The 121,896-nt window shown below is 43.9% G+C and overlaps 6 protein-coding genes across 6 annotated transcripts; 2 read left to right on the plus strand and 4 right to left on the minus strand.

Moving 5' to 3' along the window:
- Positions 1-12,238: 12,238 nt before the first annotated feature.
- On the plus strand, positions 12,239-17,269 carry LRRC43 (leucine rich repeat containing 43). The gene is made up of 11 exons (XM_086761735.1): positions 12,239-12,334; positions 12,426-12,701; positions 12,971-13,081; positions 13,220-13,359; positions 13,952-14,190; positions 14,954-15,132; positions 15,521-15,644; positions 15,863-16,002; positions 16,163-16,252; positions 16,541-16,741; positions 16,963-17,269. Exons 1-11 carry the CDS (start codon positions 12,239-12,241, stop codon positions 17,113-17,115), a joined length of 1,749 nt encoding a protein of 582 aa, XP_086617861.1. The 3' UTR covers positions 17,116-17,269.
- A 2,260-nt stretch (positions 17,270-19,529) lies between these two features.
- On the plus strand, positions 19,530-23,092 carry B3GNT4 (UDP-GlcNAc:betaGal beta-1,3-N-acetylglucosaminyltransferase 4). The gene is made up of 3 exons (XM_086761776.1): positions 19,530-19,663; positions 20,317-22,780; positions 23,001-23,092. The coding sequence occupies exon 2, from the start codon at positions 20,344-20,346 to the stop codon at positions 21,460-21,462; it is 1,119 nt and encodes a 372-aa protein (XP_086617902.1). The 5' UTR covers positions 19,530-19,663; positions 20,317-20,343; the 3' UTR covers positions 21,463-22,780; positions 23,001-23,092.
- Positions 23,093-24,907: 1,815 nt separating this feature from the next.
- On the minus strand, positions 24,908-29,181 carry DIABLO (diablo IAP-binding mitochondrial protein). Its single transcript, XM_086761104.1, has 6 exons — positions 29,114-29,181; positions 28,133-28,253; positions 27,661-27,792; positions 26,825-26,935; positions 26,575-26,671; positions 24,908-25,577 (listed from the first exon to the last, which is right to left on the minus strand). The coding sequence occupies exons 1-6, from the start codon at positions 29,158-29,160 to the stop codon at positions 25,363-25,365; spliced, it is 723 nt and encodes a 240-aa protein (XP_086617230.1). The 5' UTR covers positions 29,161-29,181; the 3' UTR covers positions 24,908-25,362.
- An 877-nt stretch (positions 29,182-30,058) lies between these two features.
- Positions 30,059-33,752, minus strand: LOC147598535 (uncharacterized). The gene is made up of 2 exons (XM_086761373.1): positions 31,535-33,752; positions 30,059-30,341 (listed from the first exon to the last, which is right to left on the minus strand). The coding sequence occupies exon 2, from the start codon at positions 30,274-30,276 to the stop codon at positions 30,142-30,144; it is 135 nt and encodes a 44-aa protein (XP_086617499.1). The 5' UTR covers positions 30,277-30,341; positions 31,535-33,752; the 3' UTR covers positions 30,059-30,141.
- Positions 33,753-34,667: 915 nt separating this feature from the next.
- Positions 34,668-45,968, minus strand: VPS33A (VPS33A core subunit of CORVET and HOPS complexes). The gene is made up of 13 exons (XM_086761374.1): positions 45,842-45,968; positions 45,700-45,765; positions 45,458-45,585; positions 44,813-45,002; positions 43,971-44,087; positions 43,105-43,279; positions 39,160-39,353; positions 37,276-37,402; positions 37,024-37,091; positions 36,320-36,457; positions 35,806-35,943; positions 35,501-35,669; positions 34,668-34,949 (listed from the first exon to the last, which is right to left on the minus strand). Exons 1-13 carry the CDS (start codon positions 45,941-45,943, stop codon positions 34,756-34,758), a joined length of 1,806 nt encoding a protein of 601 aa, XP_086617500.1. The 5' UTR covers positions 45,944-45,968; the 3' UTR covers positions 34,668-34,755.
- A 644-nt stretch (positions 45,969-46,612) lies between these two features.
- On the minus strand, positions 46,613-119,464 carry CLIP1 (CAP-Gly domain containing linker protein 1). The gene is made up of 27 exons (XM_086761918.1): positions 119,436-119,464; positions 106,620-106,821; positions 105,553-106,124; positions 90,847-90,971; positions 89,570-89,786; positions 86,199-86,396; positions 85,718-85,821; positions 83,473-83,533; positions 82,277-82,309; positions 78,039-78,143; positions 75,800-76,744; positions 74,374-74,490; positions 73,335-73,392; positions 73,011-73,094; positions 71,853-72,009; positions 71,057-71,222; positions 70,747-70,962; positions 67,422-69,707; positions 66,075-66,212; positions 64,227-64,333; positions 61,116-61,236; positions 55,939-55,991; positions 50,566-50,683; positions 50,143-50,302; positions 49,323-49,372; positions 47,934-48,058; positions 46,613-47,223 (listed from the first exon to the last, which is right to left on the minus strand). Exons 2-27 carry the CDS (start codon positions 106,717-106,719, stop codon positions 47,001-47,003), a joined length of 6,639 nt encoding a protein of 2,212 aa, XP_086618044.1. The 5' UTR covers positions 106,720-106,821; positions 119,436-119,464; the 3' UTR covers positions 46,613-47,000.
- Positions 119,465-121,896: the final 2,432 nt, after the last annotated feature.

A 121,896-nucleotide genomic window follows, 5' to 3' on the forward strand; every position in this document is an offset into this window, starting at 1 on the left:
TAAGTCCATTTAAAAGTGAAACAAATAACTTTTCATTTTGCCTTTAATCACGGATTTTTGTTTTTTCCCTGGTAGGACACTTCAGCTCTCTGTGCTTCAGTTGTCGCCTCATTGGTATATTGGATTTTCTTGCCTAGTGGAAGCAGCATTGAGTAACTGAGGCTCTAGTTGAAGTGAAAGGTAATAGATGAGTGAAAAGATGAATTTTATTTTAATATCATTACACAAGAGTTGATGCTGGTTAATATCATCCTTGCGATTGGTGGCTTTGACTTAATATAACTTTTGATGAGTCAAAACCTGTGGCTCCAGGAGAAGGTACAGCAGTTTTCTAACTCCTTGCATTTGATTTTTTTAATGTCTCTAGCTTGATCTCACATCAAACATTTTGGTAGGAGAAGGCAGTGAATAACCATGCTATTTTAAGCAGCGATAAACCAACACTTCAGCCTGACTTCACTCTTGACTAAGCATTACAAATGCCAGTGTCACTGCAACGATGCTATCAAACCTTTCTGGGAGGAAGCTGTGGCTTGAGAGCACTGTTTCTTTACTACTGATTTTGTGATGATTTCGGTGAGATTGGTACAACTGTCGCTGATGTGCAAAAAGAGAGTTATTAAAAGGACTTATTTTTGTGGCTGATCCTGCTAATCCTTGAGCACTGCCAGAAGTGGAACTGCATTTGCTCTATGGAAATTATGCCGAAAGAAATCACTGCTGTAAGGGAATTGGCACTTCAGTGGGCAAACAGCTCAGGATTCTTTTTATATGTTAAAGAATGGAAAGCAATGCTCACTAGATTTTTAATTTTTTTTTTTTATTTTAACCAGTGTTTATCCTCAGGAGCTCTTCTCTGCCATTTTTCATCCCTGAGGACTTTCTCCTCCTGAGCATGCTCATCACCAAGAAGTGGGCAGATAATGAATAGTTGGGTGTCGGGGAAGTTCCCTGTGTGCAAACACAGAAGAGTCCCTGTTGTCATCCAGAGGTGTTAAAACGTGTTCCTGTCTCGGAACAAGGTGTGTGTATCGTAAACTCCAAAGCCTTTCCATCATAAAATGGAAACAAACCCACAAAAGATTAGACTCATCACATCCCTAAGCCCTGCTGCTGCCTACCACCTGCCCTTTTGACACTTCTTACAAAGCCCATCTGTGACTCCTCCATCTCAACTGTTCATTCCTTGTGGGCCTTGAAAGCCAACAACTTCATTTGCAATCAGGATAAATGGGGAAGCCCTCCCCTCTTCTTAAACTATGTTATCACAGAGGCACTACCACCATCACTGGTGGCCTCAGCCTTGGCTGGCGATGGGTCTGTCTTGGAGCCAGCTGGCAGTGGACATGGAGGAAGCTTCTAGTGGCTCTTCACAGCAGCCACCCCTGGTACCTAGACATGCACTTACACTCATTCTGACTCCTCGGGGAGATGTTGGCCATCACTTCCTGACCTCAGCCCTTTGAAGTTTGATGTTCCGTATCAGCCAGCCTTGCTGCGTCCCAAACACTTGTGGCAAAGCACTGCTTTCTTTCAAGCACGTGTGAGGAGAACAGCAGTTTGCCACCGTTTTGTGTAAGCTTGTGTCTCCCTACTTCACGTGTGCATCCTGTGTACAAGAGCTCAGACTCTAGAGGGAGCTGAGTCTGCAGCGAAGGCAGTACAATTCTGTGCCCCTGTGGGGAAGAACAACTCTTCTTCAGGTTGCTCTTCCCATTATGTGAATTGGGACAGACCATTTGACTCACTTCAACTTCTTGTTTGAGCTTGTGAGGAAGTCTGTTTTCAGTTTCCAAGGAAAACACTTTCATTTAGTGATTTGCTTATTCAGAAGGTGGAAAAAAAGAGTGCATGAGATAGGAAACCGCAGGGATTGGCCCATTGGAAACGGTGGTGTCGAAGCCCTCAGGATGTAAATCTCTTCCTGCTTGTAGTGGTTTGCTGACCCTACCTGATAAGGTCAGCGGATGTTGCTTCTGCCTTGGGGATAAGCACATCCCCAGTCAGTGATCCTTTCCCATTCACTTTTCTTTCTCTATTGAAAATTAAGGATATGAGGTTTAAGTTGCACCTTTTGGCGCATGTTTCCAGTGAACCATGAAAACCTGGAAATCTAAACCAGACTCTGGAGCTGTGTTGCAGAAGCCACAATAATTCTGCCTTCAGAAGCGAGGGCTGATTAGCAAACAGCTAAACACTGGTGCATCCAAATGAGAAACCAGTTAGGAATTAAGAAACAAAACTGCTTCATATCCGTGAATTAAAATGGATGGGAAAGGAGGATATGTGTTGTTTCTAATATATTTAATGTTAAGGACCAGAAACAGCTAGTTCAATTTTCTGTTTAATAAAACACTGAGTTTTGAGTGCAAAAAAATATTGTAAAAAAGAATTACATAGTAAAAAGAGAATCTAGCAATGTAGTTTTATTTAATCTTATTTGAATTAAATTCTAGGTTCTATCCAAATATAATGACAGAAAATGAGTAAAACCGTTCACCTAGAGCCTGGAGAAGGGTACAGGCGGAGACAGTTAGAGAGCTCCTTCTCCATCTGGACTGCCACAAGTCCATGGGACCGGACGGGCTCCATCCTAGGGTGCTAAGGGAGTTGGTGGGGGTGATTGCCGAGCCGCTCTCGGCCATCTACCAGCGGTCCTGGTTATCTGGGGAGGTCCCGGAGGACTGGAGGCTTGCCAATGTGACTCCCATCTACAAGAAGGGCCGTAAGGAGGATCCGGGGAACTACAGGCCTGTCAGCCTGACCTCAGTACCTGGGAAAGTTATGGAGCAAATCATCTTGGGTGAGATCACTCGGCATATGAGTGGCATCCAGGGGATCAGGCCCAGCCAGCACGGGTTCACGAAAGGCAGGTCGTGCTTGACCAACCTCATTTCCTTTTACGACTGGGTGACCAGACTGGTGGATGAAGGAAAGGCTGTTGATGTGGTCTACCTGGACTTCAGCAAGGCCTTTGACACGGTCTCTCACAGTATTCTCCTAGGGAAACTGGCTGCCTGTGGACTGGGTAGGTATACCCTTCTTTGGATAAAGAATTGGCTAGAGGGCCGTGCCCAGCGGGTGGTGGTTAATGGAGTCAAGTCCAGCTGGCAGCCTGTTACAAGTGGTGTCCCCCAGGGGTCGGTACTTGGGCCCATCTTGTTCAATATCTTTATTGATGACCTAGACGAGGGGATTGAGTGTACCCTTAGTAAGTTTGCAGATGACACCAAGTTGGGTGGCGGTGTTGATCTGCCTGAGGGTAGGGAGGCCCTTCAGAGGGATCTGGATAGGCTGGATCACTGGGCTGAGCTGAATGGCATGAGGTTCAACAAGGCCAAGTGTCGGGTCCTGCACTTTGGCCACAATAACCCCATGCAGCGCTATAGGCTCGGAGCTGAGTGGCTGGAGGACTGTGAAGAGGAAAGGGACCTGGGGGTGTTGATTGATGCTCAGCTGAACATGAGCCGACAGTGTGCCCAGGTGGCCAAGAGGGCCAACGGCATCCTGGCCTGCATTAGAAATAGTGTGGCCAGCAGGAGCAGGGAGGTAATCATCCCCCTGTATTCGGCACTGGTGAGGCCGCACCTTGAGTATTGTGTTCAGTTTTGGGCCCCTCACTATAAGAAAGACATTGAAGCCCTGGAACGTGTCCAGAGAAGGGCAACAAAGCTGGTGAGGGGTCTGGAGCACAAGTCTTATGAGGAGCGGCTGAGAGAGTTGGGATTGTTTAGTCTGGAGAAGAGGAGGCTCAGGGGAGACCTCATTGCACTCTATAGCTTCCTGAAGGCAGGTTGTGATGAACAGGGGTTTGGCCTCTTCTTCCAGGCAACAAGCAGGACCCGAGGAAATGGCCACAAGTTGTACCAGAGGAGGTTTAGATTGGACTTGAGGAAAAACTTTTTCTCTCAAAGAGTGGTAAGGCACTGGAACGGCCTGCCCAGGGAGGTGGTGGAGTCTCCGTGCCTGGCAGTGTTCAAGAGGCGGCTTGATGAGAAGCTACAGGATATGGTTTAGTAGCTGTGGCAGCAATGGTAGTGGGAAGACGGTTGGACTAGATGATCTTATAGGTCCCATCCAACCATGTGATTCTATGAAATTGTAGGTCATCAGGAGAGCACCTGAAGAGAAGCACAAAGGAATTCCAGCTACTCCAGCCGGTAAGTCAGCTTTGTCAGGGGCCCAAACAATCCCTTCACGCAAACACACATAGCATGGGGAATAAACGAGGAGTTAGACACGTGTGTGCACCTGCAGGGTTATGATCTTATTGGCATCACGGAGAGGTGGTGGGATGGCTCCTGTGGCTAGAGTGTTGGACTGGAAGGATACAGGCTCTTTGGGAAGGACAGGCAGGGAGAATGAGGAGGGGGTGTCACCCTCTATGTTAGCGACCAGCTGGAGTGCATGGAACTCTGCCTGGAGATGGATGAGAAGCCAACTGAGAGCTTATGGATCAGGATTAAAGGGAGGTCAGGCACAGGTGACATTATAGTGGGGGTCTGCTACAGGCCACCTGACCAGGAAGACCGAGCGGATGAGGCCCTCTATAGACACATAGGAGCAGCCTCATGATCACAAGCCCTGGTCCTCGTGGGGGACTCCAGCCACTGATATCTGTTGGAAGGACAACACAACAGAGCGTAGGCAATCCAGGAGGTTTCTGGAATGCGTGGGTGATAACTTCGTTCTCCAAGTGATAGAAGAGCCAATGAGGATGCTATGCTGGGCCTTGTTCTTGCCTACAAGGAAGGACTGGTGGGAATGTGAAGCTCAAGGGCAGCTTTGGGTGCAGTGACCATGAAATGGTGAAGTTCGAGATCCTTAGAGCAGCAAGGAGGGCACGCAGCAAGCTCCCTACTCTGGACTTCAGGAGAGCAGACTTTGGTACTCATTGACTTTTTTGCCTCAGTCTTAACTGGCAAGTGCCCTAGCCACACCACCCAAGTCGCAGAAGACAAAGGCAGGGACTGGGACAATGAAGAACCACCCCCTGTAGGAGAAGATCAAGTTCAAGACCATCTAAGGAACCTGAATGAGTCCTGATGAGATGCATCCATGGTTCCTGAGGAAACTGGCAGATGAAGTTGCTAAACCACTAGCCATCATATTTGAGAAGATGTGGCAATCCAGAGAAGTTCCCACTCACTGGGAAAGGGGAAACATAACCCTTGTTTTTAAAAAGGAAAAAAAGGAAGACCCGGAGAAATACAGGGCAGTAAGTCTCACTTCTGTGCCTGGCAAGATCACGGAGCAGATCCTTCTGGAAACTATCCTAAGGCACATGGAAAATAAGGAGGTGATTGATGACAGCCAACACAGCTTCACTAGGGGCAAATCGTGCCCGACAAATTTGGTAGCCTTCTATGATGGAGTTGCAGTGTTGGTGGATAAGGGAAGAGTAACTGATGTTATCTACCTGGACTTGTGCAAAGCATTTGACACTGTCCCACACAACATCCTTGTCTCTAAATTGGAGAGGCATGGACCATTTGGTGGATAAGGAGTTGGCTGGATGGTTGCACTCAGAGTTGTGGTCAACGGCTTGATGTCCAAGTCAAGACCAGTGACAAGTGGCATTCCTCAGGGATCGGTATTGGGACCGGTGCTGTTTAACATCTTTGTCGGTGACATGGACAGTGGGATAGAGTGCACCCTCAGCAAGTTCACTGATGATGACACCAAGCTGTGTGGTGCGGTCAGCATGCTGGAGGGAAGGGATGCCATCCAGAGGGACCTTGACAGGCTGGAGAGGTGGGCCCACGCAAACCTCATGAAGTTCAAACAGGACAAGGGCAAGGTCCCGCACATGGGCTGGGGCAATCCAGGCTGCGAGGAGAATGAATTGAGAGCAGCCCTGAGGGGAATAACTTGGGGGGTATTGGTTAATGAAAAGCTCAACATGAGCCGGCAATGTGTGCTTGCAGCCCAGAAAGCCAGCCGTATCCTGGCTGCATCAGAAGAAGTGTGGCCAGCAGATCGAGGGAAGGGATTCTGCCCCTCTACTCTGCTCTGGTAAGATCCCCCCCTGCAGCACTGGGTCCAGCTCTGGAGCCCCCAACATAAGAAGGATCTGGACCCATTGGAGCAGGTCCTGAGGAGGCCACGCAGATGATGAGAGGGCTGGAGCAGCTCTCCTGTGAGGGCAGGCTGAGACAGTTGGGGCTGTTCAGGCTGGAGAAGAGGAGGCTCCGGGGAGACCTTAGAGCAGCCTTCCAGTGCCCAAAGGGGGCTACAGAAAGGCTGGAGAGGGACCTGTGACAAGGGTGTGTAGTGACAGGACAAGGAGGAATGGCTTTAAACTGGAAGAGGGCAGGTTTAGATTGGATATAAGGAAGAAATTCCTTACTGTGAGGGAGGTGAGGCACTGGCACAGGTTGCCCAGAGAAGCTGTGGCTGCCCCCTCCCTGGAAGTGTTCAAGGGCAGGCTGGACGGGGCTTTGAGGGACCTGGGCTGGTGGAAGGTGTCCCTACCTTAAGGTCTCTACCAACCCAAACCATCCTATGATTCTATGAAAATGCAGAATCATAGTTAAATGTAAAAGTTTAAAATTGAAATAAATATATATAAACTATATAATTGATTAAATAAATTTATAAAAATAGATGTATTACATAAATACAATTCACCAGCAGAGAGAGAAGTACAAAATCAGTCTACTGACAATCAACTTTTATTTTGAAAAATAATTGCAAGATAAAAATATAAATAACATTAAAATTACTGAAATCATGCTTGCTTATTTATGTCATGACTGGTTAATTAAATCACCCTGACTTACCTTAGTCCATCCTTTTTATATGCTGTTGCAAATAAAACGGTATAAATAGTTTTACAATAAATAGGATCCATAACTTAAAACATTAATCCTTTACATATTAAATTAAACTAGATTATATAGTTATAATATGTAGAATAGCAAGTACATTATCAATGCTGTTCCTGGCATCAAACAGATCACGTAACTACCGACAGGTCACATTTAGCCAAGTGTCTAGGATCTTAAAGGTATTCTTTTCATCCTGGCATGTTACATTTCTGCTGAAGAGTATATTTTTGTTGTATTTTGCATAAATTGTTCATATTTCTGTAAAACCCGCCAGATGTACTTCTTCTTCTGGGTCGTTTTCATGCTCTGGACCTGGCTACGATCCATCTGCGGAAGATCCTCGTTCTTGCAGGTGTAAAGCGCAGCTCGTTCGCTCAGCACCACGTTTAGCTGGCTGATATTTGCATCGACAAACTGAGTTAAACTCTTACCACAAAGTAATTCTATATCGCTTCTCAGGTTTTGCAAAATGTTGGAAAAAACATGGAAAGTACAGCAATCTGCGTCAAAAGCTGGGCATTCAGGTATTTTCTTCACCATGTCTTTGGCTTGTGAGTCAGCAGTTAGCCAGCTTGCAGTTTTGGGCGTTACAGAGCTACACGCATTCTGTAGGGGAGGAAGAGGAGAGAGAAATTATTAATCTTTTGGTTTACGTCTTTCCTAGTTGCTGCTCCATGTTTGAATGCCTAGGCACATACACACCTGTCTTTCAGATTGTGTGTGCTGGGGGGTTTTTGTTGGTGTTCAGTTGCTGCGTTAACACCCACTCTGCTTTTATCAATAGGTGTTGCACACTGTCTGTGCTGTAATTGTATAGCACTTTCTGTCTTAATACCCCGCTTGGCTTCATTTTCGGCTTTTCTAGGTCTTTTTTTCCTTTGCCATATGCACAAAATTTGCTCATGCACTAGATTTGCCTAGCGTATTTTCATCTGTTTCGGCGGATATGGTTTTCATTTCAAGAATGAATTCAGGTGAAGTGTTTACGTTGATTTTTATCAACCTGCTCTTGGGAACACGTTGCCAGGAATTGAAACGATTGACACTTAGGTTCAGCGCACGATTTACCATCTCCAAGGAATGGATGGGCTGAGCAGGATTTTCGGCAGAAGTGCTCCTGACTGCTCTAGTACTAGGATCAGACCAAACAGCAAGACAATTCTCTCCGTGTTTCCAGTGATCTGACCAGTTTCATCCAAAAAGATGCCTGCTTCAAGCCTAGCATGACTGAGAACGAGCAATGCATTTCGTCTGGAATATCATAGCTAGCAGTTAGCTGAGGCGAAGTTGCACAGAGAAGAGACTATTTTAGGTTCTAACCTGAATATTTCTTTTCTGATGGTCTTTCTAGTGTTTTATAATAATTCAAGAGATTTCTTCACAGACATAGACACAGCATATGAAAAATAGCACACTTACGTAGTTTTTAAACAAGGTAGTCGCTTGTCTTTCTATCACTAATGCCAAGGGCTTTATTCTGGTAGTAAAATGCTTCTGTCTCGGTCCTGTAGTAGATTTGCTGTCTTCTGATGTGGCTGTTGGTGCCAAGGAGCACAAAGGAATCAGTGAACAGATGAGGAAGATTGCAAACCTGTTGATCTCTGCATTCGAATGAAGAGGGGAAAGAAAAAAAAAGAGAGAAAGAATACAATGATTAGTCTCAAGCCTCTACAATCATTTTTGCAAAACTTCCTGGTTTTGCGCAGCATGCTAAATTTCTAAGGCGTATAGACATTAAGCGGCTGAGCTAGCGATCAACATCAACCAACGCAACGCTACAACGTCTAGCAAGGTTAAGTTGCACCCACCTGCTTGGCGCTTCATGTCGGGCTTGGAGAGCAGCTGACTTGGCCGAAAGTTGGCTGGATGTTGGTGTTCAAGCTGCTTGTTGTCTGGAGCGCTGTAGATGTGGACAGCTGAGCTGTGTTTAAGTACTGTGGGGTTTTGCGTCAGTGGCTCCTTCATGGGGTTTTTTTTGCTGGTGATAGTCTGAGGTTTTTTCTTTTTTGAAAGATTACATCAAAAGTTGGTTCAAATGCGTCCTCACTGATTGTGATCTAGATGCAGTTTCAGACTGACACAGGTAGTGGCCCGTATCAGCTATTTGACTAGGAGTTCAGGATGCTTGGCTGAGCCATTTCCTAGAAATCCTTGGGCTCTCCAAAATGTAGGATTTAGAACATAAACTCTGTCATTCTGTTGGCTGCTTTTTTTTTAATATAGTTGGAGCATGTGAGCACATTATTGGTGCCCAAAGCCAGCAACCTTCTCCTGCAGGGTCAGTGTTAAGAGTGAGCTAACGCGAGGAGTGAAAAAGCCATGAGGGGCTTGTGTGCAAGGCAGATCAGACCTCCAGCTCAACATGATAAATCCTTTTCCTGGATGCCTGTAAGACCCTGTCCCTGAGGTGTGACCCCCTCATGTAACCCAGCAGAGGATGTCTGGGATCCTACCTCCCAATCTCTTGTCACCCTTCTCTCTAACTCCCCTGAGGCTCTTTTCTGTTTCCAGTAACTAAATGCAGGAAATTCTCATACGCACCAAAACAGAGGAAAAAATCATTCCTGGGATTTACAAGTAGGAGGCTGTGATCAGAAGAGAAGCTGCAGAACTACTAATAGTTCAACATCTTTGTCGGCGACATGGACAGTGGGATAGAGTGCACCCTCAGCAAGTTCGCCGACGACACCAAGTTGTGTGGTGCCGTCGACACGCTGGAAGGGAGGGATGCCATCCAGAGAGACCTTGACAGGCTGGAGAGGTGGGCCTGTGCCAACCTCATGAAGTTCAACCAGGCCAAGTGCAAGGTCCTGCACCTGGGTCATGGCAATCCCAGGCACAAATCCAGGCTGGGCGGGGAATGGATTGAGAGCAGCCCTGAGGAGAAGGACTTGGGAGTGCTGGTGGATGAGAAACTTAACATGAGCAGGCAATGCGCCCTTGCGGCCCAGAAGGCCAACCGCATCCTGGGCTGCATCAAGAGGAGCGTGGCCAGCAGGTCGAGGGAGGTGATTCTCCCCCTCTACTCTGCCCTGGTGAGACCCCACCTGGAGTACCGTGTCCAGTTCTGGAGCCCCCAACACAAGAAGGACATGGACCAGTTGGAGAAGGTCCAGAGGAGGGCCACGAAGATGATAAAAGGGCTGGAGCACCTCTCTTATGAGGACAGGCTGAGAGAGTTGGGGCTGTTCAGCCTGGAGAAGAGGAGGCTCCGGGGAGACCTGATAGCGGTCTTCCAGTACCTCAAGGGGGCCTACAAGAAAGATGGGGATAGGCTGTTTAGTAGGGCCTGTTGCGATAGGACGAGAGGTAATGGTTTTAAAATAGAGGGGGGTAGATTTAGATTAGAAATTAGGAAAAAATTTTTTACGATGCGAGTTATAGAACACTGGAACAGGTTGCCCAGAAAGGTGGTGGGTGCCCCATCCCTGGAAATGTTCAAGGCCAGGCTGGATGAGGCTCTGAGCAACCTGATCTAGTCAGGGATGTCCCTGCTCCTTGCAGGGGGGTTGGACTAGATGACCTTTGAAGGTCCCTTCCAACCCTAACCATTCTATGATTCTATGATTCCATGATTCAGAGCAGAAAGGAGGTCAGAGGAAAGCCCAACAAACACACCTTTGTGAAAACACAGAGTAACACATAGACACTGGTGCTTCCCAACTGTGTGACAAACAATGTGCCGGAAAAGTAGCCGTAGATTCAAAATGAACATGTGTCAAGTCACCGGAAGACTTTCAAGGAGCAACATCTTAGTGTCAAAATAATCGTTGGGGTCCCCCCAGCCTGTAACTGCCGGCCTCAGTTGTTTGCCTGAAGCCACGATAATGGAGATTCACAAAATGACCGTGGTTCTGCCACCGTGCTGTGAGGGAGCCCCGCGCAGCCAGGCAGAGGGATGCAGCCATCCCACAGGGATGCATTTCTTGCACAACCCATGTTCCAAGGTGCATGAGGCAGCAAGCTACAGCAGAGTGCTGGAGAAGAACCAGAAAAGCACAGTTCTGGCAGATTCTTTTTTTTTAATTGGGTATTTTCTTTATTATTTGGGGGTAAAATGGACAAGGGAGAGAGAGATACTTCTGTGTGCAGGATGTTCTTTAGGAATGTCCCTGCAAAGACAATGATAGGTGCAGATGGCTCCTTTCAGGTAGAAGGGTGATCTTGGAGGGGTGCTTGGTTGGAAGCACCAAAAAGCAGAGCGATGCAGCTGGTTAGTGCCCCGCAGTGCACTGCGAGATGTGGGGAAGGTGCATGAGCTTGCACATGCAAGAGACCATGGGGCATCGGGCACTGCCAGTCCCCTTCCAGCTGCCCCAGACGGGTACAGCCAGCGAGGACAGACAGGGAACCGCAGTCAGTGTTCCTCCTACAGCAGGAAACATCTCTTTGTGCAGCACTGATGGCAATGGAGCCCAATTATTTGTAACAGTGAGACAAGTAAGGGAAGCAGCATTCTTACAGCTTGGCATTTCCATTAAAAACAACTCTGGTTGCCACTGGTAACACTCTTTCAAAAATTTTTAGAAAATTTAACTTTATTTTCTACTGAGCCTAGGGATAGCAGTTTGCCTGGTTATTCCACTCCGTGGCATGCCACTCTCTCTCTTGACATGCACATGCTCTGCACATCGTTTCCTATCTGTACACGTTTGTGATAAGCTGCTGAGCTGATAAGGGAGTAAATCGGCATCCGTCCTGTAAAACCCAGCCTGAGTGGAAGGTCAGCTTTCCACCACGTAACTGTCAGATGCCGCAGAGCATCTGCAATTCATTTGGTGAAGTCTTGCTGACACAGGCTGCTCTGTAGGCTCCCTAAAATGGAATTTGTAGCCATTGCCTCAACACCTGTTGCTGGAAAAAGCAAACCTCAGAGCACGGAGACCTGAATCTGACCTGTGACAGAGCTGTGGCTTTTGTTCCTTGGGCTTATTTACTTTTTCCAAGTGTAGGAGCTGGTATTTTTAGCTGTGAACTTTGTTTTCCGATGGTCTTACGCTGCTGTGGCTGTGGTGGCGGTGCCGTCCATACGAGTGAACAGCAGTGCTTTTACAGCTGACTGAGAACCTGACTGCTTCCTCCCCGAAACTTGAGTGACACTCAGGATGTAGATAAGTGAAATGGCAAATGCTGTGCCACAGGTCCTTGGCCAGGGGCCGGGGCTGATGCTGCATGCTGCTAATGCCTCACGAGGCCATCCGCTCTTTCCTTGGTGGGGAGCAGCCCCCAGAGCCCATTGGGAGATCAGGAAAACAGATTTATTCCCAGCCTGGGGAGCTCAGTGCCATCCCAGGCTCACTCCGCCGCCCCATTTGCAGAGCTTGATCCCTGATCTCCAGGGCAGCCATCTCCTAGCGACTGCGACGTGTGCTGCGCAGCCAGGGAATTTCCTGCTGGGATGGGGCTGGATGGCAGCACCTGACCACTGCAGCGTCTCGGCTGCTTTTTGGGAACACCTGCGGCGCCTGGCTCTGCAGGACTTCCCCTGTGGCCTTGGCAGCTGGGTAGGGGACAAGGGGGACACAGCCATGGGACGTGGCAGGAGGTCTGCAGTCTGCAGAGCTATCACTGCCTCTGCTTTCTCCCTCTCTGCAGAGCAAGTCCTGCTTTGATGCACGCAGAAGCCCCCGCAGAGGCCAGCTGCGGCTGGGGGCAGACCCAGCCGGGGAGGAGGAGGCCATGGGGCTGGACGAGGAGAGCCCCGAGATGCTGATGGAGCTGCTGAGAGACCAGCACAGCCCCTGGGCCCTGCCGCCGGACTGCAGCCAGCAGGACCAGCACCTGCGGGAAATGGCCGTGCTGGCGCCCAAGCTCGTCTGTGGCTCCAAAGTCTTCCAGGTCCTCAGGTCCCTGCGGATTGTTGGCAAGGGAGTAAGTGCCCACAAAGCTACCCGTTTCCAGGCCAGGAAACTACATCTTCCTATTAGGAGGGAAAACATCCTGGGAAAAGGACACCTTCCCCATCCCAGGGTCTTCCCAGATGCCACTATGGCAGCTGGGGTAGAGCTACTGGTCCCCCACCCAGCGTGCTGCACTAATCCATGTTACGTGTACGTCACGTGGATCAGCGCTACGTGTCCATGTCACCTTAGCCACAAAGGAGGCTCAAGGACACGTTGGGCAAACCCAGCTCTTTGCAGGTAGAAGAGGTTGATGAGGGTCTGCTGCAGTTACAGCAGCTGGAGGAGCTCATCCTCAGTGCCAACCAGATCAGCAGGATAACCTCGGCCAACCTGCCCCGGACACTGAAGGTGAGCAAGCGATGCCTTACAACAGCAGGATGGGGAAGGAGGTCCCATCTGGGAATGCAATGCAGGCCAAAAAGATTGAGAGAGTGCCAGGAACAGCTCGTTGCAAAGGGTGTTTGTTGTTTTCTCTGTCCTGGGCAGGTCCTGGAGCTCTGCTGCAACGCTGTGGCCGATCTGCAGGACCTGTGTGCTCAGCCTCCTCTGGAGCTTCAGCACTTGGGACTGGGATACAACAGGCTGTGCAGCCCTTTGCGGGACAAGTACCTCACTGCGGCCTTCTGGTAACACCACAGGCTGAACGTGGGCTCCTGGAAGGGAGGTGGGCAGATGTGAATGGATGACCTCAAGCCGTCAGGGTGGCCCACGTCAGGAAATTACAGCCCTTCAGCAGGGTTTTTTCTTTGCTCTGTGTCCACTGCCTGTCCAGAACAATCTGTCTCTGCTATCTTCTGTCTTGGTCCATGGACAAGGTGTGGAATGGGGAAATCACCTGGAGAATTGCCTTGACACCCTGTCCAGCGCAGTTCCCGTGTCCCTGGGCAGCTTCCTTTTCCAGGCCCTTCCCAAAGGCTCTGCTAGGAGCCTGTCCTGGGCAGGATCTAAAGCTTGGGCTGCTTCACTGAATGATGCAGTGAGGTAGTTAATGGATGCTAGAAACATGTTTTTGACTTGTGCGGCAGACTGGCAATGGACCATATGGCTCAGGAATTTGGAATTGGCCTCTTGAAATTGTACCATTGGATTTCCCAGTTTGACCCAGTTTGTGCTGGGGAAACACAATTTTTGCTGCTTTTTTTTCGACCCAGGGCAGTGTCTCTCTATCCTCAGATGGATGTTGTTTGCCTAACCTTCTTCTCTCGGTTCTTTCTTTAGGCCAAATCTTGTCTCCCTTGACCTGAGCTTTAACAGCTTCACAGATCTGCTGGGGCTGGTCTCCCAGCTGTCAAGTCTGCAGAAGCTCCGTGTCCTGGTGCTCCAAGGGACCCCGCTGGCTCTCATTCCCACCTACAGAGGCTTCCTCGTGGACAGCCTGCCCAAGCTCTCCATCCTCGATGACATCCCCATAGGCCCTGACGAGAGGCACCAGTTCCATGGTTTGGCGAGGCAGCCAGGTGAGCCTTCACCTTTGAGCCTGTCCACAATTTGGGAGGTGGCTTCATCATAGTTGAGCCAGGAGTCCTCAGGGCAAACTCTGGATCCTCTGTTGACTTCCTTCTTGCCTCTTGTCAAATGGAGAGCTTTCTCTGTGCCTTTTTACCCCACTAGTACAAGTCACGAGACACAGGCAGCAGACCCTGCAGCAGTGTAATTAACAGTTGAGGTAGTTTTAGCCTTTGTTGGGTCCAAAGATGGCAAGAACAACTTAGTCCTAACACTGCCTCAGTGTCATGGCCTGCCCCCATCTTTGCTTCATAGACACCATCTGGTTTCAGACTGTGCTTTTCCCTCTCAGGCTGTTGAAAGAGGAACATCTCCACTGGGGAAGATGCTCACATGGGTGCTGCACTGTCTGCACGAAGTGGTGCCACCTCTGCAGCGTGGCACAACCCCGGCTGGGACGAGAGCAGTGGGCTGGGGACACCCAGGGGTGGGAAGCCCCTCTTGATAGCCCCTACTCAATGAGTTTATGCGCTGGATGTGCTCTTTGGAGTCTAAAATATTAACCAAGGAGGCAAAGCAACTAAGCCAGGAGATGTTTGCGTGGCTTTGGAGTGACCCCATGTGGCAGTGGGTTGTCAGAGCGTTAGCACAGGGTGGCAGGGAGGGATGCCAGGTGGTGGGACACGGTGTCCTGGAGGCTTCCACTTGCTCTGAACCTCCCTTGCTCTGGAAGGAGCATGCTGTAGCTTCATAGCAAGATTGTCTTCCTTTTAGAACTGGTCAGGAGTGAAGCACGAGTGGTTGTGAGCATTGGAGAAATCAAGGGAGTCCCTGATCCCAGGGCTCTTCAGCAGCTGGAGATTGGCTCCGAGGCTCCGGTGATCACCTCCAGCTACTGTGTGACGTACGAATTTGCAGAGGGAGAGGAGATCGAGGACGGTAACAGCACTGAGGTTTGTGCTTAATTTTGCTCCTGAAAGCACCAGGCAGTGGCAGGTCACAGCAAGGGGGAGCTCACGTCCAGGCTGCGGAGCGAGACCATTCGTGATGGACCTGGTGTGGGCAGCAGCAGTGCTGGGGACGGAACTCACGTCCAGCAGGACAAGTCCCTGCTGCCCATGCTCCCTGTCTGCCTCGGGAAGCCCAGCGCTGCTCTGCATGTGGGAGAGCATTCACAGCCCCCTCCCGCTGACTGCGGCAGACCCCTTCCCTAGCGCTGGTGCCCCTTCTTCCCGTGATGAGGGTGGGCTGGGGAATGGGATTTTGGAGGCAGCTCAGCACCCTGGTCCTGATGCAGACACAACCAGACACGCCCTGCCAAGAGATTCCTCTCTGTTCCAGGGAGCAAAAATCCATCAGAGTCCCAAGGTGTCCACCCTGGATGTGGACAGCTCTGCTCAGGGCACAGGAGAAACGAAGAGCCAGCAGGAGCCTGCAGCTACGGAGGAGCCCAAGGCCCACCCTGGTAATAAAGAATGATAAATCCCCTGCTCCGCTGCCCAGGGCAGGTTTATGGCTCTTCCTGGCATGTGGTGACATCAGGATGTCCCCCGCAGCGTCGGCTGCAGCTGGGCTGTTACTGAGACTGGTGGATAATGAACTGGCACTGGTCGTGTCCCGGGGGTCTTTCTGTCCTTGGGAAGGAGAGGTCTCTCATCAGAGCTTTTTTGTGTCCCTGTGCAGGAAAGGTGTTTGTCACCCCTGGAAAGCCCTGGGCAGACACCATTGACAGCAGCTACAGGAAGGAGCACACTGCCAAGGACTTAGTGGGGCTGAAGTCCTACCTGGCAGCTGGAACGATTGTCTCGGTTGTGGAGGAGAAGGTGAGTGCGTGGCAGGGCTGGATGAAAGGGGAAAGAGCTGCTGGGAGGCCCAGCAATGGTGATGTGCTCCCTCTGGGAGGCAGCCCAGGATGGCAGTGACCCTGGGCCAGGGTCCTCGGGCATCCCAGCCCCTGCAGCACCAGCTCCTCTCTCCGGACAGGTGCTCTCGTGGCCTGCTGATGCTGATCCAGAAGAAAACACAGTCACAAATAGAAAAGCAGGGCGGGAGCTGCGGAAGGACGGTGCCAAGGTAGGGTGCTGGGAGAAAACGATGTCCAAATAACATCTGAGTTGCAAAAATAACAATGGAGGGAACAAGGGCCCTTCTCTCAGATCAGTTTGGTGTGTCAGAGAATCTCTCCTCCATCCCGGACATCTCACCAAAGTCCCTCCTTGCTATGGGAGGAAGGCAGCAGCTGTTTTACACACATCTTGGTCTGGATGCCATGGTGGGAAAGGACTGGGCTGGGTTGCTTGCTGTCTCATAAAGGGATTCCAACCCTCTGCTGAGGCTTGTCCCTGCACTGGTACCCTGCAGGGTCCTGTGCCCAGGGGCAAGCAGAAAAAGAAGGAGAAGCCATGTGAACTCCGCAGCAACCCTCCCCTTCGGAGGACCCTGGGCAGCAGGAAGGTGACACTGGAGGCCCTGCTGGCCACCGAGGACCTGGTGGCAACTGTGTGTGACTTTGGGATCCTGATCACTGAGCAACCGCTGCAGCCACCAGGTCAGGAGGAGGAGGTAAGGACTGTGTCCTGCCCTGCAGCCTGCTCTGCCCTCGCTGGCCTGGGCATCCCTCCTACCCGTCCCTCAGTTCTCCTCTCCATAAAATGGGACTGAAATAGCCCTGCCTAAGCACCGTCCATCGCTGCTGGTATCGCTGTTTAATGTTGCTATTAGCAATAAGTACTGCTGCTTTTTAGGGGCCTAGGAAAATAGATAAGTTTATTTTTCTATTTCAGAATATGAAAGCAACCACTTGTTCTTCCTCTGATGCTCTCACAGCATGGCAACACGCACCAGCTGTACCAACCCTTTATTTCCTCGATTCTCCTCTTCTAGCAGCCTCTCTGCTATGCTCCTGCTTCCCCTCACCTTTTTCCTCTGCCCTTTAAATCCTGGTGACAGAAGCCAGACGGCGATCGCTGTCACAAGACTGAATTGCGGGCAGTGAATTTCAACACAGCCTAACTGTGGAAACAGCTCTCTCTCCACAGGACAAGAAAAAAGGCAAAGACAAGAGCAAAAAAAACAAAAGCAAAGAGAGAAACTCAGACCAGCTTGAAAACCACAGCGTCTGCCAAAGGTGACCGAGACTGAAGCTGGCTGGGTGGAGGGTGGCGTGTGCGAGAGCAAACAGCAGCGGTGCCTGGCCCAGAGGCAGCCACAGGTCCCTGCTACCGTGCCAGGGCAGGGTGCTTACTCACATCCTGAGTTTCGGGCTGTGAATACACCTATTGACTGCGGGGGCTGCAGGGTTCAACACATGCCCAGACACCGTATTGAATCAGTGTTTGAACAAGCACGAGGGTGGGCTGCCGCCTGTCCTGGGAGCGACACACACCTACCAGCTCTGCGTGCCAGGGGAGAAGGGCAAAGCAGATTTTTGGGTGAGAGATGTGCTGCCCACTGTGTCGCTGCCAAATGTGGCCGGTGGCGCGGGCAGCTGGGGGGAGTGCTGTCTGGGAAGCATAATGAGCTCCTCATTCATTTCCAACTCACAACTCAAAGGGCTTTGCAGAGGGGATTATTGTTCTTTCTGGTTTAGAGAGGAAATGCACAGAGAGCCCCAGGTGCCCTGGCCAGCCCACGGTGGGGCCAGGAACAGACCCTGGTCTGCTGTCACCCATGAAGAGACCACCCTGACCCCTGACGAGTGTCCCCTGCCTCCCCAGCGCAGAGGTCACAGTCTGCTCAGCCAGCAGCGTCGCTTAAACTGCTGGAGACAAACCTCATCTGCCTCTTGCAGGTTATTTTTCCAGCGATCTTGTTTTGACTACAAAACCAGCAGTGCCAGCACATCAGAGGGGTCAGGCAAATGAAGGAGGAAGTGGGAGAGGGAAGGGGTGGCAGAGCGATGCTGAAAAGCTGCTTATGGGTCAGGGAGAGCACGACGTGGGCCAGGCCTCCCCAGTGCTGCTCGGAGCTACCAAAGGAGCCTCATGTCCCTGCTCTGGCATCAGATTCAGTCACTAATTTAAGAGTGCAATTAACCCCCTTCCCTAAGAGCTCTGGGCTGCTTTTCAGCGCCCTGTCACCCACGGCGAGGTCCTCGTTTTTGGGGAGGATCGCAGAGCCCTGCGGTCCTAGGCTGTGTCTGCACTCCAGGAAGCCTGAAAAGGAGAAAAACCACCTGGAATTATTGTTTCCCACAAACAAATGTGTATTTACAATATATGCTCAGACTGCTGTTGAAGTAGGGAGCTGCTGTCAAACGGCTCCTGAACGAACTGAAGTTTAGCTGTGGTGCATTTTACTTCCTTTTCACCCCAGTGCCTGTGGTCAGCGTGCAGGACGTCTTCTCTTCAGCTTGAGCGAGAGCGAACCGTAGGGGACTGTGTGGCCAGAGATGGTGTTGGGTGCACAGAAAGCTGTTGCTGATGCAGGAATCCCAGAGAGATTAGAGATTTGTGCTTAATTTAGTGTTCCCTTATGCCTGTGCAAGTGGAGGCTGGCCAGCTGCACACCAAGGCCACTGAGTGCATATTTCACAAAGATAATGGCTAAAAATCAGCTGCCCCCACAGCTTGCTACACCCGGTGCCGACAGTGTCCCGTGGCCGTGTGCTCCGCTGTGGCTCGTGACTCACAAGTACACCCTGACTGCAAGTCCTGGCTGCTCTGAGTCATCAAATTGCACCGTGGTCGCTTGGCACTTGCTCATCACCTGGGTACCGCGTCCCACCTTGGAGCCGAGGCACAAGGCGCTCTGAGGCGCAAGGGGACGGCTCCCAGCCTTTGCTCCGCTGCAGCCGTGCATCCAGCGAGGCTGCGCAGGGACCAGCACTCTCACAGCCGGGAGCTGAGGCTGATTTGCATCCCTCAGTCGGCAAATGCACACAAATAATAAGTCCTCTCAGAGGAATTGGGATTCCTTCCAGACGGCTCAAAGAGGAAAGGCAGCAAGCTTTGTCTTAAGCAAACAATTTGCCCAGACATTGAAGAATGTCTTTGGAAGTAGTCTCATGTAGGTCTCATTTTACCCCACACTTGATTTTCCAGGATCCTTGAAATGATTTATTTCTACATCTTTCTTTTTTTCCTAGGAATTATAGGAGAGTTTAACAACAAAAAGCAAAGTCTCACCCAGACCATTTGTCTGCTTAAAGATGTTTTGTGGGCTTCTTACCCGAAGTCATATTAAAATAGATTTTCCCTCACGGCCCGGAAGTCAGTGCTAACGCGGTGGGCTTTCCCCCGCTGCGCGCTGCTGCTCTTAGGCTGATTTACTCTGTCACGACAGTGACAGGTTCACTTCTTTCCACAGGAAAAAGCAAAAACAAAGACTCGGCTGAACTGGAGGAGGGTCGGGGGCTCCAGGCGGTGCCGCTGACGGTTCAATTCCAGATGCAGCTGCTTCGCTGGCCCTTGGCATCCGATACCCAGAGCCCGGAGAAGGTGGCCGTGGGGAAGACGCAGTAATATATCCGTAGCAAAAAAAAAAGTGAGTGGGAAATAAACCCCAGGGGGACGCGACGTGGATCCAGGTTCAGCTGAATCGCCGGGGCTGGGAGTTCCACGGGGCTCGCGGTCGTCGGGGGGCTGCTGCTGAGCGTGCAGGGGCTGGTGTGCGGGATTGCAGCGTTGGGTGCGTGATACGCGGTGTCCAGGGTTGGGTGTGTGCAACGTGCGCGGTGTGCGTGGGGGTGTGCGGTGTGCAGGGGCTCGGTGTGCAACGTGCGCGGTGCGGTGCGAGCCCCCGCCCCCGGGAGCGCGGGGCAGGGCAGAGCGCAGCCGGCTCCTCCCCATAAGCGGCGGCGGCTCCGCGGAGCGGGGCGGTGCGGGAGGTTGAGCCCGGGAGCGCCGTGCTCCCAGCCCGGTCCCCGCGCCCCGGCTGGGCGGGCTCTGAGCGGGCCGGGGGCGGCGCGGCTCCCCAAGCCCTCCCGGGGGCGAGCGGCCGCCGGGCCCGGCGCAGCGCAGCGCTCCGGTCCTCGCCGGCAGCACCCGGGCTTGGTTGGGGACCCGAGAAACAGCAGCGAGCGGAAAGACCGAGACCCGTCCCGGCGTGACTGCGGGCGTGGGAGTGCTGCGAACGCGAGGGGAAAGTGTGAGTGCGGGTCGAATTGATAAACGGCTCGTCCTCCTGTGACCGCACAGGGCCTGGCGTCTGCTCCAGGGGTTGCCATGTATCCCAGGATTAAAAACCTCGCGCTTTACGCCTTTTCAATCACCCTGCTGGCCTGGGTTTTATACATGAGGAAAGAGGCAAAGATGGCAGTGTTGTCGGCAGACCAGACGGTGGATGTAGTGAATCACAAACCGAAGTCTTCAGTTCTGAACAACGCTGAACCCAGTAAGTGTTTGCCAGACTTGACCCTTGCCAATTCTTCTCTCACCCTCCCGGAGCTTCACCGCGTCTTCTTAACATACAAGCATTGCCGGAACTTCTCCATCCTGCTGAAGCCTTCCAGGTGTAGCAAAGAGACGTTCCTCTTGCTGGTGATCAAGTCTTCCCCAATCAACATAGACCGGCGGGTGGCAATCAGGAACACCTGGGGGAAGGAGGTCTCCATTGCTGGCAAGCACATCCGGCTGGTGTTCCTTCTAGGGCGCTCAGAGACCAAAATCCAGGTACAGCCCCTGCACCAGCTGCTGGCTTACGAGAGCCGGGAGTTTGATGACATCTTGCAGTGGGATTTTGTTGACAACTTCTTCAACCTGACCCTCAAGGAGCTGCATTTCCTCCGCTGGTTCATGGAGGACTGCCTGCATGCCAGGTTTGTGCTGAAGGGCGATGACGATGTCTTTGTCAATACGTATAACATTGTTGAGTTCCTCCGAGAACTGGACCCTGAGCAGGATCTCTTTGTTGGGGATGTGATCGCCAATGCCCGGCCCATCAGGAACACCAAGATCAAATACTTCATTCCAGAGTCCATGTACAGAGCCCCCTTCTATCCTCTCTATGCGGGCGGAGGGGGCTATGTGATGTCTAGAGAGACAGTGCGCCGTCTCCAGAGCACTGCGGAGCGCATGGAGCTCTTCCCAATAGATGATGTCTTTGTGGGAATGTGTCTGGCAAAGATGGCAGTGACCCCAAAGAACCATGCTGGCTTTAAGACTTTTGGGATCCAGAGACCTTTCAATCCTTTTGATCCGTGCTGGTACAAAGAGCTGATGGTTGTGCACAAACTAAACCCCACCGAGATGTGGATCATGTGGACGCTGGTAAACGATGAGAGCATTAGGTGTGCAATATCAGTGACGCACAACTACAGAAGGGGTTGGAAAATAAGGTACTGATGAGCACAGTGGGGTTGTGACTGGTGAGAGATACAGGGTACTTTAAACTAAAAATCAGGTTGTGGTAGAAACGTGCCCTCTACTAACAGACTGTACTTGAGCCAGGGGTTTGTTTTGCAGTAAGTCGTCTTCTGTTGGCGGGTTACTGAAGCAGCTGGATTGTCACGGGGAGGGGCTGGGGCTGGTGGCTGGGTGAGACACAGCACAGGGGACTCAGCTTGGTTCCTCCCAGCCAGACTGAACCCAGGGGAACTCCCAGCTGTGACAGGGACATGAGTGAGGGGCCACCTGCTACGGAGGCTCTGCAATGCTGAGGCTGGTGTCTGACCGCCAGCCAAATTCAGTCTCCTGCAGGAAAACTAGTGATGACTCATGAGTGACAGAGCACTTGGAAGTATTTAAAAGGGAGAGAGAAAGGCCAGTGTGTGCTGTTGGGTCCAGTGCAGCGCAACTCCACTGTCCCAGGCCAACAATCCCCCAGGTCTTACTGGACAGCAGGAGAAAGGGAGTGGAGCGGGGGAGAAAAAAAGGCCTCGAAAATGTATTGCTTTAACACAGCATGATGATCCAAGGGACTGGGCTCCGACTCAAGCCCTTTGGATTTTACAGAAGTTTATTACAAGTTTACTTGCACTGGAAGCTTTTGCACAAACACTTTGTCATTGGGTTTGAGAGGAGCAGTATGTCTTGAATAATCACAGTGGTAGTTACAGTGGCTGTGGCTTTTCCTGTTGTGTGGGATGTGTTTGGGTTTTTTGTCATTGTTGTAATGTTGGGTATAAATAAATACGGTTTTGAAAAGTGTTTTAACAGGAGTATTCTTGGGTCTCCTGAAAGCTAAGAGAACCAAAAGCCAGAGAAGGCTGAGATCTGGTGCTGGGCATTTGCATTAAGGAGTCAGTGACACTGAAGAGGATAAGGTTATGTGCTGGTGGAAATTTGCCACTTCCTTTGCTGTGGGCAGCTGCCATTCTCTGCCCCTGTCCAGACAAGACGTATTGATACAGAAGCAATTAATCTATGAATGCGCTGGAGTCACCAATTTGAGGAAAGAGCAAATACAAAACCAAGATTCGGTGATACTTTTACAAAGCTTATCAGCTTTGGGGTGCCTTGCTGCTAGATCGGAAGCTGCTGTGCCGTGTGTGAGCAGGAAGCAGCCTGGAAGCTTTAGAAAAAGGTAGCGGGTACAAAGGAAGCGCATGATTGCAGAAATCAGAGCAATTTGTGTTGTGCTTTGTCGTTGCTGTGTAGTGCCAGCTGTCCAGAGTTCACCACCCACCAGCTGTGAGCTGGAGCTTTCAAAGACGCCCAGGAAGTGCCTTCAGGAGGTCCTTACTGTAGTACAGGGAGCCCGAGGACGTCCAGAGACCAGAGGTGTGACGAGCTCTCGGGGCAGGCTGGCTGCCCTGCCCTCCCGTGGGGTGGTGCAGCGCTGGTCCTCGTTTGATCACGTCCCTTGCTGCCTTGGCTTTCTAAAGCACCAGGTGTAGTTCCAGCTTAGCCCTACAGCGTGACCCAGGCTCTTGTGGCAGGAGTTGCCCCACTCACACAAGCCATTTCTGTGCCAGATCAGAGTAGGCATTTGTCTGAAAAAAAAACATTCTTCCAAGGGGTGAGCTTGTGTGTGTGTCCATCCTCAGTGTGGTCTTGTACAAGCTGCTACTGTGGCTTCTCACTGCAGCCCTACCAGGGATTAATTAGCTGTGCTAGCTGTACCCGAAAAATTGTGTACACGTAGCTTCAGATATGTTTGCTTTGTGAATGTGGCTGAGTATCAGCAGCAAAACCTAGCTTCTGAGCACTGCTGCTTGTTCCAGAGAAGAGACTGGACAGAGCGGGTACCACGGTACCCTGTGAACTGCTGTGGCAGCATTTTTCTGATCCACTAGATGATTCCACGTGCAAACTCAGTAACGTCATGTAGAGTGTGATGTCATGTCTGTTATGGGCCTGGGCGTATGGGCTAACCCCCAGTAGGCCACTCTCACTGCCTAATAAAGGTGTGGGACTATTTTACGTCCCATTTTGGGGGCGATATGCAGCCACTCATGCTCTTCACTCCCATTTTGACTTGACTGAACTGACGAGTTGGTTCCTGTCATGTCCGAAGGCTGGATGTGTGTGGGTACAGCCTGTGTCTTGGGAAGTAAGAGCAGGGTGAGAGTGAAACAAAAAGTGGGGCAACAAGGGGGCCGGGAGCAGGCTCTGGAAGGGGAAGAACGAGTTACTTTGCAGGCTGCTGCCGCAGCGCTCATCTGTCTTAAGCCGTATCTCTGCCATGCAAACATCTGAGTAGAGTTGTGGCATCCTGAAAGGAACACAACCTGTACATGCATTTGGGTCAGTGGCTTGGCAGACGTCCTTAAACTGCAGCGTGTAACAAATTAGGGCAGTTGTGGTTAGAGGTTTACCTGAGGTTGCATTTGGCTCTTGAGGGTGTGATTGTGCCACTGCTGCAAATAATCCTCTCACGATAGTGTTTTTTTTCTCCTAATGCTCCAGGCCAAAGCTGTGTTTGGGACCTCCTGGGTACTGGCACAGCAGACACTGGCTGGCACCTTCCTGTGAGTGAATTCTGGACTGTGCCATCCTCCTTGGATACAGCAGCACCCAGTGAGGAGCAGGAGCAAGGAAAGGGGGTTTGTTAATTCCTTCACTATTTAATCTGTACACATACAGTGCTGTGCAGGTGAGACTGCATTTGTTCAAGAGGCAGGCAAAACAAGACACAGATAAAAAGGCTTATGCTACAGCTGGAAGAAAATCCTAGTCAAGCACAATTCAATTTAGTAACAGCAACCTCAACACAGATGTAGTGCATCAGATACTAACTTGTGGTGAAAAACCTATAATTAATGAGTGCTTTCTCACAAAACCTGATGAGCAGAGATTAACTGACTCAAATCAGCAGTCTTCTAGTGGATGCTATTCTACAAAGCAATCTCAGCTTAAGTTTACATTGTCTATGCAGTTAATGATCAAGCTAGAAAATGAAAACAGTGAAAGACACCTGTGGTTTTGAGGCCTACACTGAAAGATTAAACTTTCAAAAAGAGAGGATTAAGATTATTTTCCTGAAAATTGTGCTGGAGCATTCAAATATGTAAAAGTCACTTTTGCTGACTGCTTTGTAAAGAAGTACGCAGCAATCACCAAGACAATTTTGTTTATCACCACAGTATCTTGAAAATCAAATCTCCCTTTGCTTCCTGGGGAGGGCAGATGCATTAGAAGTGGTGACTCTTGGGTGAAAGGCTGCTGTACTGAACTGCAGAACTTCACAAAGAGGAGCCTGGGTAACTCCACAGAAAGTTTTCAGCTCTACAGCAAATGTTTCACCTGATGGCAATTAAATGTAACTTCATGCAGGTGTCACTCAGCTCTGTTTTAAGTTCAAATAGAAAACAGCGCTTAATCTCTCATCCAAATGGGCCACTCGCAGTGAGATGCTTTTGCGCAGTTTAATAAAGGTATCTCCTAACAGACATCATTTACTTCACAGGTTAAAAAGAATGACTTTTAAATACACTTCTTTGGCTGATACCCAGCTAGTCTCTAAGTTAAGAGAGCTCTCACAAACACAGCAAAGGAGCAGTAGGACCCTCCCAGCAGAGAGATAATTAACAACAAGCTATCCTTGATAGCAACTTTCACATTTGCATAGTTAAATATTTAAATAATTGAATCCATAAGTATTACAAACATGGTAAATTACAAACAAGATCGAGGCCTTTCAGATACTTGGAATTGACCTGATTTGTAAAGCAATCCTGTTTGTGGAAAAAATGGAATCATAAGCTTCTTTCAGCGGTTTCCCACTATCCCACACTTAAAAGTTTGAGACCTTTCAATTTGCAATTGACTCTCACATATACTATGGTGACACTTAAGTTCTTGTCAGTCTTCCCGAAGGTAAGGGTCCTCCCCTGCCTCTGTACTTCCTAAAACACCCTGTGGCAATGAAGATTCATCTCCTTGAGCTTTTATGAGCTCTTCTGTTTGAGCTTCAGTTAACTTGATCTCTGCTTTCTGGGACAGCTGTCGCACCTCTTGCACCTGTGATTTCACCAGCTGAATGTGGCTGCGGGCTGTCACTGAGGCTTGGTCTGCACCTGAAAAGTAATAATGTAAATACTTCAGTTAGAGGAGCACTCTGCAAACCTTCAGTTAAGGAAGTGACTGTATAATTATCACCTGCTTTGTCAAGTGTTCTGATGGTTCTTGGGCTATATTAATGCTAAATGCATTTACTGTTCATTTACCCTAAACAACAATATGCCTGCTTTGAGATTTTTTTTTTGCCCCCTTGAATTCTTCCCACTCAGCTGGGTTACAGCCAGTATCTGATCAGAGTGATCAGCTTGTGCTAGTGGGTTTGAGAACGCGGCCCAGCCCAGGCATCCTGTGCCAGGAACTTTGAGTCCTTGTCCTCTCCTGGCACCTACCCGCAGCAGGAATGTCTGTGGCACTGCTGAACTTGGAATCCCTTCTTCTCCCATGCTCCTATGTGTTCTGTGTCTTTTTCAGGCACTGACAGTTAGGCTGTCCCTATATATTCATCCCTTTCCTCCCCTTCTCCACTCCAGTAACTTTGCCAATTTACTGTAAGTCAGCCCATGACTTAATCTTAGAGCTATCAAGCCTCTACACTTTTCGTGAAAAGTGTGTATACAGGGAGAAAAGACCAAAATTAGTATATTTCCTGAGTGAAAGGCAAATATTCTCACTCTTTAATAAAAGTCTAGCTTTAATCCAGCTAGAAAGACCTGCTGGATCCCCTAGGTAGCCTTATTTCTGTGGTCCCCAGAGCCTTGCTTGAACACTGTGTTTAAAGATGACTAAACACTTCCCCCCAACATTTTTTGGCATGGTTGGTCTTGATCTAAACCACATGTGAAGTTTCCAGGCCTAGTTCTCAGAACACTTCTACCAGACCTGTAGCTAATAAAAGAACGCAAGTTCTCAGCATCTCTAAAAACCAGGCGCTAGTTGTACATAGGTATGGTAACTGCACGTATATTCTGTGTCTCTCTCAGCTCCATTCTTATTCAATAAATACTGCCTAAATGCTAGGGGAAAGAAATTCTCTGTATTTCTGCTTGTGCTTACCTGACTGATACGCAGCTTCTGCTGCCATCTCTGAAAGACGTAGCGCTGTCATCCAGCTGGATTCCAGCCTTAGGTATTCCTGCTGTTTTGTTGTCATCTAGGAGTAAAACAAAATATTACTGAACGTGATGTAAGAGTGTCTGAATGATCTTCCAAACAGTGCCTCATGAAAAGGCGAGCAAGCGAGATGAGAACTCTCTGAGTGGAGTAAAAGAGGCAGATTGCTGACTGAAGGGAGGTGATTACTTACATCAACTCTGGCTCCTATTACCACCTGCCAGACTGCATCCACCTCTTCTGAATTCATTTTCCCCAGAAGATTTGTGTATTGCTTGTAGAGAGACACCAGTGTATAAACTGCCTGCAAAGGAATAATTTCACACAATTACGTGACAATCTGTACATCTCTGACATTGTCTCAATGTTAACTGGGGTTAATTACCAAAATTGCTGAATAGTTCCAAAGGTGCTTTGCTCTCAAGTTCACTGCAACTTTGGAGGCACTGACAGCATTTGCTGTCTGCCTACAGTAATGCTATGGATAGCACTTCTTTATATATAAAACTTGCTGTACTAGTGAGAAAGTGTATTGGAATGCAATTACTCTACTCAAATTGTCACTTATTTATAAAATTAAAACGGTATCTTCTTGTTTCAGTCTTAAACATGCCTCACTCAATTCTTCTGATGAAACTCAAGTTCATGGCCTTAGAAATGGGTACAGAAGGGAAACAAAATACCTACAAATACAGGGTGGCGCATCAGGACACGGGTATCCAACAACTGCTCCAAGTTTCTTTAGCCCCAGTTCTGAGATACGGGTCACTTTGGCTTAAGTTCAAGCTCAAAGAACAGTCTAACAGAGCTAAAAAGAACTTCTGCATCTGGTGTAGTAGAACAGTGAACCCTACTCCACTGTTTCCTTGCGACCTGACATCTTAAAACCCCCACACCTCTTTTAATAAAATTTAAAAAAAACCCAACCAAGTCTATTTTAAGCATGATTTAACATGTGCGGTTAAGTGTCAGATAATTTAGTATTGCCCGTACTGACTTGCTAGCAAAGCGTGTAATCTCACAGCTTACCTTTGTGTACTCTGTCAATGCCTCAATCAACGCGTATGTTGTTTGAGAGAGGAGCGTAGAAGTACTGTCTGTTACCAAGGAAACTGCTCTCCTAATCAAGGCATCGTTACTGAGAGAAACAGAGTTCTGCTTCTGAAAGATAAGACGTTTGTGTGATCTTTACACTGGCTTTCACATGGATGTTATTAGGAACAAATAAAGGTAAGGAAAAGCACCACTGTGAGTCACAAGGTTGGGCAGCCTCACTCTCACTGCTGTTTTGCCACAGGAAAACAAGGTAACTGTTTTTGCAAGGTGTTATTGAAGATAGAAATGGTCTCTCTCATTTCCTTAATGGCTTAAACATCTGCGATTCCTAAGAAGGAAAACAATTCTGAGGGCAAGTACTAGTTTGCAAAATGTTAAGCAAGTGTTTCTGAATATCAAACTGTTTTTAGCGAGCAGGTGCTGTATCTGGCTCCTGATACCTTACCTCCACGACTGGGACTGCACACAAGGCCACTCCCAGCCCTACGCCCACCATTTGGTGCCATCGCCCGTCCCTGCCGGAGAGGCAGCGTCTCCTAATATTGGCCAGAACAGGGAAGCTTTGTCTGGAAATGCAAGAGACAAAGTTAAGCGCAAGAAATAACTGGTGTGTGGTGGGAAACAGAGAAAAAGAACACCTGTTCCAGGTGACCTAGTCTCTACCAAGCTTCTGCAGTGCAGCTGCATAATGAATGACTAAGTTTGTTTTAAATTCTATTATTTAATCGTAAGTGCAAGACAAGAAGACAAGCACAGTAACTACTGCATTAATCCCTTGAGAGAGGAAATGTGTCTTTTCTAGTACAACACACCGCTAATATGCAGTAATACTGAAAAACAAATTAAAAAGCATGCTTAACAGCGGTACATGGTACGTGCAGGCGAGCAATACGACTGGTAATAGGTTGCTGCACTCTAGTGACACTCAGGGCCTCCTCTAGTCCGTTTTATTTACATCCAGTGTGGTGTCCGTGGGGCCAGGGCCTATCACTGAAATACTCGAGCAGAGAAACAGAAGCACTCAGTCATAAGAAAAACGTTGTTGTTGTTGTACAGCAGTTTTCTGAAAATAACTGGTCATTTTTCCTTCTTTTATGCTGTGTTCTCTCAAAATACAGAGCACCAGCAGCATGCCCTGTAAGGGTACCGCAGCTCCTACCGCCTGTGCTATTCCAGCCGCGCCGTGACATCCGAGGTGCGTTATGGCCGTTTCTGCGGCGCCAGCCGCCGCTGCAGCCGCAGCCGGTGCGATTGGATCAGGCAAACAGAGCGGGGACGGCGGGCAGCGGCAGGGAACGGACCCGGGAGGCTGACTGCAGCCCGGTAAACCGCCGCCCGGCCGTTACCCCGGCCGGGCGCGGCTCCGCTGAAACGCCCCCGCCCCGCCGCGCCCCCGGGACCCGGAACAGCGGGGCTGCCGCGGTACCTGAGAAGGGAGCAGCAGCTCCGCAGCCACCGGCTGCCCGCGGCCATCTTGGGACTGGCAGGAAGTGACGCCAGCGTGTCCGGACTCGGGGCGGAGCGGGGGGGGCGGGGGAGGGGATTCCCGGCGTGGCGCATGCGCAGAGGGCGGGCGCGTGGCCGTTGGGGCGAAGGCGGGAGCGGCGCGAGGCTGAGCCGTTAACGGCCCCGGGGGCTGAAATGGCGCTGGGGGCTCTCAGCTCGGGCGGCGTTCGGCCGCTTCCTCTGTGCTCCCCTGACCGGCCGGCCCGGCTCAGCAGAGAACAGCCCTCGGCACAAGTGTTGGCTAACACTTGGTTGGTACCGACTGCCAGCCACAGGTTCTGCTCTCCAACCCCCCCGCCCCCCCCCCCCCCCGCCCTGGGTTTACTTCATCTAACTCCATATTTTAAGCATTTGTTGAAAAGCGTTGCATCATGCCTGAGAACACCAAATACTAGACCTGTAGATAATGTGGTGTTGGTGCCTCCACCCTGTGAAGTGTACCTCCTAAAACTGTAGGAAGAGGGAAACCTTGTGCTGGTTTGAAATTTACTTTTCAAGACTTATAAAAAAAAATTGCAAGTAATTTCTTTATCTCTGCCTTCACACCTTTAATGAGGCAGAGTTAGGCAAGGCAGGACTTGTTTACTTGAGATGTTGGTCATGTTAGAATTGCGTTGCATCCCTCCTATCCCTCTGCTGTGCTTGGCAGGCAGACTGCTCACGAGGCGAGGCCTGGGGTGGGAATCTCGGGAAGCTTTTAAATATTTCAGTGAACAGAGGCAAATGTGTAGGAGACACAAAGACTCTGCAAGAACCACAAAGATCAGTAAAGTGCCTGCTTTGTTTTTTTTTTTTAATCTTTATTCTTTTTACATAAGAAAATAAGATTGTGATTAAGCAATAATGAGACAAAATGCTTGCAGATTTGGTGCCGGAGGAAGGGACCGCCATCCAGGATGAGCTGCACAGCTGCTGGCCACCCCGTGGCTGCAGGAGCAGCAGAGAAGCTCATTTAAGCACCAAGAAGTACGTCGTCCAGCCAGCAAGCAGCAGCGCCCCGACCAGCACGGTGTAACTGAACAGCACGAAGGCCAGGAGCTCCTTCAGCACCCTGAGGAAGTGCATGGTGAAGGAGTCCGGCATGGTTCTCTCCAGCGCTGCGGCAGGTAGGATCTCTGGGCCTGGCTGCTGCCGTGCTCCTCTCCGGTCTGTAGGCAAAGGGACAGGATGAGTCTTTTCGAGCAAGGAGACTGCAGAGCTGGTGGAGTGGCTCTGCTGTGAGGAGAAATGTCTGTGTTCAGGTGGGTTAACAGCCACCTGTCCTTCTAAGAAGGTTGTTAGTGTCAGGTTGGACTTGTGTGTGCTTGTTCAGAGTCCTGTACAGGGTTGCTGAGCTGTGCAGTGTTGGAAAAAAGAGTTCAGGATCTGATAAAAATCTCCAGATCAGGGCTGGTAACTAAGCAAATTAAAATACAGACACACAGGCAGTGGATGCTGCTGTGTGGTAAGGGCCAGAAGCCCTTACAGAGCCCAGCTGGCTCCTGGTATCTTTCCCCCTGTGTCAGTGGCTGTGCATCCAGGAAGCTTCATGCTCAGAGCAGTCGCTGATGGTGCATTACCAACAGTGTGTTCTGATCAAAGTGGTCAATTCCTCCAAGTAAGCCACCATTAATATTTAATGATATAATTGCATCTAATGGAGATACTGGCACAAACTGCGCCTTTTGTTTAACAATGACGAAAACTGGGGCTTAAATACAAGTTTGCACAGGCAAATATTTATATCTCACATTAAAAATAACCTTTAAATGGGAGACGGGGCAAGGCTCTTTAGAATTCATCTTCTATCTGTATTTTGAAGTCATATTTACACACCGCTTTAGAAGGTGCTCATTTGTTAGTTTAATATAAAAATCTGAACTCTTTCACAGAAGTTGTTGGCTCTTTAGACTTAAAGCTGTGAAGATTCATCTAAAAATAATTTCTACTGTCTCTCCAGTTTATGTGTTCTTTTAAATTTTGATCATAACCAACCTTGATCAAAAATATCCATGCTCTAGGTCAAGAACATAAAGGAAATTTAAAACTAGACAAGATAAAGCTAACTTAAAAGGACTATTTAATCTTCTAAACAGTCTAAAGCAGCCAAAGTAAACTGAATTCCCATCCTGCCACTTAGAATATTTTTTAAAGAGCTCTTGTGATAAAGAGGTCACTTTTTATTAGAGAGTTCAGTCACTTCATGCTAAGCACAGGCACATGTATACATTATAGGAGCTATTGCCTTTTAAAACCAGCCATGGACTCCCGGTTGTTCAAAGGACTGAAGTTTGCTATCTATAGGCTTTACGTGATTTCTGATTATCTAAAAAAGATGTTGATAAAGAAATAAACTGCTTACCCAGGTAGATAATGGGATCTACTTCGTAAAGTTCCTGTCTTTGTAGTTTCGTTCTGCGGCTGTCCCTTGAATTTCTGGCTTCTGAACGGTTTGTGCTGTAGTTTGATCCCCTTCTGATCTGCTCGTCTGGGAGCCGGGAGCAGTGAGGTTGTGTTTGCAGCCCACACGAGGACTGATGCGCTAGGTGTGGTCAGGACCAGTTATTATATGACATAGCGCCTGTGCGCTCTGTGCAGCGCGGCAGTACGGAGCATGCCAAACAGCTCCCGTTCCCCAGAGCGCTTTTGTCAACAGTATTGCCTGAGTGTAAGCACCATGGCTTAGTGTTACTGGGTCAAAACCTGCATTTGTTTAAATTTGGGGATTTTTTTTTTTTTCCTCTAACAAAGCATTGTGTCACCTGATACTTTTTTATTCTGCAGTTCAGTTCAGTTATTCATAAGGCTCTTGTGCCTCTTTCTCCGTTCTCCAAGAGCCCTGTGCTTCTGTGGGCCACTCGAGGAGGAGGATGCTCGCATGCAGCTGGGGATTGCCCCAGATCAGCAGCACTTTACAGGACAGAATTGTGCAGGCTGAGTCGGGCTCTTTTATCAAGAGCGCCTTATTGCTGCACTGTCATTAGTTCGCTGCTCTGGCTTCACCCTTGCACACCCAAGAAGTCATCCCTACCTTTTAGAGAGCAAGGGCTACAACTCCTTTGCAGCAAGTGGGGGAGGAGGGAGGTAAGCTATAGGTTTATTTTTAGCAAAACTGCTTTCCGATAATGTTACATGAACAGTGAAAGTCTTTTTGGGGTGGAGGTTGGGTAATGTTTTCTTTTTTTTTGCTTGTAAACCAGACGAATGCAGACAGCAGAGAGAAGGAAGAGTATGTACTGCAAATCAAATCTCTTACCTACAAAGATATTATGATGTAGAAAATGGCCCCTTAATTTAATTAGGCTCTCTTGTTATCAAATTATTACCCGCATGGTCAGCAAGGCTTTAGACAGAAGCAGAACATAATCAAGCTGCTCAGGAAGCCTGTTAAGTAGTAATTGCTCCTCCAGAGAATCGCTCAACGTCAAGATAGTTTTTATTTTTTGTTGTTGAGTAGTTCCAGGAAGAGACTTTGTCTAGTTTGTGTGTCCACTTGGCTCTTGCCTGGTAGTAGCGCAGGCTACAGTCTGCAAAAAAAATATGCAGCGGTGTTGCTGGTAAATTAAAGTTTAACAAGCATCAAGCATAAATTGTTTTTGAAATAACTTTTTTGCCTCCAGTGTTACTAACGCATTTGCTGGTCCAAGTGAAAAGGCAAGCTAGCTGTTGAATTGGTTTTGTGCATGGTTTCCTTTATTCACTTGTGGTGTAGCTTTTACACATTATGAGCTTAGTTCACAAACTAGCCTGATCAGTGCTAGTCGTTTCTTTGTGCTTAGTTCAATTTTTAAGACTTGACTTTAAAAAAAAAAAAAAAACAAAAAAAAAAGTAGTCTGGAAATTGTGATAGATCAAAGACCCTCAAGGCCAAGCCAAGGACACAGGTAAGGACTGCGCTGAATCACAGTTTCTTGTTTTTTTCTGCAAGTAATGTCTGATTTTTGATCTAAAGCTACTTCAATGATGTTCTTTTTAAATACTGTGAAATTACCTACTTTACCGTGGAGCTGCAGAAATAATGCCGAGCAAGGCAATTCATAGTTGCTCCTTGCATCATTGTCAAAATTGTGGCACGTCTTGTTTCTGTAAGATAAGGCTGCAAGTTGCTTGCCCTGAAGTAAAAAGTCTCAAATATAAATATAATTTTTTTTTTTTTTTTTTTAGTCAAGAAATCCCATAAGTAATTCTGGTGTAGTATGTTAAGTTGCAGAACAGAATGTAATTCATGCATAAGCTTAAGGAAAAAACATCCAGACATTAGAAAAATAGTTTCAACTTAAGTAATTCGGTTATTGTGGGGCACAGGGAGGATACAGCTATCACAGGGCAGGGTTTTAGTTTTTTTAATTTTTTTTTGTATTCCAGAGAGAAAGTGAGCAAGCAATTTAAAAAAAAAAAAAAAAAAAAAAAAATTTTTTATTCTACTAAGCCAACTGGAGTTAAACAGAGGAGCTCTGTGAAGGGGATGATTTGGCAGAACTCAATTTTTACAAAACACCACAACAGACCAAAACCCACAGTCGTAACTGGAACAACTTGAAAAAAAAATGGTGGTTTCTTTTTTTTTTTTTTTTTTGGGGGGGTGGTGGAACACACACCCGTATTATGCATTATGCAGAATAACTAAGAGTAGAAATGTTTGCTGAGTGATTGACGGTGTGAGGTGGGTTTCATAGTTGTTGAAAAGTGAACCAGGAGTCCCCAGTGGTTGCTGTTGAAGCCTGTGAGCGCAGCGGCCAAGGAAGTGTTGAGGTGCAGCAGTTAGCAGGGCTGAGGCTTCTGGGGCCAGATGCTGCCTCTTGCACACACTGGCTCAGCACCGCCAAGGGTGGAAAATTCCATTTTATAATTTTGAGCCCTACAACAGCTTGTGGCAGCAAGAACTGCAATTTAGAAACTGAAGGCGGGGGGCGGGGGGGCGGGAGTGCCTGTTTTAAACCCGCTGTTTACTGACAAAGATTGTTGTTTTTTTTTTTTCCCCAAGTCCCATGTGGGGAGTAGCTGTGTGTCTCTCAAATGTAAGCTATTGAGACAGTGATGGCATTCATACCCTGGAGTTGCCTTCCAGCGTCAGGGGGGGTGTACTCAGGACAAACAAGCTACCTCATGCCGATCCTTTCAGAGGGTGATTGAGGTAAAAGGCTCAAGAATCTCCCTTGTAATTTGGGTGCAGCTGGTTGTAGCTGTAGTCAGTGCTGTTGACATGCATGTGGTTAGTTCAAGGTTTAGCTGTTGCTGCAGGAATGGTCCTGTCTTGTCAGGACCTGGGAGGGTAAAAAGAAGTAATCACATCCCTCATTAAAACTAAACTGAAAGAAAAAAAAGCAGCAATTTTCCAAATAGAAGGACCATGGCAAATCCCCACTCCCCAACTTGTTTGCCAATTCAGACCATGAGTAGGGATCTCTCTCTTTCTCCCATTGTTTATTTAATCGCCAGTGCCTTTCAGCACTGCTTGTCTACGAGTAGGAACACAAGTGCAGGAGAGCTCTCTGATGTTCAAGTGGCCATGCTAGAAGACCAGAAGCTGACGTGCCTGCGTTGCACAGGGCCTCACACTTTTACTGTCTCTTGCCACAGACCCTAGAAAGGGGCAGGTTCCAGTTTTTCCATCAAGGATTTGATCCAGCTTGTTCCATTGATCAGTTTTGTCGTGGCAATGACGTACTCTGTGCCTCCATCTTCCATCTGGGACAGAAATCTCAGTGCAGCTATTTCTGCATATGTCACACCTCCCAGGAAGAACACCAGAGTGACTCGGTTCTCGCCGTGTTGACCTGTGTGTTCAGAGAAGTTCGCAGTTGTTTTAGTTTTATTTTTACATCTCCTATCCATTAACTGTCAGTGAAACTCAAAACTACCTAAAACTGAAATAAATACAGCATCTGAACCAAGAAGAAACCAGATTGGGGCCCCAAAATGCAGGCTCTGCTCCCAGCTCTGGATTCTCTTTACAGGATGTGCTTCTGCCAGCCCAGGTTTAATACCAGAGCGATGCTGGCCGCCTGTGTAAAGTTACTTACTAAAAGCACAGTGTACGGTCAGGGTTTATTTTAGTACTCTGATGGGAAGGTAAACAAATGTACGGCTCTGTAGTATCTTCAGTTCACATGGTGCTGTGCATTAATAGCAGGCTGAATATGCGACTGGATGTTTCAGAGTCCAGCAAGCTGTCTGGCAGAAGTGGGCTAGCAGCTCTAAAGCAGCAGTGGGACAGGGAGATGAGGCAGATGCCTGGGCTGTTCCAGCCCTGATTTCTGTTTGTCTCATTCCAGTCTAACAGAGATGTATCTCCCTTTAGAAAATGGGAAAACAAAGCAAAACTTACGCTTTTTCTGAAGGCCAGTAGGTAACTGCTGCCTCTCCTCAAAATGGGGACCTGGCAGCATCTTTAAAACCTCCTCTATGCTCCGCCACCCTGGCCGAGCCAGTAGCTGTGCCAGGCGTACGCTGAGCGGAGCGTAGCCACTGTACACATAGGAGATATCATTGGGGTTCTGCAGGAGAGAGCAGAGTATGAGCAGCAAAACAGCACCAGAGAAATCATAATAAAAATAAAACGTTGAGGGTGTCCCTGCTGCACATAATCCTGTATTGTTAGATGTAATGTTCACTGTGGCGATATCTGTTTACCTGTTCATTAACATCATCCATCCACAGGCGCAGGGTCTTTCTGATCGTTGGGTAGTTATTCCTGCCGCTTGTCTGAGGTTTCAGGAGTCCGGCCTTTTCTAAGTTGTTTAAGGTCAATATATGTTCATAGCCATAAGTCTGCAATATGAAGAATAAACCTTTAATACCATGTCAATAGTCCACAACCAGAGTGTTTAAAAAAAAATGCAAACATGTTAGTTAATTTTTGTTTAAGATCTCTCTAGAGTGTATCCCATTTACAGTGCTTAAATCACGATAGCAAAAAGTGGAATGGTATAAACCTCTCTGTATCTACATGTTGTAAAACACGTGTAAGTAATTCCCGAGTTACAGCTACCAGCCCAAACAGAAGCCTCAGTGCCCTGCCTGTATGCACTGGACGTCAACACTACCCATGTGTGAGATGCATCTGTCTAGAATGCAAGTGGTGTAGAGCTGAGGCTTTGATGTGGATTTTCTCAGAAATGTATCAATTCAAAAGTTACAGCCCAACCTGGAGAATCTCTCTTTTGTAATGGTCCAGAACCTTCTGCTTCAGCCCGCTATTGCATACAGATTGCAAGCAAACGAGACGCAAGATCTTGATTAATGGATGTTTTTGAGCTATGCAGTCTTCAATATAATTATTAACCTATTGAAAAAATACATAAGCTGTTATTTAAAGACCTGTTAAAGGGCCTAGAAGACCTGGAAAGATCTAGTTTAGCCATCTTCAAAACACCAAGGAAGAGGGTGCGGCTGCTCTCACGCAGCTCAAGACTGTAACCAGCACTGGTTCCACCTAGCATCTTTCTAAAGCATGTCAATTCCACAGTCAATAGCTAACTTCAATGCACTCAAAAAGTCCGATTAACGGTCTTGCATCTTTCACTGATCGCTAACAGCACGCAGTGCGCCTGTACAAGTCAGAGCACCCCAGCTGCGAACCCCTGCAATGACAGGTGACTGCAGCCTGGCAAAGCAGTACAGCATCGTCTCAGAGTTCAGCGATCCGTGCCCCTAGGAAAAAACTGCAAATGTGCCACGAAACACACGTGAGAGCTCACAACTTTGACACTGGAAGGAGACAGACATCATCTAGATCAGATAGTTCATCTCTCAAAAAAACCCAAATAGAAGAAACCCAGAGAAATATGTTGTTGAGTTGGGTTTTTTTTTTGAAGACGTGAAAGTCACTAGTTTTCATTATCTACTTACCTTGTCTGTGTCTATTCCAGACATGAATTCTTGTTCCACTGTTAAATTATCAAAGAAATCTTCAGATGCTTTGGGAAAAGAATGAAAAATCAATACAATAGCAACTGACAGCTTATTTTCTACATTTAACACTTCAGCAGATGCACTGGATGGAGCCAAGCCAATTTTTGCCAAGCTGAGTGATGTCCATCAGGCTGTTTTGCGTTGTGCTGTATTTAAATTAGCCTGATAGACCGTTCAGCAAATACTCACTGGTGATGTCTTTGATGAGTTCTGCGATGGAGGTGTGGTTTGCCAGAGAACTTCTTGCTGCCTGCATGTGTGGCAGCTGTGAGACAAACTGCTTAATCTCGCCAACAGTTTTCGCGTGGTGTCTTTCCTAAAGAAATCCATTGCTTAGGTTAGGTCTTGTTCAGATTAACTGGCCGCACACCAACCAGATCATTTTATCATGAAAAAGCTTTTTACCATACTCACTGCAACAGCAGATACTGTAAAGAGATACGCCACCTTTCAGACAAAATACTTTAGTATAAGCATTTAAAGCCCTAGCATTATCTGTTACAGCCCTTTGATCATTAGAAGAGGCAGCACATAATACAACAGGATCATTAAGACTTTTTTTTTCCCATTGTATCAGTGTTGCCAATCACTTTTCTCCACCTTTGTCTGACTTCAGCCATCACTATCTGCTCCTCAGTTTCCCTACCAGCAAAACTACCTTTTTCATGCAAAGATGAATTACTTGATAGCTGCCAGTAAACATGGAGCTGCAGGCAAATGCAGTCAGAGATGGGGGACGTTTCCCCTCGAAGCAGTAGTGAAAGGTGCCGAGGAGCTGGGTTGGCAGGGTCTGCGTCCCTCGCAAGCAGAAGCCCGCCAGTCACTGTACCTGGCTGTAACAATGTCCCAGGTTTTGAGCAAGGATCTGATGAAGCACAGTGCAGACTTCAGCTCTCAGAGCAGTCCGGAGGTCTGTATTTCATTTGGGCTACTTGCCTCTTGCTGCAACTTGGAATAAAAAATAATAATAATTTGACTCATATGTGAAGGATTTAAAAGGGCAAGTGCAGGCAGGAGAGTGATAATGACGAAACCTGCAATTTAAGTCCTCTGCTGCCAGTATGCTGCTGTTTCATTATCACCTATTACCTCTGACAATTTCTTAATTTATTTTTTTTTTTTAGCAACCAGTATGAGTAATCCATCTTTAGCACCTTCAGCACTAATAGTGCAGTAACAGACATTTACTAGGAGATGAGGCTGAGCACACAGGATTTCAGTTAAGGTACTGCTGCCTCATCTTAAATGTTGCAGAAGTGAAGAGGCAAAGGAAAAAACCCAAGGAAATACAATCGAACAGTGTAACACATTCTCTTAAGAATCACCATGAAGTCTGAAAGCAGAGACGTGAGATCTCACTTTCTTTACGAATCATGAACAGGATGTTTGCAAACAAAATCACAAACACACCCCACAGCATTCTCCAGCTTTGCCTAAGGTGACACGTGAGCATGAATTTACAGGTCAAATCTCCTGCAAGACAGCTGTCTTTTTCACATTCCTACTGTTTTTGTAGGAATGTACATTCTGAAGTTTTATTTCTTAGAGCCAGTTCTCTGCATCCTCAGGGAATACGAACAGAAAAGAACCATTCACTTAGCAGGGAACAGCAGCAGCAAAGTGGAATTGATCAGTACGCTAAAATTAACCTTTGGCCTCTTGCAGAGGGAAGCAGCACCTGACTGTTCTGCAAACTGAAGAAAGCAATTCCTATTAAGGGAACTACGGGCTCGCAGAGCAGAAATGTGGTTTAAGCTAGCTCTGAGATAAGCTTTTAACAGCGAGGACAGGAAAAGCTCCAGAACAGGTGCGGGGATAGAAGAGGGTCTGTATTACTACAGGATTCTTAAGAGGAGATTTGACCAACACCTACCCAAAACAGTGGAAATGCAGCTGATCTTGTCCCAGCACAGACAGGGAACAGACTGGAGAGGCTGGACTACCTGTTTTTTCTCTGGCTGAGGGGATTACTCCATGGCAACAGCTCGAGCTGCCAGTCACAGCCCTGCTGAACGCAGGCTGTATCTGACGACAAGAAAGCCCAGGGGATGCATGGTTGGATACAGGCCTCACCTCAAAGGCTGCTGAGATGATCTTGGCTTTCTTGCTCAGCACTGACCCCACAGCATTGAAGTTCTTGTCTCGGATTTCAGCATACAGCTCTTCAGCAGAGTTCAGCTGAAGCTTCTTGGGTTCTGTGGGGAGATCCTTCCCACCCTCACCCTGCTTCTTCGGGGCAAACTTCTCAGGAGGGAGTTTCACATAAGCTACCAAATGGAGAGAAATAACCCATATAAGGACTGGAACTTCACCACCAGAAGGTAAGATAAGCAGGTTATGGAAACGTCCCCCCTGAGCTGGAAACAGTTCTGAGCAGCAAAGCTAATATAAACGCCCAGTGCACATGGTGCACATGTGTTAATTAAGGAGAGTCTCCCCGTACTCACCCAGGGACCCAGAGACACACACACACATGATCAGACCCCAAGTGCTAGCTACCATGCTACCAAAGAGGTTTGGAGGCAGCTTTCCAGCCAGTCTTCAGTACAGCAGGAGGGATTAAAACCCATAAACACCGCTCTGGAGTTTTTCATACTACCTCCCAAAGAGCAGGAAAGCGCTCTCAGTGGCCTTTCACAAACTTTTCACAACGCAGTGTGGCACAGTGTGAGCCAGCCAGGCTGCAGAGTGAAGCATACACTAACACCTCTGCTCCCACACCACGTGTTCCTTGTCACTGTGTCTGCAGCCAGCCAACATCCAAAATATTCCCATTCAGTAACACGCACTGTACTCAGCTCCCCTTCCTAGGCAAGAATCATAGAATCACAGAATCATAGAATAGTTAGAGTTGGAAGGGACCTTCAACGGTCATCTAGTCCAACCCCCCTGCAAGAAGCAGGGACATCCCTGACTAGATCAGGTTGCTCAGAGCCTCATCCAGCCTGGCCTTGAACGATTCCAGGGATGGGGCACCCACCACCTCTCTGGGCAACCTGTTCCAGTGCTCTACAACTCTCATTGTAAAAAATTTTTTTCTCATATCTAATCTAAACCTACCTCCTTCTAATTTAAACCCATTACCCCTTGTTCTATCACAACAGGCCCTACTGAACAGCTTCTCCCCATCTTTCCTGTAGGCCCCCTTGAGGTATTGGAAGACCGCTATCAGGTCTCCCCGGAGCCTCCTCTTCTCCAGGCTGAACAGCCCCAACTCTCTCAGCCTGTCCTCATAGGAGAGGTGCTCCAGCCCTCTGATCATCTTTGTGGCCCTCCTCTGGACCCTTTCCAACTGGTCCATGTCTTTCTTGTGTTGGGGACTCCAGAACTGGACGCAGTACTCCAGGTGGGGTCTCACCAGGGCAGCATAGAGGGGCAGAATCACCTCCCTCGACCTGCTGGCCACGCTCCTCTTGATGCAGCCCAGGATGCGGTTGGCCTTCTGGGCCGCAAGGGCGCATTGCCCACTCATGTTGAACCTCTCGTCTACCAACACTCCCAGGTCTTTCTCCTCAGGGCTGCTCTCGATCCAATCCCCGCCCAGCCTGTATTTGTGCTTGGGATTGCCACGACCCAGATGCAGGACCTTGCACTTGGCCTGCTTGAACTTCATGAGGTTGGCACGGGCCCACCTCTCCAGCCTGTCCAGGTCCCTCTGGATGGCATCCCTCCCTTCCAGCGAGTCGACGGCACCACACAGCTTGGTGTCATCGGCGAATTTGCTGAGGGTGCACTCTATCCCACTGTCCATGTCGCCGACAAAGATGTTGAACAGGGCCGGGCCCAACACGGACCCCTGAGGGACGCCACTGGTGACCGGTCTGCACTTGGACATTGAGCCGTTGACCACCACTCTCTGAGTGCGGCCATCCAGCCAACTCCTTATCCACCGAGTGGTCCATCCATCGAACCCATGCCTCTCTAGTTTAGAGAGAAGGATGTCGTGCGGGACAGTGTCAAATGCCTTGCACAAGTCCAGGTAGATGATGTCAGTTGCCCGTCCCTTGTCCACCGATGCTGTTACCCCGTCATAAAAGGCCAACAAATTGGTCAGGCACGATCTGCCCTTCGTGAAGCCATGTTGGCTTTCACCAACCACCTCCTTGCTCTCCATGTGCCTTAGCATGGTTTCCAGGAGAATCTGCTCCATGACCTTGCCAGGCACAGAGGTGAGGCTGACCGGCCTGTAGTTGCCCGGGTCTTCCTTGTTCCCCTTTTTAAAAATGGGGGTTATGTTCCCTCTCTTCCAGTCATCGGGGACCTCACCAGACCGCCACAATTTCTCAAATATGATGGCCAGTGGCTTGGCAACTTCATCCGCCAGTTCCCTCAGGACGCGCGGATGTATCTCATCAGGCCCCATGGACTTGTGCACCTTCAAGTTCCTTAAATGATCTCGAACCTGCTCTTCGAGCACTGTGGGCGGTTCTTCATCCTTGCAGTCCCTGCCTGTGCCTTCCACAGCTTGGGTGGGGAGACAAGAGTTCTTATCAGTGAAGACTGAGGCAAAAAAGTCATTGAGTACCTCAGCCTTCTCCACATCCCGGGTAACCACGACACCCGTTACCTTTCGGAGGGGGCCTACATTCTCCTTGGATTTTCTTTTGTCCCCTACATACCTGTAAAAGCTTTTCTTGTTACTTTTTATATCCCTGGCCAGATTCGATTCCATCAGGGCTTTAGCCTTCCTCACCCTATCCCTGGCCGCTCGCACAGTCACTCGGTAGTCCTCCCAGGCTACCTGTCCCAGCTTCCACCCTCTATAGGCTTTCCTCTTCACTTTCAGTTGGTCCAGGAGCTCCTTGCTCATCCACGCTGGCCACCTGGCCTTTTTGCCCGACTTTTTCTTCATCGGGATGCACCTCTGCTGAGCTTGGAGGAGGTGCTCCTTAAATACGGACCAACTTTCCTGGGCCCCTCTTCCCTCCAGGGCCGCCTCCCATGGCACTTTGCCCATGAGGTTCCTGAAGAGGCCAAAGTCCGCCTTCCTGAAATCTAGGGCAGACAGCTTACTGTGCAGTTTCCTTGCCGCCCCGTGGATCTTGAACTCCACCGCGTCATGGTCACTGCAGCCAAGGCTGTCCATCAGTTTCACGTCCCCCACCAGCCCCTCCCTGTTGGTGAGCACAAGGTCCAGCATGGCACCCCTCCTTGTCGGCTCCTCTATCGCCTGCAGGAGGAAGTTATCATGCACGCATTCCAGGAACCTCCTGGACTGCCTGTGCCCTGCCGTGTTGTCTCTCCAACAGATGTCAGGGTGGTTGAAGTCCCCCATGAGGACCAGGGCTCGTGACCGCTGTGAGGCTGCTCCTATCTGGCTACAGAGTGCCTCGTCCGCTCTGTCTTCCTGGCCAGGCGGCCTGTAACAGACCCCCACCGTAACATCCCCCGTCCGTCCCTGTCCTCTGATCTTAACCCATAAGCTCTCTGTCAGCTCCTCCCCCATCCCCAGGCAGAGCTCCACGCACTCCAGCCGGTTGCTGACATAGAGAGTGACACCCCCTCCTCGTCTTCCCTGCCTGTCTTTTCTAAAAAGCCTGTACCCCTCCATGTTGACGCTCCAGTTGTAAGAGTCGTCCCACCACGTCTCCGTGATGCCAACAAGGTCGTAGCCCTGCTCGCGTGCACGCATCTCCAGTTCTTCCTGTTTATTCCCCATGCTGCATGCGTTGGCATAGAAACACTTCAGCAGGGCCCCCGATAAAACCGACTTGCTGCCTGGAGTGACAGGTGTTCTTTTGTATTGCAGATTAGGTTTATTTGCACCTACCTGCGATCCTTCCCTGACTTCTGGGCGCTTGGTGCTGGCACTGGCGCCATGCCGATAGCCGTGGGCTGAACTGTGCTCCCCCTCCCCCAGCAACACTAGTTTAAGAGAGCCAGAGCTGATCTTAATGAGCAATAGCTTGGGACTGAACCATCCCCACACTGGGTTCAGGTGTCACTGTCCTTTACTGAAGCAGAAACCCACCTGGCACACTGCAACCAGAGACCTCCCCCGTACCCGGCCGTACTCACTGTTCTGAATTCCGTAGATTTCATCTATCAGCCCTTCGTACGTCAGCTGCGTAGCTAATGGCGTCAGCAGATCAACATTGCGGTCCAGCAGCAAGAGGGTGTCGAAGACGGGAAATATTGAGTTCTGGCTTCCGGGGAACTCGCGCTTCATCCTGATCATCATATTAGCCACGTGCTGAAAATAAATCACATCGGTCTGGTTATGGCGCAGGCCACAACAGACGGATTTGACTTCTAGGCCCTACAAGCACGTGCTCATGCAAGCATGGTGCACAGCCTTGTGTAACGGAAGAGAATGGCAAGGGGTACAAACGGACTGACAGATGGGACGAGACAAAGAAAACAAAGCTCTTTGCTGCTTTCTGCAGCTTAGCAAGACAGTGACTGTGGCCAAAGCACTGAGTTCATCTCAAGCCACTCCCTCATTACAAAAAGTACCAAATTAACCCTACATTGATCAGAGAGAAGAAAAAGGGGTGAGTGAGTTACAGGGAGAGCTGAAAAAGCAAAGGCATGCAGAGTAGGTTATGCATTTCCCACTTTATTCAGCCCTTCTGATACCAACAGAGCAGCTAAGTGTTAAAACTCCACAGAAAAAATTGCTGAAAACATGAAGGCAGTGTACCTATGAGCAAAAAGCACATGAATTAGATAAAGCCTCCTGCCAGGAAGACCTATGGAACTGCAAAGATTGTTCTTTTGGCCAGAGATGAGAGAGACCTGATGGCCGTGATGCCGAAATTCCAATATGACACGAAGGGTTTGGGCTGGCTTAAAAAAAAACCCCACAGGTGCATTTAACCAAACACACCCTAAGGCAGTTCAGAGAACAAGGAGCAGTTTTTAAGCAGCAGCACTTGCCTTACCCGGGCACACTCGCCCTTCCCAAAAATCTGCGGGATGGTTCCGTAAAGAGCTTGCAGCGTCATCAGCCCCTTTGCCGCATGGTACAGACTTGTCTGGTCGCTCTCCAGGTAACATTCCTAAACAAGAAGGATTCCGATGGGAGGTGTCAATCCGACAGAGTTGCTTCCACAGCAGAATGTGGTCCATGTGAACAGTTCAGAGGAAACATAGACCGGGGAAAAACTACGGCCTTTGGCAAATACGGACGTTATCTCTGCTGTCACTACATCAGATCATTTGATCAAACCACACTGTAGTGTTTTTGAAGCCCACGTGCTACTCCCAGTTTGATGCAGAGGAGAGAGCCAGAAAGTGACTGCAAAGAGCCTCTCCCTCTAATTACAGCAGTCTGGGTGCACGGCGCCTCATCACAGCGCCAACAAGCAGCGGCAAGCCCTGGCACGTCCTCTGGCCTACGTTCACCCAGCCACAGATGGCCAGAGAAACTCTCTCAAACCCTTCCGTCCCCAGACGCAGCATTAACCACTGTACATGGCTCTTCAGCTGCGTACTGACACAAACTGGGCTGACTCTTTGTAACAACGCTGTATTTTAAACCTCACGAATGCTGTATTTGTGAAAATAACACCAGCAGTTAAAGGTGGAGGAATAGGAGTGATGGTTCCTTCAGCGTTTACTCAGAAAACAGAGAGAGAAGTTCAGGCTCAGGTCAGCGTTCAGGATCAAGCCACGTTTGCTCTCCAAGGCCTTTCCCTGCTGCGCAGGTCCCCAACAAACCCTCTGAGAGCCTCTGTACCGAACACCAACAGCGTTTTTCCTCAAAGACGAGATGAGCACTTACCTTGAATGCGCTCTCAGACTCCATGGAGAGCAGGTCTCCGTCGAAGGGTATCAGGTCCAGGCTGTACTGCTCGCGGTGGATGAAGGACCCCAGCACGCCCTGCTCCTTCAGCCACTGCTCGCAGAGCAGGCTGCGGCGCGGCACGAAGAGGATGTGGAAGTCCCTCTGGGGAGAACGGCCCCTGTCTTCCCTGGAAGAGTCACAGGCAGGAGCACAGCAAATGGTAACTCAGCTGCGCGGATAACCAGCACGGACCGCGGGCGTGGAATTCACAGGAAGCAGGGGCACCGCACTGGGTTATTATTACCAACTTCATTCCTCGCTTTCTATTTCACAGTATTTTTCACCCAGCCACGTGTGTCCACAGCCACAGGCTGGAAACCAGGGCAGAGCGACAGTTTCCTTGCAGTTCTCAAAAGGGAGGTCAATCAAAGCACGGCTCATTCCAGCTAATTAGAATCTTAACAAGGAATGCACCCTCCGCACCACCAGCCAAAGCGAACCCCCTCCCTTCCCAGGGTGCGTCACACCCCGAATCGCGCCCTGAGAGCGGCTGTGCTGTGGTTTCGGTGCCCATCTCCAGCCAAACCTGCCCCCTCCGTCGGCGGGACCCCCAGGATGTGACCCCCGAGAGGGCCCCGGCACCTGAGCACGTTGTCGGTGATGATGTCCATCAGCTCCAGCTTGGGCCTCACGAAGAAGATGATGTTCTTAACGTCCGCCTGCGGCAGGCGGCCCGGCTTCAGCGTGAACATCTTCTCCACCTCATGTTCCTGCGCAGAGGCAGGGCCGTGAGCTGACCGCGGGGAGCCCCGCCGCCAAGGCCCGGACAACCGAGGGCCCGGCCCCAGCCCCGGCCCCAGCCCCGGCCCCGGCGCCGCCTTTACCTTCAGGAGCGAGTACTGCGCGATCAGCCCGAAGGGCCCGGTCAGGTACTCGTCCCACACGATGGCCTGCGGGAAGGGAGAGAGGGGTCAGGCCCGGGGCCCGGCCCCGCCCCGCGCCGCCCCGGCCCCCGGCCCCGCTCGCCTTGGAGCCCGCGCACTTGTCCAGGAACTCGCGCAGCTCCCTGCGGCCCGCCTCGCGCAGCGCCGTCAGGTTCACGCGCCCCGAGCTCAGGTGCGCCGCCATCGCCGCGCCCGCGCCGCTCACGTGACCCCGGAGGTCACCTGCCGCCCGTCACGTGACGACCGAGGCGGAGCCGGCGGCGAGCGGCCCGGCGGCGCAGCGCCCCCTGGCGGGCGGCGCCCCCCCCCCCGAAACGTTCGCGGGCACCGGCGGCGCTCGGCGGGAGAAGCCCCGGTGAAAACCCCCCGAGGGCCGCGAACGCTTGGCGTCCTGCGTATTTACCGTGCGGCCACAGGGCACCTTTGAGGGGACGGACAGGCAGGAAAGGAAAGACACCTTTTCTTTTTTTTTTTCCCAAAATATAACTTTAATATATATATGCATATATACACACACACACTATATAGAAGCCAAAAGAACGCAAAAAAAAAAAAAAAAAGAAAAAAAAAGAAGAAGGATGTCCCACAAACGGTTTTAGGTGTGCACACCACCTGGGTTTCTAAAAAACCCCACGGCAGCTCCCTCTCTTACCTGCTTCGTGATCTCACGTTTCACACCGTCGGCAAACCGCAACCCAGCGCTCACAGAGCAGAAACACAATGAAACCAGTAAAGGAAGGTAAAGATGAAACATTTCTCAACCCAGTCCAGTGTCAAAAAAAAGCTTAAAAATCTAAATGTACAAATTCAGCCTTAAAAGGGTTTAGTGCAAATATGAAAATTAACAGCATAATTTCAAGGTATTTAAATAAGCTTTAATAGAACTATAGTGCTTCGTTCCTATACACGTTTTCCCATCAATAGATGCAACAGCACGGGGGCATTTCTTGTCAAGAGTGGGAACAAACCCAGAACCTGGGAAGAAATAGCATAAGGTCATTTGTTAAATCATTTATTTATATTTCACTTAAGTTTATTAACGGGAGATAAGGGCATTTATTAGTGGAGGAGCAAAATATTTATCCACATACGGATTCTGAAGTGGATGGGCAAGGGGAATGGGAGCGAGGGGGACAAGAAACACTGTCCCTTTTCCTGACATTCAGCACACGCAAATGCTGGTGGTATAAATTGTCCGACGAGGGCGCACAGACAGTCCATCCTCCCGGCCGCGCGGTGCATTAGAAGGTCTCGTCATCATTGCAGTCGGCCGTCCAGTGCCCGAACATCTCGCAGGTATCGCAGTAGGGGCGTTCTTCCCTCCTGCTGCCGTGGTAAGCCGAGTGCGGCGGCTCCTCCAGCATCTGTGCCTGGGTCGGACAGTCTTCCGTGTCGTGAAGATCGAAGCAGCCGCAGATATCGCAGAAGAGACGAGGTTTCTTCTTTGACAGGCTTTCTTCCTCACTGCAAGATCAGCACCAGGCAAGTCAAGCAGGGTACTTCTCCTTCCCAAAGGAGAAATGCCTGCCTCCCTGCCCTGCACGGTAACTCATCTCGTAATTATTGAAATAAAGGAAACACCACAGTGGTCAACAAAAGCACAGAAAAAAAAAAAATTACAAAACCCCTTCTGAAGATCTGACATACTGACTACCTTGCAGTACCCTCAGATTCCCTTATACTATAATATTTACTGAACAAACTGTTCTGTATAAATATTTGCACAAATATAGACATTTTTAAAAAAGAAACACTTGTGAACTAGTTTCTCTTTTCTCTTGATAGAGGAGAACTGGAGTCACAATATATCAAACAGGTTTTAGTTCTGTTTCTCTGGACTGAATCTCCCCATCCCAAAGCAGCTACCGGCCTCTTGAGAGCAGAGACTCTTCTGCCCAATTAGGAAAGGGCCAAACAATCCAGTCTGACAAAAAACACGTTACGATACATCAGTGTTTGTGATTGATAACTACAGAGGATCATTTTGCACCACCACGTACACCATAGTAACAGACCTGAAAAGAAGGCTGCAGTCAGTCACCCTAAATTCAAGAGAAAGCTACGTTTGTCCTTCCTGACAGCTGAAATCAGGCTCGGGCATCGTGCAGCTGGCAGAACTGACTGCTACCAGGAGTTCCCAAAACACAAGGCAAGGTTTCCTTTAGGTTTTTTACCTGTCATAGTTATTTATCTCCTCTTCGTTGCCATTGAGGGCTGCTTCACACATTTGTTGTATTTTCGAGTTCAATTCTTCGTTCCTCCTTTGCAGATCTACTATCACGGAATTCAGGAAGTCAATCTGTGACAGGCAAGAACAAGGGCGGTCAGCGGGCTGGGGAACCGCACTTCAGAAAAAGTGAGCAACGAGGGAAGAGCCCTCAAACTGACACGCGCAGTTCTGCATTAACTCTTTCTGCTGGGTTGCTGTGTTACAGAGAGCACCCTGGACACTGGGAGAACAAGGGACAGGAGCTTCCCCAGGGGCCTCCAAGCCCTCGGTGCGATTTCTGTGCAGGGAGCTGGGCACCCAGCCAGTGCAACTGACAGACACCGGTCTCAACCCGCCACCGACAGATCGAGTTCTTTTTCTAACGTTACACTTTGAACACAAACCCAGGTGTGTGGTTGTTCGGCATCTCCCAGTGCTAGCTTGGCCACAGCAGGCCAGCACTGCAAGCATGTAATGAATGTAATCAAGTAAGGCTCAACAAATTAACATAATGAATAAAATACAGCAAGCCAAGAAGTGGAACAAACCTCGTGCTGATTGGAAGGAAGTGTTGCCATCAGCAGGCGAATTCAAGGATGCAGAAAACCAGAAAAAGATTGGTGGTTAGTTGGTTGAAGGACATTTTTTAATCAACATGACTGACATCAGTGATCTAACAAGGACTTTCATAATGAGCAGGAGGTGCTTCCATTCTAACGGTGTTTGCTAGGCACTTGTTAACCCAGGCTGCCTGTTGCACAGCAGCACTTCACACGTTCATTGTGATCACCATGCTCTTTGACACACGCTTCTCCTAAATCTGTACCAAGCACATGCTGGGTAACTTCCTCGCCCCACTGCTGCCAGCCCTCATTCTCAGTAAAGTTCTGCAGTTAGGAGGAGGCAAAAGATCAACACTTCCAACTGCAGAAGCTTAGAAGTAACATGTGAGCTCAGGCAAGAGCTTCTCCAAGATGGCAAGCCCCACAGATTCAGGTGGGCCACACCTTATTCCTCGTTCACATCCAAAAAACCTTTGGAAAGAGAGGCACGGAGCAGTTTGGGTGTGCTCTGCTGGGCTGTACCTCACCAACAGGCTGCAGGTCAGAACTCGTCACCCCTGCTTCCTTCCTCGTGTTCCAATAACCTCAACTTTTGCTCCAGTATCACTCATCACTTGATTCTTAATATTTCCTGTCATTAATATTTCCCTTGAGAAGCAGAAGGTTACAAGATAAATCTGCCCATTATAATTCTGATCTACAAATCTGATAGGAACTGTCTTTGGAAAAATATTTCCCTCTGCCTGTAGACGCACGGCTGGCTTAGCATGCTGATGTTTCGGATCAAATACCTGCTTCTCTTTTGCAATTTCATCTTGAAGTAGATTAGCAGCAACGTCACCTTTAAAGAAAAAAAAAAAATATAATAAAAACAAAGTATAAGTATCCAGTAATCTAAATTATGAAACATACCATGGCCAAAGACTGCAATAATGCAATAGTCTCTAGTCTCCTAAGGATCTTACTCTCGCTGCTTCCTGATCACTCCGTATAAGCTTCGGTAAGGGCAACTTCTCTGGGGAATTTTTTTGACCACTGCATTACAGGAGCATCTTTGATATTCCACATTACTTATTAAAATACAAAAAATATGTATAGGTGACAGCTGAAGTTCACAAGTCTGCAAAGGAAAGCTCCTCTCGAGAGATGAGACTGTAGCGGTACGAAGCTGAAGAAGCTCAGCACAAGGCAAGCAGGAGTGTCCGAAATGTGGGATTCCCACTCCTGTGCTCAGGTAGGAGGTTTGTTACCGTGCCTACAGGTCACTTTGCAGCTACAGCAAGGAAAACCAAAATCAGTCTGAGAGAGGCTCTTGGAAAGAAGCCATACCATGAACAGGATGAAGTTTTCTGGTTTATGCACATTTCTTTTCAAGTCAAATCACCCTCCGCTCCCGAGTAAACGGGGTTAACTGGTGATGCTGGTAGCTTTCATATTTTGCAACTGGTCAGATTTCCTTCATTCCAATCTTACGTGTGTTCTACAACAGGAAGGTCATGTGTCTCAGGAGGTTCAATGAGTTAAGCCTCCTTTTAACTCTCTGGTTAACAGCTGCAGACATCTACAAGATTCAAGCTGAAGGCTCAGGGACAGCAAAGAGGCGCTCTTTACCTGAGGAGCTAGTTACAGTTATAGGCTGTTCGTTATTCTCCTTGAGTTTTTGCTCCAAGTTCTTCACTTTTTCCTCAAGTTTCAATTTGTCAGACACCAGTGACTTAACCACTGACTGCAAGGTTTTTGCAGAAGCGTTTTCTCCACGGAGCACCGTGATCTGTAAGAATTGTTTGAGAATGCTTAGAATGAGATCAGAGCACCAAGGCAACATCTTTAGTAGTAATCACTAAAGAGCCACCAAGAATACACATCAGAAGTCACGTAACTAGGCACAGATATCCAAGATTTAATTCTAAGATTTAACTATGCTACATTAATAAAGAAAAACAATTAGCTCTACAGTAGCAAGCATACAAAGCCACATGCTTCTAGCCCTAACTTAAGCTGAAATTAAGAAGCGTCCCACTGCTCTTCATTTACCTCATTTCTGAGTTTTTCCAGTTCCTCATCTTTTTCTGTGATCAAGGCACTAGTAACATTGATGGATTTTTGTAAAGATGCTCTCTCTTCATCAATTTCTTTTTTTAATGTTGATTCTCTAAAAGAAAACCAAATACAACCAGAAATCACCTAAAGAATGGATTACTGTAGTTGCCTAAAGAAGTTTAATTTAATTTCAACGATTAAACTACTGTAACAAGTGGTTCTTAAAAAGCAAATTTCAATTCTGTACTTGACTAAGATTTTATATATAGAATGTATAAACATTTCAGATGTTACGACCGTGAAAACAAAGCAAAAACTTTACCTAGGTGGTACATGCCAGAATCTGCATATCATCGTATCCCTTTGAATTTACAGAAGCAAGTTAACAGACTGGGGAGATACAGGATAAACAGACATGTTGCACAATGTTCCACAAAACCTGACTCCAGAGTTTTGTTACTTCTTGAAAATTATTAACAAGCAACAAAACACACATGCAAAGCTCACTATACGAGTTGTCATGCAAAGCATTGATGATGCTGGAAAAATCAGCTGGTCCTCAGTAATTTCAGTGACAGCATTATTTCCTGAAACACGGACTCAGAGTTCCTGGGCTTTAACAATTACTGTTTCAGCACAAACCACGTGGGATTTGTTTTACTTCATGGAAGAAGGGTTAAAAAGAAATCTCCAGAGCAGGCACACACCTCTTCTGTGTACGTATGTCCAGCTTCCCCAACCTTTCCAGCTGATCTAATAAAAGATACCACTTCTGCCTGTATTTCCCGTCCTGGCAGTGATCTTAGGGCATCAGAGCTATGACGTCCTCACACTGATGCTAACGAGCCTTCCTGACAGGTCACACAGTACACGCAGATGAGTAACTGCCCTCTGATGTGCGGACTACCACTACAAAAGTTCCTTACAAGCTGAAAGGTTTTAGTTTGTTTAAAAAAGGTTGTTACTCCAAAATCTATGTTTACTTCTCTAGAAAAGAAACTTGCTTTCCAGAGTGCCAAGCAGCGCCCAGCAGCTAGGTGTCAGCTCTCTGAGCTTCTGCAGGTGAAGCCAGTTTTCTACACAATTCCATAAGTCCTGGTTCAGATGATCGTGGTCTCACTGCCACAGCTGTGAGCTGCCTCTCTTCTTACCAGCTGGGAATGCTGAAGACAAAGGACCCACTACGCAAAACCACCAAGCAGCCAGTACTTCAAAGACAGCAACTGACATAAGGATTTAATTTCACTAATTAAACTACACTGTGCTCTCTTAGGACCGCTGAAGGGATCAAGAGCAGAACGTGTCCTTGTGTGATGATGCTCAGGAGGCAGGGGACAGCTACTAAATTCAAATGGAGAAGTTTTCATATCCATGGTATCTGCAGTTAGTGAGAGCCATGATACCCAGACCGTGAAATACAGTAAGTCTCACCGACTCAAGATAACTAAGAAACTCAACAATGAGAGCACAATTAATGCAATTCTTTCACTGTTCAGATTACACTCGGGAATGGAAGCAGCAAGTGGAGAATCTGGGGTTTAGAGAAGCTGATGCAGCTACCAAACAAGAACCAAAAGACTGGTTCTGGTGTGCTTTTACAATGAGAGAATTAATATCAGCAGAAACACAACAAATTGCAGACTGCACGATCTTGCCTTCAAATACAAGTTCTACTCCTGTTAACAAAAACCAAAAAGGGCAACAGCGTTTAATAGATCTCCTCGCCAGCCCTGATTCAGCAAAGCACTAAAAGCACGGCAGCAATCTCTGTGTCCTTCAGCAGGATTACACGCATGCTTTACCCTAACCCGTCTTTTGAAATGCTTTGCTGAACTGGACCAAAAGCGCAGGGTGGTGGTGTGGGAAAGAAATGTGCCACCGATGCACGGGACGTTGCTGACAGAGCACAGCTGCCCTCTCCAATCCACTGAGCTGCAAATGTGGCCTTTACTTAAGGCAGGGGAAATGGGAAAGTACATCTGGAACCTGCTTCTCACAAGCTCCGCTGCACCGAGACTTCACCCGGGCTTCCCTTTGCCATATACGCTGCTGTAGGGGGGCAGATGGAAACCCCAGCGACTCATCTCATGCTCAAGAGCTTGTTATTCAGCCAAGGTTTCCACCTTTCGGTCCGATCTTCATCTTTGAGATCGAGACCAAATATACGCTTTTTGTCCAAATACGGTTAACTTGCCATTTATTGGCCTTGGTTTCAACCATGCCAAACATTTAGGTGGCTGAAAAAGGCAAACAGTTTGTGCGCATATAAATATCTATTTACAAATTCAAAATAAGAGCCTAGGGTACTTTAGCACAAGGGGAGAGAAACAAGAGAAGAAAAAAAAGGAGAGAAAACAAGGGGGTGGGGGAAGTCCTTGTACTGTAGCATTGTTTTTTTTCTTTTACAGGGCAGTCTGCATGAACCATGCTTTGCAGCTCCAGATGGAGGCCCTCTAACATCAGAAACTGGAAAACCCACAAATAAAGCAGATTTATTTCACTAGTTACGTATGTCAATGTGGATCACCTTTCACTTCCAGCATCAGCTGAGTCCACCCCAGTGATGTTCTCAGCTTCAGTATTGTTTGTAGGATGATTCACATGAGAGATCGTAAACCTAAGGAGCATCTGTTGAATGTGAAATAACTACATAGCGATAACTTGCAAGAAAAATCTGTGGAAAGTATTTATTTTATCAGGAAGGAAAAAAAAAAAAGAAAATTATTTTTGACGCAAAATAATCCGCTCGCCAGCAGGGACTAAAGAAAAACAACAATAAAAATGACTTTGTTGTTTCACTTGCCATTTTAAAATTTCACTTTCTTGAGGAGGTTAAACCATGTTTTGAGCTGTCGGTGGAAGTCATGGGAGAGAGAGGTTTTTGTTTTGTTATAACATTAAAAAAAATCACCCAGATTCTTCCCTTACTACAAAAATAGAAGAATGAAGCAAATACCTTAGTGTTACTGGGCAAGCTTTAAAAATGCAAGATAACAAGAACCACATGTTAGAAACATGGAGTAGAAATGCAAAATACTGTCAGGAAGAACTAAATTGGCACCAAGAGGCTTTTTTGTTTTGGTAAAAAATAGAGACTATATTTATATATATATATATATATATATTGCTGAGTATTTTACAAAACAAAAGCAAGACACCAAGGGACAAAAGCAGCCAAAATATGTACAACAACTTTACTTAAAAAAAATAAAATTATTTATTGTAACATGGATAGACTTTCTTGAGTCTTACCATTAAAGACACACAGATATAGCAAAGGAAGCAAGGGTAGGGAAGGGAAGAGAGAGGAATGAAATGAGTATCGATAAATAGCGCAAGCTCAAAGACAGTCAGACAGTTGGCAACCCACAATGAACCTAACGAGCTGAAGTAACATAGAACCCCTTAGACTCAGAAATAGCGAACTCCGGTCACTGCTAGCCGGACTATTTCATAGAGGGAGTGGCTAAACAGAGGAAGAGATTTCCTGTGGGCAGAAGGAAGGCAGGAAAACGACTGCCAGAGATTTGACCTAGTTGAAATAAAGATGTCTCTGTTTCAGTATCTCAAATTCCCAAGACAAAAGGAAGAAATCATCGCTCATCTCACACCAGCTTCAGTGGAATCTGGGAACTGAGAGAGAGACTTTTTTATTTAATTAGCTCTTCATTCAGCCTAGCTGTTTTTGTTGCAAATAATGTCATATGCTGGTGTATCCTTCAGTGAGGTTGACGGTTTGTTCTACGTGTTGTACCCTCCCTACTGGAGTTTATTCAGCACTGTTGAGGAATGTCATTAAGCCAGTCACAAACCTGGGCATCGCAGTGCAACTGACTAAAGGTAAAGTAATGGTAAAATTTACTTTAATGATTTCATAATTACCTAATTCCAGGCAGCTCACACAGTAAAAACAGAAGAAGGAAAATCAGTCACACACCTTTCTTTTTATAAATTACTAAAGAATTTGTCTTTTCAAATGTATGCTGTGAAATAGAACTGCTGGAAAGTACCGAATGAATCCTGGGTCCCCACTCCCTTCCTTTCCTCAAGTAACTTTCAGGTGTTACACTATTTAAAACACACATTTTAAAACATGTTAAACAGCAGGCTATAAACAGCAATCTAAGCCGCCAGCAGCACTAATATCTTCCTTTTCCTTCCCTTCCTCCACATCAAAAATGATCCTCAGTTGGTGTAAACACACTAATTATTGTGGATGTCAAATGGTCTTTATACTGGCTGAAAATTTCTCTCCTTATCTTCTCCTTCACCTCATCTTTAAAAAAATAACTTACAGTTACGCTGTTCTGTGCGGCTAACGGCTGAGTGATCCAGTCCAGGGGCTGCTTAAAGGTGGACGTTCAGCTGCTCGCTTGCCTCTCTGTACAACAACTGATCAAACCCTCACATTCTCTGCGGAAGCTTTAGCTTTGTAACAACACCCTGTGTGCCTGCTGCCCTTCAGAAGAGTGCGAGATGTAATGGAACAGGTTATTAGGGAATAAAAAAGGGATCAGTGTATCGTACTGAGTGGCTAAGGATGTGCACAAACACCAGAGTGCCGCTCACTGTTCTTTGTTGCCACCATTCAGGAAATTTAACTGGGGTTGGTTTGTTTTTCCTGGAACACACTTGGTGTCGTGGAGAGCTGCATCTTTTTCTAAGAATTTATATAACTGCTTTTGAAAAGCCCACATTTTGCTAAGATCTTGTGGCACTTAGCCAATTAGCCTTCCATACGCATACTGCAGAAGGACAGGAAGTTTTGTAACTTGGGACCGTTTATTGAGCAGCACAGTTTACAAATGGATGCCCCAGTCACCCAGGACAAATCTCCTGGTGCTTAAAAACAGTGCTGAATGAACTGCAATAACTGTCACAGTGAACTCAATACCCCAAAACTATGAGAGCAAGCCATTTGAGGCTGAATGACCACTGCTTTTCTTTCTTAACAATCCTTAGCATCGCTGTATTTTTCCATTATTCCTGAAGAACTCGACAGGTCAGAATCTGTATGCACGCACATTTATCAGACTGCTGGGCAACCCAGTATTCCAGAGCAGACTAAAACCAAACGCTAAACTGGTACTGAAAGTGAAGGAAACGACTGCAGTGCAAGGGGTGGATAACTAAAGAGGAAATGGTAAATACCACTACTTAACATGTTCTTTTATTAATACACTTCCTTCTCACTTTTAATAAAGAAAACGGGGATGATATCGCCTGTAAGCCAATCTGCGTAACAACCTCAGGATTTTTAACTACAATACAACAGAAAAGAACCGCTTTCTTAGCACTGTTTGTGTTATGTTTTCTCAAGTTTTCTGTAGGACAATAGTTAAACACACATCAGAAAAAACAACTTACCTCTTTTTCATCTCTAATAACTGGTTATTGAGTACTGATCTCTCCTCTTCCAGCTAAAATACAAGTACAAAAAGGCTGCAGTTAATGCGCTGAGGATTGTTTCCCGAGTGTAATATCAGAGCATCATTATCATCACAAAACAAAGGTGGGAGAGGCTACAGAGCCTATAAATCCTCAAAGTAATCGATTTTCTACTAGGACAACACACACAAACTGTTCAGTGGCCAAGACTATTAGCTGGTGAGGGGCTACTGCTGCTTTACACAGGTATTTTCACGTCCTGTGCGCACCAGGGACCTCTGCGGCTGGTATTGCCTCAGACAATTCTGGGCCCCGTGCACACCAGAGAGAACCGCAAGCCTTTCTGCGCCGGGCTGTTTATTACGTTTAGCCCAGCATTAGTGAATGACTGGATGTGCTGCTGTTCTGAGCTGGGTAACTGCAGCACTGATCTGTATTTGTTACTGTGCTGGTATTTAGAGATAAATTATTGATCCCTAAAGCTGTTGGTCCGGTGCCTGTTACTGTATCCTGAACCTGTAACTCGGTGGGGCCACCTTAAACCCTTACAGCTCGCAAGGCCTTCAACTGAAAATACCGATGCTGCTGGTTTTTGGGGTCCAAACTGACAGGCACAGGTAGGTTTAGGAAAAGCAAAACAAAACAAAAAAAACAACCGTAATTTGTACAACAGAACTGTAAAGCCCCACCACAGAAGCACTGGGGTAACTGAACTTCTGATAAGGTTACAAAATTAAGGCTTTTTTAGGCCAATTAATTATTTTTCACCATCTCCTCCCTTTTTCATACTCAGCAGCCAAAGTCAGCAATTACTGCCCTACAGAACTGCTTATAGTAGTGCCACACAACCTCTGTTCAGAAGATGTCACAGCTGTCAGGGCTCACCCACACGCTCAGCCAGGCACACATTGATAACGGAAACCTCAGAGCCCCGAGAACAGCAAATCGTCTCTTGCTGCCTAAATACTTTCAGCACTTTGCAGACATTCAGGTTTGGGAAAGACGGGCATTAAGCGAGTTCCAATGAGAAGGGAGGTTGTCTGCCAGCCTCCAGTTCTCAGCTAAATGCAGCTCACCCAGATAAATTGTCTCCTCCGTACTGTCTGACAACTTACCTTCTCCTTTCACGTACTGCAGTGCTGTTAAGCCTTCCAGGTTTAAGATTAATTGGTATCATTTTGCTGGGGCTTAATCAGACTTTAACCGATATGAAAACAAGACACTAGAAGGGTGTAGAGAGGCTTATATTATGAAGTCTTAAAGAAAATCAAAATGTCTCTCTCAAGGAAAGTGACCACAGTAAGACTGTGAGCAGCCATAGTGCTACGGGGGTATTGCCAAATTTTTCCTGTGGGCAAGTCAAACCCAGCAATTTCACCAGCAGCACGAAGTATACCCCCTGTTCCCTGGAATTTTTGTCTGCTTCCTACACAGAGGCAGCCTGTATGAACTCCTTACAGCTGTACAGACTGAGGGCAAAAAAGAGAGGGAAAAAACAATATGAAAATTCTGAGAAATGTTTCACTTGTAAATGCCAGTGAGCTGCTCCTCTCCAGAAGCCTCTCTGACATCTGTTTTGTAGGGCCCCTCTCCTTCCTCAGACTCACGTTGCATTCTCTTCTACAGCTTTTCCAGCTTTTGTTTTGTTTTGGTTTTTTTTTGACTTTTCCTCTACCAGCACTAGCATTTCTCTGTGGTCACACTGTGCAGCATTAACCTGGCCACGTTCCACAAACAAATTGTTTCATTCCACCCTAGGCTAAGCTTAACTTTCTGGTGTTTATGCTCCTGACCGCCACTTGCAATCAGAAAAGCCTCATACTGATGTCATTCACCCTTTCCTCCCCAGAGGCTATGCCCACAGTGCACCAAGATGCCCTTTTCTCCCCACCCAAACACACACCCCCGTCTTGTGCATTGGTTTCTTTTAGGAAAATATTGTGGTGCCTGTTTAATTCGGAAAATCCTTCAACATCTGTGGAATGCTCCAAGACTCTCCTCCCTTTTAGTTTCCTGGTTGGCTGTGGAGAGGTGAGCAATTTGTATACAGACCAAGACAGAAGTGGATTTAAAAGAGAGAAAAGTAAAGGACACAATGTCAGGGGAGTTGTGCAGCTTCTAAACCCCTGTTGCAGCTGCAAGAATCGTGGACCAAGCCGCGAGCAGCTCTGTGGTAGAAGGGGCGAATGGACACCCCTTCTCTCATCAACATTTCTCCAGCCATCTGCTCTCTCTCTCTCATCAGCCTCAGAACAGACTTCTCACATACCTTTAATAAAAGGCGGACCAGCCAAGCTAGCAGGTGTTTCTACACTTTTTCCAATGAAGTTAAAATGCCTGGGCAGGTCTGAGGCTACCGAAATGCCACAACAAATAATTTGAAGCTACAAAAGTTCCCTGAGCTCGGTATCTATCTGACTGGGAATCTTTAACTAATTACAAACAGCTAATTATTTATGGATCAATATAGAAAAGCACCCCTCAGCATCTTTAGTGGAGACACTTTAACCTTTGGATGTCAGGCTAAATCATTCATGAAAGAGTATTCATTAATTTTGCAAAGTGTGTCACATGCAGCCACAGACTCACTAACCCAGTTGACTAACACACTTGCTGGAATTTATATCGTTACCATAGCGACTGCTCAAAATACTTAAAACATACGCTTGCTGCCTTCCGTACTGCATTTTCACAGGCACACCACAGAAACCCACCCGGCCCGAAGCACTGCTACACGCTGTGCTCTCCTCCCTGCTGCATAAAACGCAGCTCCACCAGCAATCCCATTCTGTGTGAAACCTCGATTGCTACTACGGACACTCCTCTAAACTCTAATTCAGCGATTCTTCAGTGTCACATTATTTGCCCTCCCTACAGACAGGCTGAACCAAGGAAGCCCAGAGCATGCTGCAGCCTGGTGCCTAAACACGCTGTACATTCCCCAGGTGACAGCAGTAGAAGTGGTGGTGGGCATTCTCGAGACCGCGCCAAGAGCGGGCTGGGCTGTCTGTGAGAATCCTCCAGGCCGGCTGGTTTTCTTGCATTTTATTAAGAGAACCCAGTAGAGTTACAGGTAGAGCAAGGGGACTGTAAGTTTAGGCTGGGTAAGATCTGAAGGAAACTGAAGATCTGAAAAAAAGTCCTGCTCCTCAGGGTAACAGCAGGTTTCTGTCACACTGAAAAGCACGGTTAGGGCTTTACGGGCTCCAGGCGAGACAGGGAACGCTTTCTAGGAGCAAGCAGGAAATCTGACTGTTCTGGGCAGGTGGACTGCACGTTTCACCCACGAGAGCGGAGAACAGCTGCACTCAGTTATGTGACACTCGGCAGGAAAGCTGCAGTTCAATGCCACCATTTTGCCTTTGTTCCTTTTGCCACAACAGAGCTCCCTGGAACACCAAATGCCTCATCCAGTCTTTTAGGGGGCCGTGCAGTTCACTAGATCCAAAGACACCATAGCCCAAATACTACATTTAGAAAATACAACAGATGGCGTTCCCACGTTTCCAAGATTCAGATTAGATCTTCCTCACAGAAGAGGACGTAGAGCAACACAAATGGCTGAAGAAGGCAAACGGACTGTTTCTCCAAGCTCCAGCAGATCTTCCAGCTCTTTGATCTTGGACCCATCTACTCAGGAGCAGAAATGGCCATGGTGCAAGTGAATTGAGAATATTCCAGTTTGCAAGACTGACTAATCCCTGTGCTCCACAGGCGAAGCTCTATTCTGGCAGTGAGAGAAGGAGCGCTGCTGAGAGCCACAGTAGGCCGGATGCAGACAGCAGGGCTCCTTCACGTGGTCACCTGCCAACAACGGAGGCTGCAGAGCACTGCCAGCCCATGCCTTGTGGGCCGAAGCGTCCCTGCCCTCAGCAACTCTGTCAGCTCAGGCTACATACCACGGGCAGAAAGATTCGACCAATGCTGCCAAATCCTTTTCAAGTTACAACTCTTTCTGAAAAGAACAGGTTGCCTCAAAGATTCTGAAATAATTTAAGAAAACGTGGGAGTGGGGAGCAGAGCTCCCACTGGCTGTTGAGGATGACAGCGTTCTCTTACCACACTGCTACTCAGATGCGGCATGAGTCAGTGGTTGAGCCCACACGTCTGGGACTCTGGTTCATCATCTCCAAAAGCTCCTTCGCATGAAGCAGGTCGTGCATTACTCCTGTCAGCAGCTAAAAGGGTTTAGAATCTGGCCAGATCTGTAGTCACTCATCCTCAGTATTTCAAAACAGGACTCTTGGGGAAAAGTAAGCCTCTTGATTTTCAAAATACTAGGCTTTGTCGCAGATGGAAGAGATCTGTTTCATTGTCATGAGGCACACCCCTCTTCTGCACAAGTGCTGCCTCAGAAGGGCAATCTATAAACCCACGTCTTGTGTTCTTGCTTTTGGACCAGATCTTCTAAAGATGCCTTCGTGGTGTGGCTGTCACCAGAACTGCTCCACAAGAAATAAACCCACCACATTTAATGGCTGTAAATCTAATTTCTCCTTTGGCAAGTACCAGTGTTACAAGCTGTATAACTAAGTCCATACTTTAAGATTCCAACAACATACTGAAATGTAATAGTAAAAAAATGAAGTGTTTTTTTTTTTTCTCCTATAAACTACCACCAGAAAAGCATCGATTCCAGTCCTCCGGTACCCACTGCCTGGCTGCAACGCTGTTCCTGTACATGCACAGAATGAAGTTTAAGCATGCATACATGTGTATGACACTTTTTAGAGAGTCCAACCAAGTAGTTTTATATAGTATTCTGAAAAACATCCTAAATACTCTTTTTTTAGTGAGGGAGAGCAGGAATAAGTAGGAGAATTCAATAGCTAGATTTCTTGAGTACTGGGTAGATATAGACTTCAACAAAATTACTCCCGACAGAAATAGCAAGTGTCTGTTAATACATTTGGCTAAAGCATCTTTAATTTATGCTTATTTCCAAGCATCTTAAGTACCCTTCATGGGTTACGTAACCTTCTGTTAGCCTGCAGTTCTAACCTCCCAATGCAGGTGGCTTCCAAATTTATTTTAAAACGTTCTCAGAACAACTCATCTTTCAAGCACAAACATGCAGGCAGCATCACCCAGGCATCAGCGGAAACAGCACACACAGCACTTTCACCACGGATGAGGAAACGCTCCAGCCACTCTACCTTCTGATGGCTCGTGACTTCGTCCCTGCTCCTGCCCAGCTCCTCGGCAAGTTTCACGTTCTCCTCTTGCAAAGCTGCAAGCTGCTGGGACTTCTGAGCTGCTGCCAGCTTCAGCGCTTCGCTGCGAGGACAGAGAGTGCATCGTTACCATAGGAACGAGAGCAGCAAGAAAAAACTGTGGGAGAGATTCAGCTTCACAGCTTGGAAAAATACATCTAGGTCACGTGGCCAGTGGGATCTGTAATAAAGGTGACAATCCATACCTCGGATGCGCAGGGAGAGGTTTAACCCTGCCCAGCAGCAGCACAGAATTCCTTTTCCTTTACGTGTATCAGATACTCAGTGAAATGGAAGGTAAGCTCAGACTGCTAGCTCTGCAGCAAATAGTTGGGTTTAGAAATGCGGGGTAGGGTTCGACAAGAACGCCGGTGAGATTTCTAGCGCAGACTTCCTCAGAGTGAACATTTTAAACAATGAGAATTGTTAAAAAAAAAAAAAAAAAAAAAAAGAAAAAAAGAAAGAAAAAGCAAAAGGAAAAAAGCTTACAGTTCCACTTATTTAAATACTCCCTACAAGGTCGGACACCCAAACATACAAGAATGTGCAAGATCACAGGAGGCAAAACAGGAGAGTGTCTAATCTCTTCTCATTGTTTTAACAGATAGAAAAGGGAAAACGAGACAAAACAAAAAGTTGAAGAAAAAATGGATTTGCAGGTTTCATTAACCTATGTTGCTACTAATCTGTGTGGTTTCCTTAAAGTAAGTTTATTATGAACAAATTAAAAAAAAAATTTGCATGCCTGCCTGTGACACACATTTTTAAAAGTTTTGACAATATCTTTCAACAATAAAAAAGATACAATTCATTTCACTACACAGTAATTTTTATGACTGCATTTTGTTTTCATAAAAAGGAGTCTCAGTACTCCCGTGTGCCAGTATCACACAGAGTTCAACCCTGACTGGAATATTAAAAATACTTTGATGGCTGTAGGAGGTAGAATCACCCCAAAGTCAAACTTACTCAAGCACTTCAAAACACCAGGACTCCATGGTCTATTAGTGAGCACAATTAAACAAAAGGAAGTCTGATTTACTTTTCCAGTAAGATTTTCCAACCGTTTCTCAACCATCTGGTCTCACCTAGACCGATTTCCAAGCCGACCCACCTAGACGGGATCAAACACGCTCGCTCACATCACTGAACAGACTCAAATTATCTTGGTGTGGAGCTACTGTTGATGCAGGAACACACCTATTTTTAACCGCGACTGCTTGCTGAACCGCAGTGCGAACCAGTTCTCCTCTTTTTGCTGAGGCGTTAAAGAGGAGACTCAGGGCATTGTAAAAAAAGCACAGACAACACTGGGGTCAGTCTGTGTGAAATGCTCCCCTGTGTTTAGTGCCAAGGCACTTCCACCTGATAGCTGCAAGTGCGCTTGACAGTATGCAGTACCAAACGAATACACAACATCCAGCTGGGATTTCTGCTTTTTTTCTGCATGGAAGGCTCTTTTCCAGAGGACAGCAATGCCGCTGTAACATCCTTCCCCCCCAAAAGGCACTGATCTATAGCAGCAGTGAGTCCCTACCTACAGTCACAGCTCCTCTGGGCAAAATTTTCCCTCTGCCCTCCTCTGCAAAGGCAAGGGCACTGCCTCCCTCACCTGACCTCTCGAAGGCGTCCTCTCTGCCCACATTACTGCTGATCAAGAAATGCCTATTATGAAGCTAATTCCTTCCTCTAATTAAAACAAGGCAACACAGAAAATAATTATGACAACAAAGACCAATTAAAAACCAACTAGACAAACTTCACTTATGCACAATGTCTCTTAGAGACCACATTCAGCAATAGTCTTCGGCTAAGGTTAATGTCAAGAAAAAAAAAATAAAATCCCACAGAGTGGTTGGGATCATGAGAACACCTTTCAGTGCTGAAGATTTTCAAGGAATTCTATAGATAACTTCTTGAAAAATTACAGGCTAATCTATTTTGTGTTTCCATGATACCAGAGCCTCCTAGCCCCTTGCTATTCCAGCATTAGAGCAGCTAGTCTGGAAATAATTATTTTCCTTTGGCATTTCCCACGAGAGACAGGCAGGGACTGCTCACGGAATGCAATCCTGTCTTTCTCAAAGGAAGCTGCTGTCTATACAGGTATGCAAGGTTTTAAAAGCAACCAGTACAAACCAGTCATACAGCAATTTACTATTATTCTGTGTGCTGATTCCCTTTGTATCCTGCCTTCACCTCAGGGCAGCGGTGAAGAACTGTCACAAAATGAGCTATGGAACCAACAACGGTAACAACGAGGCAACACTGCTCCCAGCTATCAGTCCCAATTCCAGCTCTCACCTCCACAAGTCAAGAAATTCTTCTTGGAGTGCAGGTGGGAGCAGAGGTTTGTGATTTAGTGCACTGCATCTCTGAAAGCTGGGACACAGCCACTGCAGAGCAGCAATAACTGCGCTGCAGCTCCGATACAATGAGATTCCCCAGGGCAAATTACTTTATCAGATGCTTTTCAGTTCGTTGGTTTGTGCACAATGTTACAGGTCATTAGTTTGTAGTTTCTCAAATGAAGCATTTCAAATAATAGGCAATTAACTCTAGTTTTACATGCTATATATGGCATTTGTATTGTACCAGTTAGAAAATAAGTGCATAGTGGGGCAATAGGAATAAACTGGATAAAGCCATCAATGAAAAAATAAAAGCAAAACCAGATTTTCTATAAACAAAACCATGTAAAACTACTTAACAATCTACATGTATTTGTAATTAAATCCCAACAGAATTTCTTTATAATACAGCTTTTAAAGCAATCTAGTGCCCTCAGGTGGCAGAGCTCTATTCTCCCTCCAACAAACAAATTATCTCAAACAATGCTTGGAGTGAGGATTTGCTTCAATGCCCTTCAGCAACTCAGGAGCAATGGTCTGATTTCTAGTTTTATGCATGTCAAACTAATATCTAATTTTGACCTAGTATCTGCTTTATAAATGAGGATATCAGAGAGATACTGACAGGTAATTTAAAAAAAAAATGAAAGGTAAATGTAACTACAAAGGAATGGTTTAACAGGTTTAACACTGAAATACTTACAATTCTTTTTTCAGTTCTTCCACTTTCTTGTTTTCCAGATTTAGAAGCTCTTTTGATTTATTAAGCTCCTCTTCATTTTTCAGGTTGTTTTGTTTAAGCATGTCCAACTTAAAGAGGAAAAAACAACTCATTACAGTGATGAAACCATACAGTTCTTAGGTGCAGCCCTCAGAAAAGACATTCAGCAAAGCTGGGACCTGAGCTGAGCTGTTCCACTTTTCCATCATTAGTCCTTAAACTAATTCAGTCTGTTTGTACTGAGCAGCATTTGTCTAACAAAGGAAGTTACAAGACTTTCTGCATTCAAGTTGAGCAGCACAAAGAATTCAAAGTCTGCCGAAGAGCAGCTTGTAGAAGTCTGCTGTATGTACTCTGATAGAAAAGGTAACGCTCCAAAGCGCCTCCACGTAAAATGCTATAAAACTCAAAGCTTTTTTTTTTTTTATATAAAATTCAAGCTTACACCTAAAATTAGCTGTTCCCTTGATCTGTATTCCTCTAAGATAACTGATAAGAAGTTCTCCCTTACCATACCTTAATTTCTGAGAAACAGCAGGCCGAATGTTGTGCTTGCCACCACAAGAAAGGAACTCCTCTCAGGGATGCTGCTGCGTGGGACACATTGCTGTGTCTGTTTACTGAGCTTGCATCTGCCTCGTAAACGCCGCACGCCTGCGAGCCTTGTTTGTTCGCGTTCAGCGACACATTCTATTACGTAACAGATAATCTTCAGCCATTCTCATGGCATTACAGGACCCTGTGGATTATTACTTTTTTTTTTTTTTTAATCCAGAAAGTGAACCCCTGCCATTATTAACGTCACTGCTTTTAATTCTCCAGTCACCAGATCTCGGAAGTCATTACAGTTTCAGCACAAGCTGTGGCGTTTCGGTTAGCCCAGCTGTTCACTACCCACTATTACGGGAGCTGCAAAAGATGAAAGAGCCATCAAAAAGAGGCCCAGAGATCTCAAGATTTGCAGAAAAGATGCCAGTTCAGTGTCAGGCTAGATATCCTGGGGCGAAAGAGCGTGAAAAAGATCAATGAGGACTCTTTTTCCCTCCTTCAAATCCTGAAGCATCACAAAGTGGTGGGAGGACACAGACTGAAGAACAGGGCCCTAGAGGAACTCTGTGAAGTTATTTGGGACCACTGTGCTCGTCTATTTGTGTAAGTGCATAGCTCAGCAGAATTTGCACCTTCTCAGACCACAATTCTGATTAACAGAAAAGTGGAAAAAAGAAGAAATGATAACATTACACACGTCAAGATCACAAAGAGGATGTACATAGCAAGAAGTGCATTGTAGGTGGGAACCGGAGCGGTACTTTTTGTGGGTTAGGAGCACTGTTACTCAGAGCTCTGCAGCACTTCCCAGGAGCGTGAAATTGCACCCCATGCTTACAAGCAGGGAACTGAAGCAGAGTGGCCACATCTAAGCAACTTATGCAAAGCTACACAAGCAAGACTGATTAAGCCTTAAGTCAAACCCATGCCTCTTGATTCTGCGATCTGCAAAAGCTGCTGTAACATCCAGAATTCCTGTTACATAAAGTATTTTTTTTTTTTGTTGCTGCACCAAGATTTAAGGGACATGACCTTATGCCGTAAAGTATTTGAAACCACATGTAAAATACAGACGAACACAGCTTATATGGCTGTATAAAGCACCTAGATTTCCCACCAATATGCGCTCATCCAGTAAGTTTCACAAGCCAGTCCAGACTGAGTGTTGTGGTGGGAAAATGACAGAATCCACTCTTGCCCAAGCTAATTCTCTGTAATTCAATAGTTGCTCCTTACAAACTGGGCAAAACTTTTCAAAGAAAAGCATTTAAATGCGATTACTTCATTCTGTAGCTTCTCGTTTGTCTGTCTAGAGTTCTCCAAAGAGGCCAAAGTTTCAATCTTTTCTTTGTGAATGGCATCCTTCTCCTTGGTCACCTTCTCCACAGTCTGGAAAACATCTTCTGCCATTTTGGCAGCCTATAGAGAAAGGGGAGTGGGGTGGGGGGACAGAAGTATTACCAAAGGGAGCTCTGAAAGCAAGAGATTAATAACAATACTTTATGCACCGCTCCACTGTTTTCTAATTAAACAAGGACTTCAACTGGGAATTCATTTGCATTTCGAAGCTGCATAAAGTATAAAAATAAATGGACATGAGAAGATTTAGTTCCATGCAGAAACAGGTCACAACCCCATGCTTGTGTCACCACCGAGGACGCCCATTTCTTCTTTTTCAGTTCCTAAACAGATTTCTAAATTACACCACTGTGACTGCTTTTAGACTTTCAACCACTTTAGACAGAAGCAGCTCAATAAATATTCACTTCCAACAGACCGCTCTACTTCCAGAAAATGTGTAGTTATAAAGAGCTGTTAAAAACGTGAAAAGAATTAAAAATTACATAGGAGAGAAAGCCAATTAGCACATTATTTCAGTGTTGTTCATAATGCCCTCATGAAAGGAAATATTTCACAAGTACATTAAAATACCTAGGTAGGCAAAGCACATTCCTGTAGGGTATCTTGATTCTTATTTGTATTCAAAGTTATTTTATGGGCTTCAAGCCCGCAAACTGAAATTCAAAATAATATTCAGAATTTGCTGGTGGTGATTACAAAACACTTCTGTGAATAAAAAGAACACCAGAATTGTCTATGTCTTTAACAGACTGCAAGTCCTATAATGTAAATTTTAACGGTTCTTTTACACTGCGTTTTATCCAATTACATTTACAGGAGCAGTATGTGGGTTTTTTGATTTTTTGAGTAATTTGTAATGTAACATAAAAATGCATAAATATCTAATTGAAAACTCTAGCTATTATTACTCAAGACTTTAGGCTGCAGAGTACTTCAACAGAAGGAGCTGCTCAATTTCTTCTACCAGATTCAGGCAACAAAATTTCCTTTTATTCACAGTTTATGTTGTTTTCTTGCAACATTCAGCGACAACATAGGCTTTCGTATTCAGAAATATTTTTAAAAATTTAAAGAGTCTTTCAGACTCCCGGTTACAACTTGAAAACACCTGTATTTCTGCAATACGCTGAGAGAGACTGCAATTCCAGCCTGTTCGTACCGAGATGAAGTGCTGACTGTGCAATGAAGTGCAGAGAGGAAGCTCTCGGGTTAGTGCTCAGTATTAGTGTAACCAGACCCGACTGTTTTAACTGTTTGTTTCAATACCTCAATTTTCTGTGCTACCGTTTGGGCCTGGAGAGCCTCAGTTTCTTTTAGTTTCAAAGCCAGACTGTTCATCTCCTCCTGCAGCGTCTGATTTTTGCCCTGAGACACCAGCAATTTGCCCGAGAGGTCATTATTAGTTTGTTCTAAAAGTGCTACTTCCTCGTGCAGCTTATGATAATCCTTGGAGAATTTCTCCTTCTCTTTTAGTATTTCTTCCTTAATGATGACCAGGCTCTTCTGTTCAGCAAGCAGGGCGTCGTTTTCCTGAAGTAACTTTGTTCTCTCCTCTTCCATCACCTCATGCCTGTGCTGAAGATCCTCTAGCCTCTCGGAGACAGCGTTGTGCAAGTCCTGGAGCTCCGCATTGGCTTTAGACAAGGAAGCAAAGTCACTCTTCAGTCGTTCGATACTGGAAGCAAGCTGCTCTGTCTCTGCACAGAGGGCTTCTTTTTCTTTAATTATTTCCTCCAGTTTAGTTTCAGATTTTTCTTTTTCCTGAACTAAAAGTTCTTTCTCAGTCACAAATTCTTTATTTTTTTCTCTCAGCTCTTGTATCTCCCTCTCTAAGAAGCTGATGTTGCTTTGAAGTTCCACAAGTTCCAACAGTAATGATTCCTTGTCCAGTTTTCTAGCCTCCTTTTCTATGGTTAAGTTTTCTTTCATAATCTCAACCTCTCTGTTTAATTTCTGACACTTATCTTGCAGTTCAGTCCTCTCTCTGGTCAGCACTTCCCTGTCCGAGGAACAGGTCTTGAGCGAAGATGACAGGACCCACTTGGCATGCGATACAGCAGCCAGTTCATCTTCTAATATTCTTTTGGCATCCTGGGCCTCTTTCAGAAGATCTGAAAGGTCACATTTACAGGCCATTAGCTCTTGATTATCTAGCGTCTTCTTACTTAGTTCTTCCTTGAGGGCTTCAATGGAATCTTGGAGCATGGTATTCTCTCGGGCCAGAGATATCTTGGCTGAGATATCCAGTTCACGTTGTCTCTTCATATCAGAAATGACATTTGCAGAAGACTTGTTTTCATCAAGAAGCTCTGAGTATTTGTTCTCCAATTCATTCTTCTCTTGAAGAAGAGCTTCATTGTGCTTTTCAAATTGCAACAACTTACAAAAAACAGATTCCTTTTCTAAGTTCAGTTCGTTTATTTTCTCAGTAAAGACCTTCTCAGCAAGTACGGCATCTGCTGTGGCTTCTGCAAGCTTTACAGCAATTGCCTTATTTTCATTGAAAAGTTCCTCCCTTTGAGCCAAAAGCCTTTGTTCTGATGAAGAAAGAGCCTCTTTCTCTTGACGTAACCGAACGCATTCAGAATTGGCTATCTCTCTTGAGGTTTTAACTTCCTCAAGAAGATGAGAGAGACTAGCAAGGGAATCCTTTAACTCCGTATTGTCTTTCATTGCTTTTTTAAGTTCTTTATGTTCAGTGTCGAGTTCTGTTTGCATCTCTTCCATTTTCACTTTTAATGTTTGGTTTTCACTAACTGTATTGTCTAACCGCACATGCAGCTCTTCCATGCTTTTAAGGAGCAGCTCCTGCTCGGACTGCAGACTCTGGTTTGTCTGCAGTAGACTGTCCATTTCATTTTTTAAGTCTCCATGTGTATTTTTAAGATCTGAGTGTTTAACTAAGGCTGCATCTCTCTCCGCAGTCAGAGCTGACACTTCTTGCAGTAGCTCTCTTTGATTTCTGGTCAGGGCCTCACAAGAGCTTTCCAGCTTCTGAATAACATCATCTTTGTCTTTAACAACGGCATCTTTCTCTTCCAAAAGTTTTTTCTGATAACGCTCCAGTTCTTCCCATTCTTTGATATGTTTCTGACAAACCACATCCATGGCATCTCTGTTGGCCTGAAGTTCTTTCAGCTGTTGGAGCAAGGTTGACTCTGAAGACCGGAGAGAATAATTTTCTTGAGTTATCTTCAGAAGGTCTGCCTGTGTTGCCTCTATTTCAGAGAGTAATTTGCTGTTCTCAGAAATTAGTGCTACCTTTTCTATGCTTTCCTGCTGGGTCTTGGCCTCAGCTTCTTCCTTCTGCTTTAGGAGTTCTTTTTTTTCTGAATTAAGTTCTTCATTTCTTGTCCAAAGTTGTTCTTGGTCTTGTTGCATGAAGGAAACCTTTGATTCCAGTTCTAGAAGTTTTGATAACAAGGAACCTCTCTCTAATTTTAAAGCATTCCCCTCCTGTGCCAGAGTCTCTTTTTCTGATATCAAACCCCTCATCTTGTCTGACATTAGTTCAATCTCTTTTCTGGCTGATGCTAACACAGAGCTTAAGGACTAAAGAAACAAAGTCAGGGAGAAGGGAAAACAAAAATGAAGTCAAGCAGACAAATGAGAAATGTGGTTTAAGGGCAAACAGATCTATTGTAATTTAAGTTTTCAAAAAGTGTATACACTGACACACAGTCCCTGTGTGAATTCAGCTGCTGACACCAAACCTTCAGTCCGGTCCCACTGGTATTCCAGGACAAAACACCCACCATCCGCAGGAAAACTTTTCAGTGGTTAAATAAAAAAAGTAAAATAATGGTTGAAGAGTCCTCCATAACAGACTTCATCTTGTTTTTAAAACTACTCTCAACAAATTTTCTGAATGTAGATTACTCAGAAAAGAGTCACAGAATGATTTAATGAGGATTTAAGTGAATTAAAAGGCAGGGAGTTATGTTAGATACTGACTTCCAATTCTCAAATTCACTTTCCATAGCTAATTGTTGTCATTATTCTGTCCAAAACATATTGTCATAACTCCTTTAATGCAAAACACCACATCAGTGGTGTATTTAAACTTGGGTGCCAATTTATACACTAAATATTTTGCTAAAGCATAAAACAAACATTATAGCAAGTAACTAACAAGGGATGAAAGCAAGCAGCAATGTCAAAGAAACAGGAGAAAAAAAAAAGAGAAAGTTACTAATGTCAAGCTACATACTAAGTAGTTGCACCTAATATGGGATCATACTACAGAACAATATCTCAGGGGTGTAACACTTAAATGAAATAGTGCACAGCATATAAAAACCAGAGAATAACATCTGGCTCCAACTGACGTGCTGAGCCAGGTATCTATGAACATAAAACGTTAACACCAAAGAACCACATTTCATGGATTCTTGTGTAATCTAGAGAAGACAACCAGTTAGTCATGTATGCTTCTCTCCCCTAACCAATATTAACCTACCCTAGAAAAGTTAAAAAAGAAACACTGCAAAAATCCTACTACGAAATGATGAAGCCAGGCAAAAACCAGTGATTCACTGAAACAGAAACTTTTAAACTTTAAATGACTTGCAGAGTAACAAAGTACACCTACTTTGGCCTGTTCCGCTTGCTTTTTCAGCTCCTCAGCCTGTGTTTCTAACTCGTCGTTTTTCTTCTGAGCAATTTTCAGTGCCTCTTCTGCATCCAGCAAACTCTGCTTAAACCCTTTGATATCTGCATCGTATTTAGTGATCATCTCTGAAGTTTCTTTTTCATACTTTGCCTGAAGATCCTTATACTCATTTTGGCTAGTCTCCATTTGTTTTTTCTGATAGAAGACAAAACAATCGGCACACAGTTAAAGAAGCAGTGGTACTACACTCTGCATGTAGTTAGCTAATGCTTTTTAAATTTCTTCTTACCATGTCTGTTAGTTGATCCTGCATATTTTTCAGTTCTGCTTGATGAATCTTGAGAGTTTCTTGCTGACTCTGCTCAGCTTTCTGTGTCGTCTGCTCCACATTTTGCTGAAGCTGAACAGCCTTTTCATTTGCTTTTGTAAGCTCAAGTTGTATTTGTTCCAACTGCCTGTAAAGACCAAATAAAAGAACATTACTTGTTGCTGACAGCATGACAAGCATAGAGATGAAAGACTAAATTATGCTGAAGTTCTATATTCTAAGCATTTCTAGGCTTTTAGAAAAAAGATTTAATTATTTAACATATAGTGAATGTTCTGCTAAATTAAATAAATACAAGTGAGAGCGAGCACTTGCTCATGTGCAGAGCAACAAAGCAATGAGTTATGTTGCCTCCACTCTGGGGTTTTGTGAAGGTAAAGAACTATTCTACATATAATTTTTATTTGAAAACACAACACATTTTCTCTTGCTAGACAAAAACGTGACCTTTTATATATCCAAATAAAGCAAGCTCATCAGGTAATCAAATAATTACAAAGCACAATCACAAAATAGTCTAGATAATTAAAAAGGTCATGAGAAGCATGTTACATAAGAATTTTAGAATTACAAATGCTAGCTGCTCTTCAAATCACTCTGAGGAGACTGACGAATTCACTTTGATAGTCTAAGTTCACTTGTCATATCAATGTGACACTCAGGAGCACCTTGTTCAGATATTTTCAGTAAGATAAAACGAGAAGCTGGGAATGCAGGAGTACAGAATGAACGTGAAAATGTTCTGACAATGGAATACCTTTCTTTTAACCGGAGCTCATCATTCATTTTTGTAAGCTGGGCAGAGCTGTCTCCTGAAGACTTCATGATCTCTGCAATATCATTCTCAAGTTTGGCTTTAGCATCAATCAGTTGCTCTTCTCTCTCTTCTCGCTCCTTCAATTTCTTCTCCATCTCTGAGCAAGATAACGGTTAGCAGTCCAGTAAATTTAAGACAAAGGGCATGCACAGACTAGCTAGAAGATAGTAAGGAGCTATAAGCAGAGCAATACTGATGCTACAGACCTTGCAAATCATCCCTTTAAACTTAAAAATTATGATTGTTTGACCTTTGAACTGGTAACTGTAGCAGAAGGTTAAGAACTCTTCAAAAACAGTAAAAAAAGCAGTTAGTTAAGAAATCTTTGCTTCAGAAGTGATTCACATAACGTCAGGCCATAAGAAGCTGATACCCACATCAGAGGGTAATCAAGCAATACAGTAAGAGATGCACTTTTTACAGGCGAGAGAACGCAGCAGCTATTTAGTAGAGCAGCGGCAAACGGACAATGCAAGCAACATGCAGCTACAGTGAAAAAATTACTCAGTCCAGGGCAGGCACTGCCAGCAAGGGCAAGAGCAGCCCTTGGGATGACTTCTACAGTCCAACACTGCCTTGAAAGGCTTGCTTACAGGGTACGTAATCATTCTCAATTTCTTACTACGTTGGTTTTAAATGGAGATGTACAGCTAGAAAGATACAGCAACACTCTCCCCTGTGAGACAGGAAGAAGGGTACAAAAAGACTGTACGTTAATCCGGTTGATGTCCTTAAAAAGAAAACACAACTTATGGACAAGGGTTCTGTAAATTAACTATCACACATCTGTAATGCTTCAGTCCGGTCCCCAAGCCTTTGTCCATCACCACAGCACGACTCTCTTACAGTGTCAACCAAGAACACTCAGCCAAGAACTCTCCTGCCTTACTGTGCTATTTCCTTAACGTTCTCATCACCTTGCTGGCCCACTACACACAGCACCACAAAAGCTGTTTTCTGCCTAGAAAAAGGTTTTCGTTGGAAAGCAGACGCGCTTGTGAAAGCATTACATTCTAGATGCGGTGAGCTGAGCAGGAGGCATACGAAAGCACAAAGCTGACGCATTTTTCAAAACATTCCGTGTTATTACTTCCTTACCAGACAAACTAGACTTCAGCTGTTCCAGCTCTGAAGACATGAGTGCAAACTGCTCCTCTTTTTGGTTTAGTTTTTTAATTGTTTCTATGCAAGCAAAATTTGGAAAACAAAGTTAGTAACTACTTAGATGCAGACAATTCCACCTACTTGTAAGGTATATTACTCTCAAGATGAGAGGCTGCAAGTAACCCTGTCCCCTCCACGGCTGCTGAAACTGCCATATCGCCAGGTGTACATTGGAAAGTGCATGAGAAATCTCTTTATTTTGCAGTGTTTATTTTCTGCAGCTTTCTAGTTCTTTGTTTTGTTTAGCAGCAGACCTACCTTGCATAGTTTGTTGAACGTTTTCTGCTTCATCAGCTGCACTAGTAAACTTTTCTTTCTGAAAAACGGAGAAAAATCTAAGGTAAGGTTTGGTAATAGCAGTATACTTCAACCACTGAATTTATAATAGGGATTTTTCAAGTACAAAATAGAACAATCTTCACTCCTATCATAAATAAATCTGAAGTTTTTTAATTGCGGTTTAGCATAGTTATATTCAGCAACATAAAGCAAGATTTTCCCTTGCCTTGGTTGCAAGGAAGTCCCTAAACATTCAGAATAACTTCTCCATCAGCTAGCACAGCAACAGAACTGCAGCCGGAGAGTCCAGTGTAGGACACATGATTTCTGGGTCTCAGTGCAAGAAGCCATCTATGCTGCTCACAGGCTGCACAGTGGACATCTGTAACCTGGTGATCAATCTCATACCAGTGTCTTCCAGTTCTACCAACAGGAAGATACGCTAGATTGTAAAGAAAAGGGAGGATACTGAACAAGATAAGAAGCGAGACTTTTCCACCAGCTTCAAATATTTACTATGGCCATGGAAAGACTTTACGATAGGGACAGTAAAACCTAAAAGCATGTACTTTTGTTACTAACTTCGGTGTAGTTTCTCCAGAAAATCCCACCCAACTACAGAATACTTGCAAATTTAATTAAATTTGCAAAACGAGAAATCAGATGAAAAATGTTTTCAAAAAACATTTGTAAGATACGTGTAGCAAGCATTAATTTGTACAACAGTTAAAATAAAGAGCCACGTGTTCCTTAACGAGTAGTCTGAATTTGAAGTACGTGCTGCTTTTGATTTGGTTTAGCATTTTATCTGAAATCCTTAAACAGATGAGCAAAACACCCGAGAACACAGAACTCAGGTGAAACGCTCTTTTCATTTTAGCCAGGAACCCTTGCCTTCCCTTCATGAGTAAAACAGCTTTGAAAGACTTTGCTCAGAGCTGATCCACAGATTTCAATTACTCTCACCATGCAAACTAAAATCCAAAAGATAAAGTCAAAACTTTGGGGTATTACTCACCAAAACTTGAAGTTCATTTTCCAAAGACTCTTTAACTTGATTTACTGCACTCAAGTTTTTCTCAAGGTCAAGAAGCTTTTGCTCTTTGCCCTGCAATTCTTTGGCCAGATTACTAGCCTAACAAAGATTATGAAATGGAGTAAAATAAAATTACAAATATGAATGAAAAAATAGGAAAATTAAAAGAAGTTGAATCTGAAATAAATAATATTAAAATCACTGTAAGATGAAAAATTAAAAAAAAACCAAACAAACCAAAAACTTAGGAAAAAATGTGATGCATTAACTGAGTGAAGCTGATTTCCACTGATGACTACATACATCACAGCACTAACTGCATTTGAAATTATTAAAATTTAGTTCTCTTGGAATTAATGGTGAAAACACTATTTAGTGGTAGACACTTTTGAGTACACTTAAAATTTCAAAACAAAGTTACAGCATCAGTTGAATTAGTAGTTTTGGTTCTTTATTGGTTTAATTTTTTTTAATTTAACTGATCAGTTTAGCACTTATACTTAACTGGCTATTCAGACCAATATACATGCGGGGATGTAATTTTTCAAAAGGCTCTGCACCACATCCAGGGGAGTGCAGAAACCCAGTGTGACTTCAGAAACAGAGTCAAAGGTTTGCAGAAATCTAATATCTTGGAACCATCTCTGAAGGGCTTAGGAAAGCTATTTCCAGTTACTTTCCCACTTCGCTTCCAATTCGAGCTCTAGTTTGTCAGGTGATGCACGAATTGGGGCTTTGCGAACCCCTAAAATGAAAAGGTATTGTAACACTTTTATGCCTAGCTGCAGTGGTGGAACAACTCTCAGGTACTGAATGTCATGCCATCAACCTTAAACAGACATTTCATCCAAAATCAATAAAAACCTTGGTAAGATGTCTCATTGCAGTCTGTGCTTCAAAATTGCTGTGAAACAGCGCTTAACAACATCACGGCAGGATCTTTTTTGCTCTCGTTCATTTTTAATAGCCTCTTCCATCATCTTGTTTGACAAGGCAAGGTAGTGAAGGTAGAGAAAACATTTCCCCAGTGAGCCCCAAGTCAGTTTCTATGCGAACACCTCTACCACCAAAGGTTAAAAACTTGTGTATTAAGATTTGTGGATTCTTCTCCCAAATAAGCCAAGTTAACTTTTCCATAACGCAACGCTTTCAGCAGAGGCATGCCGAAGCCTGCAGGAACAAGTGCAGAGAGAATTTTTTTCTTTTGCTTAGTGGTACAGACTGAGCACTAGAAACCTGTTTAGAGATATGGCCCAGTTAACACTTTCTCTAAACTCCTCAGATGGTACCAAGATACACATTCAATCAAACTAGTTTTTTCTGTGATGTATTTGCTATAGCAAATTAGAACAGTACAAATGTAAAATAAAAGTGAAGTACAAATAAAAGGATGGACGTTGATACAAACCTTGCTACTTCCATCAACCTTTTCAGTCTCTAAATTCTGAATTTGTTTCTCGGCTGCCTCAAGCTGCTCGCTAAGTTTCTGGATTTCCAATTTACCTTCAGAATTGGCTTTCTGAAGTGCAGCAAGGTCCAAAAGCTTTTCTTCAGCAGCTTTGATCTGTGGTGTAAGACTATCAATAACTTTGGTTTGTTCATTGTACTTGGCTTGCAGTACCTCTAGCTCCTTTACCTTTATTTCAGCTTCCTGTAATTTGTTTAAAGCGTCTTCCATTTCTACTAGATGCTGATCTTCCACGCTTTCCAGTTTGGTCTTCAGGCTTTCCAGGTTTTGCTCTTTCTCCTCTGTGACCGCCAACAGTTTAGCTTTCAGCGATTCAATCTCTTTTAAATGATGAGATTTTTCATTTTCCTGCTTCAGTTTTAGATTTGACATTTCATTTTCATAGTCTAATTTAATCTTCTCAATCTGAGTCTTTAACTCTGCAAATTCTGCTGTCTGAGCCCCTACACCTTTGCTGAAAGAAACTTTTAGTTCTTCCATTGCTTGCTGATGGGAGGCAATTGCAGATTCCAGCTTTGATTTCCACAGCTCTATTACATCTGAATTCTCCTTGTTGGCGTGATCAAGCTTAGTTTTCAAGGATTCATTTTCTTTTGCCATTCTCTCATTCGAAGCTGAAAGTGATTTGATCTCTTTCTGCAATGCTTCTTCACTAATCCTAAACTTCTCTTTCAGTGAATTCATCTCATTCTGGTGTTCTTTGCTAACTGCTGCCATTCTTTCTTGCAAAGAACTTATTTCTTGTAACAATGAAAGAGAAGTGTCCACATCGTCAATGTGTTTACTAGACTCTAATCTCCCTCGAAGCTCAGCTACTTCCTTCACCCGCAATGCTAGATCTCTTTCTAGTTCCATGATGCGAGATTTTTCTGACACCGTGGCCACCTATGATTAACAGCATTTTAAGAAAAGAAGAAAAAATTATAAAAGATACACTTAATACAAAGACATTGAAGCCTCGCTGAAAAGAAATCAAGTGTTGCAAGCTAACATTATCAGTGTATTCTCACCTGTGTAATCTTGGATTAGAATACCTTTGAGTTTCTTTGTCAGCTCCTATTTCTATGGAAATTCTAAAGAAACCTTAAGTAAAAGTAAATGCTGCTTTTACATGGAAGGCTGTGAAAGAAGACCAACTGTTGTTTCATGTATAAGTTACTGCTTTTAAAAAAGAAAGATGCCCACATCTTTGCACATATTATATTCTCTCTAAAGGTGGAATTCAGTTGAATTCATTTTTCTAAAGTAATCTAGAAATAGCAACTTGCTAAACAACTTTAAAACTAAGCTTCTGTATACTATCAACGTTTAACAAAACGCATGCTGACTGTTGAAGCAGCCTGTGCTATGGAATGGCATGCAAAGCTACCACAGTTATTTCTACTTCGGAAGTTACTGTTTCAACCTCCTTATTATACCATTATCCGGAAAAAAGATACTACTTACCTGCACTTGCTCTTTAAAGGTACTTATTAGAGAGCACATTCTTGGTTTTATAATATTCACCTTACTTCAACTTCAAGAAAAGCCACACACGTGCGCATTAGTGCGTGTACATACACACACACAGATATCTCCTTAAGAACTGACATCTGCTCAGCTTCTGACTTGGGACAAAGCATGCCCAGTAATATTTTGACAAACAACAGTATTACTAATGCTACTGGGATATCCACGAAAAGATTATGTCATGGGTGGAAAAAAAGAACTAAAAAGCCACTGCAAACCATGACTTCGCAAAGCAAGTAGTACAACTATTTAAGACCTCGGAAACCAAGCCTCAAATACTAAGTTTGGGTTAAAAGCATTGGCACAGCTGATCTTGCTTTTCTTGGATTTAATGAACTTTGCTACTTCTAAAAGCGAACCACTGAGCATTCCTTTAAGTCAATTCACAGTCCCGTTTGCTACTTTTGACTTGGATTCAAGTATTAATTTTGCAATTTTAAGACACCTTACCTGAATTTTTCTGAAGAAATGAGTACACATATACAGGCATACACACACACAACACTGAAGCTCGAAATTCATGCTAATTTTTGAAGTGTTCCAGCTAGGCACTGATCATGGCAGAAGCAAGGCTCTGTTTCAGCATGTGCTATGGAACCAGCAGACTGTGTCATCAGAAATCTTCCACAACACAAATGAGTCTTGTTATTTAAATAGTGAAAACCATTACCCTAGTGTCTTCTAACTCCCTCTGGAGTTTGTCAGCTTTGGTCTTTTCAAAGAGCAGGCTCTGTTCAAGCTCCTTAATGCGGGCATGCTCCAGTTTGGTCTGCGTCTGTTAGTAAAAAGGGAAAGGAAGAGAACACAACGGTGCCACCATCACATGCCAGCACAAGAGGAGGGAGCCACATGCAGGCCGTGCTGCCAGAATCTTCTACCAATGATGAGCAGAGAAGATGCAGTGGATAAAATGAACAGGGAAATGCTATGGATGAAAAAGATGGACTGAAAGTGTAAACGGACTGACGTGTAACAAAAATAAAAGATGAAAAAAAAAATCACAAACGAAGAAATATGCACAAAAAAGTTTCATGCAGCCAAGTAGAAGTTATTTATCAGTACATGAAGTTTTCAGCACAAATTAGAATAGTTATGTAAAAAATATATATGTGTATATATATCTGTACCTGTTCTAACAGGATGATAAATTCCTCTCCTTGTCAGCCCACTAACTTTTTTCTTTAATGTATTTGGCTTATTTTATAAATGATTTAGTTATGCACCAGGGGACAAAAATTCACCACTGAAGCCCATGTGACAAATCAAAACTTTTTTTTTTTTTTAATTGTAACTCTCAAGTCTCAGCCGTAAAAATCCTTTTTTGCCAAGACCCAGGAACGTTAAGGTTCATTTGCCACTACGGTATGAACTGTTTGAACAGAAACAGAAAGAGAACAGTTGTCTATAACTGCAGAACCCTCCTAGTTTTTCCTCCTCCTCTTTCAGGAAGGAAGCAAGCAACAAGTAAGAGTCTCCAAAACCAGGTGAAAAACTGAATCAGTCTGGTTGCCCTACAGTTACTGAAGTTTAAATACACTAAATGAGACATGGAAGTAAGGGAAGGGGAAAAAGAAGATCTTTGTTATTTGAATAGGTTCCTAAAGAGAAGCAGATGAAACTAAGTGAGCAGGTCCTGCCTTCTCCTTACAACGGCGTAAAATTTTAGCAAGAGCACAGAATATCGGATATTCTGGCTTGATACCCAGATACTCCCAGAGGCCCCCAAGAGAGCTTGAAGTTTGAGAGATGCAGGTAAAGTCCAGCAGCAAGTTCAAATGGGACCTGCACCTCTGAAGTGGGGAAGGGAGGGGGCAAAGGGGAGAAAAGGAAAAAAAAAAAAAAAAAAAAAAAAAGAAAAAGAGGTAAGAACCAGCTGCCATGCTTATTTCTGAAGTGCCGAGATCCAAGTATTGCGTCAATCTTGACAGGTCACTATTAGTCTAAATTTACTAAAATATCCAAATTTAAAGCCTTATGGAAGTCTACCACTGCTTCACAATGTCTTTTCCAAAAAGAGCAGCTTTTCAGGGCTTGCCCACATGGAGTAGGGTGGATGCGCAGAAGACGACTGGATGAAGTTCTGCCTGGGTAGGCTAAGATGTGTTTATTAACTGGAGAAGTGGCATCCATTGGTCTCGAAAGCTCTCCACACAGCTTACCTGCCACAGTTAATGTGGAACGAAGTAACACAGTAACCCCCAAACCCCATGAACTGCTATTAACAGAAGAGTCCTGCATCCTGAACAGCTACCCACTGAACACTGCAATGAAAGAATCCGAAAAGGCAGGAAGACGTGAATAATTCCAAAGCCACGCTGCTGCCAAAGCCATGGTGCAGCAGCGTGTGCACAGCTGGCAGGACACTGCTTCTTCTCTGATCTTTGTAATATGATATTTTAAAAATCCCTCCAGAACTGTGTTATTTATAGAGTGACAAGCTGATTAGTATGTCTCGAAACCAGCCGCAGCAGTTTAAGATCTTATGCAGCCTCTGCAGAGCAAGTGGGATGGGGATGAGCCTCTTCTTTTGCTTCAGGCCTATTCTCCTCCAAACACAGTATTCCTTCTGACAGCATCCAGCTATCTTCTTTCCCTAAAGCACGCAGACATCTGGCAGTTTAATTTTTTAAACATTTTTCCAGCTGAAAACAGTTGCCTGTTTTACTATGTAGTTACTTTTCCAAAATACTAAAATCCACAAACATTAAAAGTTGCTTCTTAGGTTTGTCTCATTTTTGAAATTCCATAGCAGATTTGTTTCTCTATCAGTGGAAGATCTCCAGTGTACATGGGGGAAAAACCCCACGAGAACATGGATTTCTGGTTTTGCCTCCCACAGCCTTTGAAAATGGAACCAAGTATTCTAAGGGAAATAACAATATTTTATAAGTGGCTATAATTCAGTCCCCTCTCTGAGACAGGTTAGTATTAGTTCTGATCCACAACAAAATTGTAAGTCTGAAAATAAATCTGTTTTTTAAAGTTGAATATTCTTACTTTCCTTGCTCCAATTCACCAAGGGGATCTACTAAACAACAAAAAACTCCAAATCTGATATTTGCATGACTGAAAAATACATTGTTTTTCTATGCTACATAAAACCCAAAACACTTAGATTATTAATTTCATAGATATTGCTTTACTACTGCAAAGATCAGATACAGCATCACTGATTACTGTTTTTTTTTTATTTTAATCCAATCTCTTACATATTACAAAGGGAAATAAATGTAAGTCCTACCAAAATGAAATAAAAGATTAAAAAAAACCCAAAACTCCAGAGCCCTTTGCCTGACATTGTTTTCACCATTTAGGGGATGAGGGATTATCCTTTAAACAAGTCTGATTTCCAAGGGACAGGCTCCAGTTTCCCCTGAGGTAAAAGTCACTGCAAATTTTTGAATCACTCAAATTTCTCACCTGATCATCTAGAGAGAAATTTCTAAATGATTATGGTCTTTTTTGAGGAAACCCAGAGCACAGTAAACTGAGAAGAGCAGAGTACTATTAAAAGGAAGAAAATAATTTGAATGTAAGCCTTAACTTGGATGGAAAAGAAAAAAAAAAGGAAAAAACAACCAACCCAACAAAGGAAGTATCTTCACCTCCAAAGCTTCACAGTTAGATTAAGAGTGACAGGGAAATGGGACGAGCCTTATTCTGCCTTGAACCTTAAAGAATTTCACTCACACTTCAGAAAGCAGTCATCGGCCATTTTCAGCATTTGTGTATTCTAGCTCCTCTTTCATTTCAAAATACACCTTACTGTTAAGTTCTCCATCTGTATGTCAAACTGTGAAATTGTGCTGAAGCCATAAATGCTGATAATCAGTTTCAGGATGGGGCAAGATGACCTCCAGTCCCTCCGTGCTGGGAAAACACTCACAGAACACGACCGAGATTATGAAGCATTAGCCTAGAGACTAAGTGACAATTCTCTCCTTGAGAGAGTGAAGATGTCCATTATTACGGGGAAATTAGAATAGGGAAATCAGGAAAAAAGAGAGGATTAAACAAGGAGTGCACAAAACAAGAGAAAGGAAGGGCACATGCAGATTTACTTCTAACACACCGTGAGCCTGATTGGAAGAATAGAGGAGACCCAGATCGCTGAAGTAGCTTCGCAAAAGGAACACCTAAGAACGCACAGCAGGAAACCAGTTTTAGTCTTCAGAGCTTCCTATCTTGGCCAGGGATGCAGCAGAGAAGGCAGCCTGGGACAAATTCTCCTGAGTCCAATCAAAGAGAGGGCTTTTAAACTCCACTATTCTGAGCTATGGAAGCAAGAGGGCTGCTTAAATGTCTTGTAAGGCAGTTTCTGTTATCCAGTAGCATGTATTTTTCCTACATAATTCAAAGAGAAGCTACATGAAGATACAGTAAAAACAGACAGCTTTGCACACTAATTCTTCAGATGTTTTAAATCATCTCTCCCCTTAGTACTTTGTGCTAAAAAAGAGAAACAAATAAGGGGAGGTGGGGAACATACCGATTTTTTTCCTCTGAAAAATGAATTGGCTAATTGCACACTGCAGCAGGAGCTCATAGCAAAGCACACAGGATTTTGTGAAGAAAGCAACTGAAGTGCTACATTTAAATGAAAGGCATTTCAAGATCCTGGACAGTGATTTTCTACAAGCTCCTATACTCTTCAATTAGTTGCAGTTTTTTGACCCTAAAGAATTCTAACGACACATTTCCCTCTCTTCAGTTAATGGGGATCACAATGTTTAGTCATTACACACATTCTTTTTGAGAAATGTTGTAATTGCTCTGAAAGCAACATGCACACAAATACTAGAGTCAATGTTTCAATAACAGATTATGCAGTTAGTGAATAAGTATAAGCATTTTCTGCACACAATCTGTTAACACGGGATGTCTCCGCACATTTAAGTGCCCTCTTACATTTTCTGGGTCTTCCGAAATCTGCCTCTTTCGCTATCAGTAAAATTAAAAAACAAACAAACAAAAATATTTCACCTGCAGACTCAGCACTATCATTCCAACACAAACAACAGGATACATTTCATTATCTTGAATTCAGTTTAAACTCTTGAAGTTATGTAGCTTGACAAACCAGAATCTTTAAGATGGTTTGCCATGACTATAAACTGATTTAACAAAAAAATAAAAAATTAAAATTTTCCATGGACTAAACAATAAAAGGAGCATTCTATGAAAAGAGTCTAGATAGGTATCTTAAAATGAATGGAAGACTAAAATAAAAGAAATGTTACATGAAATGAACAATTTTCATAAGGCTAGCACTTCAACCATAAATGGTTCACAGGAACACAAGTTAATTAAGGTTGTACTTTATGCTGTGCAAGAAGATCTAATATTTTTCTGATTAGACAACAACAGAGGAGAACAAGTATCTTCCTTTTTAATTTAAAACTTGGGATAAAAACTGCCAGTGTTCAAGTATCTGAATAATCTTTCATTAAATGTTTCCTACTCCGATTGTTTAATAGCATACTATGTTTTAGTCCAACACTACAGTTATACAAATAGTAGAAAGACAAAAATTGCACACATTAATTGCTGTTTAGATTTTGTGTACAATAACTCTCAGGATAAAACATACTTTGTTGATCAATCTTCCCTAAGGAAAGCATAGAAATTACTAAAAAAAAAATTGATTGAAGACAAACAGGACTAAGTCTTCAATATTCATTTTCAAAGGCATAAATATTAACTTGCAATTTTGTAACTTCAAAAAGATTTTTTTTTTAATTGGTGGTTACTTTTAAGCAATTTCAGAAACATTAATATGATATAATATAAAATAAAATATAAAAAAGTAGAGTTTTCTATTAATTAATTTAATTACTCTAAATAACTACAGCCGTTCCACAGTACAATCCCTGCTAAAGCGTGTAACCGATTTAAGGGTGCCATCCCATAGTTTCAGAACTGTCAGCTTACTCAGGGACTGCAGAGCTGGGAACCACTTTCATGTGCTTTGCACCTGCTTGGACCAGTTATTGCAGCTATTAAACATTCCTGCCTTTCTCTTCAGAGAAAGTACACCTAACCTGAACCGACTGCATTTCTGCGTCCTACCACACAGCCTGTTAACAAAGCTGGGGACATTTTACCTCTAGGTCTCCTTTGGTAATGGATTCTTCTTCCACGCGGAACTGAAGGTCTTCAACTTTCCTGCAGGGACAATTCATTAAAATTCAGATAACTTTGAAGGAAAATGCTTTCAAGCTCACTTTTCAGTGGAAATCAGAACTACAGCGACATGATTCTGATTGTACCAGCAAACTACGAGAAACATGAAGGAGAAAACTCTCACAGGGAGCATTGGAGAGAAGGAAAGCCACTGTCTTTAAGACACAGCCACTGACAAAGTAAGGCATCAGTCTTCCCACAGCTCTATAAAGAAAGTACTTTTGTTGCATTTTCGGATGAGTTAAAAGGAAAACCTTTAAGTCATCACTGATTCTCTCATTCTTTCACCCTTTGGCACGTCCTTAAAAGAGGTGACCGAAATGAACAGTTTGATCTCACATTCACTACATTCTACCATTCACCTGTGAAACAGTCAGAATTTTAGGACACACCCAAGATACCTGTGGTCCTTCTAGAAGTGTGCTGGTCAGCTTGCATCAAACTCAACCATCGATAAACATATGTTAGGTGTCAAAATGATCTGCAAGATGCAGAATGAGAGTGCAAGCAAGAACACTGACTTGCCTTGCCTATACAGGAGTCTTAGAATGAGAAGACACAGGTGAGAAGCTAGTATCAGACTTAAAATTTATAAAAAGTTATTTCTTCCCTCCCCTGGCTCTGGTATACCCCAATGAACAAGGGGCCAGAACTCCTCCTTTTCCCCTTGATCCTTTCAGCACTGTAAGATGCTGCGAAGGAAGAGACAAGCATGTCTTTTTTCCTTTGAATTACACACGCTGCTGCTGCCCGCAGCTTCACTGACAGATGGAGAAATCATTGCATCAAAGGGAGTTACAAGTGATGGATGTCTAAAATAAAAGGACAGGAAGAACTTAATACTGGAAGTGGGTCTCACCAGTGTGCTTTAGGAAACAGAGGATTAAAGATTATTTGACTTCAAGTCACTGCTGAGACTGCCTTGAACACGCATTACAGAGAACTTTGAAAGTAAATAAGCCTAGAATGGTTAGGGAGGGAGAAACATTACACCGCCAAAGCCAGGGAATGTTTTCCCGGCTGTAGGGCGTCACTTCGGCGAAGCGGTAGCAGGCGCGCAGCGGCACTGCCGCGCTGCCTAGCAACACGCTGAAGGTGAGCTCAAGGCCATGGAGGATTGCGGCAGAACAGACCCCCACTGACCTGGCATTCAGAGAAAGTAGGTCCACAGCCAGGCTAACGGAGGTGCTGCAAAGCTACCTTTTTTTTTTATTTTTTTTAATAAATTTTAAAGCCGACTGTATTATTTTGTAGAGAACATACAAATAATTTCAGACCTAACTCTACCGCTTCTCTTGAAAATTCAGTTAGAGCAGGTCTCACAGAAAGGCAGCGTGAAAACTGTAAAGGAATTGCCCAGGGTTTACCGCTGCATTTTCTCATCTCTGATTTCCGGTTTTAGGGAGGCCTTTCAGAGAGGGTGGCACCTTACTGATTTCAGGGGCGCACACAAGCCTACAGGGCAGCCTCACAATGGGTTTCCAAACAGACTCTCGCTTTTCAAAAGCATTCCAAATCCACCAAAACAATCCATCAGATTATCTCCTTGTCTAACCTTTTCCCAGCAATGTATCAGATTATTTCCTTTCCTAACCTCACTTTACTTATTTGGTAATCTCAGTTCTTTTCCTCAGATGGTTACAAAATGCCATTAGAAAAGGCATTAAAGTTAATGGCTGTGATGATTTCCATGTAAGAGAGACCCTACCTAGAGGCACATGACTAGTAGTAATAAATTATTCACAAGAGAACTAAACTGTAAATTCTTAATCCAGCACTGACAGGAAATGAGATTATCACATTTTCATTTTGAAGTGTAAGAGTGTTTCAAGAAGATCAGGCGCGATCCATTAATTTAATACGAATAGGAATAAAATCCTTCATAACAGAAAGCAATAATTAAAGGAATTAGTTGCATGAAATTCAGCTATAAACAATAGTTACAGCTTCTAAATAAGTCCACTTTCTATGGCTTTCCCTCCACCGATTTAAGAGAGTTTCTTTTTCAGTTTAATTTTAAGAAACTGCAGTATGATTTTATACAATAATTACCCATATTTGCATTATTCAAAATTTGTTTCATATTTCAAACTCACCACAGCATGTGCTCTTAATGCAAAGTTTGGTTTTAACACAGTTATGCTAATAAAGACACTGTTCAGGTACCTTTTCTCTTCCTCAAGCTGATTGAGCAGCTCCACTTTCTCCCTATCAGCAGCCTCCACCATAGCTCGCAGCTGGTCCATTTTTGCTTCCATCTCCAGTACATGCTAATTAGCAGGAAGAATAAGAACAAAACCTTGGAAATTTTTTTCTGAGTTATATATCTATACCTCAGTAATCACAATTCGGTAAAGTGATGGGCCAAGGCACAGGAATGTCATCATGTTAAAAGATAAATACAATAAAAAAAAAGTCATTGCTCATTGAGATGTGTAGAGAAGTTCAACCAAAAGCAGTTAAATGAAATAGATCTGCTATCTCATCAAGCCAAAGTTCCCACAAGGAAGATCTTATAGGTATGGACTACTTCAGTTTTAGAACACTGTGTCTTACTCCCAGACCTTCTCAATAAGAAAACACAATTTTGGAAATTAAGTCAATTGTCTTTAAAGCTTCTATTTTAAGAATAGCAACACCACCTTACCCGATCATGTCCATCGCGAACAAGTGCTAATTCCTGCTCTATTTCCCCTACGTGACTGGTTGCTTTTGCAACTTCTGCTCTCTCCAGGTCCCTTTCTGCCAGGAGCTGTTCGATGTGTTGCTGCTTCTCCTTCAGTGCCTCCTGTAGGGCCGTGGTACCAGAAATTTTTCTTGCATACCGCGAGGATGTCTCTGTCAACTTCACAAAGTAAATATGTTAAAAATCATTCTGTATCAAGTGAAAACCAGGGATAAATCCAGACTCTACAGACTCTGGGTTAGTAAAGCAAATGCTTTCTGTAACCTACTGTACCCTCTCCTTTTACGTTTAAATTATTTTCCAGAATTTAACAATGGCAATACATGTGCAGTAAGACTGCTCGGTAGCAATTAGCAGGTAGTGTGTAGGAGACAGAAGGGCTGACGTGAAAATGAAAGGCTGGCCTCAGTCGAAGGTGTGCTTAGTAGACTCACACAAGGCTAGCTCATTATGTCTCTAAGCATCTTTTGCATCAAAAAAAGAAAAGCATCCTCTTCACAAGTTAAAAATATTGTGCCTCTAGTTACCAAGTCATCATCTTGGGTCACCAGCAACAGTATTAACATTTCCAAACGCTGTTTCAAAAGCGTTTGGAACTCCAACTAGCATTTTGCACCTTTACTATGGGAATAAAACATACAGGATCAAAGGTATTTACCTTGACTTAAAAAGCCAGTTTTACAGCTAGAACCTTGTGAAGCACAATTGACATCCAGTTAAAACATACGTTTATATCACTTGGAATTAAATTACTTCTGGGAAAAAATCTGAAAGATTAAACTTAAGAGTATAGATAAAAATGAATCAATCTGGAGAACTATAGCTAAAATAAACCTTAGGGTTTTCCTTGACCTTGCATGATCTCTGCTCCACTGAATGGAACCAGTGTCAGTGAAAATTCAGCATGGCCCTGTCTTCTACTTCCTCAAGAGTTTTTGAGCTAGAAGGGAAAGTAAATAAACTGAAATTATGTAGTAAAAGTGAGCAAGAGTTGTGAAAACAGCAAAAACCAAACAAAAAAAAAAATCTGATGCAGCTTATAAAAATCGACTTTTGGCTTAACAGCTCAGAAATTTGTCAAGTATTAAATGAGAATGACATCTTAGTTAAAGCCTTACTTAAAACAAAAACCAATAAACAAAGGCTTGCTCTTCTGTTACGTTAACCTTTAGCTCTGCCCAAGAACAGGAGTGTATTTCTTCTGTGATCCTTTCAGGAGATCAAAATGCTGAAGAACAGTTGCCATATACAGCCTGGAATGCTGGCATTGGACAACATCCCCAACAAAGCATAACAGGGACGTAGTCTCCTGTCATCACAAAAGCACACTTCCCCTTCTGTTACCATGATTACCACACAATCTCTCTAACTTGTCTGCTCACAGCCTTGGATGGTATGTCTACAATCCACTGCAAATGCTGTACTAAGTGACTCAAAAGGTTCGAGACAGAATCTTTCACTTTGATACTTAGATTAGTTGTTTCAGATCCTCTCAGTTGCCAGAAGATCTTATTCCAGAATATACTGCTTTTTAACAATTTGGGCTCTTCAAATCAAACTTGACTTAATTTCTGATTCCAAAAGAAATCCAAAATTTCAGAAAAACATCAACTTCCTTCAGACTTGGCAGTAAATACAAATTACAACAGGCAGCCCTCTTAAATCATTAGATCACCTGCTTTGGCAGCTGCTTTTCTTACACAGGAAGAAGAAAACAGCAACAGCTCTGAATAATTGAGAGACTGTAGGAGCCCAGCAATTTCCACATAAGTTACAATTTTCCTAGAAATTGGAGCAAGAAAAGCCTGCTGTGTCAAAACCGATTTCAGGGAATCCTGTTTCTTCAGCAGCTTAACTTTTAAAGAAAAACTGTCAGAATTATTTTGACAGTCCTTTTAACTTGGATGTTAAACAAAAGCTCTTGTTGCCTGAAAAAAAGGGTTGGAGGAAAGCTGGAATTTTAATTCCAGAAACAATGGATTACAGATGCCTTATATTTTATAGCCCAAAACATGCAGAAGCCCAGGGGCACAACACAGAGGCAAAGTAAACAAATATACTGTAGACATTTACAATGTGTAGCTGTACTCTCTTGTTGCTTGGAGTATGACGGCATACCAAACAAAACGTAGAGTTCCATGTTAGTGCTTCACCACAAGCTCAAGAAGTCTGCCCTGAATCGGAGGCAGCACCGTACGTTAGCGCACCGGTTTCAAACCAGAGGGCACTCTGCAGCTGGAAGTGCAACTTCCAGAATGGATTAAGTAATAAAGTCCCACTGTCTGTGCCAAATAAAAAAATCCCTTGTGCTTTTTGTGATGAGGTATTAACCCTGTTGCCCTGACCAACTGTTGACCCTGCTCACTTGTAATCTGCTTCAGGTTTGAAGGAGTGCAGTTGGTCACCTCTCTGTTCGGCACCCGCTGGTCAGCGGGACAGTACAACGGCTAGCCAGCTCCAGACCAGTGGAAGTTAGAATGATCCCTTTCTAACTTGATGTATTTATGCACTTTGATTTAAAAAAAAAGTAAAAATCTAGGGTGACTGTGGAAAAAAAAAAACAATTATTTCTATGCTTTTAATTGCCTTACAAGAGAGACTCTAAAAATCAGCTTTCCCAGAAGATTTCCGTTTTACTGCTGCAACCCAAGACTAGGACACTTATGTAACAGAGTAACTGTAAAAGAAACCACAGCAAGTGTATTAGGTGGAATTAGTACTGTGTTAGAATTCACCTGAGCCACTGTACCAACATTTAGCCTTTAGGAATTCATAGCATTAAAACCAAACCTAAAAGAAAAGAAAGAGGCTTCTTGTCAGCAAAGACTGGACAATCGCTACTTCTGTATTTCTCAGCTGACTCATCTCTTTAACAGTAAAAGAAAACCTTTTACATTTTAGACAATTTGAAGCTTCCTGCTTAATAAAACAAGTTTGATCTTTGGAAGCTTCAGCGCATATCAGATCCTCGGACACTAACCCCATATGACAGAGGTAGTGCTAGGAAAATGAAGAACTAAACGGAGATTCCAGTCAGAGAACACCGATGCCTTTTCAGTTTGTTGGCATCACAAGCCCCTTTCTTATTGCAAAAACTCAGTTAGCCTGAATTAACTGTAAGCTTAAATATTCAAATATTCAGCTGCTCTTCAGGGCTAGCTAAGATTTCCTTCCTTCATGCATGCTTTGAATGAAAAAGAGAGCACAATTAAATGTGTATTGTGCTCTCCCCAAGATCTGTTCTAGTCTCAGTTTTGCAAGTAGACCACAGGCAAGGGCCACGTGGATTCCTGCTTGGGAACGTAAAGCATGCAACAGAAAAAGAAGCTTACTAGTCCTGTACGGCTCGGCTTGCTGCTTACGGAAGAGGCCACAGAACTGAGAGAGCTCAGGGAAGATGCACTTGGACTACGTTTCAGGGCTGTGGGAGTCGCAATGACTTTTCTCACAGTTGTCTTTGCTTTCGCTGGTGTGGTTGACGGGAATCCAATCTTCGTAACTTTGTGGACTGGAGCAAACAAACCATATTTTGGCTGACACTGAAAATACCTTTAAAAAAAGCAAAGCAGACAGATGAGAGTAGTAAATTAACTTCTGTCTTTTCAGGTACGTGGTCTGGCTTCACAAAGAATTCTAGATCTAAAAGTATTAAACAACAGGGTAACACCTGGTGACAACCTAATCTATACTAGATTGCAATTTTTTTTTTTTAACACTAGATTTGGAAATGGGACTTTGAGAGGCTGAAACAGCATGACAATAGCAGACTTGAGAAAATAAACAGAAAATACTTGAGCTAGGGCTCTTTCTTTGTTTCCTAAAAATTTCACTCAAAGTCTAACATGCATAGCTTCCTCTTCGATACATTTCTCTGAGCTGCCAACAACAAATGTAATAGCAGAGTTAAAAATAAAATCAGATTTTAATTATATCAGGATGTTTTGATTTTATTACATACATACCTATACACGTCTTTGGTTATATATAAACAAAAGCCACTTAACATTTTAAGTTGTGATCACCTATGTGGAGGCAGCGCAATCTTTGTAAAACTTTTTAAATTACTTAAAGGACTGTTCCTTATATCAAATGAGAAACAACGTTAAATTGTGATGTGAATTAATGCTTTATAAATGTGACATTGGAGGAAACAACTACGCTGTTCCCAATCTTTACAATGAGGCAACTATCAGTATAGGAGCTTTCAGTTCCTGTGACGCAGGAAGATCCCCCTTAAGGTCAGCTATACTCAGAGATATTTTCTTAACTGAGCATTCATTCCAAGCGAAGAAACCAAGCAGACATTCAAAAAGCAGGAAATTGTGTTTTCCATTACCAGTCTATGAATAAAATTCACATGGGAGTAGGAAAGAGAAACTAATTCCATGAATGTGGGGTTGATGCAGACTTTCAGAGATATGTAGGCGTCATAAAATTCAAATCCATGTCTAATGATCCCCCATCAGCAGACAGTCAGGTTTACAGCCTAACTACCTCCCTTGATACAAAGTTTCATGTAAGAGATTAAAAAAAAAAAAAAAAACCCACCACAATATACAGATGCAAAATCTTTAAAGTGGTGACAGACTCTCTCTGATGACAGACTAACCTTGTTCCAGCAACAGCTCCATCATTCTTTCCCAGAGGTTCATCCAGCTCTACTCCACACCATTCTCCTTTAGCAAAGTCTGTTTCTCCCAAGAAACGCACAACTCCAGCTTTTGTTCCACCAACCTAAAGCAATAAGACACACACACACAACTGCATTTCCAAATTAAAATACAAAATAGAGTGAAAAAGCTTTGAGCATAATCATGTCCACAAAGCACATTAATGATGTGGCCAGTTCTTATTTCAAGATGCATATTCTTCTGCCTATGAGTTTGTTTTAATGATGAAGAGATCTTCACAACCAAATTGATTACAGAATGAGGAAAAAAAAACAAACAAAAAAACCAAAACAATGAAAAAAAACCCCAACCAAACAAAATAACTTCCCCAACATTTAGTCCTGTCCAACCTGGTATTCAGGAAATTTATCGTGATTGAAGGCCACAGTTCTATGAGGTGACTTGATATGGCTGTAACATTAAAAATACATTTAACAAGACTCAGTTTAACCAGTGTGCTGAATGCAATAGGCTGGTACTACAGTTTCACACAAATTTCTATCAGCAAATAAGCATTTCTAAGAACTGCATATTTCTTATTCTAATTCTGTGAGGAAAAGTAAAAGAAATTAAATTATAAAAAAAAAAAAAGCCTTTCGTATTTTCTCTAAGGAATAGTTCAGATAAACTACACAGGACAGTCGTCTTGCATTTAAAAGAACTGATATAAAGCATGATGCAAAGCACTTTGCAAAACTGCAGATGCAAACAGCTCTTCGAATTCTTGAGGAAGGGATAATAATTTTCTTTATATTTTCTTCACTTTAAAACCAAACCAAAACAAACAAAAAACCCAAAATGAACACTCCTAAATGGGAGACTAGAAATCAGTTTTTTCAAACTTATAATTCTAAATATTTAGAGTCATTCCAATTACTTGCAATGTCTGCAAGGTACAGCTTTTCATAATGCCCAGGGGAGGGAAGAATAAAATTAAGCGAAGAAGCAAAAGGTGTTCAGCGTGGCTGACACTTGCCAAGAAGGGTCACGAGCCAGAACTGCGGGATTCTTGCAGGTCAGAATGAGAACATGTCGTGTCCTATTTGTGTGAAAACCTGTTCAGCCTGCATCTGGCATTGTGAAAACAGGCAATGTTAATGAAAATGTCTTCAAGAGATCCACTGAATTCAACATGGACATTTTCAAGGCCATTGTTTTTTTTTCCTCTGGCGTTTTCCAGCACACATTCTACAAGGAATATTTTGTAGCCTTGGAAGAGAGCTTGGATGTAACCTGCTAACACAAAGACTATAATTTTCCTTTTTATATAGTAAAAAGTACATTAGGATTTCATATAATCTTTACATTAGACATTCTATTTCTTGGAGGGAACTTCCTAGGGTAACTAGAGAACAACAAGCTTCTTGTGCCATAAATTAAGGTGCACGATCACAGTACACTAGATAATTCATATTCATACATTTGGGAAGCGTTCACACAAGAGGTTAATTGTGAGGAATGTAGGACAGGAGGACATTTTCTTGCACGAATGCACTAAGCATCCACGAAGTACCAAGTCAGGCACAGTAGCTGCCCCACACACTTGTGCTCCGGCTTCTGGCTCATCAGCTTCCCAGAGCTGACAGCTCTGGCAGGCAGGCAAGGCTTCAGCTGATGAGGGAGGAAAAAAAAATAAAATCCTAAATCCACACAAACCTCAGAAAACCAGGGAAGAATAATTAACTCCTTTTGATATTACTAAAATGAGAAAGCTGACAGACATCTTTCATCCATATTTAAGGTGGCTGTCCCCTTCTCCTCTGTCACTAGAGGTAGCCTGGAAACATTTAATCTGCAAATTACCTTTGTATCTCGCTTCAAGTGGCACTGTATCAAATGATTCTTCCTCATGGAATAAAAATACAAAAAGTTTACAGTTATCATGACTCAGCCTATTATAGTAATGGTATTTGGTGTTCTTGGCATAGAACAGGCAAAACTTCCCCTCTCAAAAAAAAAGAAAAAAAAAAAGCACAAGTACTGTCTTAGAAAAAAAGAAGCGCAAGTGGCCAAAACAGTCATGTGGAATCCAGATCTCCTCCGTAGTACAGTGGTGGAGAGGGAACACACAACATTTGTTAAACATATTTCCTGGGAAGAACTATCCCTTAAGTTGACACGTTACTCTCCCTTGGACAGAACCTAATTTTTCTAGAGGATAAAGATCATTAACATAAGTACAAACATAAAAAAAATTAACTGAGCAGTGTGAGAGAAAAAAATGCACTTCTCTGTGCTATCAGTCCGCGCTAGGTCTGCCAAGCTGTCCTTCTGCTTATTCCTTTTCTAGCAAGTTTGAGGATTTTGAGTTTGTTTGTGGTTTGTTTTTTTTTTCCTTTCAAGATAAATTCGGAACACATCTTCAGGTGAAAAGACTGGTTAGTTCTGTGCATACCGTTTCCCTACTCAATTTTGTACTGTTGTCTGCCCGAGTTAAATCAAGAGAGGCTGAAGAACCCATTAAATAAATTAAACAGGAAAGCTAGAACAATAGCCTGGATACAGAGCGTTCCTTCAACGACAACAGTGAGGTCTGCAGTCGCACAGAGGGATTCCTCAGCTCCTCTTACAGAACTGTTTCGCCAAGCCAAGGAATTTTATTGCAGCTTTGTTGCATGACAGGGGAAGTTGTTCTGTGTGTTGGTTTTTTTTTAATAAACAACATAAGTCAATTACCAAAACACACACAAAACCTTTCCATAGGAAGGTAAGTGGGATAACTACATGCAAGAACTCCCAGAGACACGAAAAACTGTTGCAATCTGTTCCCTCCAACTCAAACTGTAAATAAACCTCTAGGTAAGTAACGCTAGTTCCAGCATAATACAGAGTAAACCTGAGTGCAGAATATTCATTCCTTTTGCTTCATACCTTGGCCCTGCTCATCTTCCACATTTAGGTAAAAAATGTACGGCACTGATTTTGAAGATACTGCATTCAGATCACAAACTGGGTGACACAATCTGGAAGAAAAAGCCTTGGCAACGACCGGTGCCCACTGGACCTGCTGCAGCAACCACCGTGGAAGCGCACGGGACCGCAACCCAAGGCCTGGTGGGAGTGAGCAAACGGAGGAATTCATATCCCCGGAACATACGGAGACGCACATGAGAACCCCAGGAGAAACAGCAATGTGACTAGTCCTGTAACCATGGCACCAGGGTTATTTTAAAACAAGATGCAAGGAAGAATGCCAAAGAATTTTTGTTTTTTTCCAAACCTAGTCAGGCTTCCTTGAATAACCGGCTACTACATTTCTGCTTTCTGCAAATATTGAAATGTGGATCCTCACCAACGGCAGGAACCAGGGTACACTTTAGCAGTACGGTATTCACAGCATTGTCAAAGGTCTACATACAGAGTTTTGCTCAGTTTTAAGCAAAAGTCTTCAGTTTTAAAGTCAGGGTCAGCATCACTCTCTAAAGGCTGAATCTACTGAGGACTTCCAGTCATTCAGAGACATCTGCCTCAAACAATATCTTCATCTCTAGTTGCAATTAAGTACTCCGCCTGTGACAACACAGCTACCTTGAAAGCACTGAAGAAAATAATCATTTATTCCCTTGGCAGTACAATGTGAGGTGCTACTGTACAACACAGCACAGTAAAGGCTTTTCGATGCATAGAAGTTGCTGTACATATACAATTACACTTAGTCCTCTAAAGGGGAAAAAAGATTAAGACGTGATTACACTAAGCTGTATATACCAATATGAAAAAATATTATACGTACAGAATTATAAAAAAAATTATTACAATTCTAAATTATAAGAATTATAGCAACAATGTAAAAATCCCCAACAAACTAGTTGCATTTGCCAGTGGATCTACTTCCTAGTAGCGCATGAAGGACAAAAAAAAAAAAAAAAAAAAAAAAAAAAGCCCAGTTTCTAAAAGAAACAGGAAAAAAAATATTATTAAAAAGTTTCTAAAAGTTATACGGAAAAATGGGGCATCACTACCATGAAGACAGTTTTCCATGACCTTCATTTATGCTAAGACAGGTCACTAAATAATAAATCAGAGAAAAGAACTGCCAGATCTTTTTTTAGTCAGTTATCACACTCAACATAGTCAAGCTGTAAAATATAAAGCAATAATACGTCAGAGAATCTAGGTTAGTCCACAGGTCATTGTGGGGTGAGGAAATTTGGTTGGAATTAACTAGTGTTAAGTTAAACGCATGGGAAAGTGATTAAATTCCATTTATCAAATTATAACTAAGTGTACATTAATTTGCTGCGATGTAAAGTGAAGTAGCAGAATGGGTTTGCAAATCTGAAGCAGTTAAAAACTTCCTGATGAAAGCAAATCAGGGTGAGCACGTCGAACTTTGTGACTAACTTTGCAGAGCTGCATTTCCAAAGATAAGTAGAAGTACAAAACAAACCAGTGTAATCCAGGGGGGAGAAAAAAAAAAAATTGGTCTAAAAAGCAAGACTGCTGTTCAAACAGTGCTCATCACAAACACAGATCTCTTTGAAAAGAGGATAGCCACTGTGTGAAACTGTCAGTACAACAGTATCACGTACCCAGGCCAGCAGAGCTAAAGGGCGAACAGACCATTGCTCTGCCTGAGCACTGACTAACGGTGACTCTTGAAAAGCACTGCTTGGGCATTTGTGTGTGTGTGTCACACAGACCAGGCATCGTCAGAACCACAGAACCTGTAATAGGCCACACTTGAAAAAGCAAAACACACCCAGACAAACAAGCACCACCTTTGAAAAATCTGGGATCTACTCATCAGAATCTTCCTTCTCTTGGTTCGCCAAATTTAAAGGAACCATTTCCAGCTGGCAAAAGCAATTGTATTTAATTGATCTGTTCACCCACTCAAGGCCAGAAGGAACCATCAGATCACCTCCTCTGGCTCTCCCGAAACAGGTCTTTACACAGCACCAGGTACATCTGCAATTAACCCTGTAACCGTTCTGAGCTAAGCTCCATGTGTTGATGCTTTTGGATCAGAGCTGATATCCATCAGAAAACAGGCTTCCACCGACAGTTTATTTTCATAGTTAATCACTCCAGTGTTAGAAACACATTTAAATTTAAAATAAACCAAATTTGACTGTGCCTTCTAGCCACTGACTCTCATTATGCTTTTATTTGGAAGATTATAGAGCTCTTCAGCAACTGGCATTCACCATGCAGGAACACACATATTTTAGGCAAGACATCTCAATTTTTCCCTTCATAAATAAAACAGATTGAGTCCTTCAAATCTTTTATTGCAAGATACTTTCTCTTGCTTAAGTCATTTTGCAGCTGTGTTCTGAATTCCCACCAATGTTTCCAAAGAGCTTTTCAGATAACTAAGGATGTAACTGTATAGAGTATTTGAGCACTGACCGAAAGCATGGTGAGCCCTGCTCAGAGCACCATGTATTTTCACTGGTCCTCTTGCCACATCAACCCACAAACTCCTCTTCCGTACCTTTAGCTCCTGGATCTTCTTCAGCCACCACTCTCTGCAGCAGGCAGCTGTCCGCAGCTTACGCTCTCAATCTTAGGCTTACAAACTCGGCCACTGAATGCAAAATGCAACCAACATCATGGGGATGAAATGACACGTCCCTCTGGACTGCTCCATGCATATTGTTATCTACCCCTCTGACTAGCCGGAGATTCCATCAGGAATGATTTACCATTTATAATTCCAGAGCATGGATCAAAGAGCTGAACAGTATTAGCACTACATTAGCTCAAAGACTGTAACCAGTGGTACCAAGCAAAACACTTTTTTTTTGGGAGAAGGTGGGGATGTTTGCTGTCTATTGCCTTGTTCTTAAATATATCAATAAAGATATGCTAATTTTAAAATTAGATTATCAGACAGATAATCAAAACCTAAAAAAAAAAAAATCCTACCACAGAGCAGAGTTTTCTTCATTAAATCTATAGTTTCAAAGAAAGAAGTAAAACGTGTTTGACAAAACTGCCATGTTTCAGTTTGGCAATATCTGGCTCCTCTGTCAGTTTTTGCCTGTCTCTCTTTTCTTGCTATTAGCCAGTCTAGCTTCAGATTATTCTATTTCCTTTCAGAAACAGCTGCCTAACATCCGACACTTGATCAAGGCATGACTGGAAGAGTGCTAAAACTGCCTCCCTAATTCAGGTTTTCCAAACCAGCAATTCTGTGAGTAGCAGGATTACCAATGTCAGTTTTCCTGTGGCGTTGGATATTATGGTTGAGTGACTTCAGTACCTAAAAATGCAAGAGTGACCACAGCTATTTCTATTGATGGGAACAGTATTTAGACAAGACCTTGATCATGTGGAGTCTCTGATGTGCAAAAACCTGTGAAGGCAAACTGCAGCTTTTCCAAAATCCCTGATTAAGATTCTCTGCCTTCTATTTGGCTGCTCCATGAAACTTTTAAGAACTTATCTCTGAAACCTCTCCCCTTCTACCCTATTTGGTTGCAGTTGAGTAGCCAGTTCAAAAGCATGGCCAAAGTGTGCAAAAGAGCTCACGTGCAGTTAAGACACTCCCACAGACACGGTGCTATCACACAACCCTTCACGCCCAGAAGAAAAACAGTTTAATAATGACCTGCTGCTGAGGTTCAATTCATTCAATCAACTCATTCAGTCACAAGGAAAGCAACACAAAAAACTAACAGCAATTATACTACAAAAGCCACATGTGAGTTTGCCACCATAAAAAAAAAAGCAAAGGCAAGACTAAAACAAGTAAATAAATAAATTGTTCTTTCGCCCATCCTGTGTTGAAACGAGCAAGGACAACATGTTCCTGGATATCGCTGCCCTTGGGAAGGCAGAGGGAGGGGAAGGGAGACAGGGAGTCCCCACACACACCAAAAAAAAAAATCGGTCTTGCATGAACAAACTATTAACAAAGCATGTGGACAGGTCACCTATTGCTGTCATATCCCAGTAACTCCAAGGCAATCTTGAGTTAAGTAAGGAGGTGCCAAACAAAATGACTCACAGTTAGGCACGACTCACACCTTCCTGCAATAAGATGAATTTAACACCTTATTATGTGAGCAGACAGGTAACAATGAAAAAAATGCTTAAATATAACATTAAAAGAAAGCTTCATTTTGCACAGAGAATATCACAAAGATAATGAAACACCGAGCCTTTGGATACCCTCTATCCTTCAGCCGTATTCTCACATATATATCTCATGCTGCAGCAAGCACTTGGCAAACATTATACTTCACAGTATTTAAAATACTACGTCTAAACAGACATACATAAATGTAAGTATTACTTTCATCCTTGACTTAACATGACAGAGCCGTCAAAATACCTTACAGTCAACTCAGCTTAAGGATAAAGCAGAAGCATGACAGAGCAGTTAAGCACTGAGACACATCTGCAGTCACAATAAACAAGGCTCAGGAGCGGACAGGCCCCGTACAGCACAAAATTACTGCACGTTCTCAACTTCCAAGTTTTTCTTCCTTTCCTAACCTTACATGCATTACGGCAAGATACGTTTGCGTTGCTTTAATTGTAACAACACCAGGGCATATTGGTTATTCTAACAGTTAAATACTGACTATTATTGAGTTTAATCTCTGTAAAAATCTAAGTGCATTTTCTACTCAGAATGTCATAGAGACCAGAAAACAGAAAACTTAAAAATACCACATGGTCAATGCAGGATTATTTCTAAAAGGAGAAACTCCTTGCTACATGTGAAGTTTCTTTCCCCCTTCATTGCCTTTAAGAGCCCTGGAATTTAATCAGTTGACAGACTTACGTCATGTTTACTTGGAGATAGGTTACATGGGTGGAAACAAATCTGACAATAATCTCCTATCAGTCTCTGCCCATTACATCACAAAAGAACTTACTAAGAAGTAACGAAGCAAAAAATAACTTCAGCGAGCAGTGTAAAACAGACAGTAAAAGAAAGTAGATGTTACTCGTGCATAGAGAATAACTTTGCAAAAAGGCCAGCTCAGCACATGCCTGTAAATCTAGTTTGTAACCTTTTGTGAACATATGGACTGAGGCCCAAGTTACAGCTTTACAGCTGAGCTCCAGAAGCATCAGATTTGGCAGACCATGATGAAGCTGTAACTGGTTAAATGAATGAAGGCACTTTAATCCCTTGAGAAGGCTAAGGCCCCTTAGGTTGATAAGATTTTTATTTATTTATTTAAAACACAGCATCTGGTCCCTCCAGGAAAAAGCCTAAGAGGCTCTCAGAGCTGCTTCAACCTTTGGTAGCTGGCACGGATGTCACACAAAGCAGGTTTCCCGCTTTTATTTCAACAAATTGAGTTTGTTAGGTTGGTTAGTTCACAGGGTTTTGTTTGTTTGGTTTTGTCGTAGTTCAGCCCTGATCGGACCAGACTACGCAGTCTCTCTCTCACTCCCCCCACCCTCCGAGAGAACAAGGAGAGAAAATATAAGGAAAAACGGCTCGAGGTTTGAGATAAGGACAGGGAGAAATCCTTAAAGTTACCGTCACGGGCAAAACAGACTCGACTTGGGGAAAACTATTCATTTATTACTACAAACAGCAAGATAATGAGACAGAGAACAAGATAACCTCCATCCACCCCTCCCTCTTCCCAAGCTTAACATTATCTCTACTACCTTCCCCCCCCGCAAGCGGCACAGGGGGGAAGAGGGAATGGGGGTTGCAGTCAGTTCATCATATGTTGTTTTACGCCACTGCTTCGTGGTGAGGGGAAGAACTCCTCACATTCCTCCCCTGCTCCAGCGTGGGGTCCCTCCCACGGGCCACAGTCCTTCGTGGAACTGCTCTGGCGTGGGTCATCTCTTCCACGGGGTGCAGTCTCTCCAGAACAGCTGTCCCAGCGGGCCCTCCATGGGCCACAGCTGCCTTCAGGCATCCACCTCCCCCGATATGGGGTCCTTCACGGGCTCCAAGTGGATCTCTGCTCCTCCGTGGACCTCCATGGGCTGCAGGGGGACAACCTGCTCCACCATGGTCATCACCACAGGCTGCAGGGGAATCTTGGCTGGGAGTCGCATTACTCCTCCCCCTCCTTCTGAACTGACCTTGGCGTCTGCAGCCGTTCCTCACAACAGGCTGGTAGATGTCTCTCAGGATCTTTTTTTTTACATCTTATTCACTTCTCATCTCCTTTCCACTTCTTGCAGCCAGGCTGGACTGAGTCGGGCCCAGTCGGCTGCCCGGCGAGAGGCCAGAGGGTGAGGCCTGCAAGGCCCATGAGGCCTGCGCCTCCCCCTCTGCGCCTCTGCCCCCGCTCAGCTTCTTCACATCTTCTCTCCTCTCTCTTTTTTTTCTGTTTTCCCATTCTTAAATACATTATTGCAGTGGCGTTATCACGGGACATTCTGCTACCAATCGGCTCGGCCTTGGCCAGCAGCGGGTCCGCCCTAGGCCCGGCCAAGTCCCCTGAACAAAGGGGAGCGACTTCTAGCAGTTTCCTACAGAAGCTACCACCTTAGGCCCCCCCTTACTAAACAAAACCACGACATCAACTTTGCATTGGTCTCTTAAGAAATCATAAGTGTTCGCAACACCAGGGCAAACAGGTTCTCTGGCTGCAACTCACAGGAAGCAAGAAACTGGTTTAACATGGAAGTAATTTGTTTTCCGAAATAGTTTTCGGCTACTCTTTCCCCATCTGGTTTAGTACCGAGCAACACCACTTCCACGGGCACAAGAAGGGATCACTTTTTGCACAGGAATTCTTATTCATACTGGGTTCAAAACGCTGAAACTGGAGCCTCATTTTTAGCAGGCAAATCAACTACAGTTGTGTTGAAGGCCTTGCACTCTGTCATTAACCCAGTAAAGGCAGGACAAGGGCAATGACGGAAACGCAGATTTCCACAGCAACACTTTCGACTTTACAGCAATCCCCAAACACGAGATCAGGCTGCCCAGGGTCAATGTCCTCTCTCTAACAACTAAATCAGATCCACACTCCTGAACATTCTTCAGATGTTATCTGAAGAATGGAAATTACGGTTAATATAGAGCTATTTGAATCACTTGCATCAATAAATCTTACTGGAAAAAAAATATGTATATAGCTAAACCAAATAAAAAGTTATACATCAATGCAACAAATGAAAAGTTGAATAATAAGAAGTTACATATTTAAAAGAACTGTGGTTTCTGATATGTACTTTATCTCCCTATACTTTCAACATTTCTACATTTTAACATGAAGTATTTCCAAATACTTATTAGTGAAAGGAAAATCACTGCTCAGCTTCAAGTCCACTAGGCAAATCAGTAGATGCTTGCTGAATATGGCTCAGATATACCGGGATTTGAGAGAGACAGACTTCTTAATTTCCAAGACAGCAGAGGGCTTGCATGCCGTTTTAACCTAATCGCCTTTGAGAAAGAGCAAACTACAGAAATCTAAAGGACTTTGATTGATTTTTTTACAAATCAACCTCTTTTTATACTGGAACATCTATTTTGGGGTATAATACCTCAGCTCATGTATTCACTTCACGTAGTTTGATTTGCTTTTGATCTTTTGATTTCCTTTGACTCCTCCAGAACGTCAAGGAGAAGAACTTTTAAGAGAACAGGCCAATGTGAATTTCTCCACGATTATTACATTTCCCTTACAGACATCGATGTCTACCACAAGCTATTTTTTATCTCAATTTAACAGCCTGGAATATGTCTTCTTCAAATTGAGGGGGAAAAAGGAAAAAGCTGTAGCTGATTTGCAGCAAATCTGCAAGTATTTTTCTGTAGGCATCCAAAGAAACACAACTCGGTTAACACGTCACATACCTCGAAGCACTGTCTGTCTGGTTTTATGTTAATTAAACTTTTAATATATACAAGGTATTTCGGAAAAAGATGTTTTCTGTCCGCTGAAAAAGCGGACCTGCTTGCTTTCTCATCTTTTCTTCTCCACATCTATCGCATTGTTCAGCACAACCTCACATAAGAAACTCTAAGCAAGCCTGCATTTGAGAGTTTACAGAGGATCACCTCACAACTCGACTTGTTTTTTGCAGTGGAATTTCTTTTCTCTGACACGCATCTGAATGAGTGCCCCAAACATATAGTTTGTATGCAAATACTATTCTTTCTAACACTATCTGAATTAAGGAAAGATCTTGCAGGGCACCTGTCTTCATATCCAAATAAATCAGGGATATCATTGGAAACTTACTTTATTCCTAAATCTATATATTTTTTTAAGACATCAGTTTTCCCATAGAAGTTTGGGGGGAGGACACTACATGGGACCATGTAGCATTACGTAATTCTAACTTTAAGTGCACAAAACACTGGTGAAACAACTAGAGATCAAAGGAACAAGAAAACAAGCTTTTATCTACTATCTACACAAAACTATCCAGACCATGCTCTACAGCTTTAAACATCTTTTCAAGATTTCTTGGCACATGTAGCCATTAATCAAACTACGTGGTCCCAACACCACGGCTAAGAACATCTGGTGCAGTAGTTTGCTGTGACAGAACGCAGAAGCAACTGTGAAGAGTTTACAGCTCTTTCAGGTAGAGGAATAGTACTAACATCTCAGTAGGAACTGAAAAATGTTCCAACAAAGCTTAGCTGTTGGGAAACGTCAGTTTGTCAAGCCTGAGATGCTTTGAACCCAATATTTCAGGTTCAACAAATGTGTCAAATTTACTTTTGTGCAATGCAAAAAAAGTCAAGTTGGGATTGGTAAACGCATTTCTCTGGCATTTAAAGAGTTGTCAGAATGGTCTCTTGTCTCCTGATAACCCAAATTGGGGGGAAAAAAAAAAACCAACAACAAAAAAAACAAAAAAAAAAACCCAAAAAAACCAAAAAGCTGTACGATTTTGTTGGAGGTATCATCCAGAATCAGCCAGTTGCCAACAACAACAAAAATGAACTGATCAATTCACAGTAACTCCTATGAAGTACATTTTAAAATCAAAGTTAGAGGAAAAAATGTAACAGATTGAAATACTCCAGCGTAACACGCCACACCCTAAGATCACACACGAAGATCAACAAAGTTGAGCCACATCTGAAGTCCATTCGAGAATACAATCTTAGCTGACAAGCTACGCCTTACGCATCTACGAATTTGCCCTGGAGGGCATACTTTTCCAATTAAGTATTTTAATAAGACTCCCAAATGAGCTTTTGGCTATCATGAATTCATTGTTCCACTGAACTGCAATTCTGCACTGCTGTAGGCTCACCATTTTCAAAATGCAATTCTCAGCAGTTGTGTTCCCCATTATATCCATAGTCCTCACGGCATCGCTGTTACTTCACAAAGTGTTTGATAGCAGCCAGTCCAAGCGGCAAGAACTGACGAATGTGAGCAGCATTTAGTCGCTAGAGTTCTGCAATGGTACAGTCAGATTGGAGCAGGTCTCATGGCTGTGACACTAAATTGTCACCACTTAGAGGGGAAATTCTGTGCTGAAGTGGGATTTATAAATTCCATCATGACTCTCATCGTCTTGCGTAACATATTACTGAGAAGTTACTGCTGTCAGTAGAAATAAAAAACAAATGACACGGAGCAGTCCAGCTGCATTTGTACCTTTGATGAAGATGGAATGGCTAAGTACGCTGCAGTAAGTGACAGGCAGGTCTCTCACAACAACCGGTGCTAGCTGTAGGCTCTGAGGACAGATTCCAGCAATTACTCAGTAAAAGCTCAATCCTCAACTCAAGTCCATAGTGCTGGACGGGAGTTCAGTGGCAGAGAAAAAAAAAAAATTAACAGAAAATGGATTCTTCAGTCAAGTTTACTATTGTTTGCCCTAACCTGGGGATTTAAGATATTTAAATCTGAATTATTATTAGACATGACATCAGCACAGTCTGGGATCTACTACAAAAAAATAGCATAGGTCCCCCAAAAGTGCTAAAAACCAGCAGGCAAGAATCCTGTCCGTTTAATATTCATATTCTTGTGCGTACACTCTCTTATCCTAGCACATAAGTTACAAATATGCATCACTGACATGCTGTGCTAGGAATTGCCCCAAAACCTCAAAGGACAATTTGATGATTCAACAGGAAGGCTTAGGGCAAACAGAGGAAGCAGGGAGGATTAAATACTAAGTTTTATCTGTTCTATTTAACAAGCAGAATTTGGGACCTTATTACTACCAAATTGTTAGGAATGCTGCTTCTATAATTTGCACTAACAAGGTACAGGAAAGTTAGAGCGATGCCTTCACAGGCATCAGAGAATTTTCCCACCTAAAGAAGACATCTCAGAACATCTCACAAATATCCTTGAGAAAAAGGCAAACAAGCAGTTAAAAAATGAACGCTGATTGAAAGACGACAGGGCTCTAGTCTCTGACAGAAATAGCTAGGGATAAATGGTAAATCTTTGTTTCCATTGCCACTCCAAGAAAACACATCTCAGCCCAACTCCAGCTGTCAGACAAAACTTGCCCTCATTTCACCTTCGTCTCCTTCACACTTTCTTCAACTTCACCCTGTGTTTTAAGTTCTCTTTACACAGAAAGAGGAGTGAAATTCTTCCTTTAAATATAAAGTAAAAAAAAAAATAAATAAAAATTACAATATCAATCCACCTTCACTGCAGAATCATTATCTGGTGCAGCAGTGCAGGACAAACAATAAAATTCATGAGATTTTTTTCTACACAAAGTTCTTACAGTAACCCTAGACATGTTTTCTATGTCAGGGCATTCATTCCTGTACTTGTTTATACCTCCTGGAAATTTTTAAAATTATATTGTAAATAAAAAGAGGTTGTATCAACACAACAGTAAGACAATTATTCAGCTTAATGACACGCAAGTAATTCAAACCTAAAATCAGATCTCTGTCACAGTGATCATGGACATACAAGTATCATTCCGGTTATATTTGAATGCTGCATATATAGCCTTTAAATAAAGAATATAACAAATAACATACCACCAGCTTTCTACTGCCTTTTCAAGCAAAGGCTAGAGTTTCAAGGCAAAGTTTCTCACTTTTCTTAGTAGGTGTCTGTCAAGTCAGTTATCAACAATGACGCATGCCCTATTACATTGATCCAAATCTAAAAAGTATACAACATAATTATTTTTAAAAAATGTTTAAACTAACAAAATTTAACTCCCTTTTAAAAAAGTGAAATGATACATCAGCAGAAGCATTTATTGTTCTGAATTTAGGAAGGGCAGCCAAGTAACATGGCACATCACCAACAGAACACGTAATTCCTGGGTAATCAGCGGCATTATGTGACTACTTCTGTCGCTGCCTATCACCGCGCAGGGAACAATCAATTATTAAACTGTTCGCTTTCTAAAGATGTGGCCCTGAGTAAGGCAAAAGTGCTGCATGGAAATCTCACAAGCTTGTTTTTTTATTTAGCATTACTGTAGTTCTCGAAGTTATGGAAAGATAAGCTACAAGTATGTTGTTAAATACTGAATGTAATTTTTTTAAACACTGGCAAAACATAATAGATTAAAAACTGCCACATTAACCGTTTTATCCTGGTACTGCAAAGATCTTCCTACAGTATTCCCAACTGCATGCAAAGAGCTTGTCTGCAGATGACACTCAATTAAAAGAAAAGCTAGAGCATAAATTTACATTACCTTGACCAAGGAAACAGTAGAAAAGTTTTGAACATTACCAGAAGTTACAATTTATCAACCAATGAAAAGCAGATACAGAGGCTGCAGGGGAATCTTACCAGAACTCGATCGCCAATTTTGAGCTCCCTTTCTCCTTTCTTTAGTGATCCGGCTTCAGAGAGATTTGATATGGATTCACTGGCAGTTTTTGACAGATTGCTGATCTGAGAAGGAGTTGAATGTTCCTTAGCAGCAAGTGGTGACGTTTTCTGTGGAATTCCTGAAGGGGGAAGTGCAGCAGCAGACGAAGACACCATACTAGCAGCTGATGTGGAAGTTGGTGATGTAGCTCTAGAAGCGTGAGCTGTCTGTGTACCATTGGCTTCATCTTCTGACAGCACTTTTCTTGTCAGTTTTGATGGTCTTGTAAATATTCCCCTCAAGGGTTCACACTGGAAATAGCGCACTCCAGCCACAGAGCCATCGTTCTTACCAATTGGTTCATCTAGAACAATCCCTGCCCACTGTCCTGGAGCAAACTGTGTTTCACCAAGGAACTGTATAAAGCCAGGTTTATTTCCATTGACCCAAACACGCTCCCCAACTCTGAAATCATCCACAAACTCTTCATGTGCATCTGCAGTGGTTGTGCTGGAGGTCTTTTCACTGGGAGCTGTTTTTTCTGCTGGAGCTGGAATCAAGCACAATGAGAAAGCAACAGGAATCAAATACACTCATATTCCAAAGAGTATCATTACTCAGTTTCAATGTAACGAGCATTTGGAAAAGCATAATTTCTAAAAGCAAGAGCACAATTACAAATTTTCTTACTTATGAAAACACTGTAATCCCTGGAGTATAATAATTCAAAATCTAAGGACAGAGACATTGAATGTATTTAATGTAGGTTTTGGTAAAAATCTTGTAAAGATTACAAATCTCACCTCAAAAACTACCCAATCATTTTTATCATGACAAGGTTTCTTCAAAGAAAACTGCTTCATCACATCCAATTAGTAAATTCAGAATTTTTGCATGTTGTACACATCATTTTTTTAGATCAGAAATACAAGCAAAAATACCTTGATGTAAATAGTAAAAACAGTGTATACTCATAGCTTTCAAGGTACTTCTTGTTAGAAGATGAATAAGCAAAAAGTTAAGATAATATTTAAATATTCCTTACCCGCTGCAACAGATGCAGGTGTCTTCAGCAAGGTTGAAGACATCCCATGCTTGATGGTCTTTGAAGGAGCCTTAAGTCCACTTGGCTTTAACATACTCATCTTTGTGCAATACCAGTGTTAATCCTCTTTGTCTGTAGCAACTATCTTTTTCCAAACATGGATAAAATATATCATTCAGGTTTTTCCAACTCTGGAATAAACCTGTAGATAAAAATATCAGACATAAAACAAAAATCAGTTTTTTAACTCCTGCAGAATAAATTTTTAATACACACATAGTCTGTGTATGAAATGCACGATAAAAGATGCTTTACAGTAACAACCAGAAGCATTTCCCAGGATAGCATTTCCAATTCCTCATCTTTTGAAGGCCATTCCCTATGAAAAGGCATCAAGTCTGAGCCTAAAACATCAAAATAACTCACTTTACTGAATGCTGCTGTATTTGTCTCGCACTTTAAACCAAAAGGCTATTTTAAGAAAGAAAAACAAAGCCCTTAACAGCATTACTGACATTACACATAGACAAAACCACTCTGCGCACCCAGCTGTTTTCACTCACATTTTTGAAGTGTTGCAATATCCCAGCAAAAACAACTTGAGACTAGAGAGCTAACTGCAAGAGAAATCAAGAGAACTAGGCATTTCAGGATAAAAAGAACGACGTTTTTAAGAGAGATTGGAACTGAAAAACTAGAATTAATCAACATACTTAGATGATGACAACGAAAAAGTAAACACCCACCTCAGCTGTACATGATCTTTCAGATCACAAGATACACTGGCTCGCAGTCCCCAGCGCAGTGCCCCAGCTACGCTCCTCTGGAAAGAGGAGGAGGGACTCTTCCCTGCGTTGCTAGGATAGAGCCCTCCTCTGACTTGGAAGCCAGCTATAAGCTTTTCAGGGAACTATGTCACGGGGGTTTTGCCACAGAAGGCATCTTCCTTTGATTACAAAAGCTTTAGAAAGGCTCTTTCATCTATAATGAAAAAAATATTATTTTTGTTTTTCTATAAAGTGAATCCAAAGCCAAACTGTAAGGTGTCTGGTCTCCCCACCATCTTCAAAAACAAACTGTTCTGCATGAACAGAGCTTGGCTATTTGCTAAGCTTTTATAAAAGGCACTGACAGAACAGATATGCTCACTTTAAAAAAAAAAAAAAAAAAAAGCACACATGTAAACAAACACCTGAAGGGGGAAAAAGGAAAAAAAAAGGAAACAGCCATGTAGCAATAGCCTGTTTGCTCAGAACATGACAAACAAACAAGAACTGTAACACAGGTCTCAGTCCTGCCCTTTACTCAGCATTTTGGCACCAATCCGTACACACGCACGGGCAGAAAGCTGGCCGATTGCAGAGTTCTCAAAACCATTATTAGCAGCACCCAGGTGCGCACACTGGGCACACAGTACGTTCAAAGGCAAAACACGCACTAGTGAAGGAGAGATTGCTGTGCTGCAGGAAGGAAGACTAAAGAGACAAGCCAGCCACGTCTTTTACGTATCAGTGTAAGTTTTATCCCCCATGTATTATTAATAGCCAGCACATTATTTCTTCTAAAAATCAATTCACTGTGAATAAAATAAAGTATCAGGTACAGTGATAAACCTAAATAACAAAGTGAAACATTTCTTCTGCTATTTCAATATTGGCTATGCCAAATTCAAGTCACTTACTAAGAAGTCTGCAGAAATGTTATACTTTAAAAAGCATTAATAACCACCTTGGCTGTATGATGTTTGCCTACAATTTAAGTTATGCTCCGTGAAAACTCTGAAGTGACGATCGCCGAGCATTTTTTCCAGCATTGCCAGAAGTATGTCATCCACCCATCTGCAGAGTTATGGAGACATTTTTCTCTTCAGTAGTCACTGTTTTTGCAAGACGTATGCCAGTTTACTGTTAATTCTTAAGTGAGTGCTTTCATGTTCATGAACATGAACGCAGAGTTAGCTCTCTAAAAATTAAAGCAGAAGGATAAGCATGAAATATGACAGCCGTGAAAGAACTGAGAGACATACAGTTATACAGCAGAAGAACCAGAGGATCACATAAGATGTCACTTTGGACACAGCAGGAACACTGATGCATTTTTTTTCTCCTCCTACTACATATCTACCCTCCCCGCTAAATCTGAGTGCATCATATTTCTTCACGTTTTGTTTTACAAATCTTGTGAAACTGCACTTCACTCTTACATACCAAGGGCCTGAAAAGCCTTCCTTTTCTCTCTTTTACACTTGCTACCTCACTCTGCAGGCCCTGTTCCTGCCCGTCCAATGCCAGGACCTCCACATGCATGCTTCCATTACTTTCCTCAACCTGTCAAAATCCATGGAACAGAAAAATTGTACATAATGAAGAAGGATTTGGTACAAATATAGAAATGCAAGAAGTGTCAAGGTCAATTCTTTTCAGTTCACAGCCTTCTTTGGCAGTGCCAAACACCAAATTTATGGAAATTCAACAGCCTCATTTGGGCCAAACACAAGTCCTCCTTAAGAAAGGATCCCTCCTAAAACCAGGAAGCTAGAAGCTGTCTTACAGTATTCTGCCATTCTTCTCCATCTACTACCTCTTTTTTTAACCCAAAGAGCATTCCAGCACCACACAGGTAGTAATCATCTCTACTGTGCAAGGATAGCTATATTAAAAAAAGCCGAACACTAAATTACCTCTCAAAATTACATTTTTGATGATTTAAAATAATTGTTTATTAATAGATGTTTAACAAACCTCTTCTCAACAGAAAGTTCGAATGGTCTAATACTGCATTTCTTGGCTCGGGGTACTCATTCATATTTTAATCCTGCTCTCCAGTCATGGGTTATATATCTGCTGTGTCATTTGCTTTTCTCGATATACAGGCCTTCAGCTAGGCCAGAAGTAACACAATCCCCTGTGCCCTGGTTTCAGAGTTACTGAAACCGTAGCTTAATTCAACAAACTGCTAAAATATAGGCAACATATTTTAGTAAATTACCGCCTTACTGCAATAGTGAAAATGCAACTTTCAGTCTTAAAAACAAAAAAAAGACAGGACCTTCATAGTACCATTTCCTAATAGAGTTCATAAAACACTGAAAGCACATAAATTTGCATCAAGTCATTTTAAGCATTTTGCACTTCAGCATTTCCTAACAGGCTCCAGATGTCAATTACCTCATTTTAGTTCTCATGAGAGAGCAGCTAGCTACTTGTCTCGATTTGTTCTCTCTCCTTCCTTTAATCTGTCTCAGCTTTCCCAAAAAAATAATCTTTATAACCAACAGGCAATAACATTAACTGTAACTTTCTCAAAAGATCATATCAGGAACCAAAGGAAATGCCCAGTCTGATAATATATACTACTAACGTGTTCAGAAAGCCACAAGTTCTACCAATACCGTAACTGGCATAAAAGAAAAGGAAAATAAAAATATATTTTAAACACAAGCCTTACACTTGTGCCATAACTGGGAAATACATGATTCCATACAATATGAGAATGTGTTACATTCTTGAATGAACTGCAATTTTTTGAGTCTGCTGACTACTGCACATTTTCAAATGCAGACATGAATCTTTGCATTGGCCCTATCAGCTGATTAATAATATGCTTATTCTTCTTATTTGCCTTTTACAGACCTTGAAGCAGTGCAAGGATCAAAGCCATCCATAAGCAACAAGTTGAGAACCACTGGCGTAAGAAAATAAATCCTCCTAATCTGATAATATATATTAATTCTGTGGGCAGGTTCAGATTAAAAAGAAATAAGCAACATGTAGTGACACAACCCTGAATGAAAAAAAGCAGAATATTTTCCAACTGTCAAAAAAAAAGGAATTCCTATAGTAGAAAGCAAGCAGCTGTCCACCACTGTTTCTTTCAAGACTGTATTTTCAACAACTAGTACTCCACAAAGAAAACACAGATAAGAAAGTGGAAAAAAAAGTTAAGCATCGCCACTTAAGAACCCTATAGTCACGACAAGAATATAACAATACTGATAGTTCTTTAAGCTTAGTTGACGTCTGACAAGCATGCTGCCACCACGAGACTCTCCTTCCTCAGGAGAGGCAGTGCCAACATCAGATGTAGAACGTTCCAGCTGATAAAACATTTGAAACAATGACTTGGTAATTTAAGGAAGAAACATTTGTTAACATCACTACTTGAGACTACCATGGAACAGATGCAGTGTTTCCACGGAGAAAAGCAAGTTGCCTGCCCATTTGGGATGGAAACAAAGAGGACATTCCAGAATAAAGCAGCAGAATGTTTGAATGGACTCAAAACAGACTGCATAATCTCCGTCTTCTGCGTGCAGACACATGCAGTCTGACTCTGTACAGTGTTCTTTGAGGCTGGAACACTACTTTTGTGGGGTTTTTTGTATAATAAAGTGAAATTATTTTTTAAATCCATGATCATGCGCTATCAGTCATGCCCAAGTTCTTAAAAACATTTCAAATCAAAAAGATTTATATTAAACTTAGTGAACACTATTAAGAGACTAAATACTGTTAGGCCAACACATTTCTAAGCTCAAAAAAAAGAGAGCACTTCTTCTGAACGTGTAAATCAGAAAATCCCTTCTGTAGAAAAGTGATATATTTGAAAGACCACCACAATCTGGTAACGTCATTTTCCTGAGAGAAAACCAAACTCACCACATGAAGCCCTATGCTTGAAAAACCAGCCTGAACAGCATTTCTTAAATATCTGTTTCATACTATTGATGTTCGTACCACTACTGCCAAGCTTTCACGGGCTTGTGAATCATTCCTCAAACATCCTTACAATGGTTTCTAGAAAGTAACTTGGATTTTAAACCTGCAGTTTTCTCTTCTGGTGCCTGAGTTACTCCAAGAGCTCTGACCATTCACAGTTAACTGCTTACAACTCCAAACATTATTGCAATCTTAAAACTTTAAAGCGTTACAGCATCTTCTGTATGATTCAGATCTGATTCTTATTACAGCTCTAAAAGCTGAGTTTGTGGTCTCCTGGGCTGGTATTACATTTCTGTAAAAAGTGAATACATGTTTGGTTTTTTGGTTTTTTTTTTTTTTTTTTTCCCAAAAGCACTTAAAATAATGACTTTAATTGAATTTATAGGCCTTTGAAATTCACACACAATTTAAAAATACAACTGCATTTTGGCTCTGAACAAAATAAATGCCTTTGCATTGCACTGCTATTTGCTTCTTGCTAGCTCTTTAAGAATATTTCTCCCTGTGCAAGAATATGCCAGATCACAGAGAACAACTTCTGAAAGGTTCAGATAGGAATGAGGTTAACTCATCCTCAGCAGACCCACAAACTGACCAGACTGGGACATACCCACCAACATCCTTACTGAAACAATTCTGGATGAGGTGGACATAGCAGAGGTGTAAATTGCAGAGGGCAGACAGGCTCAGACACCCTTCCTGAACAGATCTCCTGTGGCTACCATGTTCTTTTGTTTCCAAGGAGTAATACAAGTATAGTCCTCCACTAACTACATATTATGCAGCCAGGTTTCTTATGTTTTGGAAAATTGCAATGTCAGCACACCCAGACTGAGGGAGATGAGCCGTATCCTGGAACAACAGTCTTCCTGATCACGATGCCTCCCTCTGCTGCATTCTGGGTCTACTGGAGATACTTCACACTGGGCAACCAAAAAGACTGAATCACCATTTTGCAAGCTGTGGATTACATTTACAATGAAGTAATTCCGCTGCACACAATATCCATTGTAAATGTCACACTAAGCTTCAAAGTTCGCTTTGTAACAACGACAAGTAGTTAAACCAAAAAGACAGATTTGGAAGCCTTCATGCGTTAACTTTTCAAAACTTCTCTTGTACTGATGCAGCGCGCTTCGTATTCCTAGTCATTTACTACTTAAATACAACCACTTTGAGCTATGAATTCACATCAAGGTCTCTTCGCATTTAGCCACTGAAGCCAGTTACTGAAACGGTACGTGAACTTCTCTCTGAACCTAATGCTCATGACTTAGAGCAAATTCAGCACGTTTTGTCAGCTCCAAAGCATTTACTGAATGAGTAGCAAGTTCAGCCACGTAGCAAGTCATTTGATAACAAAGCAAGTCACCAAGAGCAAATTATTATGGTACTGATGGAACAGCCTCTGTAGTAGTCACTGTTAAACTAAGTTGATTATCTGAATGTTGCTCAAGAATTTAACTCTACTGTTCAGCGATTAGAGAGTGTGGGATTACAGAGGCATCTTCAGGTATCATTTAAGTTGAAATGAACAGAATTGAAGGAAGAATTTATATATAAACAGAAAATACACAGAATTAAGACTTGTAAGATTTCAGTAGAATAAGGGTTGGCATTTTGGAGTCTACATTTGATTACTTATTGAACAGATAGCAATTGGAAGAAAGAGAGCATTTAAAAACATGACCGCTATGATTTTGTCTCCGAGAAACCATGGATTTCGATGTCAATTAATCAACTAATACAATGTTCTAAATATATTCTTCAGGTACATCGCTACCATAAGAAAAGACACCAAAATAATATGCGTCATTTAATTCAATGTTTATCATGCTAAGTCCCATCAGATCATATTTATTTGGCTTATGTGCCTATCAAACCAGTGGTTTGTACCTCACTTTTAAAGGTATGGGGAAAAAAAAAAAAATCTGCATTTAAAACTCAGCTGATCAGGTGGAAAAAAAAAAAATAAGAGGAATCCAGACTTTTCTCTCAGATCTGTTGTTTGCAGATACTGGTATAGGAAATAAAAATTTAACAAGAAGATAAGCAAGAACGTTTGTATAGGATCATTCTTTCTACAACATTCTACTTCAACTCATTCCAGCCCAATCCAACATAACCACCAGATAAATTCTAGAGAGGTATACCCTTCACAAAGGCAAACACTCCACCTACATAAAGCACAAAGCTTCAGTTTTGCATACTGTCTTCTTAATATAAATACAATTTTTATAAGGCACAGATTCTTGAAGAAGTGCATCTCTTTATTTTAACTAGGCATAACTATTAAATTAACGGAATGAAAGCAGTCGTTTGCTCTTCTGAAGTGCTTTCAAAGTCACTACCAGGACTACGCCAGGAAATTACTGTTGCGTGCAAGTTTTAGTATGTCTTTAGTCTAACTCAAAATACAGTTTACTTTTGCAATCATAAAAATACCAAACCAAAAGCTTGTAACAAGTTGGGAAGTATGCCCACTGGTATGACACAGCTCTTCTGCCCGTGTCACTGACTTGATGAACAGAACTTGAAACAAAGAGTGGCTGACAAATTACTCAAACTGAATCATATCTATATGATCACTAGCGGAGATCCTGCAAAAATCTTTCAACTCTCTTTTAGAGTGCATTTGTTTAGGTAAACATTACTTAGTCTGAAACAAGTAGTACGTTCAGTGAAACAAAGGCAGCCAGAGGATATTCAGAACAGTTGCAACGCTGTAATGCAAACACTACGCCTTGTCACCACTCATCCCGCTATCAAGCACCATCACATCACAGTATAAGGACATCCCCATAAATAGCTACTGGTTTTCTGTAACTTCAAAGAGTGAATCTGTTTCCTTAAGAGCACAGAAGACATTCCTACTTTCTCACACAGTTAGAGGGACTGGGGCAGAACAACATTTGTTGTCTGGGAATCAATCCAAGCGCCCCACAATGCTGTCCCTCATTAAGGACGTGGCTATTCTAGAGCTCAACCAGCAACCTCAGAGTTGTTTCTTAACTGGGACAGATAGCAGATGCTGTACTTCTGTACCATGGAGATGACACTCACTGTTTGTTGTGTCAGTTCACAGATCCATAGCGTATTCAGGACCAAAGACTTTTAGATTATCTTGCAGCATCAGGGCTTTTATGGCAGCCAGGCCTGCATACAAATCTCTATTCCTCCTTTGATTTTGAACGTGCTGGGTAATTTTAACTAAATAAATTAAAAGGCAGGAGATTTCTCAAAACAAATATTATATTCTCACAAGAAGTAGGGCAAAGTGTAGGAAGGAGACTTGTGTTCAAGTAGTCTTGAGTTTCTCCCAATTACTTTAGATCAGATCAACTAATTTCTGAAGCAAAATGGAAAAACCAACGTACTGCCATCAATACACTTGGTAGCAGCAGGTTAGCAGTATGTTTGGAGATAATATAAAATTTGAATAATATTATGAGATGTAAATCCACTGAAAATTAGAGGGTTTTAGTGATATTGCTAAGTTGCTAAATAAGACACATGGCTGTTTTTCTCCCTCGGAAAGTGCAGGATATTCTCTGCAAACTGGATAAACAGGATTCTCTCTGCGTATGCTTGGGAAAGGGAAAAGGCAGGGTAAATTCCTATAAATAAGAAACTGTACTAAGAACAAGATGAATAAGATCAAAGATAGTAAGAGGCTTAGGACCTCAAACATCAGTCAGATATTACAGCAAAGCTATGAGGAAGATCATTCATTAAAGCTTCTGCTCTGCTTATGGATTTTAATTCCGCATCAAGGATATTTTAAGTGACCTCATCTTATCATTTTACAACTTGCTATGCTCATTCAGATTCCTGAATGCCTCGAGATCCTCGGTAAAAAAAAAAAAAATTATATACCATTGAAACACAAAGACTTAGTCTGTTGAACATGACGCACAAGTAAGAGAGGATGTCTGTAACAGTAAAAACTATTTTGGGCTAGTAATTTGTGAGTAATTTTTTCTCAATCCATGTTGCTATTTCTAAACACAGCCTGTTCACGTTTTTTAAAAAGATTCACATCTTTAATTAATAAGGAAGAGCTGATAACTGTTAAAAACCTTGAAAAAAAAAAAAAAGACAGAAAATATGATGTGAACTCTAACACTTCAAGTTGCCACTGTACACATGCATTATAAAAACGTCACTGCTATAGTCTATTAAAAGATCAGAACGCACATGATCCTCCTAAGCACACATCATTCTCTACAGAATGAGTCAAGGATTGAGAAGTAAAGAAAGTTTTCACCTGAGAAAGTAAATTGCCACCTCTTCTGTCAATACTTACTACTATTCCTACTTTTCAAGGAAATTCTTGCCTTTCCCCAAAGCCCTCCATTTTGATAGCAAGAAGAGGAACTGGTTTGACTGTCCTTACTGACCTCTGATGATAATACACTTTAACTATCTCAGTAAATGCACTCAGTCCACAATAACAATTACAATTTTGGAACAGTAGAGCATCAAGTTCAAGTTATTTGACATCTAAAGTTTAAACAAAAGTTTGAGAAGGAAAATATCTCCTGTCAGCCTCAAAAGCAGATGCACATAAACCAAGACACAGGGCTTCTCCCTAATAGAATTCAACCGAAACAGCTGAAACAAACATGCTGCTTTTTATAGTAAGAAGTTAATTTTGATAGACTTGGCTGAAACTGTAACTGTTTCACACTCTTTGAAAATATCAAGTCAGCAATCCCTATTTAGCTCTCCATGTTCTTAGCCTTTTAAATTAGCACCATGACTGCTACACGGCTGGCATATAATAAAGCACAAGTACAAATACAGAACTTCAATAAATACTGCTGTGATTGAGTGGATGCCATGCCAAGCAGAGAAGTGGAATGAGAGTGTCAGATAATCCAACTCTATCAAATACCAAGTTTCTCTCTTTGTCTTGCAATTTCTCCTCAAAATAAGAAAAAATATATAGGCAGTAAGAATATAAAGATCAGGAAGATGGAATAGCTTTTAATGGTGTTTCTGTGTGAAACAGTAGACTGAAAGCACTATTCACCCCAAAGTCTCCTGTCTGAGTCTGTACAACAATTGATGAGACATTCCAGGTGGAAAACAGTTAAGCGGGTGCAGAAACTTGTACAGTCTGATCTTACATACATCTTCTAAATCCTTTCCAGCCTTTTGAAGAGCAGGAGCTAGATAGCAGATTTGTGGGTATTTCTAAGGGTTCGCTGTACCACTATTTGTCACGCGAGTGCAACACTACTCTGCAAAAAAATAAATGCAGGTAGAGGACAGACACCTGGACAAGCACAGACGTATTAGTAGATGTTTGAAATCATCAAGGACCACGCTGCTGACAGAATTGGCTTCAGTCCTGCTGGTCAAGAACGAAATGGTTGCTCCAGCAGAAACTGGCATCTAGCTGAGGGCAGCTGAGATTACAGCTAATGCAGTATATAATTGCCTTTCATTAAATAACAAAACACCATCCATCTGAGGCACTTCTAAACATGCCAGTCCAATAAGGACTCCAGTGCATTACTTTGTATACATGCCAGCAGAGCCAGTAGTCCTAAGGAATGCCAAAAGATTAAACAAGAGCTGCATTCATTCGTGGTCATCATGTTCAAACATTAGAAAACTCACATTCAACATACAGAGTCAACATTTGACCTGAATGTTTTAGAGAGAGAAAGAAAAGCAGTTTTGAAAAACCATATTGGCAAGATAGATCACTCTATTTTCAAGGAAGATCTATTTTGAAATATTCTCAGTCACTCCCAAAAAAAACTTTCAACAGGGCTAAAAGGAGGAACACTAAAGGAATTATCCAGTCTGCTCAAGCCAGGTAAATAAAGGCTGTCCTGGATATTCACATTCAGAAGATGGTAAACACGTACAGCCTATAGCTCAGACAGGAAATCCACAGGAGCTCTACAAAGTCATAGCAATCAGTATATAGGGGCACTGTTCCTTCCTACAGTATAATCACATGAGAAACATAATTGTTCATTTCCTACAGTACAGCTCCCTGTTGAGGATACCAGACAGATAATTTTTTGCCCCTCACTAGAAAGCTGAGATCTCCTCTTTAAAATAAACCATACATATTACATAAAACTCTTTTATTTTTTTTCAAATAAAGTATCTGTCTTGATCCCTAAACATACAGATATTTGAAGTCACATTTCTAAGCTTTTCTGCTTCAGCCAACACATCGTTCTGCCTTCACTACACACAAAGCTTTAATGCACTTCAGCAAAGACAGAAAATCTTCTAGCATGTATAAGGACTGGCCAGGCAGAAAACCCTGAAATCCTGTCATTTTAAACCAAGAACTACTAATCCTCTGCACATTTTTTTCAGTCATTCTACATTCAGAATGTAAATGAAGAAGTTTTGTACCTAACAGTTATACATTCCTTAGGCTAAGATACCTTGCCGTTGGGGTGGGGAGGGGGGGAAGTTATTTACTTTTCCTCCTCAGTATCTAATTTGCTATCTTGTTACATGTTGTAGCAGGTGAACACAGACACACACTCAAGAAAAATCACTCTCTGACATGGCTAGTTTTAGAGTTACATGCATATTTCTGTTCTTTAAATAAAATCCTTCACAAAGCAGCAGGCATAAAGGCATTTCCTCTTTTGTACCTCTTTTCTTTCTTCTTCCTACATATTAATATGGATATCACATGTTTTAAAATCTTTCTGCTCAAAGATCTCAGAGCAACCTGTGAACTTCCATAGAACCCCACCCATTCAGCACACTGGGTAAGCAAGTGAAGGGGTGGGGAGGAAAGAGTCTTCATTTCACGGTCATATTTTTACATATTTTTAATCATGAACATAGACAGTCACAAACTAAACCTTCTTCCCCAGAGTATGTTTTGGAAGATATTTTTGTGGCGTTGGCTTTTTTTTTCATTATTTGAAACACATACATAAAGAGATGTTATAGTGAAAGGGAAAACTAACTCCTGATTGAAATGCAGCAGGAGCCACATTAACATGTGAGTAACAGCAACAACTACCTTGCGCCCCATGACTGCTGAGGCACAGAAAAGAGAACGCTGAACGGCCTTAGGTAGCAGCTCCAGTGATACAGCGGAAAGCCGGCGGGGCCTGGAGCAAAGCCTTTGCCTGGGGATCCCACGGGTCTAACGCTGGCTGTAAGATGGCAATCAGCTCTGGCTGAGCCACCTGGAACTGTGGGGCCATGCAGGAGCAGCTCACCTGCAAATGAGTCGCTTTGAAGACGACACAAGCACGGGGAGCAGATATAAAATAAACACACGACATGGTAAGTTACATGCCAGATCATTCACAGGTAACGTATCAGCATGGAAGCGTGGGATGCTGAGAACTGCAGGTCAGCTTTATCATGAGATAGTAAAACCCCTTCCCTCCAGAATGACCCACTCAAGCCACCAGTAACTAAGCACAGTGCTACATCTTCTAAGGGTAAGACTCGAGTGGAAAGCGCATCCAAGACCCTCACGTCCCTGCCTGCTCCTCACGAACCACTAAAACACCCAAGGGCTCTGCACGGTGGGAGACGAGATGCGGGAGGACCCCAGCCCACTCGGGATGCTGTGCCTCGTACCTTGCCACAGCCGACCCCGCTCTCCCCACCAGCCTCCGAGTTTACAGAGCCCGACGGGCAGCCAGCCCCGTCCAACCGGGGCCACGGCGGCAGAGGGAGAGGAGATGAAGCCACGGGAGAGCGGAATGAGCCCGGCAAGCCCGAGCACAGGGCTCCGGAACCAGCCAAACCGGCTGCTGTCACCGCGGCCCCGGCAGGCCGGCGAGGAAGCGCGGGCACGTGTGGCGTGGGCTAAGAGCTCCCGCGGGGGGTGGACGCCCGCCCCGCCTCCCGGGGCCTCGCCCCACCCAGCATCGCCCCTCCAGCGCTGCCCACCGCCCTCCGCCCCGCAGCCCCACACCGGGTCCCTCAGCCCGAGGTCCTCCAGCACCCCACAGCCACCGCCGCCCCCCGTCCCCTCACCGCCCGCCGCCTCCGCTCCGCAGCCCGGCGCGGGCACAGCGCGGCGCCCGGACGGGAAGCGGAGGCCCCATGGCCCTCCCCGCGCGGGCCCCACCAGCGGCCTCACCGCTGCCGCCTTCGGCTCCGCGCCGCCGCAGCTCCTGCTGCGGCTGCCGCCACCGCCACCTCCTCCTCCTCCTCCTCTTCTTCCTCCTCCCCCTCTGCAGCGGCGGCGGCGCCTCCCCGGCTCGCAAGGGGCGGGGCGGGCGGACAACGTCTGCGCCCGGCCGGGGACGCGGCAGCACGAGGCGGAGACTGCAGCAGCGGGAACCGCGCCTCCCTCCGCGCCCCTTCCTCGCTCCCGCTCCCCCGCGTTCTCTCTTCGCCCCCTCCTCGCCTCCTTTTCCCTTTGTCTCCCCCCTGCTTTGTTCGCCCCGGGGCAGCCCGGGTGCCCGCCGCCGGGCTCTGCTCGGTCTAAGCCTGCCTTCCCGGGCAGCCAGTCGCCGCGGGGAGGGCCAGGCCTGGGGGGAGCCGCCCGTCCCGGCAGCCTGCGGGGAGCTGGTGGAGAGCGGACGTGGCTGGGTGCGGGTCCTCGGCCCCGCAGCGGGGAGGGGGCCCGAGCACGGGCAGCGCTGACCGCTGGGGGAAGGCGCTGCGGCAGCAGGCGGGCGTGAACAGGAGCGGGGGGAAAGGTGGGGGGATAAGAGACAAGGGCGGTGTGAAGCAGATAGCTCTTAGGGGATGAGTAACTTTACTGTCTGCTTCTTGTCTCCATTTTCCTTTTGTCCTGAAATTTATCGTTCTTTCTCTAAAGTACTGAATATTTTATTTTTCTTTCTGTTTATCAAGCAACACATTAGAAGCTGGTGTTATCCCACTGCTAAAGTTTACACAGCTGTGGCGGTAGCTCCAACACCATCATCAACAATTTAATACGGATTTTCAGGACTGAATCAAACAGCTCTGCTTCACTTCTTTACCTCTTACAAAGAGGCAACAGAGCTCAGCCAAAGCCCATAACTGCTGAATTCATCACAAAGCAAACCTCAGTGTGCAGTCTCATAGATCATTTAGTTTCTGCATGATACTATTCGAACAAAAGGGTGATGAGAAAGCAGTTCCATTACTGGAGACTGATTGCAATTTGTGTTTCATTTTGGCTTCATTCTTTGGCACTAATCCAGCGTGGTAAAGCACAAAATGGTGTGACGCAGTCCCCCAAATAATAGGTTTCAACTAGCTCAGCATTTAGCAATGTTTGTTAGAATTTCACTTCCTACATGTTAAATAGAATCTCTTACCGTGGCCATTAGATGTTGAAACAGATACTCGAATCCATGCACAGCCAGCCTTCTTTCTCCCTGCAAAATTTGATAAAAGTTTTGCTGAATAAGGACTTCAGGCTTTAAATATTAGATTCTATTTAGAAACACAGAGACAGCAAATGATTGTTTAAAACAAAAAAAAAAATTGACTCTGCATCCCCTAGCTATGGAAATAATCCTTAACACAAAAATTGCAATTAGCGTAAAAACTAGAGTCAGGCTAACCACACAGAACACTTGCTGTGGCTCTGGCTCGAGAGCTACAGTTGTGAACCTTTGTGCTTGTTTCTAGTGTTGTGGATTTGAGCTTTCTGTATTGATCTGATGCTAATATAGAATGGGTTTTCCTCCAAGTGTATAATTTTCCATTATTTTCCTTCATTAATATGATTTTTTTTTGGCTCACAGTTAATATGTTACCATGTAGTTAGATTTCAAGGGAATGCAGTTCAATGCACAACATTAAAATTATCTTAAGTAGTATTAGACTGATTATCTAGTACAGAGCACGGCAGCTAGAAGTTGGGTTGCTCTTGAAGGTAGAAACTAAGAGTTGCAACTTTGCGCTGTTCTTGTAGAACTTGTAGTAAAGTGCATGCAGTAAATAATTGGTGAAATAATAGATAAATATGGTTCATATGTGTAAGTAGCTTTCTTTACTCCCTTGCAAGGCTAAAACCAGTAGTGTCCTGTTACTAAAGCAAGAATTGAGAATGGTGTTCCATAAATCAAAAGCTTCTATCTATAAAGTGAATGTGCCATTAGTTTTTCATGTAATTTCCTAGTGAACAGAATCATAGCTTCAAGATCAAAGTAATCTTGTAGGAAGCAAGGAAGTTAGTTATCCATCATTCAACCAGTATCAACCTTAAAACCATGAAAAAGCATCTTTAGAGCAACAGTAGCTTAAGTTCATCCCAATTAGAAATGGCTGACGTAGCTTCTGTGTACGAGTGTATGCGGACTGTGACAACAAGAACATCTAGTATGTTCACATCCAATTTGTAGCAATCATTATAAAAAATATGCTGGTACTATAAATCATGCTACTATAAAGGACTAGATATGACTGAAAGCCAGACTATCTTGGGATTCCAGTACTAGTGGCTCTCTTTTCTGAACTGCATGATCAAATCAGTCAACATATAATATACAGATGTTTTCATAACTCGGTGAAAACAGGAATTGCTGGATGCTGACATAACTACTGGCATCCTGGCCACAAGTATAAGGCCTACTTTGGAATTAAAATTGTTCTCTTCA

Source organism: Chlamydotis macqueenii, chromosome 17 (genome assembly GCF_036417535.1).
Source record: "Chlamydotis macqueenii isolate bChlMac1 chromosome 17, bChlMac1.mat, whole genome shotgun sequence".
Taxonomy (NCBI): Eukaryota; Metazoa; Chordata; class Aves; order Otidiformes; family Otididae; genus Chlamydotis; species Chlamydotis macqueenii.

What these genes read in the sequence shown, in the direction of transcription:
- CLIP1 (XM_086761918.1), bottom strand. Translation starts at nt 106,719, where the DNA reads ATGAGTATGTTAAAGCCAAGTGGACTTAAGGCTCCTTCAAAGACCATC. An exon ending in GAAGAACTGAAAAAAGAATT is followed by an intron (nt 61,237 to 64,226) that starts GTAAGTATTTCA and finishes CTGTCCTCGCAG; the next exon opens with CGAAGCGCTGAAGCTGGCAG. An exon ending in AACTGTAACTAGCTCCTCAG is followed by an intron (nt 49,373 to 50,142) that starts GTAAAGAGCGCC and finishes TTTTCTTTAAAG; the next exon opens with GTGACGTTGCTGCTAATCTA.
- B3GNT4 (XM_086761776.1), top strand. Translation starts at nt 20,344, where the DNA reads ATGTATCCCAGGATTAAAAACCTCGCGCTTTACGCCTTTTCAATCACC.
- LOC147598535 (XM_086761373.1), bottom strand. Translation starts at nt 30,276, where the DNA reads ATGCCGGACTCCTTCACCATGCACTTCCTCAGGGTGCTGAAGGAGCTC.
- DIABLO (XM_086761104.1), bottom strand. Translation starts at nt 29,160, where the DNA reads ATGGCCGCGGGCAGCCGGTGGCTGCGGAGCTGCTGCTCCCTTCTCAG. An exon ending in TAATAGGAGCCAGAGTTGAT is followed by an intron (nt 26,672 to 26,824) that starts GTAAGTAATCAC and finishes TTTTACTCCTAG; the next exon opens with ATGACAACAAAACAGCAGGA. An exon ending in AGAAGCTGCGTATCAGTCAG is followed by an intron (nt 25,578 to 26,574) that starts GTAAGCACAAGC and finishes ATTACTTTTCAG; the next exon opens with GTGCAGACCAAGCCTCAGTG.
- VPS33A (XM_086761374.1), bottom strand. Translation starts at nt 45,943, where the DNA reads ATGGCGGCGCACCTGAGCTCGGGGCGCGTGAACCTGACGGCGCTGCGC. An exon ending in ACAAGTGCGCGGGCTCCAAG is followed by an intron (nt 45,766 to 45,841) that starts GCGAGCGGGGCC and finishes CCCTTCCCGCAG; the next exon opens with GCCATCGTGTGGGACGAGTA. An exon ending in TGGATGATGTTAATGAACAG is followed by an intron (nt 35,670 to 35,805) that starts GTAAACAGATAT and finishes TCTCTCCTGCAG; the next exon opens with AACCCCAATGATATCTCCTA.
- LRRC43 (XM_086761735.1), top strand. Translation starts at nt 12,239, where the DNA reads ATGGCAGCACCTGACCACTGCAGCGTCTCGGCTGCTTTTTGGGAACAC. An exon ending in TGGTTTGGCGAGGCAGCCAG is followed by an intron (nt 14,191 to 14,953) that starts GTGAGCCTTCAC and finishes TCTTCCTTTTAG; the next exon opens with AACTGGTCAGGAGTGAAGCA. An exon ending in CACCAGGTCAGGAGGAGGAG is followed by an intron (nt 16,742 to 16,962) that starts GTAAGGACTGTG and finishes TTTCTATTTCAG; the next exon opens with AATATGAAAGCAACCACTTG.